This window comes from Alosa sapidissima, chromosome 9, assembly GCF_018492685.1.
Source record: "Alosa sapidissima isolate fAloSap1 chromosome 9, fAloSap1.pri, whole genome shotgun sequence".
In the NCBI taxonomy this organism is placed as follows: Eukaryota; Metazoa; Chordata; class Actinopteri; order Clupeiformes; family Clupeidae; genus Alosa; species Alosa sapidissima.
In genome coordinates this window covers 7,973,248-8,116,600 of record NC_055965.1, presented here as the reverse complement: position 1 = coordinate 8,116,600, position 143,353 = coordinate 7,973,248, and the positions used below count along the sequence as shown (strand labels likewise).

Sequence of the window (143,353 nt, the reverse complement as noted above, 5' to 3'; positions counted from 1 at the left end):
AGGCTATCAGTGTCTTTGCAGTGTCTACACATGCCATAGTCTACCTCGACATGACCAACCTTTGAAAGGGAATGGTCCAATCCCTTCACCCCAGAACACCACCAACTGGACTCACATTAACATTTATTCATCAGATCCAAACCAACTCACAAGTGAGGAATAATATTAAGGTGCCAGTGCAATACTCTTTTCAATTTCATGAGTTCAGTTTAAAAAAAGCTCTATCAATGTCATTATACTCAGGGGTGTAGTGGTAAACTAAGAGGTAAACTATGAGTTCTGTGATCATGGTAAGGTGGACTATCGGAGGTGGTATCAGATTTTTTAAAAAGGCATTCAGAACAGTTTGATGATGGTGGAGGTTATTGTCCAATGTTTATAAATACCAGGGATATTGCATGGTTCCTAGAGTGTTGATGAGTGTACATATTGTGTATGTGAATAATACAGTGTGATTTTTGAATGTTAAAAGTTGCAATTGCTGAATAAACTCTACTTCTGAAATATCAGAGGAGGATAAACTGCATTTACTAGCGTTTAGCCTCCACTTTATCCCTGATTATACTACTACAAGATTCAAGAGGATTGGGTAGAAATCTGTGTGGAATCAAGATAATGTATTCAAGAGAGATATAATACATGTCAATTTAAATGTTGCATAATGTGAACATAGGCTATCAGACCACTGTTTCCTTCTTATGCAGTCTATGTTCTGTTTGCTCACATTTTTTCAGAGCAAGCTCCAACCACAGACATCTACTCCACAACACACAAGTTCACCCACTTATTTCTTTCCCATCAGTTTTTCTCACACGTCGTCTTCTTCGAACAACCCTAATACCACATCCCCTGCATAGTTATAGGCCTACTGTCTATAGGTTAGTCTATACTAATAGTAAGTAAGTAAGTAATTTTTATTTAAAGCAGTGCAAAACTGACCAAAGTGCTGTACAGTGACTAGCTAGAATGAAAATAGATAAATAAATAAAAGCATGCAGTGTACAGTTGCAACACTGGCATTCCAATAGACAAAAAAGAAAAACATCTGCACGCAGTGCACAGTTGCAACACTGACAGCATTGATTAATAAGAGACATAAAGTGAGCTAAGAGCAATTTATAATAAATATTATTATATATATACTAATAGACTAACCTATAGACAGTAGGCCTATAAACTAATCTGTTTTGTGTTTGGATTACTTATAAAGCTCGCTGTATACTGTTGTATTTTGTAATACTGCATAAATGTTTTTTTTTTCTATTGGTTTGTGTACTGTATATCATGTGCCCATAGTAGGTAGACTACATTATATTGCTTTTAATACATTAATACATTTTCTATTATGTTTATGTACAGAGTCCAGGGATAATAACCCACTTGATGACTGCAAGTTTAGTAAAAAATAAACTTAAGGTAGAATTTGGTTTGAATGCACAACTCCATATCTGTAACTGTGTTAGTGTGTTATTTGTAACTTGCAAATTGCTCCCCCTTCTGGACAGAAGAGGCCAATGCTTCAGAATACAACAAACATATGGGTGCTGCCATTCTGACCGCTCATATCTCTTCCAGACAGGCTCTGCTGAGGGTGTGCTTGCAGAGAGCGATAGAAGACTTTTCGTTATCTGATGAACCACTAAGCTACACTAAAAGTCTTTTGTATTCTCACAGAATTAAAGAGAACACACATTGGCAACTGCTTTGTATATCACTGCAATACTATAATAATAATAATAATAATAACTTGGTCTTATAGCGCCTTTCACCCAAGGTTGCTTAACAAATGGCGGGGGGGCTAGGGGTCAAAATACTTAGTGAAAATACATGAAGTGCTTTGCAAGCGTGTGTGTTTGTGCTCGAAAGAATATGGAGCAACTCTAATATTGTTCCATTTCCTCATACCATGTTCTAAGCTAGAACTACAGGTATGAGGTGAACCAGAGATTGAGAGATAACACATTATGGTCTGTAAATGCTCTGCAGATCTAAAGGAACCTTTATCATGGTGTACGTGCTCTGCAGATCTAAAGGAACCTTTATTATGGTGTACGTGCTCTGGGCCTTGTGTGGCTCTCCCATGGCATGTTGTTATGGCTACTATACCTGTAGGTCTGCATGCATGTGTACACTGAGCCCACAGGTTTACCGACCAAAGTTCCAAGTTCAGCGCATGCAATGACTTCATGATGAGTCCTAACTGACAACAGCCAAGAGACCAAACAGAAGAGTTCTCATTTGAAAAAAGATACCCATGTTTTGTCTTTTGTTTCACATGCATTGTTTAATGTAATTGATATTATATATAACTGATATTACTAAACATGTATTATGACCGATGAACCATTTTCTAAAGTTGTCTTCAACTGGCATTCATCCGCCTGTGAAATGAATAAGCCTGAAAATTGTACAGCTTACTCCCAGATGATGGTACATACAAGACTAATGAATGCTTAGTACCCCTCTGTGAAAGAGAAAACATCTCTAGGTTACATGAAAACACACATACTGTGCAGCATGTGCTGGTCTTGCATGACGCAAATGAGTTCTCCACTGTGTCCTTCACACCCCGTTTGATAGGGGCTCTGAGAACAGGAAAGGCTTTGATCTGGGTTGGCCTTTCCGACGGATCATCATCGGTGCTTCCCTCGGCCTTTGGAGATCACATTCTCGGGGGCGGCCCTGGTGTACCACTCGGACCAGGCTCCGTCGTAGACGGCGACGCCGGGGTGGCCGCACCGGTGGGCGGCCAGCGCCACGTGGCAGGCGGTGACGCCCGAGCCGCAGGTCACGCAGATGGGCCGGCCCAGGTCCACGCCGGCCTGCCTGAACAGCTCCTTCAGCTGGTCAGGGGACAGCAGCTCACCAGACGGACCCAGGAAGGATGTGAAGGGCATGCTGATGGAGCCTGGAATATGTCCAGGTTCAGTGTCTGTTACAAGGAGAGAGAGAGAGAGAGAGAGAGAGAGAGAGAGAGAGAGAGAGAAAATGTGTGAATTATACTTGATGTGGTCAATAACTAAATCCTGATCACAATGTTAGCAGAGTCAAACCTCAGCACCAGGTGCAATCAATTGACTAAGAGTATACTGCAGACAACAACTAGTGTCTGCAATTTCTATAGAGAGGAAGGGGCAAAACAAAGAGAGGTGCAGGTAAGTCTTATCTAAACAAGGTCGAAAGGTCAGGTGACAGTCAAACCACCTCTCTAAGGAAGTCTCATAGACATGCTGATCACAGATGCTTATGACAGAGCCGTTAACAGTCTACATCTGCAGAGTTTGCCAGGAATTACCACAAATTCAGTGGGTGAGCTTTGACCTGTAATGTGATCAATGGACCAACAAAGCCTCTATCAGCTTGTGTCAACAAAGCACACGACAAAGTTGTGCAGAAATTCTTCCCAACCTTGCATTATACATTACTTTCCGACTTTACAAGTTTATTGTGGCTTCTCATGAGAAACATGACATGAAGAAAATGTTCTGGTATAAGTGGCTGCTAACCAAGTGTTCATCTCATATCTATGGAGAAATTATTTTCAACAGCACTAATTAACCAATCCCTTCAGCAAAACGTATCTTGATGAATGAAAGAGCCTTTTCAGGTACAGGTAGCCTATACAATTCACGCCAAGGAAAACGTTTTCTCACCGACACTGACAGTTTTAATCTGAGTGAGAAAAGTCACTTGCACTTACTATCTCTCGGCTCTGGGTCAACACCGAGGAATCTCCCTGCAGGTCGAGCGTCCACCACCTGGAATTCTTTAGTGTCTATATTTTTCAGCATGTCCTCATATGTTTTCACCCATGACCGATTCAGAGTCGCTCGAAACTCTGTGGGTTCCGCTTTCGACTTCTCGTCAGTGACGAAATGTCCCTCGCTCAACCACTTCTTGAGGCCACCGTCGAGGACTGACACAGAGTCGTGGCCGAACACTCGGAACATCCACCAGACACGCGGTGCAGAGAAAGCTCCATACTCGCTGGCATCATAAACTATGACATGCGTGTTGTTGCCAATCCCCAATTCTCCGACATATTCCGTGAGCCTCCGGGCAGGAGGGAGCATATGATCAAGAGGAGTGTTTCTGTCACTGCAGTGGTCTATATCAAAAAAGAGGGCGCCAGGAATGTGTCTCTGCTTGAAATCCTTCTTAGCATTACGCAGAAGTTTTGGCAAGTACCAAGAAGAGTCCAGTACGCGCAGGTTGGGTCCGATCCGATTGGCTTTTATGGCATCTGCAAGCCACCTTGCCGAGACCAGGGCCTTAGTTTGGACGGCCATCTCAAGTCTCCGTGCACATACGAAAATGCAGACTGTCAGTAGAGCCACTGATATGCCGAAGAAAGTCCTCGCCCACTTCTCCGCCTGTAGATTCAGTTGGAAGTCCAGGGGCGTTTCCATGTTTGGAGCATAAATTCCAACCCACAAGTTCCATGTGGCATGCCATAAGCAAATATGATTAGAACCTTATGTGCGCCACATATTACCTATTTCTTTGACCACTATTATTAGCCCAAAGACAGACTGCAAATGTTTGAAATGTCTTTTACAACATATCTGGTTATAGGAGACATAATATATGACATAATATCAAGTCAGTTCAGTTAGTTGCCTGTTCAGATGCCCAGAGGTAACCAAACCCATGATACAACAAGTGTATCAGATCTCTCAGATACAAAATGCATTGGCATACGACTTATATTGTAGTCTGTGTAGGCTGTGTTAGCTTACCTTATGAATCCATGGTTTACTGTATGAATTAGATAGGCTTACAAAAGAAGTTTTTTAGATCAATTAGAGTCGGAATATTTTTGGGTCCACTTGACAGATTTGATTAGGCTACATCTTGTATTATTCAATAGGATATATAGACATCCCATCTGTCACTTAAGCAATAGTCCTACATTCATCTCTTCTGTCACTTAAGCAATAGTCCTACATTCATCCTATCTGTCGCTTAAGCAATAGTCCTACATTCATCTCTTCTGACACTTAAGCAATAGTCCTACATTCATCTCTTCTGTCACTTAAGCAATAGTCCTACATTCATCCTATCTGTCGCTTAAGCAATAGTCCTACATTCATCTCTTCTGTCACTTAAGCAATAGTCCTACATTCATCCCATCTGTCACTTAAGCAATAGTCCTACATTCATCCCATCTGTCACTTAAGCAATAGTCCTACATTCATCTCATCTGTCACTTTCAGCTGAGCTCAGAACAGGTGGCTGGGGAATGAAGAAGAGAGAAGACATCCTCAAAATAAATGTATGTGTAGCCTATTTGATTAGATTAAAAATGGAATATGGAAGTTTGGTGTATATGCATCAGTTTTGCCTGGACTGGATAGTTCAAGCGTGGCTGAGCGTGTATGTGCTTTGCAGGTTGAGACGGGATGGTTTTTCATCGAAAACAGCTTCAGGCTAACTATCGGGTGAACCTTAAGGGCCAGAGACATAACCACTCTACAACTATATTAGCAGTTCAGACAAGTTTGGAGCGTGGTTGGGTGGAACTATCATGTTTTGAATGGACTAGAGAATCAGTGGAAAATTAAACGTGAATAAATGATAAAGAGATCTGCTCTGCAGTATTGTGGTCATCAGTTACATTGTGGGAACTAGAAGAAAACATATGTCAGTATAAATCTTTCCAAGACAAAGGGAACATGAGAACAGGAGAGAGTGATATTCATTCATAAGTCTCCACTCCATTCTACAGCACCTGGAGGCCAGGCAACTATGCCAAGGTCCTCTTTTACAGCTCTGCTTTTTACCCAACAAATCTTTTCAAAAACTCCAACAAATGGGGATCCATAATTCCTTATGTCACTGGATTTTGGATTTCCTATTACAGACAACACAAGTGGTCAAAATCAGTAACAAGATCTCTAAGGTCAAGCACATTAACAATGGTGCCCCCCTGGGGTGTGTTTTATCACCTCTTCTATATTCGCTGTACACAAATGACTGCACGTCACACACTGATTCTGTTAAAATGTTTAAATGTGCAGATCGATAAAACAGTGGTGGGACTGGTTTCTGGGGATGATGATGTTGCCTATAGAAATGAGGTCCTCTTACTGATTGAATGGTGTTCCATCCACAACTTAGAGCTAAATGTCTCCAAAACTAAGGCGCTAGTGGTGGACTTCCGCAGACGTGGGAAGGCGTCCCAGCCCTTGTACATCAATGGAGAGGTGGTGGATCATGCGGACAGTTTTAGGTTTTTGGGCACTACAATCCTCTTAAAAAAACAACATTACCAAAAAAGCCCACCAGAGGCTTTTTTTTCCCTTCAACAGTTGAGGAAATTTGGGGTAGCCTGTAAGGGAATGTTGCAGTTCTACCGAGCCACCACATCACTTTTTCTGTTACTGTCTGGTATGGCAACTCTACTGTCCAGTAGAGGTTGCAGCTGGACAGGATAGTCAATACGGCCTCAAAAATCATTGGCTTCAAACTCTCCCCCATTTGTGAGATCTACGAGGTCCATATCCACCGGAAAGGCTTAAAGATCCTTTAAGATGAGACTCACCCTGCCAACTCTCTCTTCACCATCCTCCCATCAGGGAGAAGGCTGAGGGCTATTAAGACAAAAACCTCCCGCTTTATCAACAGCACATACTGCAGAGCCATTAAATCTCTAAACAGCTCTCCATCCCTGAACCAGTACCTCATTAAAAAAGGTTCTCCTAACGAGCATGTATAATTTGCACATCTTTTTACACTGTTTTTACAATACTCTTCTATATGGTTTTATGCTACTCATACTAGTGTGGGATACTGTATATGAATACAGCGGGGAAAAAACGTGTTTTCTTTTACAGTTCATGGAAAAAATAGTCACATTAGGTAGAGGCTGTCATAAAACCTCATAGAAGAGCAAGTGTGGAACCCTATTGGCGCTACTTTGTAGCTTCAGGAACTTTTCACTGAAACACCATGTCAAAACGGAAGTTGGTATCACATGTGTTCACTGATGAATGTAGGCCGATAGCTAACGCGTTTACATCTGATACACATAATTTGGTTTTAATTGTAAAATAGGATTTAAACATTTAAACGTTATACACAATGTCGGCGTCAATGGTACGGAGAGGGCTGGAGCTACTAAGCGAAGATTTAAAAGGTAGGACAAGCAAGTCAGCTTGTTGTGGCTAAGTTAACTTTTTTGGAACTGGTGGAATGTCTGAATGTGTAGCTTTTTAGATTACGAATAAAGCAAATCTTAGACGTTATATTTGGATTTGAAGGCTCATTGATATTGCAGCAGTCATTGATGTAGGTCATATGATGGTAAATGATATGATGATATGTGATGTGTTTATGTTGAGTCAAGAGCAGGGGTTCTGCTGCTCTTTCGTTTGTGTTTCCCTATCCCTCCGCTGCATACCTGACAGAACGTATCAATACTAGTCTTGAATCACACAACTGATTCAGTTCGACAATTGCAAAATTAATCATAACAATTTCAAATGTATTCATTGAAATGCACAGTTGTGCTTGAAGTTCTGAACCTTGTTGTTTCTGAGGGGTCTGTCTTTGGGTGCTGTGGATACAGTTTCCTGTAAACCTGTCACCACAAACGTGCATTAATGGTAGCAACGCTCATAGTATAGGTGCTCATTTTCGCGAACCTTTTGCATTGGCCAGTCTCAGTTGATGTGACTACTCACAGTGGTTGTATCTTCCCAGTTCACTGACTACCCACCATGTTTCAAACATAGAAGGATATTTTTTTATATAATGGTATTCTCTTCTCATAGATGTACACAGCGGGCAAAAACAGAAGAAGCGCAAGGCAGGAGCATCTGCGAGGGACCTGATCAGCTCGAACAGGCAGGGAGTCAGCAAACAGCTCCGTAGGCTGCAGGGGCACCAGGGGGCAGCAAAGAGCAAGGCCACAGTGAAGGACAAGCGTGTCAAGTCTGCCATTGGTATGTCTAATGAGCATGTCATGTATATGATGTATGTGTGTTGTTTTTTTGTGCAGCAACCTTTCCAGAAATTAGTTTTTAACAACAATACAGATAGACTGTAGATTTGGATGGAAACAGAAACCCGGATTGCATACTTTATTCTCTCACGGTCTGCCCTGATGTCTGGGAAGGTTTCAGCATTGTAATTTATGAACAGTGAGCTTTGATGAGGTACACTAAATGTATGCTCATTTGGTTCATGTCTATCAATGAGTGTGGCATACTGCTAATCTGTGTGTGTGTGTTGGTTTTCCTTTCAGATGAGTACAGGAAGAAACAGGCAAAAAGCCATCTTAGCTCCAACCTGCAGTACTTTCTTGGAACTAGCCATTCAACAAAACAGAGTGCAACCCAGAAGGTATAACAAGCATTAAATTAAATTAGATGTCAGCTATGTGGAAACATTTCAGAAAATATAACTCTAATAGATGTTGTAAATTGTAAAAGTGTAGATCAGGTTCAAATATTTAAAATGTATGTTGATGAGAAAAACAACTAAAGTCTGCAGATGTTGGGCTATTGCTGGGGATGGTGGTTGTGAGTGATCAAAAAGTTGCTTTTTTTCCCAGATCGTCAATCAGAATTCTGGTCGACAGTCAAGGTATCGTCCAGATCGGCCAGCTGTCAAACCAAAAGAAGAGAAATCAATCTTCACAGAGGATGAATTCCAGCAATTCCAGAAGGAATACTTTGGCAAAATTGTGGAGGGTGGAAGCTGAGAAGAGACTCCGGAAGCTCATGAACTTCCAATGTGATGCGTGCGTGTCTCAAAGGACTGCTCAGACTTGGGAATTGTGTACTGACTGGAATGGGGCTGTCAAGTCATGGAGCCACACTGCTCAAAGAATAATGGCAATATTTTGAGTAGGTGGCTTTCCTGAAGACAGAAATGTTATCTTCCAGTCACTGATGGATTAAGGACAGCCTGGACAATGTCGTTTCTATGGAAGCTTTTTCAGTGCTCTCATGGCTGACTACTCTTTGCTGTATCTCAAACATGTTTTCACCACATGGCTGTGTATTGTAGTAATGAAATTAAAAATGTCATGACTCCATATTTCCTATTTGTTTATCATTAGTTGATTGGAAGTAAGGAATGTTCAGTGGCTGCTTCATACTGCGTGTTTCAGCTGGGACGGGGTCATACTGTGGGTGTCTACCTGCCAGACTTAGATGAAATAGGTCTCAATTGAAACTCATTCAAAATTCCTGCTTTTGTTATTTCAATTCTTTGTTGTTAACCCAACCAGTAAAGGCTTACGCCTATCTGGTTAGACTGGTTTGAGTGCTGGTTGCATGTTAATGACATGGTGGCCATGTTGTCAGAAAGCTACCCTACTCTGTAAAGAGAATGTATGGTTTGAGTGCTGCAGTTTCAGACTTGGATTTTATTTGATGTTACCCTCACAACTGCTCAGAGTAGTAGCTATAAGGTATGTTGTTGGAATGAGGGAGTGTTGCTGTGGACAACCATTAATTCAATTCAGAAGAAAGACCTGACCCTGCCCAGTGTAAGTGGAGGCACATGAAAATGGCAAATGTAAGTACACATAGTTTTGGTTTCTACTATTAGATCTGACTACAGTGTTAGACTATAGATCACAGTGGTATAATGTCTAATATGTGGCTCAGCAACAAATCAGGATAAGTTAACTCAAAGTGTTAATCCTCCTAAAGAAGACACAGGGCTTAATTTCCCAAACAAGGCAAAGTCATGATCAGTGTTATGGCAGCGTGTGTGTGTTTAATGACGCTTTCTTGTGATAAGATGTAGGACACAGTGAGGAGTAATACCATATCAGATTTTCCGATACTTATGTATGGTGCATTCAGAGCACCTCGGAATGACAAGGACTGCCCCCATGGCTACTTTGTTTTTTTCGACAGCAAGTGTTCATGTGCTTTGCCAACGGAATGTGTGACAAACACAGATGCCACAACAAAGGTTAAAACATACTCACTAATCCTAAACAAACAACTGTATTTGCTTAAAATATAGTGTAAGATGCTCGTGAAAGAAAGATATGCAGCTTTCAAGTGATAAAAAGGGCAAATTCCCAAGTTCACATTAAAACTGTTGGACATGAAAGGCCACATGGACTACAAACGAACTACAACGTGACGACAAAAGTGATGACGAGCCCCTAACTGGGCAACTGTTAGCAAAATCAGAGCCCGTTTACGGAGAGCCTGGCCACTCCGTATTAAGTCCCATTGTACCGAATTTTGGTTGCAGTTCCACCAGATTTCCACTGGGGGCGATCGCCATGAGTGCAGAATGAATGGGAGTCAATGGAGCTAGACGGCTAAATTTGTCTCTTTCACCTGATTGTCGTTGACAAATCTCAGACTTGATTGTAGTTTGTATAACTTCAACATGGGTTATAGGTCAAAAGTTGAATGAACGAGTACTTATGTCCTTTTGATTTCTTACAGGTTGGGTCGTTGTTGCCCATAACACGCTAGCATTGTGCTAATGAGTGACATCATTGACACGTTTGAAAGGCTTTTTAGAACAATTAAGTGACTTTAAAAAATATAATACTCCACCAAGTGTATTTTCTTTGCCTCCCCTTTCGAATACAATATTCAAATTACTTGAAAAAAAAATTATATCCCGAGAAAAGTGGATTTTGAGGGGTACAGCTCCATAGACCTCCATGCATTCTGCACTCGTGGACGAGCGCCCTCATGTGGAACCACAGAAGGAACTGCAACCAGTTCAGAAACCGGAAGTTTTCCGAGAGTGGCAGTTCTCCCCTTATTAGACATTCTCTGGCAAAATATAGCCCCAGTTTCCGACCACTGACTCACATAGATATATTCACCTTATTCCGCGCGCAAACATGGGGGAGCTAGCTTTGCCCACACTGTCTCCGAACTTCCGATTGAGCAGTACATCCATTGCGATACATTGAGATAGCAGAGCTCTATCGAGATGACTGGCATCATATATTATGGGTCATCCTAAAGTTAGGAACGTTTATTTAGGATTTTGGTGACTTAAGACATTTCTGTTATACAGCTTTCCTATCTGAAGTTAGGAAAAAACTTTGGAGCGGCTGTTCTGTAAGTTAGCCTCTCTATCCTCTTCTGCCGTGTTATCCAATGAAGCTAACTAGACGTAGCTAGCCGACCGGAAGTTTAAAGACAACGTGGAATTTAAAAAAATGGGTGGGGCTGAATAAGGTGAATATACTGACTAGATGTCGCCTTCTGCTTCTCAGCATGCGTCAACACCGCCATCTTGGAGCGGGGATCTGAAGCTCTAAACTAATTCTCCCGTATTGTCAGTGTTACCTATAGCGACGTTTGGCCATCCCCAGTGATAGAAAACCTTTTTAGCGATTAGTGATACATTTGGGAACTTCTCACAATGATGGCAAAAAGTTTCGTTGTTGAAACGTCAGAAAATCACCTCTCATGGCTTTTTCATTTGTGAATTAAGCTACATCTCGTTCGCCCAAAGCATTGACCCATGAAGTAACGACTGGCGTATGTAGTAACAGACCATGTTAAAGCACGGAAGTAAATGTTCTACAGATCTACAGCAACTTCTGGTGAGATTACAACTTACATGAGTCAACAAGACGAGAGGTATGTGGCCTCAACCAGAGCCTGTCTACGGCAAGGGGGCAGGCGAATTCCCGGAAGTAGAAGAATCGACGTAGGCTGGAGGGACCACCTCTCTGCTAACTCCCATAGAAGTCCATTCATTCTAGGATTTTTTTGAAATACCATAACTTCATATCACATATATCCTGTGCTGATATTGTAGCTTTTGTGTAATCAACATAAACACTACAAAGGCAAAACAGACTCCACTACCTCGTCCGTAACGTTGGTTACCCGTAAGAAGAATGGTTAGCTTGTTCGGTTGGAGGGAAGCTAGCTTTGACGTAATCTCTCTTTCGCGCCGTAGGGAGATCACCGTATTGTTTGGATAAGAAGCTCAGTCCACCTTACTGTCTATGACGGTAACTCGTAAGCAAAACCTAGCATACACGACCGTATGTTAAGGTAAAGCATTACACAGAGGCAACCGAATTTAAAAAAAAAAAAAAACGGCAGTAATCATTTCAGAGGTTTTCGATGGATTGACCGTAGGTCGGAAAAGTGGAAAGAAAATAGCTTCAAGGCTATAAATTTTTTGTTTTGTTTTAGCATGACTGTTTTTGAAGATGATCATGTATGGTAGCTTCAACATTAACACGACTTGGTGAGGATGATAATAATAATACATAAATAAATGTTTAACTTTGATGACTTTGAAGGCGAAGGAAATGTGAGAAGAATTTCTGTGTATCTATCATATGAGTTACAAGATTCAGTTCTATGGCTATCGTCACAAAGTTAAGTGTGAGGCTGCGCAGTACTGGGGGGACCAACTGAAAAATCGTTCTATTTGACTCAGTGCCCTCCCATTGAAAACGACGGAGTCTGTTCGTCCATTTCTTTTACTGTCTATGGTCTACGGAGAGCCTGTTTACTTCATTGTGTTGCAGTTCACTCATTGTTCCTCTAGGGGCCGCCACTAGCTAGTGCAGAATGAATGGGAGTCTATGGGACTAGACGGGTAAAATGTATCTTTATTATCGTCAAAAGCTTAGTTTTCTCTAGACTCGACCATAAATACATGCCTGTCAGTTTGAACAACCCAAAAAACTAGATAATTGCTGGAGATTTTGACGATTTATGGTGATTTTATTTTCGTTAGATCTTTACCTAGATTGACGCTAATGCATTATTAGAGTGGATCACCGCGGCAAAATGGCGTCTCGATTGACGCATTCTTTCGGGTTTCCCGTTTACCAACAAAACTAGATGCGCGCGCAGCCGTGAGGCAGAAGACGCTTGGTGGCCGTCCACAACGTTATAAACTTAACCTAAATAGTCGGCTGCTGTAAGCTACAATCGGATTTTTTTGTATACCCCTGTTGTCTCAATGATAATAACATCTCATTTCAGACTATATTTCAAAGTTTGACGTTCATTTGGATTATTAATATAACATCGTATTTTGTCATTTTTGGCGAAGACATGCATTCCGTTAGGGATATTGAACATATTTAACATTCTCTAACCATCGTGATTTCGAATTGGTGCAGTTTTCAGCACAAAAACTCATTTTATTCTTTTGCATTGCTCTATGCTGTTCTGTGGTGCTTTCTGCCTCTTGGTTGCGCACGCATGTTTTCGTGACGTTCCATAGAAATCCATGTATATATCTATGTCTGACTCACACATTAAGTGACGTGAATGACGCGGAATGATGTTTTCACTCGGAGAAAGGTTTTTCCGAAGCCCATGAACGCTAGGTAAGTACAATGAAGTGGGCGTGTTAGAATGACATTCACAACTGACACAACGTAGCAAGTTTTTCACTTTCTTATTATGTGTCCTAACTCCCGCACACATTTTAGGCTGATCAATATTTTATATAAATACACCTTGATGAAGCCAATTTCATGGTAAACGAACTTGTAATAGGTGAATCGTTCACCTAGCATAGCTATTCTTTCACACATAGCCTTCGTACATATACTGTCAGTATATATATCTATGGCCTACATATTTGTGGGCGTAAAGGGCGTTTTTGGGAGGTAGGCTAGTCAGGTGTGCCATGCTGTTGGAGGTGCAAACAAACGCTGCATTGCCATTAAGATCACATGGGAGCTGGGTCAAGGGTTATTAAAGTGTTTTCTCGTGTTTAGTTGTAAAATGAAGGCAGTTTTTATAGCCATACATGTGTGACGTGGCAAGGAAATTTGGAGTCGACTATGCCACCTAGGGGGTTACACCCTAGGACCAGTTACACTATATTCCCTATAGTACCCACAAGGCAACACAGATTCGTACACTCTTAGGCCAGAGACAAGAGTTAAGTCAACATAATTTATTGATACATACAACACAGATTCAACAATAAAAGGGACATTCCAGAATTGGACGACATTTTGGCATTTACACTTAAAATGTTAAAATAATGTTGAATATTTAAGAAATATAGGTCATAAACTACTAAATTATATGATTTGTCAAGCTAAGGCATCAACGGTACTTTTTCCACCTCATATGTTTTATTTGCTGTGTAGCCTACATGTAGTTACACAACCCTGTTACAAATACAAAATAGCATGAAAAAAGTAAATTTTTAAAATATTTTTCAGTAAATCCTTTTTCATTCAATAAAGGAAGTCATTTTACACTGAATAGTCATATGATTTCAGGTAAGATTGTTAATATATATTATATATGTTAATTAGACTAACTATCAAAGGCTTAATTATCTTCCATTTGAACAGTGACATACAGTTTTTTTTAATAATTCCAGTATCTATTCTCAAATATGCTCAGATACATTGTGCATATAATCATATAAGCTGTTCTAAGGACTATTGATGTAATTTTTTGTGTGATAGCAAAATTACTTACCATTATTTATCCTTGTTTTAATAAAAATGTTTTTGTAACAGGGTTGCAAATTGAGTCATAACATCATAAATCTGTAGAAATCCATTACAAATTCTGATATTAGGCCTATCTATTGCAAATGATCACATATCTAACCAAAATATGTTTATCTTCAGCTGTAATTGAATCTCAACATGTATTTTAGCACACTATGCTGCAATGACACTGTACTAACAGAAGAAAATCTGTCAATTTATTTAAAATATGTAAATAATGTTTAATTATACAAATAAATTCATTTTTATAATTTAACTCAGCATATTTAATCATAAATATATCATAGTTAACAAAAAATACCCTGATAACTATGATAATAACCATGTTACTTTAATTAGAGTAACAGGGTTGCGAATTAATGCTAATATAGCATCTACCTTATGAAGATAAGCTAGCTGTAAAATTTAGCTATTTTACCAAGGTCAAGGACCAATGTGGTTATACAATATAAAAATTGAAATTATTTAACATTAATCTTAAAACATGAGTAACAGGGTTGCGTGGTTAAGCTTTACGTACTCAATTATCCCAGAAAAGTTTGAAAATATATTAAAATTGGAAGAGGACACTCACCTTTTGTCTACCCATGTTTTTTGAAAATGATTGGATGATGTCATTTCTTGTTTGTAATATGACATAATATTTTAACCCTTTACCAGCCAGGCAAAAATGGTATTGGTAACAGGGTTGCGTGCACATTCGGGGACACAACTTCATGGCACAATAAATAGTATTCAAAATATGTTATAAATCAAAGAAATTCTTTTTTACAGATACAATAGATGCGTATCCACAAAATACTGCAAAAGATCATATATTAAAGACTTATTTTAGCTGTTCAATTTGATTTAAAAGTTGGTCATCAGGAGCCGGGGACAGGATAAAAACCCCATTTTAAGGGGTGTTCGAGAACTAATCAGTATTTTTAATCATGTAAAGGAACCACTTTCCCCCAGCAGATTATTATGTTTTGCTTTATGACAGTTTCACTTGCAGGTTATGTGAACATTTTTGTTATTTTGGACTTGAGTATTTGAAATTCATCAAACTCATAGGCAGTGGGCCGGATATGTTGAATTGCAACATCATGAGGGTAATCATTGTCATGGTCATTATCATTTTCCTGCATGGATTGGAGTGTTGTTGTGCTGCTGTCATACAGTATACTGCTCATATACTGCTCTTTCTCCAGGATGGTTTGTAGTGCTAGGTTTAATCAATTTATCATATCATAGAGACTTTGCTTATTACACATTGTTGAAGACAACTGGATGTGAATATCTTTCTTTTTCCCTTCCTACCCAAAACATCTGGGGGGGGGGGGGTGCCTTTTAATAATGCATAACGTAAGTAATGTGTGATCATGTAAAAGTAGTGCAAAGGGTTGTTAAATTTCATCTGACTGTTCCGGTCTTAACACACTTCTCCCACTTCCTGTGTGTGTGTGTGTGTGTGTGTGTCCAGCCTGGCCCAGCTGAGGATCTCTACATGATCCCAGATGACGAGCCTCTGTACAGCAACCCAAATGAGTTGACCACCTCACAGCAATTTGGTTTGAAAATTCCACCTCACTGCAATTTGGTTTGAAATTGAGGGATCAAAGGCAGATTGACCAACCCTAATATGATCCACACATATCAACAACTAGTATGATCCACACACATCATGATATTTGTACTTGTAAACATAATTTTGGTTGTTGAAATACTCAGTGGTGTGGGTAGAGAACCGCCAAGTACCTCTGAACACTCATCAGAGTCACCGTCAATAGGCCAGTGTACAGGCTGGTGTAGATGACAAAAGACAGGCCCTTGCACAGAGCACTGCTGAAGTTCCATCTGTTTAGGTGTGTGCAAAACGTATCTCCTAAGTTTGACCCACACTGACCTCTCTTCTGTGAACCTCTTCCTCTGGAGGTCAGTTGCCGGGCGAAGCCTGTCCGTCCTCCGCCGCCAAGTAAAATAGCTTTACGCCGTTGGGCCTCTGATGGCACTGGAGCGTCAGCCTATAAGGAAGCAGAGCTCAGGCCTCCTCTAAGGCCTCCTCTCAGGCCAGGAGCATCAGTCTACAAGGAAGCAGAGCTCAGGCCTCCTCTCATGGTACTAACCATATAGATATACCCCCGTTACAATAAAGCTCTCATTTCAGGAGTGTATACATTATCACATGGATTATTTTCTGTAAAAAGGGAAAAGCTTCTTGCCGGATTACAAAAAACCTGTCCAAACTCCCGCCATATTCCCGTCTTAAATGAAATAATGAGAATTTTGTTTATAGTTAAGTGGGATGGATCCAGTATCCAAGAGACAAGAAACAGTGACTCCCCCATCAAGACATGCTTGGACAAGAGGACATAAGCCTAGATATCTCCCTACCCTGTGAGCCAGTGGGTACCCCAACTGAGCCGTGACTCAGCAGCTCAGTGGGCTTCAGTTTCCCGACTGATGGGAGGAGTGGGATGCTCTTAATAGGTTGGAAGGCGGACCAGAGGTGGAACTAGCTAGAGCGATACTTGATCTCTTCCTTCGCCTCTCCTTCTAGATGATCAAAAATAAAGAAGGCCTGATCAACCAACGACAGATGTCTAGCGTGCATGCAAGCCTGCACCTCCTCTATCCACTCTGTGACATCAATGCCCGTCTTCCCATTGAACATGGGACATTTTCGATCGCGAGGAATGACTACTAGGCGCTCCGTGACAGCAGGGGGCATAGGTGCGGGCCCAGGCGTGGGTGCTGGCCCAGGATCAGGAGCAGGCCGTTCTTGACCAAGGCGCTCGTTATCTGCTTTTAGTTGTGCAATTAAGTCTTGCATCTGTTGCATTTCTTCCTCCATGCTAACTAGGAAAACGGTACTATTCTAAACGAAAGATGCCAATTACGCAAAATAGGCTCTATCCGAAGAAGTTCTGTGGCCCCTGAAACTGAGGCTGCTGTTCTGTTGCTGCCACAAATAACAAAGACTCACCGCAGAATTTTAACGTCACCTGGGTGAGAATAGAAACAAAATCACGGCAAACAAAACCACATATCAGCAAAAAGAAAATGAAAGAACTCATGTCTCTGCCTTTAGGGAGTGAAATCCTGCCGACTACGCCAAATGTGACGTGGCAAGGAAATTTGGAGTCGACTCTGCCACCTAGGGGGTTACACCCTAGGACCAGTTACACTATATTCCCTATAGTACCCACAAGGTAACACAGATTCGTACACTCTTAGGCCAGAGACAAGAGTTAAGTCAACATAATTTATTGATACATACAACACAGATTCAACAATAAAAACAATGCATCATGTATAGATACAGGAGACACCTGGGTCAGATGCAATCACTCTGGGTCGTCCCACAAATACACAATCTACAGGATGGTTAATGATGGCAACCACACTGTTACGCCGTAGCTTAACCTGTGACCCGTAATCAAAGGGAGTGGAGCAGGACAGGGGGCTTACCACAGCGAGCAGGACATTCCAAAAGAGGGCAAAGGAGGGACCCAGAAGACACGCACCACACGTGAAGGAAAATGACAGTACACTGCAATCCAGAATAAAGCACCCGTTATACACATCAGAGAAAAGTGAGGGGGGAACTCCACCACCTGAAGGTTGGCCTGCCACCTGTGGGAAACCCACCACACCTGTCCGGAAGAGAGAGAGAAAGAGAAGGACAGAGGCACAGGAGTTGGTAAAAGGCTTGACCATAATTATATGGCAATCATTCATTCACCAATAGCCTATTTATCAAGCTAGGCCAGGGGTCGGCAACCCGCGGCTGTCAACGAAGATTTACGTCATAGCCTTCGACACACTATCAGTATTCTATCAGTAAGGGGATGCCAGGCAGGTGACTGTTGTAAACAAACCGGCGGCTGTGTGATGGGCCATGGATCCCAAAGGGAAAAAGAGAAAAATAACTGAGGAGAACAGAGGATTCAATGTTTCTTGGACCGAATCATTTGCATTCATTGCCAATGCGGAAGGATTGCCTGAATGTTTGCTCTGTAGCGAGAAGTTGTCAAATAACAAAAAGAGCAATGTGGAAAGACATTTTCAGGGAAGGCATGCTACATTTGCAGCCGAGTACCCAGTTGGGAGTGAGAGAAAAAGTGCGATTGCATTACTTCTGGAGAAATTAGAGGAGCGTAAAAATAAATTTAAGAAGTGGATTGCATCTCCAAACTCAACTACTGCTGCAAGTTTTGTTGCAACCCGGGAGATAATAAAACGTGGCAAACCGTTCACAGATGGTGACTACATGAAGGAGTCATTTATCAACATATCAGAACACCTATTTGCAGACTTCAAAAACAAAACCGAGATAATACAAAAAATTAAAGACATGCCTCTCTCCGCTAAGACAGTGAAGGAAAGGGCTATTAAAATGGCAGGCAACATCACCTATCAGCAAATCAAGGACATTAATTCAGCGCCAGCATACTCGATTGCCTGTAATGAGTCCTGTGATGTGGTCGATATTGAACAGACTGCGCTTTTATGCAGGTATGTGAACTCCGATGGGCCGCAAGAAGAAATTATCCAATTAATACCACTGAAAGGCCAAACACGGGGGGAGGACATATGTGAGGTTGTGCTGAAGTGTTTAAATGACAGTGGGATAAACACCAACCACCTGATTTCAGTGGCTACAGATGGGGCACCCAGCATGAGGGGATCAAAAAAGGGGTTTGTGACTTTGCTACAGAAAGCATTGGATCGAAATCTGCTTGCATTCCACTGCATCTTGCATCAAGAGAACACACTGCCAGTTCCTACAAGGGCAGGGACATCCTTCTCCACTTTCAAAAAACTCCTGAAGACCCAGCTCTTTAGAGAACATCTACTCTCATAGCAACACTTACAACAAGTCTTACTGATCCTAGCACTCACCAGCCGTTTTAAACTGACAAGTAACTGTTAAAAACAGCACTCACCAACGCACTTATTCTTACTGTACTCTAATGTTTTTTAAACTGTCGTAAAATTGTGAGAATTGTTCTAAAACTTACTGTTTACCATGTTGTTAGTCGTTTTGGTTAAAAAAGCGTCAGCCAAATGTAATGTAATGTAATGTAATGTAAGAGGCACTGTGTGCACAAACATTCCCATCGGAGTGTATGGCGGTGATGAACCTTGTGATCGAGATGGTGAACAAGATAATTGCAAAAGCATTGAACCACTGTCAGTTCCGTGCATTGCTTGATGAAGTTGACAGCGAATATTCCGATCTCCTGCTACACAATAAAGTTCGATGGCTGTCCAGGGGTGAGGTTTTGCGCCGCTTTGTCGCTTGTTTAGAGCACGTGAAAACATTTCTGAAAAGCAAAGACCTGTACTACCCGCAACTTGAAGATACCAAGCGGCTCGAAAAACTGCACTTTATGGTGGATATGACAAGCCACCTAAACAAGCTGAATGAATGTCTGCAGGGGCGGGGAAACGCTGCACTACAAATGCTGGAAGCTGTTCTATCATTCGAGCGCAAGCTGACTGTCTTTGCCAGAGATGTACAGCGAGGCACGCTCTCCCACTTCCCCTCCCTGAGACAATTCAAAGAAGCCCATCACGATCACACACTCAACGGTGATTATTTGCAAAATGCGATCGTTGATATGCAAACTGCATTTGGGAGCAGATTTTGCGAGTTCCGAAAGGAAAAAATGACACTGTCTTTCCCTCTCACACCCCTGGAGATTGACCCGTCCTTGTTGAGCACATTTCCAGGAGTAAATCAAGCTGACCTTGAAATGGAAATGGCTGATATAGCCGACAAAGATTTATGGGTGTCCAAATTCAAATGTCTGACAGCCGAACTTGAAGACGTCACTCGCCAGAAAGCCCAACTTGCCCAAAGCCACAAATGGAGCGAAACTGAAAGCCTCCCAACACCCGAGAAACTTGTCTATGACACATGGAATGCTCTTCCTGACAGCTATAGGAACATGATGACATATGCATTTGGACTATTATCCATCTTTGGATCAACATACCTGTGCGAGCAGATATTCTCAAACATGAACTACAGCAAATCAAAATATCGCACCCGCCTCACAGATGAGAGCTTGCAGTCCTGCGTCAAGATTAAAGTTACATCTTACATGCCCAATGTTGAGAAGCTGACCAGTGATGTCCGAAAACAGAAGTCACATTAAACGGGTACACAATCCTGTCATAGGCACATTTTTAGTAACAAAGTGGCTGTTTTTATAAAGTGATATCTGATTTTTGTCAGTATATATATTTGGAATGACACTTAGGGATATTATTGTGTTTTGTTGCTCAAGTCCGAGCATAGCTGCGTTGGTTGCGTGTCAAAAGAGAAGAGGATGCTGCTTCGTTTTACTCTTGCACTGACTTGCTTGGCATTTGCACAGACGTCAAACTTGAACTGTATTAATTTGATTTTATATACTTTACCTTTTCAAAAGGCTGATGTTTTATTTTTTTAAATGTAGGCTGTGTTTTATTGCGCTCTGTTGCCCAGATAAGGGGCACGTTCCGTTTTGTTGTTGTTTTTTCAAATCCTCAAAATAAAAACGACATCAAAAATCTGATTTCTTTATTGCATTTCTTTAATTTCATCAAAGCAATGAAACATAATTCATTAATATTGTAATGAAGTTAAACTTGAGGCGGCATCGCACAACAGAGTAGTCACGTGGTGCGTCATTCTCTACAGAATGCACTGCAGGAAAAAGAAACATTTAATCATGAAGGCTCATTATGTATTTGTAGTTAACTTAGCCATTTCAATAGTAGGCTAATATAGGCCTACTATAGATACATACAGCATGTGTTGCCTTCAATATAAGGCTTTTATTTTTTTGCGGCTCCAGACATATTTGTTTTTTTGGTCCAATATGGCTCTTTCAACATTTTGGGTTGCCGACCCCTGAGCTAGGCTAACAAGGCTACTTATCTCAGGCAGGGGGAGGGGAGGCAGTCAGGCTGTCCACCAGGGCCCAGAGGTTAAACCTGACAGTGAAGCTGCCCTGGTCAGAGTAATTTAGGTTACAGTACGCATACACAAAACACACAATCACACACACACAAACCTCAAAGACACCAATAAGCCAACAATTAGAAAAGCATGCGAGTCAAGCATAGGGAGAAACAGTACAGCACTGCATAACCGCATGCATCAAATCAAAGAAAACAACAAACAAAATAAACATGCAGGTTAAACAAAACACAAGACAACGCATGGGGCTACGCAGTGGTGTACTGCCCTCTCTATAGCTCTACCCGCATACCTACGTCTGGTTATTGTTTTCTTTGATTTGGCGGCTATACGGTGTGTTGTCCCGTCCTTTTGCTTGAGTTGCATGTTTATTCTGTGTTGTTTTCTTTGATTTGGCGCCTATCGCCGGCTATACCGTCGTGTGTTAAGCTACAAATAGTCCCCAACAAAACTAGGCACGCCGTTCAATCCCGACTGTATGGAACGTCATCCACAAATCCACAGCACAACAGAACAGCAGCCTTTCCAAGGCTTGGAGGCACTTGGTTGTAATCCACTTCCCACACGACAAGTGGCGATGAATCCCCTCTCTGGGACTGCAGGTCATGAAGTGAGCTAGGAGAGGCTTGGCTACGGCTCCAGCTGATTCCCACCGAGCACCCAGCGTCAGAGCTCGCTACAACAGCCTTGCAGGGGAATATGAACCACTCAAGCTGACTTAGTTGAAACACACTTGTCGGAGAAGTGGCTACACAAGCCAACTTGCCACCACACGCCACAGTAACGACGGCACCCCGGAAGCAAAACAAAGACAGGAGAAAGTACCTCCCGGTGATATCCGCTAAGCTAAATATCCAAATAAGAGTCCGCCCTGCAATTAGGGTGATGGTAGCGCCACCAATCGCGCACAGAGGAAATGGCACAGAAACGATTGTGGAGGTGTAAACCAATCTGCCACACATGCGTGTTCACTTCTGGCTCCTTGGCCATCAATTTGGTTACGATAACAGGCTATTGTCTTTAGAACACTAAACATATCGGAGGTGTCAAATGTTGAGTTAGCCTACTCCAGTCTAGATTTTTTGCCATTTTTTTTTCCTATGATGTATTGCTATTGTCTATCCAAAGTAAAATGCACTTTTTGAAGTTAACTGATGGTTAAATAATCAAAAATCCGATTGTTTGCACCTCCAAATGGGCGGTGACGTAGCCTACTGTAGGCTAGGTCTGTGACGCAGGGGAGTCCCTACCGCGAAAACCAGCCATGCAACTTTCAAGAGCGGCTCCCTGCCAAAACTCTCGAGCATCATAAAACATTACCTTGTAGATATAGCTCTTTGGAGATGGTTTAACAACAGGCAAAAACTTTCACCTCTACAACAAAAGCATTTATATTATGTACATTGGGGATAAATCGCGAGAAGTTTGCTATTTACAATAGAGCAACATATAAATACATCATGACTAGAGGGAGCTCTAAACTCGCCAAAAATACCTAAAATCATTTATGGTGTAGTTTGCTCTCCAAATTTCATTTCTGTATTTTGGAAGCATATTTCCATCCAGCATACAGTGCAACCGGAAAGTATTCAGACCCTTTCAAGTTTTCCACATTTTGTTATGTTTCAGGCTCATCTTAAAATGGATTCAGTTCATTTTTTCTCCCGTCAATCTACACACAATACTCCACAAAAAATCAGGTGTTTGGAGTGTTTTGTAAATTTATAAAAAATAAAAGTCTGAAAGATTCCATTTACATTCAGACCCTTTGTTATGACACTTGCAATTAAGCTCTGGTACATCCTACTTCTATCAATGGTCCTTGAGATGCTTCTACAACTTGATTAGTCCACCTGTGCCTAAATAAATTCATTGGCCATTATTAGGAGAGGTAGACATCTCTTTATATACGGTCTCACAGTTGATCTTGTATGTTAGAGTGAAAACCAAGCCACAAGGTCAAGATAATTGTCCATAGACCTGCGAGACAGGGTTGTGTGAAGACAAAGATCTGGGGAAGGATAGCCACTATATTTACCACCTTAAACCGATTAAGCCCTCTCTCTCTCTCTCTCTCAGAAGCTTCAAGGCAAAGGTAGAGTGAAACCCAATCATCCCCCTCCTCCGCCACCCGTACCCAGTCCCCAGAGCCTCACCCGAGAGCAGGTAGAGAGGGCGGACCAGACACAGCCAGATGAGAAGCTCTACAAAAACACTGAGAACCCAGAGGAAGCGCAGGTGATCTTTTGTGGTGTTCTTAAACTTTACTGCAGGGGTGTCAAACTCATAGGCAGTGGGCCGGATATGTTGAATTGCAACATCATGAGGGCAATCATTGTCATGGTCATTATCATTTTCCTGCATGGATTGGAGTGTTGTTGTGCTGCTGTCATATACTGCTCATATACTGCTCTTTCTCCAGGATGGTTTGTAGTGCTAGGTTTAATCAATTTATCATATCATAGAGACTTTGCTTATTACACATTGTTGAAGACAACTGGATGTGAATATCTTTCTTTTTCCCTTCCTACCCAAAACATCTGGGGGGGGTATGAAACCGGCTGGCGGGCCTGATCTGGCCCCTGGGCCGTATGTTTGACACCCCTGCTTTACTGTGTTCATGGGCTCATGGATGCCACTTTTGGGGATAACTGAATTCACCTTTGGCACCCTGGTGGGTAAAATCTCTGGCTCTACCTGCACGTGTTTGGAGGCGCTTAGGTGAGCTAATCTGAGCTATTCCACTTCAGCTCAGAAGGCAAAGTTATGTCAGTTAAATTAATATGAATAAACTGTTCAAACCACCTCACAATTTAGTAATCGTTCCAAAGATGACGTCTGATAATGAAGACATGCCTTTTAATAATGCATAACGTAAGTAATGTGTGATCATGTAAAAGTAGTGCAAAGGGTTGTTAAATTTCATCTGACTGTTCCGGTCTTAACACACTTCTTCCTGTGTGTGTGTGTGTGTGTGTGTGTGTGTGTGTGTGTGTGTGTGTGTCCAGCCTGGCCCAGCTGAGGATCTCTACATGATCCCAGATGACGAGCCTCTGTACAGCAACCCAAATGAGTTGACCCCCCCTGTAAGACCACCTCACAGCAATTTGGTTTGAAAATTCCACCTCACTGCAATTTGGTTTGAAATTGAGGGATCAAAGGCAGATTGACCAACACTAGTATGATCCACACATATCAACAACTAGTATGATCCACACATATCATGATATTTGTACTTGTAAACATAATTTTGGTTGTTGAAATACTCTGTCTAGGTGTGTGCGAAATGTATCTCCTAAGTTTGACCCACACTGACCTCTCTTCTGTGAACCTCTTCCTCTGGAGGTCAGTCGCCGGCCGAAGCCTGTCCGTCCTCCGCCGCCAAGTAAAATAGCTTTACGCCGTTGGGCCTCTGAGGGCACTGGAGCGTCAGCCTACAAGGAAGCAGAGCTCAGGCCTCCTCTAAGGCCTCCTCTCAGGCCTGGAGCATCAGTCTACAAGGAAGCAGAGCTCAGGCCTCCTCTCATGGTACTAACCATATACAGTAGATATACCCCCGTTACAATAAAGCTCTCATTTGAGGAGTGTATACATTATCACATGGATTATTTTCTGTAAAAAGGGAAAAGCTTCTTGCCGGATTACAAAACATCTGTCCAAACTCTCGCCATATTTTGAAGGTCTTAAATGAAATAATGAGAATTTTGTTTATAGTAAAGTGTGCAGATCTGTTCCATCTCCCCAGAGGCAGACGGAGACGGAAACAGACTCAGAACAGCTCCGGCCTGATGGCCCGTTAGAGACCACACAGCCTGATGGCCCGTTAGAGACCACACAGCCTGCGCAGAGTGATCCCCAGGTGACAGAGCGCTCTGTTTTACACACCCAGTGTACTGATGACCAATACAACCTGTTTATGTTTATGATTATGATGTGTTTATGGTATTTAGCAGATGCTTTCTTCCAAAGCGACTTACATTGACATCAATACATTAACATAGAAATTAACAGTTTACAGTCAAATCAAATGGCCTAAAAAAATAACTAAGTAGAATTTAACAGAATAATAACAATAACCGTAAACATACACTGTGACTATGTACTGTAGGGAAAATAATTAGTTAGAAATAAGGTGAACAGATATGTTTTGGATGCTCTTTGAAGATCCCAAAGCTATAGTGACCTAAGTCATGTGGTACCAAACCATGTGCTTCAGTACCCAGACGGCCACACCCCACCCTACAGTTATTTATTCACTTGATTAAAGTTATTTATTTACTTAATTGGGTTTACTACCCTCAGCTTCACCTTTCATTGTTCAGTAATCAGTACTGAAAGAGACCATAATGGAAAATCTAAACTCATGATCTGCATGCTAAAGGGCATTACTTCAGTCATGAAGAAAAAGAAAAAGTCAGAGGACAAAGACACACACACACACACACACTGACTTTCTCTCTCTCTCTAGAACACACACACACACACACACGCATTTGCCGACACATAGTGAAACCTGGAATTATTGCGCTGTGGCACTCAACCAAAGCTTATCTGGGATCTTGCAACTCGGGCCATAAATCGTCAGAACTGCAAAGTAGTCCAGTCTAGCCTAGAAAGCAGCCGTGGGCAGAGGTTTGCCCAGTGCACTAAGCCACTGATGACAACAGTCTCAGCAGGGGAGCGTGGGAAAGAACATGATAATGCACCTTACATCTTAAAACCTCTGGTATGGCTTTATTTTGTTCTTCATTTACGACATGTGAGAAAGGACCCACCTGTGCTACCCAGTCTAGTGTGCCACCTTTGCCACCCAGTCTAGTGTGCCAGCTGTGCCACCCAGTCTAGTGTGGAACTTGGTGGTAGTGGAAAAGCTAGTTTTCCTCTTTTGCTCTCGCATCTGGTGTTTAATGTGAAACAGTGCTGATTAGTAACGTGTATAAGAATATTTCATGTAACTGCCTGTTTTAAAGATTTGGCTTACAAATATCCATAACTCTATCATGAAAACCCGATAGATTTTAGAATAGAATTTACCCAATTTAGAACTAACAACATGAAAACAATTCATAGAAAATCATTTAATTTCGAATTTCATTAAGTGTTGAATAAATGTTTGGGATTTTTGTATTGTGTTTGTATGCGTACCAGGCGAGGCGATTGTGTCAAGGGAAAAATGGCGCTATTTTGAACTTTGATCTCTGACTACTTGTGTTTGTTTGCTCAATCACTCAAACTGTGAGTGAAGATGGGACAAATTGATAACCACCTTTACAATGAACTTAACCAAACAAACCAAAAAACAAAAGACGGATAGTATTAGTTGTATTAACATACTATTAATAATAATGCTATTAATGATAATATTAATATATATTATAAAATAATACGATTGACTTTGTGATCTGTTTCCTTATTCTGTAGCTTATTTTGTTTATTCTTTAATAAAATCTGACCCTAGGTTGTAAGCCCTGCCCTGCCTCCAGAAGAGCGTCACAGCAGTAAGGTGCTCACCAGACAGGGCTCTATGGAGGACTTAAAGGTGTGGCTTTCCCTATTTTCCTATTTTTTGTTTGTTAATAATGTAGTTCCATTTTAAAACGATTGCCTCTGTGTGTTTGTCTTGATATGTCCAGGAAGAAGCACAAGTGGATCCTTTGTATATTGATGTCATGGAAGAGCCTCTTTATATTGATCCAGATGAGCTCAACCTCCCGGTAAGATATGGTATTGCAAGTAGTTGCCATAGTGATGCCTTGTCTATATGAACCGCATCATCAATAATATGATATAATGGGCCCTATTTACCAACCTGGTGCATGGCGGAAAGCGGGATAGCATCCCAGTGCAATGTTTATTCTTATCTTGCACGTCTCTTTTTTTGAGCAATGTGCCAAGGGGTGTGGCATTTAACGACCTAAGGAGGGGTCTAGCGCGTTTGCTATCGTACACTACCTAAAACGCATTACGCCACTGACCAAGAGAAACCTGGTCAGAAGTCCATGGCAAGTTGTTTATATGTTATTTTAAGAGCGCATTATCAACAGTGATATGGGCAGGTGCACAACGCACCCTGCTTCTCTCATCCACGGACGTGCATCAGTGCACATCCATGCAAAACATTACAAATTACACGATGACAATGGGAAACATAATTAGAATAAACATATTATGAAATACATGTCACAATGAGCACATGTGACAAAAAGCAACTCTGCAGGATAAACGTTTTTTATTCAGTCATTCAAACATTCTTGGGGTAAGGGTTGCTTTTTCCAGGCTATGTAGGCATTGGGCTTTCGAGGTGTGCCTAACAATGGCCCTTAGCTGTTCCATAATCAATGTAACCTATGGTCTCTTGGGCTTATTGCTTATTATAATATGGAATACCGGCACATTATACAGTATGTAGAATATATAGCATTGCATATGCCAGTTCTCCAAGTTACACCACTTTATAACCTACACTCCCTCCCACCCCACTAGATCAAAGGCAAACCCAAGCCCTTCCGTCCCCCACCGCCAAGCAGTGCTTCTGTACGCTACTCTCCTTCCCCTGGCCACTCCCCTTCCAATGGCTCCTCCCCTTCACATGGCCCCTCCTCTTCCCGTGGCTCCTCCTCTCCCCTTGGCTCCTCCCCTGCCCCTGACTGGTACAAGGTAGGCAAGCCTCGTCTCCTCCGGTCCACCAAGTGTGGCATGGTATCAACACTGAAACTGATGATACACAACGCAACAATGTTGCTGGGCAACCACAATTGGGAGATGACATTTTGCCAACTGATGATTAAAGTAATCCAGAATACAAAAAAAATAATGGGATATTCCCAATATCAATGGGAATGTACCCAAACACAAACTAAGGAACATTTGCCCAGCAGCATTCCTAGAAACCTTGCCTTATGTAGCATCATCAGCCTGCGAAGACCCTGTCTGAGTCTCATCCTGGTCCTAAGTCCTCGTCTCTTACAGTACTTCTTCTCTCTGACCACAGGCCAGAGTGTTGCAGAGAGGCCAGAGTGGCCCTGGTGACCGCCACACACCGAAAGTCCCCAGTCCGAAACTCAGCTTGTACCCACAGCTGTCTCTCCCAAGCCAACTGCCCACAGCGAGGAGCCCTCAGCAGTCCCTCCATAACTCAAAGGTAAAGTTACAGCAACAGTCCCTCCACAACTCAAAGGTAAAGTTACAGCAACAGTCCTTCCACAATACAACTTAAAGGTAGCGTTACAGCAACAGTCCCTTCACAACTCAAAGGTAACGTTACTGCAACAGTCCCTCCACAACTCAAAGGTAACGTACAGCAATAGTCCCTCCACAACTCAAAGGTTACGTTACTGCAACAGTCCCTCCACAACTCAAAGGTAACGTTACAGCAACAGTCCCTCTACAACTCAAAGGTAACGTTACAGCAACAGTCCCTCCACAACTCAAAGGTAACATACAGCACAGCAGCTCTCTGGCTCCACCTGTCTGGGGGCAGCAGGTGCTCAGAGCCTCCAAAGACTCCACTTAGAAATCGGGCTGTAATGGTTGAGAAAACCCATCTGCATTGTGACTAAATAAATTTAGATTTAAATTTGAGTTAAGAGATGACATTACATTGAATAAGAGATGTTAAGAGATGACATTACATTGAATAGGTATGTTCTTAATTATTTTCAGGATATCTTAAATAACCTATCTGGTTTGATTTTGCTGAGATGTTTCCATTCTAACTCTGTTGCATGTTTATTAATAAATTCATCGAGTTTCAAGCGATCATAAGAATGCATTACATTGATTATGTATGAATTGTGTATAAATTATTTGTCTATGGTCTTAATTATTTTCAGGGCATCTTAAATAGCCCTTGTGGTTTGATGTTTCCATTTTAATTCTGCTGCATGTCTGTGTATGTTTCTTTCTCAGAAAGAGCTGGACATGCTCATGGAATGGTGGTGCACTGCCAAATGTAAGTTAATAATGGTTCCTTAAGAGTGGTTCCTTAAGAGTAGTTCCTTTGGTGGAATGCCTATTAGTGTGGTTCCTTGGTGAATTGTCTATTAGTGTGGTTAATTAGCAAAACCTCAATGCTGTGTTAATTTGTGTCTTTCAGGCTGGGAGAACATGTATAGATCTGACATAGACCACCAAGTGCAAGAGCAAAACAAACAGTATGTTCACAATTAATTTTTTAATTGCTACTGTTTTAAAGTGGCTATGTATAGAGTTCTGTCAGTGTTCTTTGTTTGTGAATGTAAATTTTTCCACCGAAAATAAATACATGTACCTCTGTAAATAACTAAGAAATAAAGCTCACTGGTTCATTCTTATGTGTCCGTGATTTAGGACCCTTTTCTCGGAAGCTCAGCGGGTTCGATTGGCTCTCAATCTCTTTGAGTGCCTCTTGTTCCACCGTGGTCAGATCTTCAACAGCCACATCACGCAGCTCTACGGCCTGGCCGACAAACTGGACGAGACCAAAAAGAAGGCCAAGGTGGCGGGCATCGCGGGGGGCAGCGTGGCCGCAGCCACAGGCATCGTCCTGGCCCCCTTCACCCTGGGCCTGTCTCTGACCGCCACGGCCATCGGCGTAGGGGTGGCAGTTAGCGGAGCCAAGGGCGGCTCGTCCACCATCACCGACAAGTGGTACAGCAGCCAGGAGCGTAAGAAGGTGGAGGAGATTCTGCAGGAGCACAAAGTCCAGATGGAGGACGTGGAGGGCTGCCTGCAGTTCATCAACGCCGGCACCGAGCGCCTGCGCAAGTTCGAGCCCGCCACCGTGCAGGACGTGGACGAGGAGGTCGTGAAGATGACGAGGGTGGCGCAGATCTTGGGCAAAAGCCTGGGCGAAACGCAGCCAGCAGCCTCACCCACTAAAGCACTGCAGGGCTTTGCGGCAAGCATGGACATTTACTTCCAAGAGCAGGAGAAGCTGAAGAAGAAGGGCTCGGAGACCAAGCTGGCCAGGAAGGTGCGTGAGCTGGCCAAGCAGATGAAGAGCGGGCTGGACGAGCTGATGCTGGTGAGGAACAGGATACGCGCCGCCGTGGAGCAGGCGGAGACGCAAGAGCAACGATGAAAGGACTAACATGAAGCTCCTTCTAAACAAGGGCCTTTTTCTACACTGTATAGTCATTTCCTGAGTATTACTGTAGCTGCAATGTGTATAAACCGCTGGACAGTGTTTTATACGAATTAAAAACAAAAATGACATCATGAATTAACCGCAATTGTGTATTGACCACAGTGCCCAATATCCCAATGAATCAGAACCAGGTTAGTGCTTTAATCCTGAAAAAGACTGAAAAAGAGAAATGCATTCCCTTGTATAGCCCACCTCTGTGTATTATTAACCTCATAACTCAATTATGCTAAATCAATGTGTAAACCTTGTTTAATAGGTGGGAAATTACGGTATGTTTGTTGGCATTTACCATTTACTTTACCATTTACTAGGTTTGGTTCTGATGTCTACCAGCTCAAGATGTACAGTAAGCCCACACCTGCTATAGTTACAGATCATTTTAAATAATAATACAAAAATAAAAAATAAGAATATTAGAATGGCACGCTGGATGACTTGTCAGTTTTGTGATGAAACATGGTAAATGGAGATATACTGTTATTCATTCATATCCATTTGGAGCTTTTTGATAGTAATGGTTTTCATTTGATCTTCATATTCACAGTTTTAAAGCAACACCAAAGAGTTTTTTGTACCTTAAAATAATGTTTCCAAAATTGTTTCCGTGGTTCATCAACTCTTAACAGGGTGAACGGTATTTCTGAATTCGCTTCGCGGCCCTCTATCGGCTATAACCGCACTATGTAAGTTTGCCAGATCGGGTAGCGGATCTGTAGTTCGATGGAATGAGACATAAGAAACTACAAATTTGACTTGCATGATGTCGCAATACATCGTAGCCTACTTTCATAAAATCATGCAACATATTCTACCTTGTCTATGGACATTGTTATTTACAAAGCCGTTGGATAAACAAATAGCGTGCGTGCGACAGAGGAAAAGTTCTTTGGTGTTGCTTTAAAGGAGCAGTAATGCAGGTAAGCAACTGCAAATGTGGCAATAGTAGTATTGTTGCGCTTCTCAGCTTCCCACATCTGCCAGCCACTGCTTTCCATGTACCCTGGAAATCCAGAGTTCTCGCGAGAGAACAATGTAATTGTCTCAGCGAGACACTCTGGCAAAGAGCAATGATGCACGTTACTTTAACCCCAACATTCCGGGGAACCAGCTAAACTGATGAAGACAGCGCTGCAACATTGGAGGACAGTACACATTGGTCGTAGTGTTATCAGATTGTGTCGAAGTCCGAAATCATTCAGGGTAAACATGGTCTAGTGTTATCCAATTGCGTGCAGTGAGATTTTTAAATGCATGTTTGTTGCCGCCCCTCGAGTTGGGCCATTACATTGTTCTTGGCCAGACCCTTAATCTTTCTAGATTATCAGGGTCTGGATTTTCCAGGCTACTTTCCATGATAACGTGGGCTATAATATCACATATTTAAACTACAGGAAGTGTCTACAACAGATTGTTGTCATTAGGAATTATTAAACTGCAGCCATATTGGAATTGTTTTTTTTTTTTGTTTGTTTGTTTTAAACACTTTAATTACTATGGTGGTTGGCCAGTAACACTGTTGGGAAACTCCTCCATGGAAGTGGCAAGTAGTCTTAGGTCCAAATATTATACATTTTATTAGTCAGACACAAGTTATGAATCCTAATTCATACAAAAGCAGTAAATGAATGAATACTTCCACTCTACAAGAAGATAACAAGAATACACAAGAGCAAGTAGATGGTCCATACAAAGGATGGTCTACCTACAAAGATGGCTACTCATACTCGCACATGGTACGACGGAAGATCCGATTACGGAATGCTTCCAAGGTTAGCCTACAGTATAGTGCAGCAGATTAATGGCATATTTCAAGAGAATCGTTCAAATTGGTATAGAAGCATGAAATTTGGCACAGATACTCTCTAAGGGTCACTTTTTGGGAAAAAGGCGCTGTCCACCCAAAAATTCAACATAGCGGCCATTTTTTCAAGATGGCCGCTATTTCTGTCAAATGTCATTATGTCAATCGTTCAAACAGTGATGTAGGCATAACATTTTGTGAAAATACTCTCTTAAGAATGTTTTTTTTTTTTTTGAAAATGTCCTTGTCCCTCAAAAATTCAAGATGATTCAAATGGTGATGCTAGACGTAGTTAGATAGCCGCACCTGAATTTTTTTATTTGCAAACATCATTGACATTACAGAAAATGCAACACTACGACATGCACAAGAATACTACATACGACAAACAGATGTACATTACATAAACACATACTGTAACTTCCACAAACATAACACAACATAACATTAATAACAGAAAGGCTAAGGATGATTTGCGTCCAGGATGATTACAGATATGAGAGGAGTTGTAATTATTCTATTAAAGATAAGTATAATAATAGGAATAACTGATTGCCTGGTTGATTGCCTGACTGATTGCCAACCTGGGCACCCATTAATGGCCACAGTTCCACCCAGCCCCCGCAGTTATACTGCGACGAGCTGACAGAGGGGAGGACCTGCGTGCCACCCATCCCCCCAGCATATGCACACATCCCCCACTGCCACGACCAACCACACCTCGCCCCCAGACCTTCATCCAACACGCCACTCTTGACCTAAATATGTACAGTATGTGAATGGCTAGGTTGAGGGATCTATCTAGAGTGTAGCATTAAAAGAAGTGGGCATGCATGGTGAATATCTGTCAGGATTTCCCCATGCACACCACACTTACCCTGTGTAAGATGTATGCCTCCTCAATGTGTGCATTAAAATAAGTGAGGCATGCAGATAGACACCTGATGAGGCATCTACCTGCACTCCACTCTTACCCTAGCCTGTTTTGTAGTTTTTGTTTATGTTTGATGTATGTCACCTAACATGTAGTGCAAATAAAAGAGAGTAAAGCGTGCTGTGTGCTTCCAGGACAAGGCGTGTGCATGAGCGTATGAGGAGGGTGCACACCGGGGGCCCAGGTCCAATAGATAACCCACAGGACCCAACCAATGCCAAAACCACACAGCGACCCGCCAGGACCGAGTCTCCCAAGCCATCCAATGGGGCCCCGTCAGAATAACGATGGGAGAGGCAGAGAGAAAGTGTGAAATTAGTAAAGTTTATCAGAGAATGTAAATAAAAGGGGGAGGGAAAGAAGGGGATGCTATTTATATTACTACTACTAATAATAATAATAACAATAATAGTTCCAGCTACCCTCCCCTGCCCAGTGTTCGATGATATGTGTATCTGTTGATGAAGTGTGTTATGATGGTGTGGAGATGGAACTCAGGCAAAGAGGGTCAGGACTGTGAGTAGGTGATAAAGGGGTACCAAGGAGAGGTTGTATCCTGAGTATTGATTAAGTTTGTAGTTGATAGGTTTTCTAATGATATATATTCTGTTAACAAGTTTTTCCAATGAGTGATGTGAGCTTTGTTCTTAGATTTCCAGTTCATGAGGATTATTTTCTTGGCGATAGTCAGCGCTACCAGCAGTGTTTTATTGCAGGAGTTGCTTAAATTGACTGTGGATGTATCACCAAGTATGCATAAGGAAGGGGATGCTGGGATGTGACAGCCAAAGATGGAAGAGAGAGATTTTGTGACACTCACCCAGAAGTGGTTGATTGGAGTGCAATGCCAAACCGCATGAATGTATGTATCTGGGTTATTTTGTGTGCAGTGAGTGCAAAGATCCGAGCCAAACCCCATTTTAGCCAATTTATGTGCAGTGAAGTGGAATCTGTGAAGAACCTTGTATTGTATTAGTTGTAGATTACTATTCTTTGTCATGAGGTAGATGTTTTTGCACAATTTGGTCCAGAAGTCGGCACCGGGAGTAATTGATAAGTCTGATTCCCATTTGTGATATGGCAGGCCAATTGTTTTTTCGAGATATATAACGAGATATAATTTTGTAAATTTGGGAGAGTATTTTTTTGGGAGAGGGAATATTAAGCAGCTCTGAGATTGGTGGGGGAATGTCAAGGTTAGCTGTCTGGATGTTAATTTTTCCTAGGATAGATGATTTAATTTGCAGGTATTGTAAGAAGTGTTTACTCTCGATGCCGTGCTTCTGGACCAAACAGGAAAATGAGGCCAGATTATTGTCTTGAAGAATGTGTTGAAGGTGAGTGATGCCCTTTCCCATCCATGTGTGAAAGTTGTCCATGTGTTGAAAGCGTTTTTTTATTGACGGTGAAATCTGGGTTATTCCAAATCGGGGTGCAAATTGATGGTGCTATAGGTGAATCAGTGATGTGGTAGAATCTCCACCAGGCTGTCAGAGTAGCTGAAATTGTTGGGGCTTTGAAGGATGGATGTTTTCTGACTGCAGAAAGGGAGATCTGAGATTTTAATTTCTTTGCAGATTGTTTGTTCTAGGTCTAACCAGGTGTTGTCTGAGGGGGTGGGGTGTAGCCATTTGTGGATGAAGTGGAGCTGGTTGGCCAGGGCATAGTGCTGGAAGTGTGGGGCCTCTAGTCCTCCCATTGCTTTTGGTTTTTGGAGAGTGGTGAGTTTGATCCTTGGGGTCTTATCTTTCCAGTAGAATTTAGTGATTAATGAATCGAGAGACTTAAACAAGAGGGTGGTGGGCTGGGTTGGAATCATAGAGAATAGATAGTTTATTTTGGGCAGTATTGTCATTTTGATTACTGAGATTCTGCCCATGATGGATAATGGGAGGTTCTTCCAGCGTTGAAGGTCATCATCTATTGAAGTGAGTAGAGGGGAATAATTTAGGCTAAATAAGTCTGACAGCCTGGGGGAGACTTTTATCCCTAAGTAAGTGATATAGTTAGTGCAGAGTGGGATAGGTGAAGAGTTGGCTGTCACATCCCAGCTGTTGGGATGTAATGGGAGAACTGCAGATTTATTCCAATTGATTGAGTATTCAGAAATTTTAGAGAATGTGTCAATGAGTTTGATGGTTTCTTCTACTGATGTTGTGGGGTCTTGAAGAAAGAGAAGAATGTCGTCAGCATAAAGGCTGATTTTGTGATGCATATATGGAGTCTGGACACCTTTGATGAGGGGGTTCTGACGGATAGCAGCTGCTAGGGGTTCAATGAAGATTGTAAATAGTGAGGGGGAGAGTGGGCACCCCTGTCTAGTTCCCCGGTGAAGAGTGAAACTTTGTGATGTTAGTCCATTGGTGATTACTCTGGCTGAAGGAGAGGTGTATAGAAGTTTAATCCAGTTAATGAACGACTCCCCGAAGCCAAACCTCCCTAATGTGGAAAACAGGAAATTCCAGTTCACCCTATCAAAAGCTTTTTCTGCGTCCAGAGTTGCTATGATGGTATTATCTTGAAAATTTGTGGAGTGATACATTATATTTAACAGTCTGCGGGTGTTGGTGGATGAAATTCCCGCACCTGAATTGACAGGTTGTGCCAGCACGGGAGAGCCGAGCCAAGGGTAAGCGGGGCAATACATGACTTGTTCATGTAGGCTTACCTGGAAGGTGTACAGATCACACGGGACTTAAATGGCACTGGATGAATGATCTGGCTAGGTCTAGGTGACCCGAACCTAGTTGTATCCCATACTTGAATGTGTACTATGTCTATGATTGAGGTGGTAAAAGGATAACCCCTCGGCCTTAATCAGACAACAATCCCCCAAAATGGCAAATGAAAATCCCATGTCAGCCAAGAGATCAACTGATTGAATGAAATGTTGGCCACAAAGGAACCCCTCCTATCACCACCTACCCATCATGTTTCTCAACATGATGGCTATAAAATGATTGCCACCAACATTCCACTCTTTCACAATAGTGACCTGGAGATCCTTGAGAAGTTTGTGGTCCTGCTGTATGATCGATCAAGCACAGCTGTCAGTGTAGATGAGACTAGACTTGACATATTTGAAAGCAGAAAGCAGAGGCCATATGAAGCCATTCCTCCAACAAGGGCAGCTCTGCTTCAACACACTAAACGTGCTGCATATCAGGCAGGCTGCATATGGGGTCAGAGTCCTGCTGACTGGAGATGAAAAAAGCTTGGTGAACAATGGGGGGTCTTCTGGACAGCAAATGCACCAGTTGCACAAAGTTGTGAACAGCTAGCCAAGTGTGGCTGCAAATCAGAGTGCCGTGGAGGATGCAAATGTTTTAGATTGGGTTTCACTTGCACAGAACTGTGCAATTGCAAATGTGAATAAAAAAGTAAGTTTGCAGTGGGCGAGAGCCGATTTCCTGATTCTGGACCATGAGGTATATGAACACCTTCCTGGATATGTTGCCCCCAATACAACACTTGCTGACTGCCAAGCAGGGAGGCATTGGCTACCATTTTTAACAGTCTTTATTATGACTCGACAGGGCACAACCTCTCAAGCTCAGGCTGGACACTCTAACCACAAGGCCTTTGAGCTGGTAAAAATGTGAATTTATGTTATTTTTTCAATCCTTCCTTTCAACTCACTCCCAACAGAGTACACTATTAAAGCAACACTTACTTTGAAAAATGCCTTGAATTTTTGCAAAGGCCAGCGCCTTTTTCCAAAATAGTGGCCCTTAGAGAGTATCTGTGCCAAATTTCATGCATCTATACCAAAGTGAACGATTTTTTTACTAATCTGCTGCACTACTACGAATAATGTAGCCTACTGGAGATGTGTCTACTCACTGGCAGCAAAGCTTCTATAGTTAACTAAGATGAATCATAAGACGATTCACCAATGGAACGAAATGGCACTAGTTCCGGACTCCTAAATAGGCGTGTCAAAACATAAACTTTTCTCTGAATAAGCAATAATAACATATACATATCATTTTGTATACTATTTTACAGTCATTGTTTGTGTATGATGCCAATGAAACACTCTTTCGGACACGGAATGAATAATTTAATTTTGCCCCGTTAACCGAGCTAGCTAGCTAGCTAGCTAACGTTAGCACCATAGACTGTATATATAGAACTGGACAGTGTGCCGTCTTTTAAGAGTGATGCGAGCGTTAGTCCAGAGCCCCCTGGTGGCTGGCTGCAGTACAATGTGTAACTCCGCCCATCCCCATGTATTTCAATGGCCAAGTAGCCAACTTTCCGTGTCACTTTTCTCACCTAAAACTATTTTTGTATCAACTTTTTATTCGAAAAAATTGTTTTCAAGATGCTTCAATACACACAATTTTTCTTTTCTCGCTGAAATTATTTTTTTTAATGTTATATTAACAAATCTGGGGCGTGTTTACACCTATGATTGACAGCTGGCTGGCTGCAGACACAACGCTTTGTCCATTCATAGAGTGTCCATTATGTTTTACCGTCTAGGCTGCAGACACTACCACGTCATCGCTCACTTATTTTAACGACACCTAATTTCGACACATAATCTAACCTAAATAAGTGTTGCTGTTATTATCGTTAGGCTATATCTTATCACAGTCTAACTAAATACAAAATTGATAGTCATACATTGTGTAGTTGTTTGTAAGAGACATCGTTGTTAGTTGTGACAGATTCTTTGTGAAAAAAGATATGTGCTAAAAAGTTGATGCTAAGTATATTAGCTCATAGCATGCTACATCATGCTAGCATTAGCCAGTTGATAGGTAAAGTAAAAGGGCTCTGCTATATTGATCCCAAGTGACGTTAGCCATAGTCACCATCATTTACAGTCCTACTTGTTTCAAATGGTTTAACGTAACCAGTGATTGCCGCCATCATCGTTGCAACTTCATTTGAATACACTTTGTCACTGGAGAAGGCAATGTTAAGTTTCATTAACGTTAACTCTTGCTTAGTTTTGCGAATGGCAATAAACGCCACCTAGCCTGCTAGGTCGACAACCTCGGTATGCCTATTTATGAATCAGCCAAATCGACAAATAACGTTACTTGTGTTTTAGTGAACACATATTGGACCATAGCTTAACGTGAGGAGGGGTTCAAAGTTACAAATGGACAATTTGCTTAGTATGCTTAGAACAGCGGTATCTGAAAATGCGTTAAGGCATCGTTGTTACCTGCGATTGCACTGCTGGAGAAGCATTTTGCATTGGTATGATTTGATCAGGTCTTGCATAAATCCTCCCGTAGACGTACATCATTTCAAAATAATACGTCTAAATTGAAAACTGTGACAACTCATTGATAGGCTCTCTCAATATGTCTGTAATCGTATGCCTCTATCACAGGCTTGCTAGTCTTTCATCAGAGAGGGTGCTCCATTATAAATCAAAAATGTAATACTGCAGCCTTCATGTCAGCTGTAAAAATATGAGAACATGGACCTACTACATCAGGATACTCTGTAAACATTTTACACATAATCAGGAAGCTAATTTGCTGTTCAGTGTGTGATGTGTTTAAAGTGGTACTACGTTTAAAGAAACATTTTTATTCTTTGTTTCAAGTGCATAAGAAAATACCACATTATGATGATGATGGTTATGGTTACCCTTAACAAATACAAAACAATATAATACTTAAAACGGGGATCAATCATAGCCTAATGAAATAAACAATGAAAATGAGGGGGGAAAGCAATACTAAATAATAATGCCCATTCAATCAATAATATAATAACAAAAGACTACATTAAGGAGAATATCAATAATAAACAATGTCAAATTAATCAACAACCTATAATGAAAATAAAACAGTACTACTGCATACAAACCATAATGTATAAGAAGTGCTTAAAAGACCAAAAACTATCACAAGAACGAAGAGCACTGGGCAACTCATTCCAACATGGAACCACTGATGAAAAGTGTCTTGAATTTGACCTAGCGTTTAAGACTGGTCGACACAACAGACGCTCATCAGAAGACCGCAGTGGGCGGTTGGGGATGTATATCTTGATCATTGAATTAAAATAACAAGGAGCAGATCCAGTCAGTGTCCTATAGGCCAAAGTGAGAGATTTAAATTTAATTCTGGCTACTGTAGGGAGCCAATGGAGAGTAACTAGGAGAGGAGTTACAATGTGTCCTCTTTGGCTGATTGAAGACCAGTCATGTTGCAGCATTCTGAATGATATCATACACAAAAGAAATTTAAAAAAAAACATTCAATATTGATTTAGTATCAACCAATAATGATTCTAGTATTAATATTCTTGTAACGTCTACATCTTTGTGTAGGCTACAGTTAAAATACTAAGCAATGGCCTCTGACTTAAATACCAAGGCAGTTAAATGACCGTGGTATGGTATAGTCTACACAGGACTACACAGTAAACCCATTTAAAAAGCATCATCATCTCAGTATACCCATTTAAAATAGGCAAGGATACGTATTTAATAACATTTGGGGTTGCTCACAGTATACCCACCACTACAACTAACTAACTAGACTACACCACTGGTTAAATGGCACATTGCAATTTACAATTTGTGTGAGTTCATGGGCATACAGAAAGTTGAAGTTTGGGTGACATCAATAAAGAAAATAGAAACAAAAGGATGTGTACAGCCTCAAGTATGAATGATGTCACATTAACAGAAAGTTCATAGCAGCGGCAGACCTTTCTTGGTGCCATGCAAGTTATTGAAAGTCATGTGTTTTCAGAACATAGTGGTGCTGTGCCATGTCCCATGTATAAGGGGCTTCAGGTTGATCCAGTGACGGTGGGTGATGGATGTCAGTGAGATGGATGTCAGGGGACTTGGAGAAAGGGAGAGGACATGCCACCTCAGACCACCCCAGCCAAACCACTTCACGTAGGCATTCCCTTGCTTGCAGACTGATGTAGACCAGCGGTCCCCAACCACCGGGCCGCAGGACATTCCTAACGGGGCCGTAGCCTACGACATGAGTTTAAAAAAAATGCATGCGAACTAAACTAAATTTAATTCGCAATAATGTCACGTTTTTACATGGCATAGGTCTATATGCAGTTGTTTGATTGCACGCATGTTTGCATTTTCAAGGTCTATTTTCTTACGTCTGTCTGTCCCGCCTTAAACACTTTTACATATTGCCTTCAGCGCTGCGCAGCCTCAGGTCAGCTCACTTCACTTGATCAGTTCTTGGCGAACGGTAGTGTCACACGAAGTTAGCAAAACTGCTAGAATGAGCAACAAAAAACAAGCATCTTTAGCAGGTCACTGGCCAGAGTGTTTGAGTTGCGAGAGCCGCTGCAGAGATTTCTTACAGAAAAAAAGTCACCGTTAGCTGCACATTTTAGTGATGAGGACTGGGTGTCAAAACTCGCTTACCTGTGTGACATATTCGGGTTGCTTAATGACCTCAACCTGTCACTCCAGGGGAGAATGACGACTGTCTTTAAACTGGCAGATAAAGTCGCTGCATTTAAAGCAAGCTTGATTTGTGGGGACGACGAGTGGACCGGGGTGTTTTTGATATGTTCCAAACAGTAGTGGGGGTTTTGGGAGAGACTGAGGCAGGGCCCTTTCTCTCGCAGCTGGTGCGCGATCACCTTGTTGCGCTTTCAAATGAGTTTGAGCGTTACTTCCCATCCTCCAAAGATCCACGGCAAACCAATGAGTGGGTCCGCAACCCATTTGTCAATATCCCGAATAGTCCTAACTTGTCAGCGCAGAAGGAAGAGCAGTTGATCGAAATTGCAAATGACGGTGGTCTTTAAGAGTGTGTATAAGGAAACCTCTCTGGCGGGTTTTTGGATCAAAACCAAAGCAGAATATCCCGAGATAGCCGTAAAAGCGCTGAAAACGTTTCCCACCACGTATCTATGCGAGGCCGGGTTTTCGGCAATGACTGCAACTAAGACCAAATTGCGCAATCGACTGGACATTTCAAACACACTGAGGGTCACTGTCTTCCATCACCCCCAGATGGAAGCTTCTTGTTGCAGGGAAACAAGCAGGGCTCACACTGATTATATTCGTAATGCACGTTTAGTTCCCATGTTTTGTTCCCATATTTTGTTAAGCATGTTCACACTTTAGCTTCAAGTTGTTCAATATTCATAGTTCATATTGTTCAATTTTCACTTCTTCAAGTTCACGTTTTTCACAAGAGATCGTTACCTTCACTGTTCATACATAACTGGAGCTAGTTCTTTTCAAGTAATGCATGCACAACACATATGGAACATGGAATCCCCGACACCCCCCCCCCCCCCCCCCCCCCACCGGTCCGTGAAAAAAAAATAGGAATAAAACCGGTCCATGGTACATAAAAGGTTGGGGACCCCTGATGTAGACCATGGAGACCACCTTGCCGCCACCTCCAGTACATTCAGCCATCACCCATATCTTACCTGCAAAAAGGAAAGTTACAATAAAGTTAGTCAGACAATTTTACAACATTACAAAGCATCTAATCAGGCACTCAACACCACTAGTAATACCAATTAATTAAATATATGTGTGCAATAAACTTCACAGCCTACCTAATGTTAACTACACATTTAAATATGCGGTGTGAATGTTATTAACTTGCGTCAGCTTGAAAAATAGCGTTATCAGTATGACTGATCATGGACGTTAGGTGACAAACTGAGGTCTTTCTCAAATGTTCACCGATATCCCTGGGAAGTGACTGGTTCTTTGCGTAGTGTTTAATGCAGGCGTTTCATTTATCGATCCTTCACTTATGCGGTCTACAACTACCGACCTACCAATCTATTTTTTACAGTCTATGCTACCGACCTACAGTACCATCACAGAAGTAGCTCTAACAGAGGTGTCTGTCGTTAACGTTAGAAAAAATGCAACACTGGCAAACTGGCTAGTAGTTACATTAACACGAGGTTGATGAGGTCCATGCTTCACATTACGTTAACGTTAACTTGCGTTGCTTTATCACATCATACTGTTGCTTTATCACATTGTATACTGTACTGACTGTCTAGTGTTATTAATCACCATGTACAGTCAATGGTTACTCCATGTTGAGATGGCATTGAGATATTTGAAAACAGCAACAACTAATAAAACCAAGTATATCATGCATCGACTGTTAAGGGAGCTGTGTGCTAATCTTCACTTCAACGACTAACTTAGCCTCCCGTTAACGGTAACGTTAATGTAGCTGCTAACGTTAGCATGTAATTCGCTGTCCGTATTTCTGTTGTTAGCTCATTAGTATTCACCATACTAAATTGTCACAGTCAATAATCAACATAATAAGCTCTCTTAGACGTATTTAATAACACCAACAGACAAAAAAAAACTTTTCAGTTGATACCCAACACTTACCAGACAAGAACAAACTGATTGTTGTTTGTACTGTTTAGCTAACTCACAGCCGCAAAATTCATCCATCCAGCCAGCTAGGCTTCGGCGCCGAGTCGACCTGCGTTGTGGAAAGGAGAAGGGGGCGGGTTTCACTTGACAAGGGGCGTGTTTAACTCGCTGAGTGGCAACTGAGTGGGCGTGCCTGACCGCGACTCCTCTTCACTGCGCATGCTTCAACTTTTGCTGCGCAGCCGCACTTCAAATTGGCTCCAAACCGATTGTTGTTTGTACTGTTTAGCTAACTCACAACCGCAAAATTCATCCATCCAGCCAGCTAGGCTTCGGCGCCGAGTCGACCTGCATTGTGGAAAGGAGAAGGGGGCAGTTTTACTTGACAAGGGGTGTGTTTAACTCGCTGAGTGGCAACTGAGTGGGCGTGCCTGACCGCGACTCCTCTTCACTGCGCATGCTTCAACTTTTGCTGCGCAGCCGCACTTCAAATTGGCTCCAAATTTTCCAAGATGGCGTCGCCTCGGCGGCTTCAATTCCATAGAACACTGCAGAATGCAGCCACACTGTCCAGTTCTATATATGCAGTCTATGGTTAGCACAGTAAACGGAAAGTGAATGGGAATGTTCGCTAGCTAGCTAGCAGCTAAGAACTTTGGTTAAATTTATATATTGTTGCAAACAAACCTGAAATAACATACGTTCAGCAACTTTGTGGTAGTCTACTAGTTCTAGCAAAAATATGTTAGGTTAGTTTATCAACCATCTCTGAGTCTAGACAAGAGCCTCTGAGAACAGGTGGCTGTGCACCAGAGCTTTGAGGAGACAGTGACAGATCACGAACAAAGCTATTTTTGTCTTTATTTGTTTAGTTGGAAAATACAATTTCAATGTCGGAATGTTAGGGAGACATGTGGCTTCTAGAAAATGGGTTCAAAACTTACATCGCTGAATGTAGGGCTAAGGGATTGGTCATATTCTGTGAAAATGTTAATTTCTCCCATAGGAATACATAGACACTGGACCTCCCGCTAGACTCCTAAATGGGCGTGACAGCTTCGAACCCCATGTCACAACGTGCCAGAATTTACCCTCTTATGAATCGTCTCACTTTATCAACCGTCTCTGCTGGCAGCGAGGGAAGATCTGAATTACAGAAGCTTCCCAGATTAAGGGGCTGTCTCCCCTTAAAGTGTATATGTCAGGTTAAAAAACATTTTTGACAAATGAAGGGACATGAAGCAAGATAGTAGTGAGTAGCCTAGTGATTTTTCTTGAAAAATCAACTTTAAATAGCCTACAATAGAACAATATTTACAGTTATTTTTATTACTGAATTTATGAACATTCCAGGAACCATTCCAGACACAATGATGACCTCATAAGAGGGAGTCCAGCAAAGTTGGTCAATTAAAACAAACCTGTTATGATATGTTATCTTAAAGGCCGTGTTGCAGGGTTCATTTTCCAACGAATTTGCACAATTTGCTTGTTGATAATAAACATTTAAACTGTTATCCATTGTATTTGATGTTGTTGGGTATCACAAAACGGAATATAATACGAAAAAGCAGGTAATATTTCACAGCATTTGAAGTGATTCTCCTTTCCCCCACAATACATTGCATTACGTCACCTTGGGGAGACTACAGACCAAAGACCTTGAGACCCTTGAGAGTAATGAGAGAGGAGTAAAGAGAGACGAGTAAGGTATTGTTCAGCAGTAGATAGCGCAGATTATAGATAAATATATAGGCTATAGATAGCCTAGATATGTATATAGACAGATAGATAGCTAGATAGATCATGTCATTATGCTGGTCACAGGGGAGCTCCTCGACCAGCGGCCAAAATGCACTCGCTTCCCTAGTTACTGCAGCTCTCCACCACAGTTTCCATCGGGACGGCACAGCCCACACAAGCACCTGCAAAACTGCGACTTGCCCATATTATCTCCCTCTTTGGTAAGCCGTACCCTGACGATGTCAATGGCAATCAATCACGAGCAGTAGTTATCGAAAATATTCATGCTGAAGACACGACCAGCCTAATCGGCGGCGGCTAGAAGCTAAGTAACTGGGGTGGCTCACAGGTGGGACTAAAAAGTTAGCCCAGCTAGCTATCATGATGCTTCATATTCTGATCTTCTGACTAAGTTTGCCCGGTAGCCTACTTATCTGAACTAACGACATGATCACTATCACTAGATATAAAGAACATGTTGACTTTCATTCGGTGCTGTTCACTGACAGTAACAAAAAAAGTGTCGTAATGTTATAAGCATAATACATTGAACTGAATAGGTGCATTATAGCCTCATAACGAGGCCTCTCAAATTCAGAAAATTGCATTAAACTAAAATCGGAAGACATTGTTATCTTTGTTAGACCATAGGGTCGTTGTCATATAAATGCTGTAACGAAATTCGAAGTGTAAATATACAAACTTTATGTTGAAAGTCTAACCGCGACCGTTTCCCATAGGAATGAATGTAAAACATATACCCTCCAAAACGAGACCTCCCGAAATTCAGAAAAAATACTAAATTGATATCAGGCACCGTTATTACCATTGGTAGATCATAGGGTAGCTGTGATATAAATGCTGTGACGAAATTCGAAGTGTAAATATACAAACTTTATGTTGAAAGTGTAACCGCGATGTCCATTGAAATGCATTGAAATGAATGAAGCGCAGATCAAGTAGTCCCCAAAGTGACGTCATCACCGAATTGCGTACAAAAAACCCGCTAATGCTAAAAACAACAAAAACTGGCATTTAACACCATTTGGAGACATTTTTAAAATGATATACATATATTGAGTGCTTTATGTACCCATTAATCAACAGTGGTGTTTAACCTGCAACACAGGCTTTAATGCAGAGGAAGTAAAAGAAAAAAAAAGGCTGCATCAAAAATGAGCTCCTGAAATCATCTCAAAATATGGACTAAAAAAGTTGGACACTTTGAAAAATAACCCTCAACAAATATCCAGAAAAGACTCTAAAGAAGAGGTGACAACTATAATAACCAACAATTGAAGAGGAAATATCTTAAAAGGAGAGTATTATCATATTTCTCAAATCAAAACACCTATATAGCCATCAAAGGCTAATCATCAACTGCCATTGTTGCCAACATTCCAAAGGAGAAACTGCCTTAAAATAGCTAACTGAAGAAGCTAACAGAAAAGGATTATTTCTGATGATGGAAAACACCCAACAGACAGCAAAAAAGAGCAGGGAAATTGAATACCCAGCTAAATGCAAAAGTGGAGCAGCCAGGGAGAAACACAAGGTGAAGACACTACATGAAAATCCAGAGATCCTCTGCACCGACTACGCTCAGCAGAAAGGAGGAAGAAAGAAGAACAACATAATTTTCTTCACCAACTCCATTTACATCTGGAAAGATACCATATGCAACCATTATCCATATGTATTCAGTGAGGGCATTGGTTCAGGAGGCAGATTAAAGATCTGCAAAGATGAACATCTGGACAAGGATGACCCTCTGCTTACCATCACATACTACACAAAAGGAAAAGTGTTGATCCAAGGTAATGAAGCCAACCTGGAGTCCTTTGAAGAGCTGTTCCCAGTTATGAAAGCTGAGGTCAACACTAAGAAAGTGTATGTCGCCTCTGACAGTGAAGAAAATGAGAGCCCAGTGGATAACCTGTCTATCTCTGCCCCTCCCACACCTGCAAGCCTTACCAACCGGCTAAAAGAGAGTATGGCCCTGCTGGAAATAGACTTTGCTGAATTCAAAGAGCAGACCCAGGCCAGGCTGTCTGACTTCCCAGACAACACTATGCAGCTGCTCAAAATGGAACTCCAACAGCTCAAGAAAGACCACAGAGTCCTGGCCTCTGACTTCAGCATAAGTCTAGAGACAGTCAAACAGGAGAACAGTGTGCTCCGTGCTCAGCTGGCCAAAGTGAAAGAGGATGCTGAGAAGAGAGAGAAGAACCTCACCAGGCAAATCCAACGCCTGACGGATCAACTCTTGTCAACGCCATAAATAACAAGCACAGAGACACAGACTCTCCCTTCCAGTAATGCAGACCCCTGCCATGTCTCAGCCTCACCTTCTCTCCTCTGCACCCAGCCCAGCAACACTCTGGCACCTCCTGACCCGTCTGAAACATCTGCACAGTCACCTACCAACAGTCAGCTCTACCCATCCCAGCTTCCCTCCATGTGGTCTGAGGAGCAAGGCCCACAAGTGGTCCTGCTGACTGACTCAAATGGGAAATTCCTGGACACAAACAAGCTTTTTCCCAGAAAGAGAGTGTTGTCTAAACGCTGCAGCACCACAGGGCAGGCAATGAAGCTGCTGAGGAAGGAGACACTCAACAACCCTGAATGTCTGGTGATCCACACAGGAACAAACGACCTGCATAGGCTCCAAAGGGACACTGCTGGAGCAAAGAACAGGATGGCGGACCAGGCCAGTAAGGAGTTTCCTGACACCCGGATTGTGATCTCCACCCTACTGCCTAGGACAGACACCCCACCTCATGTCATCCATGAAATTAACATGGAGATCAGAAGAGGATGTGCCAGCCTGCCCAATGTCCATGTGGCTCTTCATCCAACCCTTGGCACCTTGGATCTCTATGATGGACTCCATCTACACAAGGAGAGGATAAAGATTTTTGCAAAATCTCTGAAGGACACGGCCCTGGGGCGTAGTCCTGCTACACCCTCCTCTGATAGGAGCCATATGCACCATCCCAGGCATCCTCCTCCCCATCATCACCCTAGGATCATCCATCTTACCATAAGGAAAAACAATAGTTCAACCTGGCCCCCAGACCCATCAAGGGCCCACCACCCCATCAATGTGAGGCCAAACCAGAGGAGGCCACCTTCCCCATTCCCACCCCCTACCCACCAGCCCCCTCCCCACCCACAGCAGCAGAGATATGCAGCAACACCTGCCCCTTGCCCCCCTCCCCACCCTCAGCAACAGAACTATGCTGCGGTAGCTGCCCCTTGCCCCCCTCCCCACCCTCAGCAGCAGAACTATGCTGCGGTAGCTGCCTCTTGCCTCCCTCTTCACCCACAGCAGCGGTGTCATACTGTTGCTGCCCGGCCTACTGCCATTACAGCTCCTGTTGCAACATCTGAGCTGGGAGAGATCAGGGAGATGCTGCACACCCTGTGCACCCGACTTCTGTTCAGCTAAGAACCCTTTATATTTTAACATAGCTAATAATATATCATTAGTTATATAGTAAAAAAAAAAAAAAAAAAAAAAAAAACTAATAGCTGTGTAGTAATGCTGATGAATATCCCTAGTAGATTTTATTTTATTATTTTTTATTTATTTTATTTTTTTTATTCCCATAAGATTTTTTTTTAACTATTATTATTATTATTATTATCAGAGGTGGAAAATATTGTACTCAAGTAAAAGTACCAATACTACTACACAATAATACAATATTACTCAAGTACAAGTTAAAATACCGATCTGAAAATGTACTTAAGTAAAAGTAAAAAGTAGTTCATTTAAAATGTACTTTAAGTAAAAGTTACTTAGTTACTTTTTTTGGGGGGGGGTACCAGAACAACCAGTTTTACCAGAGACTTTCTAATGAGGAGATACAGCACTCAAAAAATCCTCCATAGTAATGCATGGGGTTAGTCAGTTGTCTACAAATATCACAACCCTTCCGCGGAAAAACGTTGACATGTGAATACATTGAGCCAATCATGTGGTGTGTTGTAAAATACATTGAGCCAATCATGTGGTGTGCTGTGAAGACATCGTGCCAATCATCTGTTGTGATCTCGCTGCTGGAGCAAGATTGGTGTCGTCAAGCCTTACGCACACGCATTTCTGCCGAAATAGTTGCACGATAAGTGCCCAAAAAGTGTTGCAATATGGCCGCCGAGTGGAGGTACTTGCCTGAAAAGAACTTTGGTCCTAGCTCGAGTTGCTGCAGCCAGCAGCTATGGCAGCCATGTTCATGCTCCCAGTGTGTAGCGCTGTAGTTGCAGCAACTCGAGCTAGGTAAAACCGATTGTATCAGTTTTGTTCATACCGACAGTACTCGGTGACGTTGAGAAATGGAGATCTATGTGAAAAATCACCGGAGTTCTCCTTTAAGAGCAGTAGTTGATTAAAGTTAGTTGCACTCATCCTTGCGTCGCTTTGCAGTGAACAGTAATCCAGCACAACTGAAAAACCCCTCACAGGCAGCTGAGGCAGGCAGGCCAATGTTGAGTTGCAGAGAGTTTTTTTTATATTTGGAAACGAGCAGAAGGTTCAGCAGATTAAAGGGCGTCAAACTGGGGGGGAGAGTGGGAAGTATAGGGCCCCAATGGAGGAGAGGGCCCTTGAAAAATGGAATACAGGGGGTACAACATTTTCACCAGGCATTAGTAATAACTCAGGTAATCCACACATAAAAAATCCAAACAACTCCATAAGTAGAGTCATGTGTAATGAAGTGGAATAACACAGGGAAAAAGTATTGAACAAGCTAAGGAAAAGCACTAAGGCAAGGAAATGGAAGGAACGAGCTGGAATCTGTAAGTAGTTAGAGTAGTTATCCTTTCTATCTGTGCAAATTAATATAAGCTTGGTTAGTATATTGATGGGCTATAAAAAGGTTTTTCATTACCAAGGTGTCACACAAGAAACATTTCATGATGGATAAAAGCAAAAAGCTCTCCCAAGACCTTTGCAACCTTATTGTGGCAAAACATATCAATGAAACTGGTTACACAGATGCATTTCAAAACTTCAGAATTTTCAGTAAGCAGCATGGGAGCCATTATCTGCAAGTGGAAGAAACATCAGTGCCATGCAGGATCTCCTCGCAATATTTCTGACCAGGGAGTCAGAAGGATAGTCAATTGCAAGGACCAAGTAAATTCCAAGAGCCAAGGACCACTCGGAGAAAGCTCCAGAAAGACTTGAAGGCAGCCAATTCAATTCAACAATTCTGGAAGTAACTAAAGATCAGGATTCACAAGAGGGACCCCTGGAATCTGTTTAGAACAATGGGCCAAAATCACACCTGATACTGTGACTAATACGTTTTGTCATACAGGAAATGTCTTGAAGCTGTCTTTACAAACAAAGGCTTTTCCACAAAGTATTGAAGAAATTTCAGTAGGCACGTTCAATACTTTTTTCCTGTGTCATTCCACTTTAATACACATAACTCTTATGTTTGGATTTTTTATATGTGTGTTAATATAATGTGTGGTGAAAATTTCGAATACACTGTTAGACATTTCAGTGCCATTTTACAGTAACTAACTGGCAGCACTTTTGCCAGTAAGTTACTGTAATTCAGATTTACAGTACCACTACTGTATCTCATTGTACAGTAACAGTACTGTAGACACTATTACTGCTTATTATGGTTATGGGATTTGGCATATTATAACATTTTATTTATTTACCTGTTTAACTGTATTATACAGAAGTAGCCTGCTGCTAATAAAATGTACACATCCAAACATTGAAAAATATAGACAAATTTATTTAACTCAAAGTATACATTTCAATTCACATTTCATTTTGCCATTTGCACTCAAACAAGGAACCAGGCAAACAAAGGGGAAATTTGTTTTTGTATGTATTTTGTTGTGAGTACACATGGGCACAAAAGGATATGGGGACACGTTTGTGTGTCTGGATGTGTGTTTTTCTGTGTGGTTTGTGTGGTTTTTTTGTGTGGTCTCACATGGAGGATGGAGGATGTTTTGGTGGTCTGCAAGTATTTTTGGTAAAATCTGATTTATCTTACATAACTATCTGACAGTCAAGTATTTAACAAAATAACAACAGCAACAAAAATCTAAAAAAAGACAAAAAGTGCCACTTTTAAATATTGGTGTATATAGTTCTGCAAGATGTTGCATTCAAATGGCATTGGTGAGTTGTCTTGGTCGTTCTTTTGGCTGTTTGCTTGAATAGCAGGAACCCCTTGAGCCCTGTGGCCATGGCGATAAGTGTGGGGTCAGCTACGTTCGGCCAATGGCCATGGCATTCAGCCGAGAGATTTAACCAGCCATAGACTCCACTAACCTCCACTGACCCGCTTCTTCATCTGGGCAGGACTAGCCTGAGTGCACTAACAATAAAAAAATCAGCTCCAAAACCTTGGGCCAAACCCTCCAGAAACTATAAAACAGTCTACCAGAAAAATATGTGTTACCCTAATGTGAGATTCACACCTAGTTTGAGTGCTGCCACTCAAATTGGGTCAGCCTAGACACAAATGACGCCACTCTGTTGTTGATTGGTAAGGCCTTTCTCTTCACCAACTGTCCTGTTTTTCGGCTCACTCCTGTTTTTGTTGTACACTTAGTTCCATCCTCGGGATTAATTCTCACAAAGAATCTGGACAAGATGAGAGTAGATAAAAAAAAACAAAAAAAAAAACATTAGATACGTAATCAATATGATGAAGGTGAAGCTTTCACATCCCCTTTGGGACATGCTACAATATAATTTCAATTTTCAATTTAATTTCACTTATAGAGCGCCAAAACATTACACATGTCTCATGGTGCTTTACAGAGTCTTTATGTCACCAAACAGGCAAAATTATGATAACTGGATCACAAATAAGCAGTTATAGTTAAGTTAAAAAAACATGATACCTTTTTGGGAAAACGGATATTTGCAGTCTACCCCAGAGTTAGATATGAGGATACCATTTTCCACTCTAAGCTGGCAATGCCCTGTTTAACACTGTTAGCCCAGCTAAGCATAATCACTGGAAGTCTGTGGGACCGTTAGCATATAGCTCCCTCTGGTAGTCCTGGGAGCTTAATTCTAACAGTCCCATACACTTATAACTAAGTATCACACGCAAAAAGAACAGAATGGTATGCATTTCCTTAAATAACACTGGAGCACACTGCAAACAAGCTAATTTCCCCCTAAAAAGTGGCATGTTCTGTTAAAACGTAACTCTTGCCAAAATGCAACCTAGGGTCTTTTTGTGAATCAAACTAGTGGGGGCACTACTGTTTTGATGCGGTCATACTATGATGCTATTTTGTAGTGTACTAAGATGGCGCGACACAACATGAAACTTTGCTCGAAGTATCACCAGAGTCTCAACACATGAACTTGAGCATTGAGAACATTGTGTTCAGAGTTTACTTAAAAGAAAGGTTTTGAACAACTCACCTCTTGACTGGCAAGATGGCGGCAGAAAAACCAACTGCTAAAGTGAGTTGTTCAAAACCTTTCTTTTTACAATCACTTCTTATAACACCTGTACTAATGATCTGTAGGTACACACAAATACATTATGTATGGACAACATAAGTACGTGATATTATGATATTACATATTGTTACACTGCATTGAGTGTGTAGATACACTAGATAGAACAAGGGCCCCGTAAAATAAAGTGTCACCATATTTACTTACCGTTGTATCAATTCCAGGGTTGCACAGGCAGGTTCCTGGTACTCTATGTTAAAAACATAGAAGCTGGAAAAGAATACTGACAGGGCATCAGTGAAACTTAAGTGCTCATCCAAGACAAAGGCCACCTTCCCCTCCATGCTCACCATCCATTTTGTGGAAGTCAGTAATGTGTTCCCTGAAAGATGAAAAATACACACTTTAAAGAAATATTCTTCAGTCCTTGTACAGTAAAAACTTCTCTCTAAGTTCTGAACCATCTCTTACCAAGCATGATCAGTCGAGGTGTGATAGGAAGGTCCATGTCATTCTCAATTGAAGTTGCCGTTGCAAATGTCTTAAAAAATAAAGCACAGGGTTACACTAAGAGTGACTTCTTTCATTTGCCAATAATTGGTCTACATTTTTAAAAGTTGATCTTCATTTAGCCATAATATATATTATATTAGGCTGCGAGCTAGAGGGCCTTACAATGAAAATCAAGTGGACAGCATATACATTTTGGCCTCTTTTATTAATAGAAAGCTAATTAAACCACTCAAACCATACATTTTCTAAAAGTTTATGTTCTCTAGATGTGATGGCGTTTTTGCCATTTCTTATATGCAATCTCAAATGAGCGCACAAGGACGCAAAGTTGTTCGACACATAATCGCATCCCTGAACATTGCATCTGATAGAGTCACGGTGTTGAAGCGCTACGTTTTGTGGGGATTCGTAAGGAATGTGATTTCTATGCATGTGCGATCTCAAGGCAGAACATGTTCTGAAATTACCAGGGCACTGTTCTATGCCACACCGAAATTTCGATGGGTTTTTGCGTGGAAACAAAACGTTTTCAAGTTCACCGTTTGATGAGGACAAATCTTGCAATAATACATTTTGTAACCACACTACATTTGCAAATGACACGAAAGCTGATTAAAACTATTCGAATAACTTACAAGGTTAGCCCATGCACGCAAAACCATGCACGTCTAACGAGACTAATCTTCTGCACTGCGGTAATATTCTGTGTTGCGTTGATCTACTTTCCCGGGCACAAGCCTAATGCCACACCCACTTCTCCCGAAACTCAGAAAGATGGATACATTTTGTGGGAAAATTCAGCTATACAGACATGTCCAACAATATCCCGCCCGCCTAAAACCATGCAGCTAGCTAGCTACTCTGACCTAACACCTTTGCCCTATCAACTACTCGAACTTTCATTGAAAATAAATATGAAGCAAGGCTAAACACTTGTAAGCAAAGACATGGGCTTTAATGTAGACAACACAGAGATGATTATTATAACGTTACCTAGATCGCGCCCTCCTGCAAGCTAGCACCTAGAGCTAACTGCTGGCTAACTTCACATGCAACCCTGTAAACCATTCGGCGCTATCCAGTCCAAACCACTTACTTTGATAAAGACTAAATATGAAACAAAATAAACACACAAAACCACAAAGCCCATTGGCATTCTGGTGCTACCAATCACTGAAATGGGGTAGCCTAAAGCTAGCGTTAGCTAACGTTACTATGACAAACACCTAGCATGCTAGCAGCTAAACTCAATAGCCAGAGCAGTTGCCAATTTTAATAAAACATCGGGAACCGGGAATATAAAACTAGGTTTCAGGGCAGGACAGGACAGGCTATCAAAAACGGGGTTGTCTGAACTAGTCACCGTAGAATCTATCATACATTGGCTATAACGGTAGATAGCTAAGCTGTATGAATGTTAGCAGGTGTGTTCGCAGAAAGTTTATGGTAGTGCTATATTATATCGGTTGCTATTTCAACAAAAACTAAAATGAAAAGAAGACCTGGTGGAGAAGGTTTTCATGTGGCTGTTTTGTTAAGGTACATACCTTTTTGTCCAGTGCTCAACCAGTCAAGTGTCCATGGTGCAGCGCTCTCAATGAAGTGGCGAAATAGCATCCTTTGAGATGAAGGGCACTTGCTTGGGGTCGCAGGTGACGTAGGCTACCGCATTTTTTTTTTAAATGGTAACTTACAGTAATTTTAAAAAACCTGGTGACTTACCACACTTATTACGCAAAATTCCCCATACATACAGTAAGTTACTGAAATAATCATTTAAAGTATTTTACTGTGTGATATGAAGTAAAGTACTGTAGAAATTGCTGAAATGTCTAACAGTGTAGACTCACTGGAAGTTTAAGCTAATTACTGAATATATATATATATATATATATATGTCCACCATATATTTATTTTACCGAATATTTTAACTTCATAAATGTCAAAATGAATGTCAGACGAAATTTTAAGTTTGACTGACTGGATTTTGTATACAAAACATAGTGAAAACTGTCTAAGGTCACTCTCACTCTCCCTTGCTAAAGAGCTAAATGGTTTAGTCCGCCTGCACGATTCATAAGGTAGTCTATCTTTTGTTTATTTAGTTGAGCATGCTAGTGGACCGCTAATTGTTGTGCTGCTGGTGCAATGTATTTCTCCAAGAAAGCCAAGTCAGGTTACTAAAAAGAGAGACATCAAAATGAGGGGAAACAACTGCTAATAAACTTCTTTCCAAAGAAAGGTGAACACGAAATCCCATGGTGTTTGCTTGAATATCTCCGCTATCATTAGTGCTAAAACGAACTGAGACAACCCATTGAAATAGCGGAAAATACACTTTCATAGGTTAGGCTACAGGGGAGCGCGGGGCACAAAGTAACACTTTTTGGTTATGGCTAAATAATTCTAAAATCATTTGAGTTTCACTAGTTATACTTTTTAACAAGCAACATACATATCTCTGTTACACATATGCACTGGAAGTTTGTTTGTAGGAGCTACTGTTCTTTTACAATTCCACCGAGAGTGGCGATAGGTGAAATGTTACAACCTGCCCCATATGCGGGGTTAGTTGTAACACTCATCCCAAAGGCTGTTTTTAATTCAATTAATTCAATAAATGTATCTGAATGTGTATGATAGAATATAATCTGACTATTTATGATACATAAGTCATGAACTAACAACAGACGTGTGTCGAAAATTGACTTTATTTTCTATACGGAGAAATAACATGAAAATATGCGCCAATGGAAGCTGAAGAGTCTAACCAAGGTCAATCCTGCCAAAAAAAGCCCTCAAACCTGAAAACACATGAGGCAAAATGCAAAACATCACAAAAACGAACTAAACTAACACTAATACGCGCATATTTTGGTATTGCAACATCATTATACAGTACGAGTGGCTTAGTTGTAACAGCGCGTTACAACTAACCCCGCTGGGTCACGTTTGTTATAAGATAAGCTAGCTCCTGCTATGAGTTGGCTGTTTCAAAACGGTGTTCATTTTTAGCCTACAAGACGGTTATTAAGATGATACAAGATTGGAGTCAGTGAGCTGCACCCACAACTCAGTAATGGAAAGACAAGTACCACCTAGACATTTACGTTGATGTCTTCAAAAGGCGTTTGCTGCAGATCTACGTGGAAACACGTCCATACTGACTGAAAATTTGTGGAACACCGTCTCATAGTAGTGTGATTAACTGACCAATAGCATGCCTCGATCAACCCCCTGCAAATAGGGAAAAAGTCCGTGTTACATTTAACCCGGCGTTACTTTGTGCCCCGCGCTCCCCCACATGTAATCTGATGCATCTGGTGATCCAGCTCCATCTCCATCACTTTCAGAAAGACTGCATGGCGCCAGCTTGATTCATTTCCTGTTGTAGGCTACATGCTGATCATTATCACTAGGCTAGTGGTTTAGGGCGCGATTTCTTTTCTCTCCCTTTCTGTTTTCTTTAGTCTTAACTTTTTTTTTTACTCAAGTAACGGATGGGATTTTTTATGTAGCGAAGTACAATACTTCACTCAAAATGTAATCAAGTAAAATTTAAAATACCGATTTTATAAACTACTTAAAAAATACAAAATACACAGAAAAACTACTCAATACAGTAACGTGAGTTAATGTATTTCGTTACTTTCCACCTCTGATTATTATTATTTATTTATTTATTGTAATAACAGAGTAACATATCCTATACATTTGATTTTTATTTAAAAAAAAAAAAATGAGATGAGAAGTGTCTCATATGTATTGTGTGTGTGTGTGTAACAGGATTTGTAATTGAAAGACAGCAACTGTGGAATATTTCATACCTGTGGAATATATTTGTAAGTGAACGACATATGAGTAATACTTAAAATTGTTCGTGTTATTTTTTTGTTAAATCACAAATCATTTTTACAGTTACAAATCCTGTTACACACACACACAATACATATGAGACACTTCTCATCCCAAAGGTGGTGCAAAAGTCTGTACACCTGTAGAAAAGATTTGTAACTGTAGAGCAGCTTTTTGTGCGTAGAATATTGATGTGTAATTGTAGAATATATTTGTAATTGTAAAATATTTTTAACTGTAGGATGATTTGTAGCTGTAAAACCGATCCGTACCCCTAGAATAGATTTGTAAGTGTAGCGCATATTTGTGATATTGACAATTACTTGTACAGATCATTTTTACAGTTACAAATAATTTCTACAGTTTCAAAACGTGATACACACGTACAAAACTTTTGAGTCTAATATTCTTCCATACTGTACATAGTTAATGGTAGGCTCAGAGGGGACTCTTTAGGGAGATACACATACTCCTCAGCTCTTGGATCCAGTGTAGTAGACTATGCAATCACTGACATGGACCTCTCCACTATCAGTGCATTCACTGTCAGAGAGCAATCTCCCCTTTCAGACCACAGTCAGATCAATGTGTTCTTTAACCTCTCAGGTCAAAAGAGCAAAACAAAAAGTGAACCTTGTAAACTATGTGATTCACATCCCACTTACAGATGGGCCCCAGACAGTAGAGACAAGTTCATCATGGCCTTGAACTCACCTGATCTGATAAATGACATATCAACATATGATCAAAACAAATATAACCTTGGAAATGAAGGTGTAAACAAGGCCGTAAATGATATCAACATGATATTTCATAAAGCAGCTATCAAAGCTGACCTCATAAGGCAAAAACGGAAGCCTTTAAAAAGAAAAAAATCTGACAAATGGTTTGATCAAGAATGCAAGACCATCAGAAAAGACCTGAGAAAAGTAGCAAATGAAAAACATCGTCAACCAAACAACGCAGCCTTACGTATTCATTACAATGAAATTCTAAACAAATATAAACATACAATTCGGAACAAAAAACAAAACTACAGCCAAAAGCTGAAGACTTGAAGATATTGAGAAGGCCATTAATGAAAATCAATTCTGGGATATGTGGAACAATTTCAACACAAAGGAACGACAAGCATTACCCATCCAAAATGGCAACATCTGGAAAGCACACTTTGAAGATCTATACAAAAACATACCAATTAATGACCTCAATTCAGATCAACATTTAATAAAAGAAAAACTCCAAACATTAGAAGAAAAAATTAAAAACAACCAAAACCCCCTTGACTTTCCAATTACCTGGGAAGAATTAACCACCCAGGCAAATTCTCTACGGCCAAGGAAAGCTTGTGGTCCAGATAGCATTAAAAATGAAATGCTTAAATGCAGCACCCCAGAGATGCAGGGTGCGTGTTGAAATTGTTCAACATCATCTTACAGTCAGGACATTTTCCTGACATGTGGTGTAAAGGGCTGATTTCCCCCATCCACAAAAAAGGGGACAAATCAAACCCCTCTAATTATCGTGGCATATGTGTCAGCAGTTGCCTGGGAAAGCTGTTCTGCAGTATCTTAAACAAGAGAATAACAAATTTTCTTGATACACATTCCATTCTAAGCAAAAATCAAATTGGCTTCCTTCCAAAACACCGTACCACTGATCATGTTTATACGCTCCACACCTTAATTAATAAACATGTTCACCAAACAAAAAATGGCAAGATATTTGCTTGTTTCATTGATTTAAAAAAAGCGTTTGATTCTATTTGGCACAAAGGGCTCTATTTTAGACTACTAAATTGTGGGATAGGGGGTAAAGTGTATGACCTAATTAAATCCCTGTATTTAAATAACAGATGTGCTGTTAAAATTGGAAAAAAAAATAACCCAATACTTCACCCAAGGGAGAGGTGTCCGTCAAGGCTGTAATTTAAGTCAGACGTTATTTAATATATATATAAACGAACTTGCTATCCAGTTAGAGCAATGTCCCGGACCTGGCCTCTCCCTCCTAGATAGAGAGGTGAAGTCTCTATTTTTTGCTGATGACTTGGTTCTACTGTCTGCTACTGAAAAAGGTCTACAACTACAGTTAGACATAGTAGAAAAGTACTGTAAGACCTGGGCCCTAGAGATAAACCTAGACAAAACAAATGTAATGATTTTCCAAAAACGCCCCAAATGCCAAGAAAACAAACACCAATTTAAAATAAACAATTCTATCATCCCCACACCATGAGCTATACCTACCTAGGTATAACAATGACAGCATCAGGGAGTTTTAACATGGCAGTGAATGCACTAAAGGAAAAAGCTCGAAGAGCCCTAAGTGCAATTAAAAGAAAATGTTATAATCTCCAAATTCCAATTAAAATCTGGCTTAAAATATTTGATAGTGTCATCCAGCCCATTGCGCTGTATGGTAGTGAAGTATGGGGTCCACTCAGTCATCATAGCTATACTCACTGGAACAAACACACAATAGAATCTCTACATGCTGAGTTCTGCAGATACATTCTACAAGTACAGAGAAAAACACCAACAAATGCATGTAGAGCAGAATTAGGTAGATACCCACTAATCATTAACATCAACAAAAGAGCACTCAATTTTCTAAATCACCTTAAATCCAGCCCACAAGACACCCTTCATTCTAAAGCCCTCCAAACCCAAGAGCTGAACCCAGAAAAAAGTCCCCTACATCAGTTGTTGCAGAGACTAACTGCCTTGCCACACACCCACTCTGATCAGTCTCACAACAACACTGTTTTCCAAAAACCAATCAGAGTAAACCAAATTATGAAACAATGTAAAGAATCCTATTTGGAATATTGGAAAGAAGAAACTAAAAATCAAAGCAGATTACAATGCTATCTGGCCCTAAACCGAGAATATAAATTAGCAGAATATCTTAATACTGTCAGAGATAGAAAACAGAGACTGACCCTTACCAAGTACAGGCTAAGTGACCACAAATTGGAAATCGAAAAAGGAAGACTCAGAAAATCATGGCAACCAAAAGAACACAGAATATGTGGTTACTGCATGACAGGTGAGGTCGAGACAGAGATGCACTTCCTCCTACAATGTACATCCTTCGATCAAACAAGAAACCTTTTCTTCAACAAATTTAACTCAGAAATTCCTAATTTTAATGAACTTAATGACATATCAAAATTAAAGATACTATTAGGAGAAGGAGATAAAGCATATCTTGCTGCCCAGTATGTATCAACATGCCACAATCTGAGGGACAATGAGTGACCTATATCGACAAATAAACACACACACAGACACACGCACAGACACACACACACACACACACACACACTGCATTATACACGGCATTTTATTTTACTTTTATTCTTATGAAAATCTACTGACATGTTTGTGTTAAGATTTATTGTATAACTGCTTTGGCAATATAAGTGAGTTTGTCATGCCAATAAAGCATTCTTGAATTGAATTGAATTGAATTGAATTAAAACACATGGGATAAGGGATCATACAGTAGGTTTTTTTACACTGATGAGGCCAAAAACATGACTTCATTCCAGTATGTCATGCTAGAGTCTACTACGTGCCTGACATAAAATTATCCTGATACATTTTTTTCTTTACTGGCAACCATCATTGATCTTAAAATGTGATGAAGAGGATATGGGTAAGTAGCAATGCTTGAAAATGCCAGTTGTGTCACTTGCCATCACATATAGGCCATTATATAGCCTAAACTAAATATAATCAGTAAGCAACTCATTAGTCTGTGTTCAGCCAACCATGGGCATATATGCTTCCTGCTTTAGAGACCTGAAATGCCCTTGAGTAAGGCACCTAACCCCTCACTGCTCCCCGAGCGCCACTGTTGTTGCAGGTGCCGGGATTAGTGTGTGCTTCACCTGACTGTGTGTTCATAAACAGGTTTGGTTGGTTGTCACTTGTTTCACTTGTTTTTATACTCGGACAAAGAAGTACTTCCATTTCGCATTTCGCATTTCATCAGTGGCATCAGATGAAAGTGAGATGAAGATTTCGGTATTTTCACCCAACACTCATGAGTGGAGGTGGATGATTGGAACACATGGCAAAGGTGAGATAAGAAATGATTTTTTAGTATTCTTTTATGATGACGGTGTAACTCAAGATCATCTGAATACTACAGAGTAAACAAGTGGGTAAGAAGGATTTTGATCACAGTTGTGTGTAGACACTGTAGACAAAGTTTAAAAACAAAGAGGCCCTAAACTAAAAGTGTCCTATTTAAAACAAGTTGTTGTAACTTATTCTCTCATAGTTAGAGCACTGAGGTGACTTCAGATGAATGTTGGCCACTGTGTGTTTGTCCTCACCCCCTGTAGTAACCATACAATTCTTTTGGCATACTTTCTATCAACAACATACCAATACTACATCATGCTGCAGACAGCTGTTTCACTATTTCACGGATTGGGAAAAATGCAGACCAAATTTCCCTCACGGGATCAAAAAGAGTATACTTATACTATACTTTATATTGGCATTTATAATTTGGTCATGTTTCCTGCAGACATGGTAACTCGTACAGAAAAAATCTGCAAAGATGAATGATTGGACTTTCAGACTTGAGGAGTTAAACTATAAAGGCTGCCTCAAGGGATTTCCGTAGTGTGGGTGAACCGAGACAAACCTGTTCACAAATTTAAATTGTGTTCTGCAGGTTTGTCTGGCTCACTGAGGATAGGATTTTAGTGCTTTAATGGAATAGGTTATGTATGGTGAACTTTTTCAGACAAACATTTTTTTTACGTAAACACAAGAGATAATTTCCTTTCCCTCTCATGTTGTGATTTGACTTCACAAATTCTGGTCTAAGAATTGTACGATACATTATTCACTGTGGTAAATAGTATACTTGTGATGCCTTGATGCGTAAGTCCGGAAATGTTGCCATCTTTGCTGCCATCTTTAGGGGAAAGTCCGTAGGAGTCGATTGCCAAGTGTGCTCTGGAAATTCACAATTTCGTCGCCGTTTAAAAAAAAAAAAAAAACATACTTTCCCCTAAAGATGGCAGCAAAGATGGCAACATTTCCGGAAAGGTACTGGCTTGATGAAATTCATTCTGGACTCTCTATCCGACCACATAAAGACCTCGGGATACTTCGGTTTGGCTTTAGGGACCCTCTACTCACTACCACGTAAGTGCAATGTTGTTTGGAACTGTAGAAGAGGTATAAAAATAGCATTTTGTAGCGGCAAAATAATATGCCCTTCTCACTTCCACGCTAACGAGCTTTGACTAAAAACGGTAACATCAAACGTTCTCAAAACACATCCGAATGACATGATTTGGATGTCAACTCAACGTATGTACTCCCAATCATCCGTAAATCGATCTAAAGTGCATTTTACTCCGGATAATTCCTTTAATGCTGATTCGTCTGTATCAGATGCATCTGTGCTGAGTAATTACATTAATACACAGGATTAGGTGTTATAATCCCTTGTGCCAAAATCCAAGGTAAAAACACATTCAGAAGCCCCTGCCCAAATTAACTTTAAAAAGCACGCTAACCACCAATCTGCCAACCAATGGTCACAAACACAAGACAAATGGCCCATCTAACAGCAGTATACAGTATGCAACATGTCATTGGGGTTATCAAGTGGGCACCCTCATTCCCTGATGTTTCGTTAAGTTAGGCCCACGACACCTCATGAAGGCTTAACAGTGAAACCAGTATCCTGGATTCACTGTTAAAGCGATGGTTCGGAGTAATTTCACCCTAGGGTCCTTTGCACCATGACCCCGAGCCAAACACCCTCCCAGAATCTGTTTTCCCTTGGTCGAACCCTGGTCGAGTAGCGCTGTCAGAAACGAATGAGTTTCTGCAGGCGTAATGGAACCAACTTTTATCTCGTAAATTACCCCACTAATAATGCCCTGAATGGTACGAAACTTCTACAGTATGTTCTTTACTCATAAAACCAGGCATTGGAAAGTTTGTAGGTACACCAGGAGTTTATTTAAATAACACTTGCCTAATGGATGCTACTATCTGCTACTATACCGCTGCGTCGACGTTACTTTCGTGATTTGGGAAAAGCCCGTAAAAGTCCTGGCAGGAAACAATTACATCAACGTTTTTTGGTATATCCAGTTTTTAATATATTTTTTTACAAAGTGTTTACAACTTAGGCATGGTCTAGGTTGGTCCGTCCCGTTGATGCGGACTGAACCATAACCCTAAAAACCCTAACCAACCACCATCGACCCAGGCACAGTCCGTCACAAACACAAACAAATGAGACAGTTAGCTTACCTTAGCTTGCGCCCCAAGAACTGTAACTTCTCCTTACCCACAACCATTCACTTGCTTGTTCTGCTGCCAAGGACATGTTACTAACCACCTGCCTTAGACTTCGTCCACAAACGCTCAATTCAGACAGCAAGCCAATAGCAGATCTGGCCACAAACCCTAGTGCGCCGATTTCAATAGTCCTTAGTCGCGCATTCCAACCTCGCTGGGCTGCCTCTGCTATTTCAGTGTATTTCAGTAAGTTCAATGAAATAAACTATCTTCTCTGAATCCGACCACAGAAGTAGATCCGGTCTTAATCTAGTGCTCACTATTATGTGTGAGGTACCGCATCTGCTGGACAAGATCAACCTTCATTTCCAGGCCGCTCCATTTTCCAACTGGCCGGTTTTACACCTGGCCTTTGTACGTCAGGGGGATAAACCTTGTTCCACAAAGTTACTTTGCCTAACCCCTTTACTAGTTGCTAATGAATTGACTCTCCATTTATCCTCAATTGCCGCTGCCAAACATTTCAATACCTGGTTGTGACGCCATGTATACCGCCCCTGGGTGAGACTGACCTTGCACCCTGATAGGATATGGTGGAGGCTGCCCACACACAAACAAAGTGTGCATTTATCATCCTCACCAATTGACTTAAGTTCTTGGGAGATGGGAGCACATCATACGTACTGTAGCACCTGACATAAATCTGATCCTACCAGCTTCCATGCCCCATAGATCTTTCCATCTAATCCGTCTTTTTTCCACCCCTTCCCAGTTCACCCACTGCCCTTGTTTTGCCTGTGACACTGCCTTAGTACATCTTACAGTCTCCTCCTGTCTATGCATTTCCTCCACTACCATTTTCCTCTTTTGGGTTTACTTGCACCCAACCCTAGACCTCCCCACCCATGCTGCACATGGCCCATTATATCCCTATGCCTCAATGCTGATTGAACTTGCTTAACGGCCTGTTCTGGGTTCCACTACATACTACTACTACATATCGAAAACACAAGATGGCACCAGTGCATTCTGAAGTTTAATTTAATATATTCAGATTTTCATTCAATACTCTCAAATTTAATCCATTATTCACAAGACAGGTTCCTTCCATATATTCAGACTTTCATTTCATATTTTATTCATTCATATTCAAGTTTCATTCAATTAATCTCATGTACCCAATAACAAGAACCTTAGAGAATCATAACTCTCAATGACTCCTACTGTCAAGACCGGTGAAACTGTTTTCTGACCATCGCATATCGCATCTGACCATTGCACACTATCGATCCCCAGCAGCACTACAGGCCTGAGCTGAAGGCCCATCTCAGCGGTGGGGTTCCACCCACTCCTCCAACCTCACCTCCACCACCCCGGCCTCCAACGTTTCCACCACCACAGTGCCCCCCGCAGGACACCACAGGAACAGCCCTGAGTGCTTCGTCAACTAAAAACAGAAAAGCTGACTACCATGTGCAACCTCAGAAAACCTCTCAGGTGACATGAGCCTGTTCTATACACTTATCTTCATGAAGCAAATTCTGTTAATGCTTCCTATTGTGAGAAAATATATTATCACAATGTAATGATCACTTCCCCAATTTGTCACTTAGACATGTGCTGATACACATGTTGGTATGTATTAAGCATGGCTGCAGTGTGGTCTTGGTGATAGGCTCAAAGGGACGCTGAAGCCCACAGCAGTCATACAGAGGTCTTGTCACGAGCCCCATTCCGTTCATGAATATGTTTTGATGATTTTTTGTTCAGGGTTTGCGCCCTGTTCGACCTCCTCCCCCTCCACCCACCAAAGCCAGGCATTTAACCAGGCAAAAAACTATTGATGAATACCAGGTGGGTAGGGAGTGCGTGTGTGTGTGTATGTATGTGTGGTTGGTGGATGATGTGTGGTAGCCTACTGTACGCTCAACATTTTTCATTTAATAAATTGTTATTTATAGCTCTTTAAATATCTACCTCTCTACTCTTAGTCTACTGTGGAACCCATGTATGTTGAACCAGATGAGCTCCATATCCGTGCCAAGGTAAGTGTGTGTGTCATAGCTGTCAACATTATCCCTCTGCTGACAGCAAGAATTTAGACTACAAAACTGCTGCACTAACTAAAACAAGGTGTGAAGCTAGGTTTAACATGACTTTGTTTACAGATTAGCATCAAATTGTACTCTCACAACAACCACTGCGTTATCTTATCACCTCCAATGCTTTGAAAACATCTGTTTCACTGGAAGGGCAAGGGGGGTACCAGCTTATGCTGGTAGTTGGCTTTAGCTAGTATTTGCTGGTTTTCTTCCAGCTCTTGCTGGTCTTTGCTGGTGTAGCTGGTTGGGCCACCAGGTGGACATGCTAGTGTGGCCAGCCTGTCATGTGGGGTACAGCTGGTGTAAGATGGTCATACTGGTTTGCTATAATGATCAACATGAGCTAGCATGGTGGTACGACAAACAAGCCAGCTGAATTACCATCATAAGCTGGGTAAACCAGTAGAAGGTGTTTATTTCTTTTCTTTTTTGGGCCTTTTTTGCCTTTATTACGATAGGACAGTGAAGAGGCAGACAGGAGGCGAGTGGGAGGGAGAGATGTGGTCGGATCGGGAAATGACCCGGGTCGGACTCGAACTTGGGACCCCGTGTGGCATGAGCACTGTAGTCAGTTGCGCCACAGCGCCCCCTGAAGGTATGTTTTTGCTGGTCTAGCTGATTAACCTAGCCTGACGAGCCAGAGCCACATCAAGATGTAGGGTCTGAGAAGTCACCATTGGCAGCACTCAATCCGAGGGGCGGGATAAACGGTTATCTTTCAAATTTCCTCTGCACGCAATAGGATAGTGCTACAACTCATCAGTCCCATGTATTTTCCCACCAGCAGAGCTAGTTGGCTAGTTGATCAAACTTTTGCCAATTTAAATAAAGTTTAACTCGAGTTCAAAGACCGTTTGTTTTCAAGTAGCAGGGAATTCACACGGAACCGTCGCCATACACGATGTGATTGGCCTGGTCTAAGTTTCATTTTTCCAGCTCAAAAGCCAAAGGAGAGTTGCTAGACCACCCTGTCTGCAAATTACATTTGCTGCCACTAGGGTGTCTAGATTTCTAGGCAATGGTCAACCATCATAGAGTGGTCAAACAAGATGGTTAATAAGCTGGTCAACCAGCAAACCACGTAAAGCTGGTCAGGCTTTTTTATTCAGCAGGGAGGTCCGATGGTAGGGCTAATGTTATGAGAGTAGGCCTAATAAAATATGTTATATTTTACAGGAAAATATTAAAACGGGACAGCATTAAAAAAGTTCAAATACGTGAGAACCCTGGAAAAAACGGGAGGGTTGACAGGTCTGGTGTGTGTGTGTGTGTGTGTGTGTGTGTGTGTGTGTATGAGTTTGTGTCTATCTGTCTGTCTGTCTGACTATGTATATACATTAAACTCATTCATAATTGTTTTCTTATAGGCCTATGTAATTCTATTCTATGTAATATTGATTGATTGATTTCTAGATCAAGACAATAAGACAATAATCCAAAGGATGACATGCTAAAGTAAAATACTTATTACACACAGGAAACAGAATAGATGTAATACAATCTGTCCACACTCATTCTTCTTCTCTTTATATGCCAACCTTTTTAACTCCAGACTGAGCCTGCTGAAGAGCCACTGTACATTACTGTTCTGCCTGATCCCCCATTTAACACTCAGGTAACTCTCTCGCTCTCTCTCTCTGTCTTTGTGTACTTGAATGTGTGTGACCCATCATGCTCATACTCTCCCATAAACCTCTCCAGAGAGATTTAGATACATTAATAAATAAACCTAAACATGTACAGTATCTTGTGCCGGATGTATGAATGTGTCCATGAAATAAAAAAGGGGGAAAAATGGGCTGTTCTTGGGCACTATAGTAAAGGAATTATACACCCACAACCTATTCCAGATTTGAGATAAGATTTCTGTTCCCTATCTACTCGGGCAGCCCCAAAGACTGCACCACTCTGTGTCTGAGAGTCCCGATGGTCCCTGGAGCAACAGCATCTCTCCCAGTCCACCTGTCCCGGTAAACAAAGAGCTTTTTCCCTCAATGACTCAATAAGAACTTGGTCTGTTGTGGATGTTCGAGGACATTGTCTTTATTTACTTATCATTACTCACAGGCCGAAAGACAGAAGTTCCAGCACCAGCTCTCTCTCCCAGCCAGACTTCCACAAGGGCTGGAGACCTCTCGCCATATATCAAAGGTCTGTTATGACCAGGACTGTGTATTAATTTATGAGTAATAACCACAACTCTCTATTAAATATTTGAGTGATAGTATAAAGGATACTCATTGAATATGCCAACACTTGTCATACAACAAACTCTGACATATTACTGTACAAGGGCTATTCTTCCCAGAGCAACTCGGGTTTAAGTGCCTTGCTCAAGGGCAAGTATAAAGTATAAGTATATATACTCTTTTGATCCCGTGAGGGAAATTTGGTCTCTGCATTTATCTCAATCCGTGAATTAGTGAAACACACACAGCACACAGTGTACACACAGTGAGGTGAAGCACACACTAATCCTGGCGCAGTGAGCTGCCTGCATCAACAGCGGCGCTCAGGGAGCAGTGAGGGGTTGGGTGCCTTGCTCAAGGGCACCTCAGCCGTGCCTACTGGTCGGGGTTCGAACCGGCAACCCTCCGGTTACAGGTCCGAAGTGCTAACCAGTAGGCCATGGCTGCCCAAATGGGCACAATGGTGAAAGCTGGGAATTGAACCCACAACTTTTCTGGCTACCACATGCTAGCCCAGCCCCTACACCCCTACACTACCTCCACCCATATATGCTGCTATGTCTCCCTACTCTCTCACAGGAAGAGCTGGAGATACTTCTGGAGTGGTGGAACACAGCCAAAGGTGAGACGTTGATGGATTAAGGTAACAGATCCAAGTGCATGGATGAGGAGGGGTGTTCTCTGGATTCTGAATGCCTTTTATTTCTATATCTGCCATTCATGTTCATGATTCATTGCCCACACTCACCTATTCGGCTGCCTTGTGTGTGTTTCAGAGACAGAGCGCATATATCACCAATTCGATGAAAACAATTTGACGTATGTGGTTTCCTAAGACAGTCGAAAACAGCTCATTCTAGCATGTTTTGTCTCATATTTACTGTATTTAAAGCCTTTTTAGTCAGTGTGTTTGCTTGTCTGCTCTACCTTGCACCATGTAGGATGATCTCTAATGAGGCTCATCGGGTAAGACTGGCGCTGCACCTGTTTGAGGGTCTCCTGTTCTTCCGCGGTCAGATCTTCAATGACCACATCACCCAGCTCTACTGCATGGCCGACAAACTGGACAAGCTGCACAAAAAAACGAGGATCGCTGGCATTGCAGGGGGCACCTCAGGGGCAGTCGGCGGGGGTGGCAGCGGTCGCAGGTTTGGCCCTGGCACCTTTTACCTTTGGGGTGTCTTTAGTGGCGACCGCCGTTGGCATCGGAGTAGCTGCAGCGGGGGGCGTGACCGGGGCATCGATGGCCATCAAGAACAAAATGTCCAACACCAAGGAGAGGAAGAGAGTAGAGGAGATCATGCAGAACTACAAGATTCAGATGGAGGATGTGGAGGCCTGTCTGAACTTCGTCAACACGGGGATGGAGTGCTTGATGAAGTGCAATCTTGGCATCCTACGGGGCATAGACAAGGACGCCATGAGAGTGCTGAGGTTGGCACAGGTGGTCGGCAGCCAATCGATTTCTGTGAGAGCGAACGGATGGTCCTCCGGCGTTCTGGACGGATTCGCAATGAGCATGGACATCTACTTCTCCAAGGAGGACAAGGAGCAGCTCAAGAAGGGCTCGGAGACCAAGTTTGCCAGAAAGATCCGGGAGCTGTCCAAGCAGCTGAAGAGTGGCCTGGACCAGCTGATACAAGTCAGGGACACAGTTCGCTCTGCTGTCCAGCAGGTGGCGATGTAGTAGACTGGACCAGCTGATGCAGTTCAGGGACACAGTTCGCTCTGCTGTCCAGCAGGTGGCGATGTAGTAGACTGGACCAGCTGATGCAATTCAGGGACACAGTTTGCTCTGATGTCCAGCAGGTGGCAATGTGGTAGACTGGACCAGCTGATGCAATTCAGGGACACAGTTTGCTCTGATGTCCAGCAGGTGGCAATGTGGTAGACTGGACCAGCTGATGCAGTTCAGGGACACAGTTTGCTCTGATGTCCAGCAGGTGGTGATGTGGTAGACTGTTGTGTTGTGATCTCAGGGTCAATGTACTTTAGAACACTACAAAATGTATAAATCCAAAAGTCAAGACTATCTTTCTTTACATGCCATCTAACTTTACATAGCTCCCACATCACTCTAAGATTTGCATGTTTCAGTGGAGCACACATCTTTCATACTCAGATTCTCCAGTTTTGTGTAAAACTAGATGTACCGCATAGCGGTACAAAATATGACCGCCGCTCAGTCCTGTACATCTGTTACGCGAAAATAAATCACACTTCAATTTGTCTCCATATTTTACTCCATCCCCCACTCTTGAAACTTTTGTGTATGCTTGTTTGGCATGCCTGAGTGTGTGTGTGCGGCTGCACAGAAAGTAGCCTACTGGTGCTGAAAAGGTGAATAGATTGTAGAATAGCCAAAGAAGATGTAGCATTGTTATAAAACCTTTAAAATCTCTAAACAATCACAAGTAGGGCAGTTCATCACAGTTCATCCATTGCAACTGGATTGATGAAAGGTCACTTACACCTGTAGGCTACATTGTATTTGGGAAAAGCAAAAGGTATCAGCATGTTATTTATTTATTTATTTATTTATTTTTTATGTATTTTTAAACCAAAACATCTCTGTCAGTTCCATGCCGTTTTCAACAGCTATCAAAAACAAAGGTCATTTTTGGATGGATGGATTTTTTGTGAATGTTTCTTCTTCTACATAAGATTTTAGTCATCTTTAGTTCATGTAATACTTTATTGTCAATGCACAAATTAAGTAACAGTAGTCTGAAACGTTATTGTTAATGCACAAATTAAGTAACAGTAGCCTAGTCTGAAACGAAATGCTGTTTTACATCTAACCAGTGGTGCAAATAACTGACATGTCCAAATGGGCCTTGATGAAATGCGTCGCTAGACTGTTCATACACATTTTAACTGGCCAAAGTTGAAGAGCTTTTGTCCGTTATTGTTAGTGCAAATATAGGCTGATTCATGTTCCCTTGCATTGTTTAACTGAGGTCCATGGCTAGTCTGGCTTTCATCAGACCAAGCTCAATCTTTTAAGAAATCAAAAAATAAATAGCGGGCAGGTTCACCCAGCCTAGTCCATAGGCACCCGATATTGTTTAATTTTCCGATTGAGATATACACGCTCTGGCTATTCTAAATGCAAAAATGCATCAGGGAGTTATGACAAAACGGTAACTAACAAACTAGATCCTAATCCTAATGAAATGAAATTTTTCCGTAAATGAAATTTTTCCGTAAAAGTCTAGTGGGGCTACATACCCACCAAATTTCATGTACCCCGGTGGTTCGGTGTCCCGGGTATCAATGACCAAAAATTCAGGGAGTAGATGACGGGAAAAATTCTTGAATTGTGTGCATGTGTGCGTGTACAAATTTTTGTTTATGTGTGTGGGTGTGTGTGTGTGTGTGTGTATGTGCGTGCTTGTGTGTTTGCCTGCGTATGTGTGTTTGTGCATGTGCATGCATGCGTACATATGTCTACTATGTGAGTATGTGTCATACGTATGATTACTGTAAATGTATGTGTGTGCGTGTGTATCTGTTTATGCACATGTGTGCACATGGAATGGGTTAACATGACCCCTGGAGGCAAACATATGGAAAAAATTGGTCATCCTAGGCCCTACAGTTCTCAAGATATTCACAGAGAACTGTGTCTGCCCTACCCTCCTTTCGGGGGGTCCAGTCCAGCGGGGGGGGGGGGGGGGGGGGGGCTACAGATCAAAACGAAGAATGACGTTCCATGCTATCCATGTGGGGGTACATGTCCACCAAGTTTTGTGTACCCCGGTCTTTCAGTGTCCCGGGAATCCTTGTTGGTGTACGTCACTAAATGTACACATAAATTATTTTATTGTAAGGCCCCCCATGAACGAAAGTACACAAAACTTGGCATGCATTCGGAGGGTGTCATAATGATCCTACACTTTTAATTTCGTGCAGTTTTGACCTTGTCAGCCAGAGATATTGTGATGAAAACACCTAATTTTTTGCTTTTTAATTTTTAACTAGGTGGCGCTATACATGAAATAAGTGGTAATGGGATGGGTTGACATGCCCCCTTAAGACCAACATACATAAAAAAGGTGGACCTCCTAGGCCCTACGGTTCTCGAGATATTCACAGAAAACTGTCTCCGGCCACCTACAGGCCAGTTGGTGTATAGTAACATAAATTAATTTATTGTGTGGCCCCCCATGAACGGAATTCCACAAAACTTGGCGTGCATACAGAGGGTGTCATAATGATCCTACACTTCCAATTTCGTGCAGTTTTGACTATGTTAGGTCACAGATACCTTCAATTACAACACCTCATTTTTACTTTTTTGTGTTTAACTAGGTGGCGCTATACATGAAATGAGTGGTTATGGAATGGGTTGACATGGCCCCTTGAGATCAACATACAAAAAAAAAAAGGTCCTCCTAAACCCTACGGTTTTCGAGATATTCACAGAAAACTGTGTCTGCCCTACCCTCCTTTCGGGGGTCCAGTCCAGCGGGGGGGCTACAGATCAAAACGAAAAACGATGGTTCCATGCTATCCATGTGGGGTTACATGCCCACCAAGTTTCGTGTACCCCGGTCTTTCAGTGTCCCGGGAATCATTGACGGAAATTTGGGCATGCGAAAAAGAAAAAATCAAAAAAAATCTGACTAAACCTATATGACCGCCGCTTCGCTGCGCGGCGGTCATAATAAAAGTATCAGTCTTATCTACATTATGTATTTTAATTCAACTTGAGTAATATTTCATTGATAAGAATTCTGCTTTCTACGAAGCTTTGACTACTGCTAACATACAGGGAAACAGAAATGCACTCAGCAGTACTCTTTTGGAATGTGCATGCTGTATTAAAAAGAGCAATTCCATAAGCCTACTGTATACTGTGTTATTCTGAATAGATTAAAGGCAGCAATGCAAATTCTTACCTTAACAGCTTCAAAATCATTTTGATGGCAAACTAACTGCAATAGGGAGAATGGGGTGCTTATCCAGCTGCACCCTACCTGTATACGGAGTTTATGGCAATTGTGCAATAATCTATTATTTGTATGAAATTGTGTAATATTACCTTGTCAGTTGACATGGTTCCTCTGGGATTATGTTTGAATGTTTGCAGTTCTGTAAAATACAAACACTCTGCAACTGTAGGAATTCAAGAGATGTATTTGTTACTTGCATATTGGAACTTGGAAATCTCTTGAGATTTTTCCTATGGGAAAATAACATGGGGATTTGGAATTATCACACCTGTTAAAATCTCGCAGGGACGACAAAATCGGAAATGCAGATGTTTTCCCACACACACTTTTGTCCTCTGCCTTCGAGTGGATACTGTGATCTCTGGTACGTGAATTTGGCACACTTAGCCCTTATTGAACTATTCAGCCATTCCAACTGTCAGTTGTCATCAACTATGACTCCCGCCAACTGTTTCCTCTGCCCACAACTGTTTCCAAATAAAAGTTTGTTTTGCATTTTATGTTAATGTATGTTTTGCTTTTTAATGCACTGGTAATTTCCTCGAAATTACATTTTCTAGTTTAAAATAGAACCAGACTGATCCACCACCTCCTTAATTTAGGTTGATATGAAAACGTGGAACGTGGACTTTCTCAATCTCATTGGCCTTCTGAATGCCATTTAAATCCAGAAAGAACACAAACCAGTCTTTGATTTTGAAAACGTAAGCAAGGTGAACTGAATCGGGCCTACAGTAAAATGTTATCAATCGCATAGCATAACAAAAAAATGACTTCACGAAATTTCACTTTTGCTTTGAGGTTGGTAATGAGTCAAGACGTGCTTGAGGTGAGTAGATCCATAAATTAAAAACTCACTGTTGAGAAAATTTCAATTGTCGTGTTGTGAGAGACTGGGATAATAACAATACCAGTCTCTATTACAAACGAATCAAGAGACATGCGAATATAAACGCTAGTCCAGAAGTCTGTGCAAATGTATGGATGACTTCGGTCAAATTGGAAAGAAATGGCTCTGGGATTGACTAACTTCACGTTAAGTTAAAACTGAAGATAGACAGTGGTAAGCTCCAATATCCAAAGTGGGTGATTATAACGGGGTTTTCACTATTTAACAATGTAGTCTCATGGATAAAGTAATGTCGAGAAATATGCCACCGTGTGCCACTGTAATGGGGGAAAACATGAAGCTGTATCAGCATATTAAGCACCAAATGTGACAGGCTGCTGTAATGATCATTTGTAACGTTCTGTGTAGCCTACATGTATTTAGAACTAGGCCTACTGCCGACATCGAGCAATATGCTGTTTCACTACGCAGTGGCCCTCGACCTTAATACAGCCCTCCGGAGCGCGTAGTTAGCTGGAAAGGTGCTTTTGCCATGCTAAGCCATGGCAAAATGCGCGTAAGAGTTGTATAAGAAACGCCCAGCTTTTGGGCTTGCTACTTAAACGCATAACTCCCTCTATCACGCGTAAATGACAGATTTAAGCCAAGGGGAGAATTCGCGCAGAGTAAAATGGGCGTGGTTTTACTTACGCGCCCTTACGCACATTGGGAGAATTCCCCCCTCTGTGTCAACCTTAATTAATCCTTCAGGGAATGTTACCTGTATAACAAGAGATACGAGTTCAGTATTGGGTTTTGATAAAGTGATGGTCATGCATAACAAAGTCTCCGTGATTTATTATTATAACATCTCAGTTAGTCGAGTATTGAACATCACACCAGGAACGTTCTCTGAAGGCTACACAAGACAATACTTTTAGAGGATGTTTCCGAGAAGTCGGGACAGGCCGCTCGAGCTTCCCGTCGGGACAGGACGCTCGAGCTTCCCATACTATTCTGTGTCCCACTCCTTCCCTGGAATTGGGGTTGTAGCCAACATGGTTGAGCAATGTTGGGAGTGTAGCCTATTGTGTGTGGAGGCAACACGTTACTCATCTTGCACTGGATCATCTTCCTGAATTTCAGTATTCTGATCGCAACAAGTCTGGGCAAATTACTAAATCGGCTCTAGACAGAGACTACTGCTCCGTTCATGCCACCTGGGAATATCAGGGACTGCCTTTGTAATTAGCCTACAGTAGGTTACGTTGTTTTCTCCACAGCGAGTCTTCATGTGCTATGCTCACTAATTTTAAATAAACAACTTTTGCTTACGGTATTTGTATATGGTGTAAGACGCTTGGGAAAGAAGGAAATGCATCTTTCAAGTGACAAAAACGGCAAATTCCCAAGTTCACATTAAAATGGTTGGACATGAAAGTCCACAATGAGTACAAATTAACTACAAAGTGACGACAAAAGTGACGACGAGCTCCCAACTGGGCAACTCAAATAAAACCTTCCCCCAGTTTCCCACATGAAGTGACGTGAATGATGATGTTTTCTCTGAGAAATTATGTTTTTCCATGCGCATGAAGAACGCACCGAAGGCTACTGCTATGACTGTGAGAAGAAGAATGACGGAAGTTTGTCACCATCCACGGCACATTTAAAACATGAGCCGCTCTAGTACCTTCACTTGGCTAAAGTGGACTTGCCCGTAAACTGCTTGGAATACTCTTCATCTGACATCTCTATCCAGTGATATGGCAGGGGTAAGACATTTATGTAACATTGGGCCTGCCTGGGCACTGAACGTCGATGATTTTATGGCACCGACCGAAATGCTCCGATCCAGTGGCGTAGCCAGAATTTTTCCAGGGTGGACTTTTGAGAAGTAGGATGGACCACTATTTTTACATTCTAATGTCTGCCAAACATCCGCTAATTTTTTTAAAACTTCAATAACATAACATTTAACAACTTGATAAAACAAATATATAGCCTAACCGTGACTATACTTCGGTAGCCTAAAATTGGAAAGAAATTGCCAGATTCGCATTTTGTGGTTCAATAAATCCTAGGCTAAACGTTTTAACCCTTTACTGCATGAATGAATATACTTAAAACATGTTTTAATGCAGTTGTCTTACTTAAAATGGTCTAAATAATAGACATTTAGGAAAAAGTAAAAAAAAGGTGGTGGGGGGTGGAAAATGCTGTAAAATCCATGTTTTCTTTAAAAACTTCTTATTTCATTACAAGTCTTTTAAACTATGAACTATTAAAATATGAATTAAATTAAGCTTGACTTAGTTATTCTCTGATACATCTACAAATTCAACTGTATTTTGGGCTATAAAATGACGATATCATGGTAATATTGTCATAGTGTAGTCCACCTGGGAAGAAATAACCTTCCTGTAGGGACCTAAAGTAATTGTCTTGATCAAAACCGGTTTATGTTTATGTTAAATAAAGTCATCATTTAGATGACTATTTCATTATGATGACTTTCTTTTACCATTCTATCTCAGTCAGAGGACATATTCAACTGCACTGAGACTGCACAGTCACAGAGCCCTCCGCTTCAGGATGCATGCAAATGAATGTTGTACATAAAGACATAAGTATCCTTCACATATCCCCCCTGACACACTTCTCCTGCCCTGTAAAGTCATGCCTCATCCATATCTGGGGTTCCACACACAAGGGTCAACCTAACCTAGGGGTTCCCGGTGGGGTTCATACTACAGGCACTGGGCATGCCTTGAATGGCTCCATAGCAAGCCAGCCCACTTCGTACACCATTTATATTGAGAAGAGAGAAGGCTCACCCCATTTATCACAATAAACACCTCTATCTAACCATAGTAAGGTAGAAAACAAGCTACAACCCATCGATAAGTAACGTGTTCTGCTTTCAGCCGGGCATCTAGGGACCGTCTACAAAGTGCAAGACCAAAAGTAGATACAAAGATAATTTTCAATAGTTTCACACTTCACTCTTATTAATTCTAGGTGCCACCAAAATCACTCCACACATCCAACATCTCCTTTTGCTCACACTACACCAATTAGTTTAAGAAAATCTTCCTTGGCCAAATTTGAATTTTAACACATTTTTACTGGGAAAATATTTCAATAACTTCACTCTTTTTGAGTTTATTGCTGCCAAAACCACTCCAGACATCTAGGGTCTTCCTATGAGCATACTACAATTGCTAGTTTGAGAAAATATTTCTTGGTCTTTTTTTCATTCATTTTTATTTGAGAAATAATTCAATAGCTTCTATCTTTTTGAGTCTAGTGCTTCCAAAATCCCTCGACACATCAAGGGTCTCCCCATGGTTGTACTTAACCTAGTTGTACTTAGCCTATTTTTCATAAATCTTTACTGGGGAAAAATCAATAGCTTGTTTCTTTGCGCTTTCAACATCACTCCACACATACTACACCTGCTACGTCTATCTACTGTAGCTCTGCCTATTTTCCAATTTTCAATAGAAAAAATTCAATAGCTTTACTTTTTTGAGTCTAGCTCTTCCAAAAGCATTCCACTCATCAAGGTTCTCCCTATGAACATACTACACCTGCTAGTTTTGCAAAATCACTAAGCACACTAAATACACTAGAGGAGTCAATGTCTATACATGGCTGATGCATACAAAGCCGTCCCTCACATAGGACAATCTGACCACCTGCCCAACTACTCAGCATTCATCAAACGTGTGAAACCCGCAGTGAAAACAGTCAAAGTTTTGCCAGAGGGAGCAGACTCAACACTTTGGAGAGTGTTTGTCGCTCGGGTCACCCGTGACTCCCACACGGACATTGACTCGTACACCACGAGTTTTCGGTTCTGTACAGTTCTGGTATTTTTTTTTTAAAATCTTTAACACTTCAGAAATATCATACTTCACCAATGATATATAGATTATCCACCATTAGGCTACAGTATTAAAAATAATTATATCATGTAATCATGCACAAACTGTAAGAATTTGACTTGACTTTAAGCACATCATTGAGACCATCTCTGAGAAAAGATATGACATTTTGATACCAAAACTACATTCTGAAATTTGGCAATCAGATTCACAAATTCACCTGACCATTCCAGTTGACATTTACTTTTTCGTCCACTTAATGGGCTCGTATTTAACCTCAACATCAAGCGGTCAGCTCTGAAGGAGAACTGTAACGTTGAGCTTGAGCATGTGAGTGTGCTCTGTCTGGTTTCTCAGAGAGGATGGGCAGCCCCACCGCCCCCACCGTCCTATCAGAATGTTTGGAGCGGAGGGGACCTGCAGCCACCGAGTTACGAGGAAGCTCTCCTGGACACAGAAACTCACCCTTTACAGGTAAACATATGGACCTCTGAAGTTCGCCTACAAAATCTTTGCCCAAATAAGGAGATCCGGTGTTACCAGATATACGGTTTCTGAGATTCTGGGTTTCCATGGGTGGAGTCAGGTGGAGTTTAGCGTGAATATTTATAAACGGAGGTTGTCGTGCGCTCGCGCCTAGAGAGCATTCATGAAGAGTGACTCAAATGGAACTGAAAATGTTGGTAAAGAAGCTAGAAGACTACAGCAATTTTAACACGTTTTTGAATGTTAATATGGGTTATTGTGGAAAAACGTAACAATTTCGACGACCACTGGTGGTCGAGTAAGTGTACGATTATGCAATTTGGCGTATATGTTTTGATCTTGTGTAGCCTAGACAGGCAGGCTATCCTACAGCCTATCAAATTGTCATTACTTTAATTTAGCCCTGTTTAAATGGGCTATTTAGCACTTAAAGTTGTAATGTCAGTGGGACATCATGGTAGATGTCTTTTAAGTGTCAGTACATCATCTGTTTTTTTGTGTGTGATGTCCAATGAGTTTCGAGGTTTGGTCATGCATGCTTGCCTACACAAACATGTTAGCTAGCCTAGTTTGACAAATTTACTTGTGCTGCAATACAATGCCCAGCTACCTCTGTTGCCAAAACAGATCATTAAGGCATGCTTTATTGGACATTCTGATATCTTGGAGTCTTGTGAAATAATAAAACTTGTTTTATACAATCATTGTACCATTACAGAAGCAGGGCATCAATATGGGCCATGCACTTACAGTATATTGGTTATGTTTATCCATAAAGGTCATAACTACATTAAGTCAATATGCTTTATTACCTTACAAACACTGTCTAGCTGTACATGGATGATGCCTACTTACAGAAGTCCTTCAGATACACAAGATGAATGGGTTAATGTTATTAATGTGGGGTATGGTCATATAGAATCTGTATATTCAAAAGCTAATGGTTACAAATGCAATTAAGTAGTACTTTACAAGAACCTATGTGCTCAATGAGGATGATGGGGGGGGGGGGGGGGGGGACTATAACGTAAAGTTCATCAGATTGAGGTGAATGACTACATATGGGCTGATTATAACAGGTAGTAATCTGGCCCTTCAAAACCCCAAATGAGTCATGTGATGCATAAAGGACCCCTGAAGAGTTTTTACCTTAAAATAACGTTTCCAAAATCAAAGCCCATACACTCTTAATTGAGTTAATGGCATTTTGAGAAGGTCTTATCGCTTTGAAAGTTTAGGTAGGAACAGTTAGGTCCTTCAGGTAGGAACAGAGAAACAGACAACAGAATTATGTTTATGTTCCTTATAATATGAATTATTGATTTCTTATTGTAGTGTATCATCAAGATGACAAGTTACTTAGTTGCCTGCTGTGATGAAAATATGTTCACCAGCACTCACCAAAACACACCACTCCACTCGTGTATTTGATGCCAGACAGGCTCATATCATGCTGTTCTATATGCATATGCCTATGAATTTACATTTTCGACCAAATCTGCTCTTATGTTCTATTCCCTAAGAATATTAGGCTAACTTTGCCAGACTCCCTCTTACAATGTAAAATTAAAATTGAAAAGAATAAACTGCTGTACAATAGATAGACAGGGCACCCCATTTCTGCCCTTTGAAGGCTGATTACCCAAACTTTATTTTGTATATCCTTATCCTTGCACACAATACTCTGTGGGTATTTTGGTATGATAATATTGTTTAACTTTAAGTTAATACTGATGTCAAGCCAATGTTTTTTGTCTTGAAGATAAAATGTGATTGCTGCCAGGGCTGGTAGGCCTACCACTGAATGTGTAAACTGGCCTGACACTGAAGGACAGTTTATGTGCCCTGGCTGTAAATAACTAATACAACTAGAATTGCGGTTCCGAAGAACTGCAAGAGTGGGTTTGATCAGGGGCGTGGAACTCGGCTTCATCCAAGGATTCCAACGGTACCTAATTTATGAAAATCGGGCACACGGATCAAAAGTTATCTGCATTAAAGGAGAATTCCGGTGTGATATTGACCTAAAGTGTATTAAAACATGATACCGACTGTGAACGTATGTCTCATAGCCCATCTCGGCTTGTCCCCTGCACTCCAAAATCTGGCGCTAGTTAGCCGATGCTACCAACAGCTTTTTCAATGGTGGTGCTTCGGCATCGGGCTAGCCATGCAAATAAATCACTGTTTTACACCATTTACGACGCTCAATGTATCTCCACACTTCATTGGTAGACTTCCGAGGGCCCTGACATTTAAAACAAGACATTGAGAACTTTGAAAAAGCACTGGTAGTTTACTTACAAGACGATTTATACAGACAGTATCTTCACGAAGTTTAGCGTTTGCAGACATCTTGAATTTAGTCCCGATAAGTCGAGCGACGAGTAAGAATGAACAGGTATGATAAGGGATCAGATTCCAAAAATAATTCAGTGGAAATGCATGGATTCCAGTTTCTTCCAGTAGCAGCAACTGGAATCCATGCATTTCCACAGAATTATTTTCTTACTTTTAGTACAAAAAGTGAGTGAACAGGAATAATAAATAAATAAATAAATAAATAAAGTAAACTTAAGAAGAACAATAGTGGGCTTGCTCCCTACCATGCCGTGGGCTTGCTGGATCAAACCCACTAATAAATTGTTTTTACAACTTTTTGTGTGTTTAGTTATGTGTAGTAATTCCTATAGATTATGTTTCAGAACTAGATGTACCGCAGAGCGGTACAAAATATGACCGCCGCCCAGTCCAGCACATTTTTTCGACAAAAATAAATCACGCTGAAAGGCCTATATGATTCTAACTGTCTCACTAAATTGCATTATCCACACTCAATTCTCACTGGTATCTGCTAGACAACAAGTACCAAAACATGATTAGTTCATAGATTTCACATGTAAAATAAATTTTATACAACCCCACCCCTATCTTGCCTGTTCATAATTCTGAGAAATTCTTGAATTGTGTGCATGTGTGCGTGCACACGTTTATGTTTGTGTGTGTGTGTGTGTGTGTGTGTGTGCGTGCTTGTGTGTTTGTCTGCGTATGTGTGTTTGTGCATGCATGCGTACATATGTCTACTGTGTGAGTATGTGTCATACATATGATTACTGTGAATGCATGTGTGTATCTGTTTATGCACATGTGTGCACATGGAATGGGTTAACATGACCCCTGGAGGCAAACATACAGAAAAAATTGGTCACCCTAGGCCCTAGATATTCACAGAAAACTGTCTGCCCTACCTTTCGGGGGGTCCAGTCCAGCGGCGGGGCTACAGATCAAAACGAAAAACGATGGTTCCATGCTATCCATGTGGGGTTACATGCCCACCAAGTTTCGTGTACCCCGGTCTTTCAGTGTCCCAGGAATCCTTGGTGTACGGTCACTAAATGTACACATAAATCATTTTATTGTAAGGCCCCCCATGAACGAAAGTTCACAAAACTTGGCATGCATTCGGAAAGTGTCATAATGATCCTACACTTTCAATTTCGTGCAGTTTTGACCATGTCAGCCAGAGATATTGTGATGAAAACACCTAATTTTTTGCTTTTTAATTTTTAACTAGGTGGCGCTATACATGAAATAAGTGGTAATGGGATGGGTTGACATGCCCCCTTAAGACAAACATACAAAAAAAGGTGGACCTCCTAGGCCCTACGGTTCTCAAGATATTCACAGAAAACTGTCTCCGGCCACCTACAGGCCAGTTGGTGTATAATAACATAAATTAATTTATTGTGTGGCCCCCCATGAACGGAATTCCACAAAACTTGGTGTGCATTCAGAGGGTGTCATAATGATCCTACACTTCCAATTTCGTGCAGTTTTGACTATGTCAGGTCACAGATACCTGCGATTACAACACCTCATTTTTACTTTTTTGTGTTTATCTAGGTGGCGCTATACATGAAATGAGTGGTTATGGAATGGGTTGACATGGCCCCTTGAGATCAACATACAAAAAAAATGGTCCTCCTAAACCCTACGGTTCTCGAGATATTCACAGAAAACTGTGTCTGCCCTACCCTCCTTTCGGGGGGTCCAGTCCAGCGGGGGGCTACAGATCCAAACGAAAAACGATGGTTCCATGCTATCCATGTGGGGTTACATGCCCACCATGTTTCGTGTACCCCGGTCTTTCAGTGTCCCGGGAATCCTTGACGGAAATTTGGACATGCGAAAAAAAAAAAAAAAAAAAAAAAATCTGACTAAACCTATGACCGCCGCTTTGCTGCGCGGCGGTCATAATAACATATCACATGTGCATGAGGGCAATGACAGGATACCATTTGTTCAGAGTTAGGACATACACAGGCAACATGGGCTTTATTGCATAGACATTTGTGTTGTAGGCTATACAGTGGGTCAATCTGATGTAGGCTATGTTGCTGCCTGGGCTAACATCACTACAGATGCACAGAGGCTAGGCTACAATCAAAACGATAAAAACATAATAGCCTAGCTAGGCTAGGACCACCATCAAGGCCTACTGTGAAAAAATCGCCAATATCCTTAATGGTAAGCGACGACCCACTGAATCTGACACAAAGTTTTGTTTGACTGGCTGGGACACAAGATAACAACATTGTTATTTGCATCTACCAAATTGCATCTAAACTCAAACATGACATAGTCATACTTTCCATTAATAACACATGACAACATCCAAAAACATGTTAAAACGCTGTGGTCTTCTACTTTCTTTGACAACATTTTCAGTTCCATTTCATTCACGCTTCAGCAATGGGCGTCTAGGCACTCGTGCACGACATCCTCCGTTCATAAATATTCACGCTAAACTCCGCCCTGGAAACTCAGAATCTCAGAAACCGTATCTCTGGTAACACCGGTATCTTGAGATTTTTTTCTACGGGAAAATAACATGGAGATTTTGAATTATCGTACCTGTTAAACTCTCACGGGGACTAAGAAATCGGATATGCAGACGTTTTGCTCTACACAATTTTGTTCTCTGCCTTCGAGTGGATACTGTGATCTTAGGTACGTGAAGACGGCACACTTTGATCTTTGCTACCCCAGAGCTAACTCATAATGCAACTTGCCATAGGTAGTTAGCATTAATTAACACCCGGATCTCCTTATATGGGCAAAGATGGCAGCTTTGGTTCCTTTTTGTAGGCGATCTTCAGACGTCTATGACAGTGGGAGGAAATCATAATTTCCTGGTGAGATCTGTTGAGACAGACACAGACAGACTCAGCCAACAGGAAAACTGGGTCAAACAAACATACAAACGTCACCTCATTGAGACAAAATGTCAATGTTTCATAACTCTCTTTTCACAAACACTAGGCTACAGCCCCACCACTTACTGCCTCTGGCTTCAGCCCATTTTATCCTCCCGTACCTGGCTATCAACCACCTGGGCCCTATCCTCCCGTACCTGGCTATCAACCATCTGGGCCCTATCCTTCCGTACCTGGCTATCAACCACCTGGGCCCAATCCTCCCGTACCTGGCTATCAACCACCTGGGCCCTATCTCCCCGTACCTGGCTATCAACCATCTGGGTCCAGCTCACTCCCAAGACCCCAAAGAAGAGATTCGCTTGAATCTCAGCGTGTCATGGTACAGTTCATGGTAACAATCCTGGAAATGAGCATTTTGGGTTTCATTCTTAAGCCAAGGCTGGTTTGAAATGTATTTTGTTTTGTCCTGAAGAAATGTGTTATAGTCATGAAAAAAGAGTATGCAATAGTGCAATCAATTTCATATGTTAGCCTATTTACCGCCTCCCTTTAAATGTAATGTGCAAACCAAGACATAGGAAGATTGATAATTGAACAGATTTTTGTTGACTTTTTCTGATATTCTGTAGTGTGTAATAGCTTGTATCAGCATGGCACAACCAGATATGATCATATAAGAAAGAGTGTGACATTTTTGGTTTTCCAGAAACATGGGCATAAGCTTGGCAGCTGCAGTAGTGCAAATGTTGACACCAACAATTATTTGACTATTCATTTTGCTTTTTCTTTTAACATTTCTCCTAAATGTTGGACAAATCAATGGGGTTGAAATGATGTGACCGTTTGGAATGGATACATACCTCCTATATATATTTTTCCCCCAGTCTCAAAGTAATGAGGAACTCATGGCGTGGTGGAGAACTGTGAAATGTGAGTGTCAAATCAAACTAACCTCCATCATCACTAACAAAAGCTAAAGCCCATGAAGTGTCTTTATCAGTATGGCGGCTGGGAGATAATAGATGTGAGCCAGTTAATGACCATGAACACTACAGAACATATTTGCACTGCACAAGGCCAGTCACCAGCGCTCACAAAGTGAAGTCCTATAGGCCTCACAATGGGGCCGACAGTTATCAACTCAGAAATGTGCTCTTATCAAATATAACACCCTCCTCAAATCTGTTGACAACGATAACAACTTAGAGTGTTCTGATTGTCTTTCAGCATGGGAGAAAATGTCCCAGTCTCCAGACACAGAGCTTAGGTAGGTACCATATGGCTGTTGTTGAAAGTAAGCTAGTCCACATAATGTGATATATGCAGGTGTGGGCCTGGTTAGTACTTGGATGGGAGACCTCATTGGAAAACTAGGTTGCTGCTGGAAGTGGTGTTGGTGGGTGGCCAGTAGGTGGCACTCTTCCCTCTGGCCAAAAAAGATCGATCCCAATGCCCCAGTGCTGTGACGGGCACACTGCACTGTAGGAGATGCCGTCCTTCGGATGAGACGTTAAACCGAGGTCCTGACTCACTGAGGTCATTAAAGATCCCATGGCACTTATCGTAAGAGTAAGGGATTCCCCGGTGTCCTGGCTAAATTCCCAACCTGGCTCATTCAATCTGGCCCCCTAATCATCCCCCACTGTAATTGGCTCATTCACTCCCTCACTCTTCACCTCAAGCTGGTGTGTGGTGAGCGTTCTGGCCTATAATGGCTGCCAAGCCGATCACCCAGGTGGGTGCTACACATTGGTGGTGGTTACTAGTGAGGTCCCCCCATCCATGCGTTGTAAAGCGACCTTGGGTACCATGAAAGGGGCTATATAAGTCCAAGGTATTATTATTATTATTATTATTATTATTCATTCATTTCACACATGCTTTGATCCAACTTGCAGTACATTTTGATTGGTTATGCCCCCTAGGTATATATGAATGAAATGAAATGAAATTCGTACTGTTTCTCAATTACCAGTTAAGATCCACCTTCATAAACATGGATTAAAAGCCCAGTAGTCATTACATGCCTATGAAATATATTTCACAAAGGTATGTGGTGTGTTGGGAAAACAAAATAAAAGTCTCATATGTCAATGCATTCTCTCCGTCTGTCTCAGAATGTTGGCTGAGAAAGTCCACCGTGTCCAGAGAGCTGTTCAGCTGTACTGGCACCTCATGTCCACCCACGGAGTAACCTTGCAGAATCACATCGGCGAAATGAACAGGACCGCTGACCACATCAGCAAGGCCTACGGCAAGTTGAAGGCAGCGGGCGCCACCGGTGGCACAAGGAGGGCCGTGGGCAGCGCTGTGGCCATGACGGGCATCGTGCTGGCCCCCTTCACCATGGGCATCTCACTGGCCATCACGGCGGTGGGCGTAGGAGTGCTTGCGGCAGGCAGACTCACCAAGGCTCACCCAGAAATCAAGAACAAGGTGGCCATCGACCACGACAAGAGGGCGCTGGGGGCCCTGGTGCAGGACTACCGCAAGAAGCTGGAGGACATCGAGAGCTGCCTCCAGTTCATCTACACGGGGATGGAGCACATCGGACGGAACCACCTCTCCATCTTAAAAGGCGTCAACATGGACACCAGCCGAGTGGCCAGCATGCTGGGGCTGTCCGGGGAGGTGGTTTTAGGGCTGGGCGTGGCGGGCACGTCGTCTGACCTCCTCCGAGGGTTCGCAGGGGGCATCGGCACCTTCTACAGCAAGAAGGACAACCAGCGCCTGAAGGAGGGCAAAGAGAACAAGTTTGCCAAAAGGCTCTGCGAGGTGGCAGCCCGACTTCAAACCGCACAAGATGAGCTGACTCACGTTTCAGATTCACTTGGTAGGTTTTGATATGTTACATGTCCAGACGTAATCCTGTTTCATTATAGGTTAATCCTGAAATTGTGATTGTAAACTGTGATTAGCTTGTTTCATAACTTGTCAAAATGGAACATGTGCCAATGCTTTGTTAAATCACTTCCTCTTCCTCTTCCTCACTTCCTCCAAAACATTGTTCCTGAATCAATACAGCTGTTGTGGAACATGTACACACTGTTCGCAATGAGCATGGACATCTGCTTCTCCAAGGAGGACAAGGAGCAGCTCAAGAAGGGCTCGGAGACCAAGTTTGCCAGAAAGATCCGGGAGCTGGCCAAGCAGCTGAAGAGTGGCCTGGACCAGCTGATACAAGTCAGGGACACAGTTCGCTCTGATGTCCAGCAGGTGGCGATGTAGTAGACTGGACCAGCTGATGCAGTTCAGGGACACAGTTCGCTCTGATGTCCAGTAGGTGGCGATATAGTAGCCTGGACCAGCTGATGCAGTTCAGGGACACAGTTCGCTCTGATGTCCAGTAGGTGGCGATGTAGTAGCCTGGACCAGCTGATACAAGTCAGGGACACAGTTCGCTCTGCTGTCCAGCAGGTGGCGATGCCATACCCCCAACCCCCCAACACAACACACAAAAAAATACATTTTTATAGCCTATCAGTTAGTATCAAAAGTAATTTTGTTTTAAAATATTAATTGTTTAAAAAAATACGGCTAATTTGATGCTGTTTAACAAATTTATAGATGGTGCACTGTCGCTTTAAGAACAATTCACATTTAGTTCTCAATGATCTGCTGGCTCCGCTCCACTATGGCTAGTGCTGTACCTATGGCTGTGCCCTCTAACCAGTAGTTTATAAATGGTCAGTGGTGGGAACTGTTGCCTCCATGATTTCCTTTTAAAAGTTTCTTATAAGAAGGAGATATCAATTATCAACAATGACAAGCCAGCTGGTACCTGCCGCTCTCTTCCCCTCTTGTGAGCGCTCACACACGTTCCCAATTAAATGGAGTAGCATAACGTTCAAATTCGATCTGCTGCAAAGGAGATAACAAAGAGTAGGCCTATCATCTGTATGTATCATGATGTTTTGACATTGACATTGTAAATGTTCTACAAGAAGAGAAAACAGCAGTTTGCAGTAAAGCTAGCCAACGTTGTCTCTATCGCAGGAAAAAAAAATAACGAGCAGTCTGATAACCTAATAATATGCTCGGCGGGCCGGATTAAAGTGCATGGCGGGCTGGATCTGGCCCGCGGGCTGCAGTTTGCCTACCCCTGCACTAGGCTATGTCGTTTTCAAGGCAGTATAGGCTACCCATATCTGGAAAGGTATGATGTGATGATCATGCTTATACATATATCTTATGTCAGTCATAATATCAAGGAAAGATATGTTGTGTCCCATGTTTTTTTTTGCATTCGTGTCACCTGAAGCATGCTGATAGAAATGTCCTAATTTTAAGTGTATCAAAATAAACTACAAAACACAGTAGCCACACCATGTATCAAAATAACATACTGCAGTTTTGTATTTTGAAAACAGTATAAAGTAGTCTTTAAAAAGATCATGAAGTCACTTTGCAAACCTTCTATATCTGTTTATTTAATATAGGCTATTCCTTCATCACTACAATGACTGTTGATAAAGTGGACAGTGTTTGTGAGCAACAGCGTTTCTCTGCCTATAAGACATGCCATAAACCTACAAACAGTCAACAGATCAACTATGCTGACCTGCCTGTTACATCTCATAGCCTTCTGTATCAGAGATGTACAGTACACAAAAAGTCACAACTGCGCTTGTATGTATACAACCCCAATTCTGAACAATAATAGGCCTAATATAATAATAATAAGCTTTTTTTGTATAGCACCTTTCATACACAGAGTGCATCTCAAAGTGCTTTACATTTGGAGCATGTAACACAATAATAGAGAAGAGTCAGCCATTATCAGTCATTCCTCTTTGTTGCCGTGGCCGTTTATGATCCAATCAGCAACATATCAGAAATATAGAAAATAATATGTAACACAATCTTAGAGAAGAGTCAGTCATTCCTCTTTGTTGCTGTGGCCGTTTATGATCCAATCAGCAACATATCAGAAATATAGATAAGAACATGTAACACCATAATAGAGAAGAATCAGTCTTTCCTCTTAATTGCTGTGGCCCTTTATGATCCAATCAGCAATATATCAGAAATACTTAGCAGTATATAGGCTTTGCTAACAAATGCTTAGGCTAACAAATGCTTAGGCCCGGTTGATGTGGACTCTAAGCGGTTAGCCTTACTATGTTATTGGTATGTGTTGTGATTATATGCCTTTACTGTATACAGACTAGCGATGTAACGATATGAAAATTTAACCCCACGGTTATAGTGACCAAAATTATCACGGTTTTCGGTATTATCGCAATATTTTTAAAAGTGTGTTCAATATGTTCAGAAAGGACTAATAGGCTGAAATAGTTTCAAAAAGTGTGACAGCATTTACTATTACAAAATATAGGCAAAACATTATCAAAAGTGAACCATTTAACCAGGGACGCTGGAACTCATTTTCATCTGGGGGTGCTCATAGAGGGGGTGCTGAGGGAGAGTAAAAAATTGTTACTGAGTAGATGTGATTCTTTTATTCTGGTGCATTTTAAGGTGGCCTATTGCTACTGGAGAAGGGCATAGTTTCATTCACATTCATAGGCCTACATCCTGACTGCACAAACAAACCTGGCTGAGCTGAGCATTCTTAATTCATAGCATAACGTTACCGTGACATTGTGTGTTGTCCCGTTCACTTTTTCCTTGGTCATGTATAATTGTAACCTGACTCTCGCCAGATGAATTTCGTTCTGCTTAGCTCCGCCTAGCTTCACTCACATCCATCTGGGACCTCTTCCATTGAGAGTGATTTCTGCACCAGATTTTATGGTACAGCCAATCAGGACGCAGGGTGGGAGTTTCATAGATGTGACATAGCGTAGAAGCGACTGTGAGACTGTTATCAGCGTCACGGGTTGGCTTCGATGTGAGTGGTTGAAGTAACACGTCAATAGATGACGGGCAAGTGTAATAGATGACGGGCAAGTGGCTTATTCAATCATATGCAAGCATTTTCTGATTAGGCCCAGCCTTCTGAAGCAACACTCCAATGGATTGGTCCCAGATGGATGAGTGGAGCTAGGCGGAACTAAATTTATCTGGCGAGAGTCAGGTTAGTATATTTGGCTTTGTGCCACAATTAAATCCATCAAGTAGATAACAGAATCAGTAGGGTACCAGTTTTGTTTCATTGTACCAGGCCTAATAAAGGATTAAACACACGGTTTCCACACCGTGTTAATCATCCGTGATAATCATGATATTTGAAATGAAAACGGTAATTGTTATCGTCAACATTTTTATCGCGGTTTACCATTATACTGGTAATCGTTACATCCCTAATACAGACATCAAAATGACGCTATATGGCAACTGTGGCAAGGAAAAACTCCCATATTCCAGGAAGACACCTTGAGCAGAACCTGACTTAATAGGGGGCGAACAAGTTGGGACGTTGGTGTAAAATATGAATAAAAACAGAATGTTATGATTTACAAATCATTTTAACTCTCTATTTATTTACATATCAAGAGTTTAGCACTTGGCCTCTTCTAGTATGGAGCCATACTTTTATACTATGTGCAGAATGTTTTCCTGACATATTCAAGATCTTCCCTCGAATATACTGTACGTTGTCTGGATGGCAGTATATGTTGCTCAAAACCTGTGTACATCATTCAGAATAAATTGTGCCTTGCCAGATGTGATAGATGCCAACCATAGGCATAGGACGTACTCACTCTCACTTGTACCGTGCCGGAGTACGGTTCTCTCCCGTTCTTGGTCCGCACTCACACTGCACACTATCAAACTGTAGGCTACCCAGGCACGGTTGAGCTGCTGTACAGTACTGTGCCCTATAGTCCACCTCCTCAAGCGGACCCAGGCACGGTTGAGCTGCTGTACAGTACTGTGCCCTATAGTCCACCTCCTCAAGCGGACCCAGGCACGGTTGAGCTGCTGTACAGTACTGTGCCCTATAGTCCACCTCCTCAAGCGGACCTGGGCACGGATAAGCGTACCGTGCCCGGGTACGGTACGGAGCGATCACACTGGTCAAACGAACCGGACGTTGGGGTTCAAACGTACTCGGGTATGGTACGGATGGCATAGTGTGTATGACCTGATTCACCTCCATACCATCACAGATGCTGGGTTTTGAAATGAGCACTGTAACAAGTTGGATTAGTTGGATTGGTTCTTTAGCCCAGAGGAGTCCATGATTTCCAAAAAGAATTACATATTTTGATTGGTCTAGCCACAGGACAGTTTTCCACTTTACTTTAGTCCATTTAAATGAGCTCAGGCCCAGTTAAGACGGTGGCATTGTGGTACCATGTCTTAATACAATTACGTCTTTTGCATAAAGTTTACATTACCATTTGTGTATCGAGTATCAAACTGTGTTCATAGATGATGGTTAAGTTTTCCTGTGGCCATACAATGATTTCCTTTACAGAAACAGGTTTGGTTGTAATGCAGTGCCATCTGATGTCCAAAAAGACCACGGTCATCCAATATTGTTTTTCAGCATTGTCCTTTGTTTTCAAAGATCAAAGACACCGAACCACCGGGGTACATGAAATTTGGTGGGTATGTAGCCCCACTAGACTTTTACGGGAAAAAATTGTTTCGTCCCCGGGGGCCACCACTACCCCCCCACCCCCCGTGCTGGGCCCCCCGAACCGCAAAAAAAACAGTTTTTCCTAAATAACTACCTGAACCGTGGCATGAAGAATCTTTTATGGTATGTTGGTCTCAAGGGCCCACATCAACCTGGCCCATAATCACTCATTTGTGATTTGCACCCCCCCCGGGTAAAAAATGAAAATGCAATATTATTCTGCTTTAATCGCCCCTATCTTCAGTTAAGATGTTCAGAACTGCACCAAATTTTATGTGTATGATTGACCTGGCATTCTCTGGGGGTATGCCAAGTTTCGTAGAATTTCATTCATGGGGGGGTCTAAAACAATTAGGTTATGTGTACATTTAGTGACTGTACACTCATTGGCCTGTAGATGGCGGTGCACACATATACACATGCACACACACAGGCACCCACATACTATCGGTATTAGAACGGCCGATACATAATTACAAATTCAGTAAGATTAAAAGAAAGCCAAAATAAATATTCATCATCATGATCATCATGGCTGCATTTCAGTATTGGCGATAAGTCTGATACAGTTTTGCCTATATTATACATGCGTGAGACTGAGACGCCTGTTTATTTTGTTTTAAGTGTGAGAGGGGAATCGATGTGCTTTGATTCCAGCTTGGTAGTTGTAGTCTGTGAAATTAAAAAGCACGTGTGTGTGAAGTATCCAAACAATGACACCTTCATTTCATTATGGCTGCTTTAGCAACACACCTTAAGCTACTGTGTAGTGGGTCCCATTTAGAAGTGGCTACTTCATTCGCGCTTTCCTTGACTCATGGAGCTGCGTGAATGTTATTACAACTTTTCGCCACGATATGGCAGTTTAAGTCCGCTTGATACTGTAAGGCGTAGGCCAGGGGTCCCCAACCTGTTATGTACCATGGACCGGTTTGATTCCTATTTTTTTTTTCACGGGCCGGCGGCGGGGGGGTTCCATGTTCCATATGTGTTGTGCATGCATTACTTGAAAAGAACTAGCTCCAGTTATGTATGAACAGTGAAGGTAACGATCTCTTGTGAAAAACGTGAACTTGAAGAAGTGAAAATTGAACAATATGAACTATGAATATTGAACAACTTAAAGCTACATGTCTGAACATGCTTAACAAAATATGGGAACAAAACATGGGAACTAAACGTGCATTACGAATATAATCAGTGGAAGCCCTGCTTGTTTCCCTGCAACAAGAAGCTTCCATCTGGGGGTGATGGAAGACAGTGACACCCTCAGTGTGTTTGAAATGTCCAGTCGATTGCGCAATTTGGTCTTAGTTGCAGTCATTGCCGAAAACCCGGCCTCGCATAGATACGTGGTGGGAAACGTTTTCAGCGCTTTTACGGCTATCTCGGGATATTCTGCTTTGTTTTTGATCCAAAAACCCGCCAGAGAGGTTTCCTTATAAACACTCTTAAGACCACCGTCATTTGCAATTTCGATCAACTGCCCTTCCTCCTGCGCTGACAAGTTAGGACTATTCGGGATATTGACAAATGGGTTGCGGACCCATTCATTGGTTTGCCGTGGATCTTTGTTTGGAGGATGGGAAGTAACGCTCAAACTCATTTGAAAGCACAACAAGGTGATCGCGCACTAGCTGCGAGAGAAAGGGCCCTGCCTCAGTCTCTCCCCAAACCCCCACTACTGTTTGGAACATATCAAATACACCCCGGTCCACTCGTCGTCCCCACAAATCAAGCTTGGCTTTAAATGCAGCGACTTTATCTGCCAGTTTAAAGACAGTCGTCATTCTCCCCTGGAGTGACAGGTTGAGGTCATTAAGCAACCCGAATATGTCACACAGGTAAGCGAGTTTTGACACCCAGTCCTCATCATAAAATGTGCAGCTAACGGTGACTTGTTTTCTGTAAGAAATCTCTGCAGCGGCTCTCGCAACTCAAACACTCTGGCCAGTGACCTGCTAAAGATGCTTGTTTTTTGTTGCTCATTCTAGCAGTTTAGCTAACTTCGTGTGACACGACTGTTCGCCAAGAACTGATCAAGTGAAGTGAGCTGACCTGAGGCTGCGCAGCGTTGAAGGCAATATGTAAAAGTGTTGAAGGCAGGACAGACAGACGTAAGAAAATAGACCTTGCAAAATGCAAACATGCGTGCAATCAAACAACTGCATAGGCCTAAGCCATGTAAAAACGTGACATTATTGCGAATTAAATTTAGTTTAGTTTGCATGCATTTTGCATGTCGTAGGCTACGGCCCGGTTAGGAATGTCCTACGGCCCGGTCCGCGGCCCGGTGGTTGGGGACCGCTGGAAGCGATTGGTTTCCAAAGGAGATTTTATTCGCCAGCATAGCCTATTGACAATTTATGTTGTAAATAGGCCTACCTTATAATCCTACCTGTAGCTTAGGGAAGCTAACAGCTTTCTATTAGGATCTAGTTTGTTAGTTACAGTTTTGTCATAACTCCCTGATGCATTTTTGCATTTAGAATAGCCAGAGCGTGTATATCTCAATCGGAAAATTAAACAATATCGGGTGCCTATGGACTAGGCTTGGTGAACCCAGCCTGATCTGCCCGCTATTTATTTTTTGATTTCTTAAAAGATTGAGCTTGGTCTGATGAAAGCCAGACTAGCCATGGACCTCAGTTACACAATGCAAGGGAACATGAATCATCCTTTATTTGCACGAACAATAACGGACAAAAGCTCTTCAACTTTGGCCCGTTAAAATGTGTATGAACAGTCTAGCGACGCATTTCATCAAGGCCCATTTGGACATGTCAGTTATTTGCACCACTGGTTAGATGTAAAACAGCATTTCGTTTCAGACTACTGTTACTTAATTTGTGCATTAACAATAACGTTTCAGACTACTGTTACTTAATTTGTGCATTGACAATAAAGTATTACATGAAAGATGACTAAAATCTTATGTAGAAGAAGAAACATTCACAAAAAATCCATCCATCCAAAAATGACCTTTGTTTTTGATAGCTGTTGAAAACGGCATGGAACTGACAGAGATGTTTTTGTTTATAAATACATAATTTAAAAAAAAAAAAAAACATTATGCTGATACCTTTTGCTTTTCCCAAATACAATGTAGCCTACCGGTGTAAGTGACCTTTCATCAATCCAGTTGCAATGGATGAACTGTGATGAACTACCCTACTTGTGATTGTTTAGAGATTTTAAAGGTTTTATAACAATGCTACATCTTCATTGGCTATTCTACAATCTATTCACCTTTTCAGCACCAGTAGGCTACTTTCTGTGCAGCCGCACACACACACTCAGGCATGCCAAACAAGCATACACAAAAGTTTCAAGAGTGGGGGATGGAGTAAAATATGGAGACAAATTGAAGTGTAATTTATTTTCGCGGAACGGATGTACAGGACTGAGCTGCGGTCATATTTTGTACCGCTATGCGGTACATCTAGTTCTTATATTGTTTTATTATTTGCCCACACAAAGGGTTAACACAGAGTTATGAATACCCCTACATCTTTACTTCTGAGAGACTCTCGGATGCAGTTTATACCCAATCATGGTGGTTGTGAAATGTTCCTCCTTTAATTATCTTTATCATAATGTAACGGATGCCAGCGAGCTTATCTGTGCTTGTAGAACGTTAGTAAACCTCACTCCCCGACACCTCAATAGTGCTGGTGGCATGCAAGCTAGTAGCCTGGGTTTTTACCTCAACTGTCAGCACTCTCGACCGCTCGACTCCCGATCCGAGGTGCTGCTGTTCGCGGGTTCGCATCCCGGTATGTGCAGGGCTGAATCACACAGGTTCAACACAACGCAATTTACAGTAACACAACTTTTCCAGCCTTTTGTCGCCCCCTTCCCAACTATTTTGAATTTAAATTGTGCTTATATATTCCATGAAATAGCCTAATTTGCCTTTCTTTAAACGTTCGATATGTTGTCTAGGTCCTTTTTGCAGCTATGGTTTTACGAGATTTGCACATTATCACATTCTGATTTATTTGCATTTTGCAAGTCGTCCCAACTTTTTTTGGTAATTGGGGTTGTATGGTTGAGCAATGTTGGGAGTGTATTGTGCATTTGAGTATGAGAAACCTGTTACTCATCTTGCACAGGATCATTCCTGAATCTCAATATTCTGTAACAAGAAGTCTACTAAGTCGGCACTACATTCATTGCTTTACACTTTAATGATGTCATCACATTACCAAAAGTAGGCTGGTTTTGCCAAAATTATTGTATTTTGATACAAAATACAAAGCCATTTTCTTCAACCCAATAAAATACAAATTACAAAATACTATTTTGTATTTGAAGTATGTATTTTAAATACATGTTTGTATTTCAGATGGGGGTGGGGGTGGGGCATTCTTACTGTAAACAAAACACACAAGACTTCATGGGAACTTCCTGGTAGTAAAGCAAGCGTGCATGAATAAGCAGGTTTTGCAGGTGGGCTGTGTCTGACTCCACTACAGCACAGTCTGAGAAAAAGAATGACGAAAGTTTTTCCATTTGTCATCACCCACGGCAAATAAAAAACATGAGCTGCTCTGTCACCTTCACTTGGTTGAAGTGGACTTGCACATTAACTACAGGGAAATACTCTCCACCTGACTTCTCTATCTAGTGATATGGCAGGGGTAAGATATTTATGTTTTTTTTCATTCAGTCATTCATCATTCAATCGTTATTTAATTCTCGGAAATACATCACAGGTAGCCCTCACTGTCAATGATACAATCACAAATAAAACAAGATGAAATGGTTTTGAAACTATTTAATTAACTGTTATGGTACCATAACATGTCATTGTCGTTTTAAAATTGAATGTATTGTTATAATGCAGTTCAGAACAGTTGGTTAGAACATGATATGTGTGATAACACTGCAGGTAATACTTTTCCTAAAGGGAGAAGTACACAAGCAGATTTCATCTAGGATGGGAAATTATGTTTTTACTGAGGCTCTGACAACTGCAGACTGTGGTGGGGCAATCTTTACCTGCTGCGTGTCCCTCTGATTGCACACACTTTCATCAGGGAAACACATGAGCTTGTTAAATACATGACTTCCAGTCATCTGTGTTGTTGAAGTCACATAACTACACCTATACCGCTATGTTCTCCACTCATGTTTAGCAATGAAGTTGTATCAGTCCAGTCCCCTTATAAAAGATATTTGGGCCTAAATGTAGCCAAAGTAAACACAGTCAAGTCATATGGTAAACCATCAGTTCTTTTTTACAACATTCCTAAATTTAAGTGAAATTCAGATTCACAAATTCACCTGACCATTCCAGTTGACATTTACTTTTTCGTCCACTTAATGGGCTCGTATTTAACCTCAACATCAAGCGGTCAGCTCTGAAGGAGAACTGTAACGTTGAGCTTGAGCATGTGAATGTGCTCTGTCTGGTTTCTCAGAGAGGATGGGCAGCCCCACCGCCCCCACCGTCCTATCAGAATGTTTGGAGCGGAGGGGACCTGCAGCCACCGAGCTACGAGGAAGCTCTCCTGGACACAGAAACTCACCCTTTACAGGTAAACACTAGCCTAGAAATCTAGACGCGCCCCTAGCGACAGCAAATTACATTTGCTGCCAGGGCTAGTCTAGCAACTCTCCGTTGGCTTGTGAGCTCCAGAAATCGAAACTTAATCAGGGCATTGAAATCGTGTATAGAGTCGTTTGGTGGGCTTAACATAATGATTGATGGCAGAGTTGCAACGGTTTGGCTTGAATTCCCTACTACTTGAAAACAAATATCCTATTGCGTCCTATTGCGTGCAGAGGGAATTTGAAAGACAACTGATTATCCCGCCCCTCGGACTGAGCACTGCGAACGGTGAGTGCCCAGACCCTACATTTTAATGTGGGTCTGGCTCGCCAGGCTAGGTAAACACATGACAGCGGGAGGAAGTCATCATTTCCTGAGATCTGTTGAGAGATAAGACACACAGTCGTGAATTACTCCAAAACTGGGTCACACTTTTAACTAGCTAATAGTACATGTTTTGCAATATTTATCTTGTGATAGAAGCATACTTTAATCACCTCATTAAGGCCAAATGGCAATATTTCATAAATGTTCTTTTAAAAGGGCATTGTGAAAATTTGGTTTTCACAAACACTAGGCTGCAGCCCCACCAGTTACTGCTTCCTCTGGCTTCAGCCCATTTTATCCTCCCGTACCTGGCTATCAACCACCTGGGCCCTATCCTCCCGTACCTGGCTATCAACCACCTGGGCCCTATCCCCCTGTATCTGGCTATCAAGCACCTGGGCCCTATCCTCCCGTACCTGGCTATCAACCATCTGGGTCCAGCTCACTCCCAAGGCCTCAAAGAAGAAATTCGCTTGAAGCTCAGCGTGTCATGGTACAGTTCATAATGGTGACAGTCCTGGAAATGAGCATTTTGGGTTTCATTCTTAAGCCAAGGCTGGTTTGAAATTGTCTTGAAGAAATGTTTGTGTCATAGTCTTGCCATGATTAAACAAAAGAGTACAAAGCGCAATAGATGGCTTGGGGAGAAATCAATTTCATAAATTCATTATTTACCCCCGCCCTTTAATTGATAATTGAACAGATTATTTTTGTTGACTTTTTCTGATATTCTGTAGTGTGTAATAGCTTAGCTTATATCAGCATGGTGCAACCAGATATGATCATATAAGAAAGAGTGGGACATTTTTGGTTTTCCATAAACATCTTTACATAAGATTTACAGCTGCAGTAGTGCAAATGTTGACACCAACAATTATTTGACTATTATTGTCATTTTGCTTTTTCTTTTAACATTTCTCCTAAATGTTGGACAAATCAATGGGATTAAATGATGTGACCATTTGGAATGGATACATACCTCCTGTAAAACTTGTTTTTTTTCCCAGTCTCAGAGTAATGAGGAACTCATGGCGTGGTGGAGAACTGTGAAACGTGAGTGTCAAATCAATCTAACCTCCATCATCACTAACAAAAGCTAAAGCCCATGAAATGTCTTTATCAGTATGGCTACTGGGAGTTAATTGATGTGAGCCAGCTAATGACCATGTATATAATAATGACCACTGCAGAACATATTTGCACTGCATGTCACAAGGCCAGTCACCAGCGCTCACAAAGTCAAGTCCTATAGGCCTCACAATGGCGACAGTTATCAACTCAGAAATGTGCTCTTATCAAATATAACACCCTCCTCACATCTGTTGACAACAATAACAACTTAGAGTGTTCTGATTGCCTTTCAGCATGGGATAAAATGTCCCAGTCTCCAGACACAGAGCTTAGGTAGGTACCATATGGCTGTTGGTGAGAGTAAGCTAGTCCACATAATGTGATATATGCATTCATTCATTTCACACAAGCTTTGATCCAACTTGCAGTACATTTTGATTGTGTTTGGCCCCTGGGTATAGAACCAATGAAATTCATACTGTTTCCCAATTTCTACCAGTTAAGACATACCTTTATAAACATGGACTAGTAGTCATTAACTAAATATGAAATATATTTCACAAAGGTATGTGGTGTACATGGTAAAACAAAATAAAAGTCTCATATGACAATGCATACATTCTCTCCGTCTGTCTCAGAATGTTGGCTAAGAAAGTCCACCGTGTCCAGCGAGCTGTTCAGCTGTACCGGCTCCTCATGTCCACCCACGGAGTAACCTTGCATAATCACATCGGCGAGATGAACACGACTTCCGACCACATCAGCGAGGCCTACAGCATGTTAAAGGCAGCGGGCGCCATCGGTGGCACAAGGAGGGCCATGGGCAGCACTGTGGCCATGACAGGCATCTTGCTGGCCCCCTTCACCATGGGCGCCTCGCTGGCCATCACGGTGGTGGGCGTAGGGGTGGTGGCGGCAGGCGGCCTCACCAAGGCGTCCATCAAGAACAAGGTGGCCATCGACCACGACAAGAGGGCGCTGGAGGCCCTGGTGCAGGACTACCGCAAGAAGCTGGAGGACATCGAGAGCTGCCTCCAGTTCATCTACACGGGGATAGAGCACATCGGACGGAACCACCTCTCCATATTAAAAGGCGTCGACATGGACACCAGCCGAGTGGCCAGCATGCTGGGGCTGTCCGGGGAGGTGGCTTTAGGGCTGAGAGTGGCGGGCAAGTCGTCTGACCTCCTCCGAGGGTTCGCAGGGGGCATCGGCACCTTCTACAGCAAGAAGGACAACCAGCGCCTGAAGGAGGGCAAAGAGAACAAGTTTGCCAAAAGGCTACGCAAGGTGGCAGCCCGACTTCAAACCGCACAAGATGAGCTGACTCACGTTTCAGATTCACTTGGCAGGTTTTGATATGTTACATGTCCAGACGTAATCCTGTTTCATTATAGGTTAATCCTGAAATTGTGTTTGTAAACTGTGATTAGCCTGTTTCATAATTTGTCAAAATAGAACATGTGTCAATGCTTTGTTAAATTACTTCCTCTTTTTTCCTCAAAACATTGTTCCTGAACCAATACAGATGTCAGGGTCGGAGTGGCAATCGGGACGATTGGGAGTTTTCCCGGTGGGCCGGCCGAGGAATGTGTGCGGTGAGGGCCGGCCCATATAGTCTCTGTCGCGGCCGTGAGGCGTACGCGGCCCTCGAAATTATAAATTGATTATGAATATTCCGGGAAAATCTCCGTAATCTACGTTTTGGAGGCTTAAGAAGTCTAACTAATATTTATACCACTCGCTCACGGTCTATACGTCATTCATGGTTGCCCTGCACACTCATCTCTCCCATGCTGATTTTTGTGTAGGCTAGCCTTCATTTTTTTTTTTTATCTTAATTCATTTTTGTCTTATTTAGGCGTTACAGAACTTTCATGGTCACAAATAAAAAAAATGACAATCTAATTTGTTTGTTTGTTCTTAAATTAGCAAAGCCTCCTGGGACTGGGGGATGTGTTTCTGGTTTATCCAATGAACCGATTGCAGGTCAAGTCTATTTACAGAAATGTAGGGGGATAAATGAGCGGCCCCCTCGTCTAATGGCATGACCCTACAAGCGATCAAGTTCGTGGAAAACTAGAGGATTTTTGACAGTCGACGGATTTGCGTGGTTGCTTGCTGGATGGAAGGCAGAGAGAAAGGTTAGCGGAACTAAAGAATTGACGTTATTGCTAGGTGGAAACTTGCACAAGCTAGTCTTATGTTGATATGTAGGCCTAGCCTAATGACTAACTAGATGTACCGCAGAGCGGTACAAAATATGACCGCCGCCCAGTCCAGCACATGTTTTCCACAAAAATAAATCATGCTGAAAGGCCTATATGATTCTAACTGTCTCACTAAATTGCATTATCCACACTCAATTCTCACTGGTATCTGCTAGACAACAAGTACCAAAACATGATTAGTTCATAGATTTCACATGTAAAATTCATTTTATACAACCCCACCCCCATCTTGCCTGTTCATATTGCCTGCGTATGTGCCTGTGTTTGTGCATGTGCATGCATGTGTACATATGTCTACTGTGTGAGTATGTGTCATACGTATGATTACTGTGAATGTATGTGTGTGCGTGTGTATCTGTTTATGCACATGTGTGCATATGGAATGGGTTAACATGACTCCTGGAGGCAAACATACGGAAAAAAATTGGTCATCCTAGGCCCTACGGTTCTCAAGATATTCACAGAAAACTGTGTCTGCCCTACCCTCCTTTCGGGGGGTCCAGTCCAGCGGGGGGGCTACAGATCAAAACGAAAAACGATGGTTCCATGCTGTGTCCCGGGAATCCTTGACGGAAATTTGGACATGTGAAAAAATAAATAAATAAATAAATAAATAAAAAAATCTGACTAAACCTATATGGCTGCGCGGCGGTCATAATTAGTGGGCCACTCAGGCTGATAAATGGTTTGTGGAACTCGTTGGAACTGTCTATATGTAAGCCTATAGGCCTACATATAGACAGTTAATAGCTCTCTACAAACCTCAAAGTGCCTGGTTTTCCAATTATTTAATTACCTGTGTTATTAGGTTGGCATTGTCTGTAGGCTAGGCCTACTTCCTTTTTTAAATTTATACAGGCAACTATTGGTTGGAGTGCTATGATACCCAGATACATGTCCTTGCATGATGCTTGAAATTTCCATCCACACAAAGCTATTTTTATACTGCACTTAAATATCTATAGTTCCTTATACATTTATTGAAAGTTCCTGGTTTGTGGTTGATTGGCTTGTTGTATTGCATTATTAGTATTTTAAATTGACATATATTTTGTTTGTGCTATTGATGTGTGTGCGTGTTTGGGGGGGGGGGGGGGGGGCTGGGCCGTAACCTGGCAATAGCCAGATGAATTTCGCACCGCCTAGCTCCACTCATCCATCTGGAACCGATCCATTGAAGTGTTGCTTCAGAAGGCTGGGCCTAATCAAAAAATGCTTGCATATGATTGAATAAGCCACTTGTCCGTCATCTATTGACGTGCTACTTCAACCACTCACATCGAAGCCAACCCGTGACGCTAATAACAGACTCACAGTCGCTTCTACGCTATGTCACATCTATGAAACTCCCGCCCTGCGTCCTGATTGGCTAAACCATAAAGTTGGTTGGAGAAATCACTCTCAATGGAAGAGGTCCCAGATGGATGTGAGTGAAGCTAGGCGGAGCTAAGCGGAACGACATTCATCTGGCTAGGGCCAGGTTAGCTGGGCCGGGCCACTGACGTCAGAATTTTCCCGGTGGATTTTAGTGCCCCACTCCGCTCCTGACAGCTGTTGTGGAACATGTACACACAGTTTGCAATGAGCATGGACATCTACTTCTCCAAGGAGGACCAGGAGCAGCTCAAGAAGGGCTCGGAGACCAAGTTTGCCAGAAAGATCCGGGAGCTGGCCAAGCAGCTGAAGAGTGGCCTGGACCAGCTGATACAAGTCAGGGACCCAGTTCGCTCTGATGTCCAGCAGGTGGCGATGTAGTAGACTGGACCAGCTGATGCAGTTCAGGGACACAGTTCGCTCTGATGTCCAGTAGGTGGCAATGTAGTAGCCTGGACCAGCTGATGCAGTTCAGGGTCACAGTTCGTTCTGATGTCCAGTGGCGCGCCCCCAGAACATCTTAATAGGGCTGGCCAGGTGAGGCCACTGCAAATCTTGGGGTGGCACACCAAAACAAAACAGCAGTGGGTGCTGTCCTCATCCCCCATTTCATGAACTGTTGTGAATTTACATTAGGTATTTAGATTAATAGTACCCACTGTAAAATATAAACATATTAGTCCTTTGAGGCCTAGGTTATTTTTATGTCTGTGAGCTCCCATGCACATGCCCTCAGATGTAGTGTTGCAGCTGCCTGGCTGTGTTAGCTGCTGGCTGTAGCAAAACTGATTGTTTTCAGGTTTTTTTTCGTACCGACAGTACTAAGTGATCTCGAGAAACGGAGATCTATGTGAAAACTCACCAGATTTCAAGTAATTCCAAGTATTCCAAGTAGTGTTATTTTATTTATCTTTATTCAATCAAAACAACACTACTGCACTTTTATTGATATTTTTCATATTACCTGAAATACACAATTAAATAACATGCCAGGGGTGGGCAAACGTTTTTGCTCAAGGGCCACATTGGGTTTTGAAAATTGGCCAGCAGGCCATACCCCCCAACCCCCCAACACAACACACACACAAAAATACAATTTTTTAGAATTGACATATTGATGTCAATGGGGCATTTTGCCCATGTTCAGGGTGGACAATAAAAAAGAAAGATTTGCATAAGACAAGTCAATTTGGTGTTTTCAAAAAGAGGGGATCATGGAGAATAAGGAAAAACATATTTAAAAAATCTTTGTATATTCCCACAAGGTGTTTGGGTGCTCTGAAAATTATAACCAAAATGATTTTTCAGACTTGTGAGGTCTGCTGTTCAGACCCTGAAGGGATTTATTTTCTGTTCATTGCTTTTTGTGAGAGTGTTTCTACTTATCTCAGTAAGGAAAATAAATCAAGAGCCTATGTTGAGTACAAATATGTCTTCTGAAGGCTTAAACAGAGCCCAGCCAAAAACTCCAATACAATTTGTATCAACTTTGAGGGACAGCTATGACCATGCAGGATTATCCAGACCAAACGTGATGATTTTGCTACATACTATTCCTATTTATGTACCACCATGCAAAATTTGAGCCTCCTACATGGTTTAGTTCTTGCGCTGTGGGCTTGTGAACTTTGACAAAAAAAAGAGGCTGGACAAAATCGACACCCCCCTCCCCCTGTAAAACTGGCTGTATCTTGGAAAGTATTGATCTTACATAAGAGTAATTTTACAGTGTGTCTCCTGGGTAACATAGGTACACCTGGTAATTTTTTCAGAATTTTTTAAGGCCTAAGTGCGTGGGCTCTGGTTGAACTGACGTGGAATGACCCTATATCTTATGTCAGTCATAATATCAAGGAAAGATATGTTGTGTCCCATGTTTTTTTTTGCATTCGTGTCACCTGAAGCATGCTGATAGAAATGTCTATTCAAAAGCACAGTTGATCTGTGCATTCCATGACCAACTTTTGATTATTTGATGATATGGAAAGCAAGTTTGTCATTTTGGTTAATGTTATCATATGTTCCTGTGTGTTACTGTAGGTCTGTGTTAGTTAGGGCATTTGTCAGAGTATTTTTTTTTTCAGTGTATTTGTCCACCATTACTGTTCTGCATATAGACTTGTTGCAAAATGTATTTTCAAATAAAATAATAAATACCCTAATTTTAAGTGTAAAAATTTAAATTTTAAGTGTGAAAACAGTAAAAAGTAGTCTTTAAAGGGATCATGAAGTCACTTTGCAAACCTTCCATATCCATTTATTTAATATAGGCTATTGCAGTGGTCCCCAAACTACGGCCCACCACCTCATTTTGGGTGGCCCGCCAAAACATGTCCGTAGTATATAGCATCCGGCCCGTACAGTACAACATCGTCAAACTAAAACCTCCGCAATTTCCCCCATTCATTCTCTATGGCGAGTCTTAACAGTACACATGTAATACTCATTTTGTCCACCGGTGGTTGTTTTGGCGCTGTTTTGCGTTTGCCATCAAACAATGTAAGAGGCCTATGCTGACTGCATCAGTGCTCAAAGTATTTTAAAAGTTTATCAATTAATTGTTAATAACTAACTAACTTCTATTCAAGTCATATTTCTGGGACTTTCTGGGATAAATATTTCTATTTTTTATTCACTCGTTCAAATGTTCATACAAAGAGTTCACAAAGTTCTCATCAGGTGACTGAAAGTTAGAATGGTGGTCATTTCAGACCACTTCAGCACTTCATAAAATTCTCATAGTTTGAGAACTTTAAATTATTTGTAGGATATTCACAAATTGAGCTGTGTATGCAAAGACACAGAATTCAGAGTTCACACATTTTTTAATAAGATATACTTTTGGGACTCCCTGCTAATACTTTTGGGAATGCAAACGTTTTTTTTATTAGTATTATTTAATTTTACACTGATATGGCATGATGACAATATAAACACAGCTAACAATGGTATTAAATTGCAATAGCCTATGATTAAATGTAATAGAATATTCAACTAAGGTAGACTGCTGTTGTTCACAGCACTTAGCTATTTATGGTTACTGATATAGAACTACTCCGAGTCTCAGGCCCACTCTTGGAGCCAGGCATAGTGAGCTGGCCCTCCGAAGAAAAAGTTTGGGGACCACTGGGCTATTTCTTCATCACTACAATTACTGTTGAAAAAGTGGACAGTGTTTGTGAGCAACAGCTTTTCACTGCCTACAAGACATGCCATAAACCTACAAACAGTCAACAGATCAACTACTGCTAACCTGCCTGTTACATCTCATAGCCTTCTGTAGCCTATCAGAGATGTACACAAATAGTCACAACTGAGCTTGTATGTATACAACTTCAATTCTGAACAATAATAGGCCTAATATAATAATAATAAGCTTTATTTTTATAGCACCTTTCATACACAGAGTGCATCTCAAAGCTCTTTACATTTGGAGCATGTAACACAATAATAGAGAAGAGTCAGCCATTATCAGTCATTCCTCTTTGTTGCTGTGGCCATTTATGATCCAATCAGCAACATATCAGAAATATAGAAAATATGGGTAACACTTTACTTGACAGGTGAGTTCATAACACATTCATAGCAGCTGTCATAAACTGCACATAAAGCATTCATGACTGTTTCATGAGACATGACTCAACATTCATACCAAACCTTTCATGAATGTGGAAGACAGAACGACAGACCTTGTATATATAAAATAAAAAGTCCAAAGTCGCAAAGTAGCATTGCCGTTTTTGGTCCAAATCTCTTACCTGATCACATCACATCTGAGTCAATGGGCTACTCCAGTGCCAAAAAGACATGGTGAACATCGTGAAGCAAATAATTTTTGTTTCATAAAAATGTATTTGTTTTATGATGTAACCTTTGCAGATGATTTCTTATCTTTTGCTACTGGAAATGTCCAACCATTACACAAATACGGGTCAGCTGAATGTAGGCTAGTTTACCTCCCAGTGTTAAACTCAGTGATTACGAATACTTCACAACTTGTATAGTAAAGTGACATTCGATGTAGTAAAGTGTAGTTCGATGAAGATATTCATGAAATATTTACAAAGGCTAGAGAGATTAAATTAATGGTATCCAGGTTACACAAATACGATGTTCGACTTTTATTTTGACAAGTTGTCGTCATTCTGTCTTCCACATTCATGAAAGGTTTGGTATAAATGTTGAGTCATGTCTTATGAAACAGTCATGAATGCTTTATGTGCAGTTTATGACAGCTGTTATGAATGTGTTATGGACTCACCCGTCAAGTAAAGTGTTACCAAAATATGTAACACAATAATAGAGAAGAATCAGTCATTCCTCTTCATTGCTGTGGCTGTTTATCACATTCTGATTTATTTGCATTTTACAAGTCGTCCCAAATTTTTTCGGAAATTGGGGTTGTGTGGTTGAGCAATGTTGGGAGTGTATTGTGCATGTGAGTATGAGAAACCTGCACATTACTCGTCTTGCGCAGGATCATATTCCTGAATCTCAATATTCTGTAGCAAGAAGTCTACTAAGTCAGCACTACATTCATTGCTTTGCACTTTAATGACACACCAAATCACATTACCAAAAGTAGGCTACTGGTTTTGCCAAAATTATTGTATTTTGATACAAAATATAAAGCCATTTTCTTCAACCCAATAAAATACAAATGACAAAATACTATTTTGTATTTGAAGTATGTATTTTAAATACATGTTTGTATTTCAAATGGGGGTGGGGGTGGGACATTCTTAAACAAAACACACAAAGTCCCTCTGTCCCTCTGATTGCACACACTTTCATCAGGGAAACACATGAGCTTGTTAAATACATGACTTCCAGTCATCTGTGTTGTTGAAGTCACATACTGTAACTACACCTATACCGCTATGTTCTCCACTCATGTTTAGCAATGAAGTTGTATCAGTCCAGTCCCCTTATAAAAGATATTTGGGCCTAAATGTAGCCAAAGTAAACACAGTCAAGTCATATGGTAAACCATCAGTTCTTTTTTACAACATGCAAGCCTGCATGAATAAGCAGGTTTTGAGCAATGTGGGCTGTGTCTGACTCCACTACAGCACAGTCTGAGAAAAAGAATGACGAAAGTTTTTCCATTTGTCACCACCCACGGCAAATAAAAAACATGAGCTGCTCGGTCACCTTCACTTGGTTGAAGTGGACTTGCACATAAACTACAGGGAAATACTCTCCACCTGACTTCTCTATCCAGTGATATGGCAGGGGTAAGATATTTATGTTTTTATTCATTCAGTCATTCATCATTCAATTGTTATATAATTCTCGGAAATACATCACAGGTAGCCCTCACTGTCAATGATACAATCACAAACAAAACAAGATAAAATGGTTTTGAAACTATTTAATTAACTGTTATGGTACTAAACATGTCATTGTCATTTTAAAATTGAATGTATTGTTATAATGCAGTTCAGAACAGTTGGTTAGAACATGATATGTGTGAGAACACTGCAGGTAATACTTTTCCTAAAGGGAGAAGTACACAAGCAAATTTCATCTAGGATGGGAAATTATGTTTTTACTGAGGCTCTGACAACTGCAGACTGTGGTGGGGCAATCTTTACCTGCTGCGTGTCCCTCTGATTGCACACACTTTCATCAGGGAAACACATGAGCTTGTTAAATACATGACTTCCAGTCATCTGTGTTGTTGAAGTCACATAACTACACCTATATACCGCTATGTTCTCCACTCATGTTTAGCAATGAAGTTGTATCAGTCCAGTCCCCTTATAAAAGATATTTGGGCCTAAATGTAGCCAAAGTAAACACAGTCAAGTCATATGGTAAACCATCAGTTCTTTTTTACTACATTCCTAAATTTAAGTGAAATTCAGATTCACAAATTCACCTGACCATTCCAGTTGACATTTACTTTTTCGTCCACTTAATGGGCTCGTATTTAACCTCAACATCAAGCGGTCAGCTCTGAAGAAGAACTGTAACGTTGAGCTTGAGCATGTGAGTGTGCTCTGTCTGGTTTCTCAGAGAGGATGGGCAGCCCCACCGCCCCCACCGTCCTATCAGAATGTTTGGAGTGGAGGGGACCTGCAGCCACCGAGTTACGAGGAAGCTCTCCTGGACACAGAAACTCACCCTTTACAGGTAAACACATGACAGCAGGAGGAAGTCATCATTTCCTGGTGAAATCTGTTGAGAGATAAGACACAGACAGACTCAACCAACAGGAATGTCGTGAATGACTCCAAAACTGGGTCACACTTTTAACTTGCTAATAATACATGTTTTGCGATATTTATCTTGTAATAGCAGCATACTTTAATCACCTCATTGAGGCCAAATGGCAATATTTCATAAATTTCCTTTTAAAAAGGCATTGTTAAAATTTGGTTTTCACAAACACTAGGCTGCAGCCCCACCAGTTAGTGCTTCCTCTGGTTTCAACCCATTTTATCCTCCCGTACCTGGCTATCAACCACCTGGGCCCTATCCTCCCGTACCTGGCTATCAACCACCTGAGCCCAATCCTCCCGTACCTGGCTATCAACCACCTGGGCCCTATCCCCCTGTATCTGGCTATCAAGCACCTGGGCCCTATCCTCCCGTACCTGGCTATCAACCATCTGGGTCCAGCTCACTCCCAAGGCCTCAAAGAAGAGATTCGCTTGAAGCTCAACGTGTCATGGTACAGTTCATAATGGTGACAGTCCTGGAAATGAGCATTTTGCGTTTCATTCTTAAGCCAAGGCTGGTTTGAAATTGTCTTGAAGAAATGTTTGTGTCATAGTCTTGCCATGATTAAACAAGAGTAGAAAGCGCAGTAGATGGCTTGGGGAGAAATCAATTTCATAAATTCTTTATTTACCCCCCGCCCTTTAATTGTAATGTGTAAGCCAAGACATAGGAAGATTGATAATTGAACAGATAATTTTTGTTGACTTTTTCTGATATTCTGTAGTGTGTAATAGCTTAGCTTATATCAGCATGGTGCAACCAGATATGATCATATAAGAAAGAGTGTGACATTTTTGGTTTTCCAAAAACATGGGGCTTTACATAAGATTTACAGCTGCAGTAGTGCAAATGTTGACACCAACAATTATTTGACTATTATTGTCATTTTGCTTTTTCTTTTAACATTTCTCCTAAATGTTGGACAAATCAATGGGGTTCGAATGATGTGACATTTGGAATGGATACATACCTCCTGTAAAACTTGTTTTCCCCCCGTCTCAGAGTAATGAGGAACTCATGGCGTGGTGGAGAACTGTGAAATGTGAGTGTCAAATCAAACTAACCTCCATCATCACTAACAAAAGCTAAAGCCCATGACTCATGTGTCTTTATTAGTATTGGTGCTGGGAGTTAATGGATGTGAGCCAGCTAATGACCATGAACACTACAGAACGTATTTGCACTGCATGTCACAAGGCCAGTCACCAGCGCTCACAAAGTCAAGTCCTAATAATAGGCCTCACAATGGGGCCGACAGTTATCAACTCAGAAATGTGCTCTTATCAAATATAACACCCTCCTCACATCTGTTGACAACGATAACAACTTAGAGTGTTCTGATTGTCTTTCAGCATGGGAGAAAATGTCCCAGTCTCCAGACACAGAGCCTAGGTAGGTACCATATGGCTGTTGTTGAGAGTAAGCTAGTCCACATAATGTGATATATGCATTCATTCATTTCACACAAGCTTTGATCCAACATTTTGATTGTGTTTGGCCCCTGGGTATAGAACCAATGAAATTCATACTGTTTCCCAATTTCTACCAGTTAAGACATACCTTTATAAACATGGACTAGTAGTCATTAACTAAATATGAAATATATTTCACAAAGGTATGTGGTGTACATGGTAAAACAAAATAAAAGTCTCATATGACAATGCATACATTCTCTCCGTCTGTCTCAGAATGTTGGCTAAGAAAGTCCACCGTGTCCAGCGAGCTGTTCAGCTGTACCGGCTCCTCATGTCCACTCACGGAGTAACCTTGCAGAATCACATCGGCGAGATTAACAGGACCGCCGACCACATCAGCAAGGCCTACAGCAAGTTGAAGGCAGCGGGTGCCACCGGTGGCGCGACAAGGGCCGTGGGCAGCGCTGCAGCCGTGACAGGCATCGTGCTGGCCCCCTTCACCATGGGCGCCTCGCTGGCCATCACGGCGGTGGGCGTAGGGGTGGTGGCGGCAGGCGGCCTCACCAAGGCGTCCATCAAGAACAAGGTGGCCATCGACCACGACAAGAGGGCGCTGGAGGCCCTGGTGCAGGACTACCGCAAGAAGCTGGAGGACATCGAGAGCTGCCTCCAGTTCATCTACACGGGGATGGAGCACATCGGACGGAACCACCTCTCCATCTTAAAAGGCGTCGACATGGACACCAGCCGAGTGGCCAGCATGCTGGGGCTGTCCGGGGAGGTGGCTTTAGGGCTGGGAGCGGCGGGCAAGTCGTCTGACCTCCTCCGAGGGTTCGCAGGGGGCATCGGCACCTTCTACAGCAAGAAGGACAACCAGCACCTGAAGAAGGGCAAAGAGAACAAGTTTGCCAAAACGCTACGCAAGGTGGCAGCCCGACTTCAAAACACACAAGATGAGCTGACTCGCGTTTCAGATTCACTTGGCAGGTTTTGATATGTTACATGTCCAGACGTAACAACATTTAGAGGACATATAAAAGAGTTGCCACTTTGTTTTAATTCTTTTGTGGTATTAATGAATTACATTACACAACAATGAAGTTAGAGATGAAATCCTGTTTCATTATAGGTTAATCCTGAAATTGTGATTGTAAACTTTGATTAGCTTGTTGCATAACTTGACAAAATGGAACATGTGCCAACGCTTTGTTAAATAACTTCCTCCTTTTTTTCCAGAACATTGTTCCTGAAACAATACAGCTGTTGTTACCCATGTACATGTACTTTTTTCTTGATACCTAAGAAAACACGGTTACACCTTACTTGAACGTATCTACATAAGAGTGTCATAAACATGTCAAAAGTCATAAATGTATATGACATAACGCGTCACTCGCTTCTGTCAAGTGTCATTCAGTTTTGTCATGACAAGTTAGGGTTAGGTTAGGGTTAGGTTTATGACAGTGTCATGTCACTCTTGTGTAGATACCTTCAAGTAAAGTGTTACCGAAATCCCTTGTAAAAGTGGGATTTTTATGCGTATGAATTCTCATTGCCTTCAGCTGTAGATAATGAATGCACTTTTTTAATATATTAAGCTATTTGAATATACTATGTATATTATTACTGTGTAAATGTGTGAATCAGTATGATTACTGAGAGACTGTTCCACTGTGTACAGATACTATACCCCTGTAAATAAACACTTTTCCTGCAACCTCAGCTAAGTTCAAAACCTGAGTCATATTTCTGGCAAACTGTTTTGTTTAACTGTTGTTGTAATGCATAGGTTATTACATAACTATTACATAGTTTTAATACATAATGTAGGTAATTTAACAAATATCCTGCAAAGACAAATATCCTGTTAATGTCCTGTTTTATGACAGTCATGTTTGTAGACCTTATGCAAATTAGTGATATTATTGTCACTCACTGAATCAAGGCCCATGCTAAAAACAAATAGCCTAGAGCAAGTAAATGCAGCATAACAACAAGAGAGTTGACTTCAGGTCCATGCAAAAATGAAAGTTATAGAATGCATGTTATGATGATACCAACACCTCCTGTCAAACCTGTCTGTGTGTTGAGATACATTCTAACCCCACCCTGGTCATGTATTCATGAAAGTGCTTACAATAGCCACAGTCTTAGCCACATTACACTACACTAAGCATACACTGCAGGAGTCTGTCTACATCCTGCAACATGGATCATGTGAGTACTTCTGTTTGATTGTCTGCATTCAATGGAAAAGATTAAAATGTCTGACACATTTTCCAAGGTAAGTCCACTATCAGCGTCTGACTGGAGTGTTTTTTGTGTGTGTGTTGCAGCGGCCTGTGCCAGCTCCTAGGACACGCTTGTCAGCCAACGCGGGCAACCAACCACAGAGTGCCCTGACCTCCCCTGTCTCCAATTCTCCAAGCATGCCGGAGGTAGAAACTATATCTGTGTGCCGTGCACAGTACTGTATGAGTTATCATATCACACATGATGCTGTGTTAACCTTGAGTTTCAATCATTTTTGTTTGGGGGAGAAGTGTGTCTGTTGTAATGTGCATGTTGCCTTTTCCTTGTGAGCAGGGGTGTAGTGGTAAAATAAGTATTCACAGGTAGACAGCGCCATGCGGAATCGGATCGCATTCAGCGATCGCATTCAGTATGTTCGATGATGGTGGAGGTTATTGTACAATGATTATAACAATACCAGTGGTATTAATATGAATGGTTCATAGAGTATTGATGAGTGTACATATAATGAATGTGGATAATACATTTGATTTTTGAATGTTAAAAAGTTGCAATTGGTGAGTAAACTCTAATAAGAGGTGGATAAACTCTATTTCTGAAATTTCAGAGGTTGATAAATGGCGTTTTCTTGCGTCTAGCCTCCACTTCAGTTTTGCTTGGAGGGTACAAAATAATATGCAAACCTAAGAAAAACTGATGTTGCAGTGACTATATCCTCCAACAGTTTGAGAACTGTTTGCCACTGGCAGACAAACTGCATATGCAAGATGTTTCACTTGGGTGGGGTTTCAGTCAACCTTAATCAGTTAGGCTATAATTATGACCGCCGCGCAGCGAAGCGGCGGTCATATAGGTTTAGTCAGATTTTTTTTCTTTTTTTTTTTTTTCTTTTTCTTTTTCGCATGCCCAAATTTCCGTCAATGATTCCCAAGACCGGGGTACACGAAACTTGGTGGGCATGTAACCCCACATGGATAGCATGGAACCGTCATTCTTCGTTTTGATCTGTAGCCCCCCCCCCCCCCCCGCTGGACTGGACTGTGAATATCTTGAGAACTGTAGGGCCTAGGATGACCAATTTTTTCCGTATGTTTGCCTCCAGGGGTCATGTTAACCCATTCCATGTGCACACATGTGCATAAACAGATACACACGCACACACATACATTTACAGTAATCATACGTATGACACATACTCACACAGTAGACATATGTACGCATGCATGCACATGCACAAACACACATACGCAGGCAAACACACAAGCACGCACATACACACACACACACACACACACACACACACACCCACACACATAAACATAAATTTGTACACGCACACATGCACACAATTCAAGAATTTTTCCCGTCATCTACTCCCTGAATTTTTGGTCATTGATACCCGGGACACCGAACCACCGGGGTACATGAAATTTGGTGGGTATGTAGCCCCACTAGACTTTTACGGAAAAATTTCATTCCCCCCCCCCGTGCTGGGCCCCCTGAACCGCAAAAAAAAACAGTTTTTCCTAAATAACTACCTGAACCGTGGCACTGAGGATGAAGAATCTTTTATGGTATGTTGGTCTCAAGGGCCCACATCAACCTGGCTCATAATCACACATTTGTGATTTGCCCCCCCACCCCCCGGTAAATAAAGAGAATGCAATATTATTCTGCTTTAATCGCCCCTATCTTCAGTTAAGATGTTCAGAACTGCACCAAATTTTAAGTGTATGATTGACCTGGCATTCTCCGGGGGTATGCCAAGTTTCGTAGAATTTCATCCATGGGGGGGTCTAAAAAAATTAGGTTATGTGTACATTTAGTGACTGTACACTCATTGGCCTGTAAATGGCGGTGCACACATATACACATGCACACACACAGGCACCCACATACTATCGGTATTAGAACGGCCGATACATAATTACAAATTCAGTAGGATTAAAAGAAAGCCAAAATAAATATTCATCATCATCATCATGGCTGCATTTTCAGTATTGGCGAGAAGTAGTCGTTTGTCCACTAGATGGCGCATCGTTGCAGTGAGACGTAATTTTGTTGGAAGTTAAAAGTGGGTTGGAAAAAACAATGGACGCTTCATACAAGGACTGTAATTTACCGCAGCGAACATCTAATAAGGATAGGACGATGTTCACATGAAGTGTAATTCCCATTTCTTCTTGAAGCCGAAATAAATGAGGATGTTTATCGGACATGCTTGGTTTTTACTGCAGGTACGTTAATCTTGTAATATCAATAAGGACCTAGGTAATGTTACCCTTAGCGTTGGTTGAGTGATGGAGGCATTTGATTTATTGCATTTGTAGAAAACTATAAATGCGGTTATACCAAGCAAATGTATAGCAGCACTGTTTGTATCTTTCGACTGTCATTTATTGCACGTGCTACAAAATCATTTTGTGCAATGGAAGATTTACTTACACCGGTTTGATACAGTTTTGCCTATACATGCGTGAGACTGAGACGCCTGTTTATTTTGCTTTAAGTGCGTGCAGGGTGTGAGAGGGGAATCGATGTGCTTTGATTACAGCTTGGTAGTTGTAGTCTGTGAAATTAAAAAGCACGTGTGTGTGAAGTATCCAAACAATGACACCTTCATTTCATTATGGCTGCTTTAGCAAAACACCTTAAGCTACTGTGTAGTGGGTCCCATTTAGAAGTGGCTACTTCATTCGCGCTTTCCTTGACTCTTGGAGCTGCGTGAATGTTATTACAACTTTTCGCCACGATATGACAGTTTAAGTCCGCTTGATACTGTAAGGCGTAAGCCATTGGTTTCCAAAGGAGATTTTATTTGTGTCGCCAGCATAGCCTATTGACAATTTATGTTGTAAATAGGCCTACCTTATAATCCTACCTGTAGCTTAGGGAAGCTAACAGCTTTCTATTAGGATCTAGTTTGTTAGTTACCGTTTTGTCATAACTCCCTGATGCATTTTTGCATTTAGAATAGCCAGAGCGTGTATATCTCAATCGGAAAATTAAACAATATCGGGTGCCTATGGACTAGGCTAGGTGAACCCAGCCTGATCTGCCCGCTATTTATTTTTTGATTTCTTAAAAGATTGAGCTTGGTCTGATGAAAGCCAGACTAGCCATGGATCTCAGTTAAACAATGCAAGGGAACATGAATCAGCCTATATTTGCACGAACAATAACGGACAAAAGCTCTTCAACTTTGGCCCGTTAAAATGTGTATGAACAGTCTAGCGACGCATTTCATCAAGGCCCATTTGGACATGTCAGTTATTTGCACCACTGGTTAGATGTAAAACAGCATTTCGTTTCAGACTATAGGCTACTGTTACTTAATTTGTGCATTAACAATAACGTTTCAGACTACTGTTACTTAATTTGTGCATTGACAATAAAGTATTACATGAACTAACGATGACTACAATCTTATGTAGAAGAAGAAACATTCACAAAAAATCCATCCATCCAAAAATGACCTTTGTTTTTGATAGCTGTTGAAAACGGCATGGAACTGACAGAGATGTTTTTGTTTATAAATACATAAAAAATAAATAAATAAATAACATTATGCTGATACCTTTTGCTTTTCCCAAATACAATGTAGCCTACAGGTGTAAGTGACCTTTCATCAATCCAGTTGCAATGGATGAACTGTGATGAACTGCCCTACTTGTGATTGTTTAGAGATTTTAAAGGGTTTATAACAATGCTACATCTTCTTTGGCTATTCTACAATCTATTCACCTTTTCAGCACAAGTAGGCTACTTTCTGTGCAGCCGCACACACACACTCAGGCATGCCAAACAAGCATACACAAAAGTTTCAAGAGTGGGGGATGGAGTAAAATATGGAGACAAATTGAAGTGTGATTTATTTTCGCGGAACGGATGTACAGGACTGAGCGGCGGTCATATTTTGTACCGCTATCCGGTACATCTAGTTCACTAAACTCCAGTAGATAAATAATATATTATAGAATGACTTTGAGAAGACATTCCATTCTGGTATTGTATTAATTTAACTTTTTGTCTAAAGATGACAGTCTCCACAAGACTGGTTTGTAAAATGTGTAGAATTCTGGGGTATTCTCACTGTATTCTGATGTGTTCATATGTTACATCTGTGTGTAGTATACAACGGGGAGAGGTTCATATTATTGTACATAACTGTGCCTTAGGCCTGTGTACCAGCAGGAAGGTCATACAGGCCAATGTTTAGGAACATCCGAGGAACATCAGTGATAACATGGGCCGAGGGAGACAGCATGTCTGCCTATTCGGGCTAGTATCTCCATCTGGCCAGGGCCGGGTTGTGTACACTGGTTGGCACCTGCCACGTTGGCATGATTGACGTTTGTATGTTTTAGTATAACAGGCTTTGTCTTAGGTTTTGACTCGGAGACGGATCGAGGAAGCGACCCGAGGAGCATCTTCTGTCGGAAGGCTCAGCAGCCGCTTCTAATAACAACCACAACTGTTAGACTCTGCACAGTTTTACTGTTTGAGACTTAGCCTGTGTGCTGTTATTCGTTGTTGTACCATCTACAATAAATCATCATCTAATCGCCGATCCTGATCCCGCCGTCAAGCTTTATTGACCATCTTCAATACAGACATTAGAACTAAAACACAACGCAACAACCAGAGAATCTAACATTTGGTGCCGTGACCCTTCTCGCAAAAGGAGAAGAAAAATGACAACATTTGGTTATCGTGACCCGACCGCAAGAGGAGAGGGAAGACGAGATCATCCAACGGGTTCAAAGAGACTTCGGGGGCAGATTTTGGATTTTGAACATCTGTAAGTAGAGTCCATCTTGGCACTCTGATTGACGTGACTGAATCCCAGCTGGAAGCCTGCCAAGAGGGGAAACACTGCTGCACTGCGCACCCTGCTGCAGTGAAGACATTCTGACCAGGTAAAAGCAAAAAGAACCAAAGTAAAGCTAATTTATTACATAAATTAGAAATTAAAAGCTGCCCGTAATGAGAGTATTGAAGTTTGTGTCATTAAGTGTTTTGACAAGTAACATACCTATATACCTATATCAATGATTGATGAGCTCTAGATGTCATTTGATATAAGAAGTTTTGGGTAATCTGATAGATTCGTGAACGAATTAAAAGAAGTAATCGATTAACTACGGAGAAGCTTGGGGGATTAAATCTTTTCTTTTTCTGTACTGCCATTACATGTTAAGCTGTGTGAGTTTTATGAGATAAATGCTGTGCGTGTGCCAATGAGAAAACAGGAGGAGTTGCTACAGTCATTATTTTGCTGAGTGAACTGTGTGGTTGTTTCTCAACGGTCTTTGTTTAGTTTAATGGCCTAGGACTAAACTTAGTGCTACAGTGATACGGAAAGGAGACGAAATCACCAGAGTGGGGTGTTTTGGTTGTGCAGTATTTGAAAAGTGGGATAGGGTTTCCACCTATGTTTTTTTGTTGACTTGGTCAACTGTGAATTTAAGAGAGATTGTTAAGGTGTGAGTGAGACATTCATTTTTATCGTTGTCCAGCCGTTTTGGGAGAAAAGAAACAGTCTAAGTTAAGTGAAACTGACACTGGTGAAATTTATTGTTGTGGCTTCATGCTGTGAGTAAAATAACTTACCAAGTGTCAGGTTATGGAGCGATAGAGAGAGTGTTTTCTTTTCCCTGGCGGGAGCAGCGAGCGTGTGTGTGTGTGTGTGAGTGTGGGAAAAAATACAAATAAAATAAGAGATAGACAACCTGTGAACAATTGAGAGGCGAAAAAATTACTAACCACATTTTCAAAGGTCAAAGTTGTCACTATATCACTACCACATCACGGAAAAATATAAAAAAATATATTTAAAAGGATCACGTCACTGCACGAAACACATAGTACAATTTAATATTTAATGATTTGATATTAGCACAATCCAGATATGGTTCTTGGTAGGAAAACTAAGTTGCAGGCCTTAGCTGAGATACAAGACTATGTGTCAGATTGGATGGCAGTGAAATTACAATTGGGCAAATTTGAGAAAAAATTACAAAGGAAAATAGAGAAGTTGGAATTAGAGATCCGAGACAGGATTTGGAGAACAGAGATGGACAGACGTGATTTGGAGGAACAACTCATGGAAGCGGATGTGTTGCCAGAACAGAGTGGAATGAGGCGAAGAGGAGTAGTCTCAGGGCCTGTCCACACGGAGACGCTTTTTAGGTTAAACGCAGAGGTTTTGCTTCGTCTTGGCCGAGTGTCCAAACGAATCCTGTAAACGCACTGCCCGAAACCGCACTTTTCTGAAACCTGGTCCCAGAGTGGAGAAATCTGAAACCGTAGCCCGTTTGAGTTCGTTTAGACAGCGAAACCGCACATCCTGCTTGCGTATCAATGATGTCATCGCCACACCTCAGCTGCCCTGGACTTGCACTTATAGTATTGCCTAACAATACTAGTTTTCATACATGACATTACCTACGATTACACTCCGTTAAGATATCACAACTGATGCTGCGCAGGGCCGATAGCTTATGACTTGGTGGACTGAACACTGTTTTTCCCGGTGTTTTTTTTATGCATTCTAGCTACCGTCAGTGACGCGAGAGAACTTAAGTTATTAGGAAAGTGCGGTGTAAGTTTAGGCTACATTACTTTGTGCGTAGTGCCAGTGTCATTTATTTATTTTTCATGTCTTACAACATATATACATGCATTCACAGTCGAGTGAAATCAGATATAAGCATACAAAGACGCTTAGAACTCACGTTAAGCCGATGGTAGCACACTGAATGCGAATGCACGATTTGATGCAGGCAAAAGTATTGACTGTTACTAACGAAGGTTTTATAGCAATATTATAAATGTGGCGACAGAATAGCCTAGAACTTGGGTAACGTTAAGCCTTGCGTTTAGTAGCCTAATTGCGGTGATAGCCAAAACTAATGTGAATCACGGACTATCCTACAACCAAAGAAAGTAAAGGTGATTAGTAGGCCTACCTGCGTTAGCCAAATAAAGGACGGGACTGCATCCTTCACAAACCGTAAAATAAAGTTTATTAGTTTTACAGTTGGCTACAGTTGACAGTTCACCATCAGTCCATACAAACAATTCTGGTTTCCTTGCACTAGCCATTTCGCCGTAGCCTATTCTGTCTGTTTTTATTGCGCAAGTTTTGCAAGTTTTGGTGAATTTCTGTAAAGACACAGTGCCACCTATAGGCCTGGGGTATGAAGTAACGTGTTGAGTCGTGTTGAGATGGATCCGTTTGGACGCAAATATTCTTGATACGGTTCCAGGGAAGACGGAGGAAAAAAAGATCGGTTTGGTACGTGTGGACTAGGCCTCAGAGGCCCACTCATCGGGGAGGAGCCAACTCCTCCCATACACACCGGCACCTATTGTGGGCGGGGGTCGCAACAGGCAACCAAGCACCCGCCTCAATCCGACTCTGCCTGACTTGGACTCAACAGCACCATATGGCATGGTGGAGACATCTAGAAGTGCAGTGGACATTGATAAAGACAGCTTCATTGCTGCTGTTATGGGAACCCCACATGGGCCAAGAAACAGCACCCCACCTGACCAACAGCCAGCAGGTGACACAAAACAAATCATTCTGGCCCCATCAGCAGCCACTGCTTTCTACAATCCACAAAGACAAGGAAGAACGTCTGCAACCAACCATCATCAAACTGCTCCACTCCAGTATGGCTATCCACAGCCACTAGCCATAGCTTCAGTACCTCCTCCTCCTCCATGGTTGTTACCAATGCCACTGGCTACAAGCCCATACCCACCTTACCCACCTGTCAACTTTTTCCCTACCCCACCACCACCACCACCACCACCTGTCAACTCTTTACCTCACCCACCCCCACCTCCCTCACCCCCACCTGCACCAGTGAATGATGGGGCATCTACATCCAATGCTGCCCAGGGAGCGACTGCTCCGGTAACAAGGCCTAAGACAATGAAAACCAGGCCAGCGATGGAGGACTGGGATGCCTGGGATGAGTCAGCTGACGAGGCACTCATATGCCCTGTGCGCACAGTAGCGACCACCGACGGCGTGTCTGTGCTTTACCAACCAGTGAGAACTGACAACACCCTCTATGCTACTGCCTTGCTTGAAGAACACATCAAAATTGAATTCTTGATTGATACTGGCGCTGAACTTAAAGTATTTTTATCCGACCTATTAAAGAAACACGAAATACCTCTGTCAGGCATCATCAAGACAGCTGGTGGACCAACCGGAGAAAAATTCAGTCTGAAGCAGACAGCCCCAGTCACCATAGCCATTGTAGAAGGAGATGGAGAAGTCTTGTGGAACCTGAGAAGGCTAAAAAGAGAGGATCTCCTGGAACATCCTGCATGGGCTAAGGAAAGGAATGACTGTGGACTGTTGGAAATGGAACCTGTCAGACTGACTGGAAAACCACCTCCGTGTGTGAAACAATGTCCCATCAAGAACGGACAGATTGTGGCAGAATTGTTGGATGCAATGCAGCTGCCAATGGAACTGGCAGTGATCAAAGTAAAGGCACATACAAGGCAAGACACCATTAAAGCAAGAGGCAATGCAATGGCGGATGCGGTGTCAAGAACAGCCGCAAGAAAAAGAGAGGGAGGGGATAACGAAACGACTAACGAGAATGGACACGGAAATGGAAACACGGACGGATCTAACGGTAACAGGAACATTTTTGAAAATGACGATGAGAAATGCATGATGAGAGTGATAAAGAAGGTCAAGAAAACATCTGAAGGGGAAAAACGGGAAAGTTTGGCCAACATCATAGACATGCAGAACAGCTCGAGCCGAGAAGAAAAATGGATTTGGATTGAAAATGTGGCGAAGCTCCATGATGACAACTTGTGGAGGTTTGGAACACGAACAGTGGCTCCAGAAAGTCTTCTACCATATCTGACGGCGCAAATTCATTCACTTGGACACGTGGGAGTGGAGAAGATATGGAACAGATTCATACAGGTCTGGTGGTCACCGAAGTTCACAGCAACGGCCACAGACATCGTCAAGTAGTGTGTCACCTGTCGGCAAAACAATCACGACAAGAAGGTTAAGTTGCCAATGCTGAAGACACCAGCTCCACCAGGACCATTCAGAATTCTCCAGATAGATTACATCACTCTTCCCAAGTGCAAAGGCTACCGAGATGTTCTGGTTGTCCTGTGCAAGTTCTCCAGGTGGATTGAGGCATTCCCTGCACGATCTGGAACTGCACTACACACTGCCAAAGTCCTTGTGAAAGACATCATTCCCCGATACGGATTGCCGGAACAGATCTGCTCAGACAACGGAACACACTTCACTGGAGCAGTCTGCACCGAGGTGGCCCGCATGCTGAGTGTGCACTGGTCCTTGAACTGCCCATACCATCCAGAATCGTCAGGACAGGTGGAGAGAGCGAACCGGACTTTGAAGGAACGGCTGACCAAGAAACATCAAGAAGGCATTCCCTGGGTTGACGCCTTACCAGCGGTCTTGTGTAGCATGCGAGCTACAAGCAACAGAGACACTGGACTCAGCCCATTCGAGATTGTGACTGGCAGGCCTTTCTCGGCACCAGGAACGATTGATTTGAGGAAAGCCGACATCCACCTGACATCGGATGCGATACTGACTTACTGTGTGCAATTGACGAAGGCAGTCCAAACAGCGGCTAACCAGGAAGAGGCCTGGGGAGACCCTCAGGAAGGAGGCCAGGACAATGGGTGATGATTCACAAGCCCCAAAGGTTAGCGCTAGGGGTAAAGTACGAACGGCCATATCAGATTTTGTTGATAACACAGTCGGCAGTGAAGTTCCAGGGTGAGAGAAAAGTGGATACATGCGAGCCATTGCAAACTAATAGAACCGCCGGAAACATGACGCGCTTGGGTATCTGACTTTCCGCCGATCTTCTTTTAGGGGTGAGGTGTGAACTAGAGGGGGGAAGATTCACGGGAGACTTTCATTTTGACAGGGAATTTAGGACGTCAGGAAAAATGAAAGGTTAGGGATCCGAGAGTAGAATCTTTCTTTGAGAACCCGAGCATGCTCAGAGTGCTGTGGTAGTGGACTCTTCTTGACACAAACTCATGTTATGAAAAATTATAGACTTAGATAAGTCTTATAATTGATTTTGATGATTAAATATGTGTAATTACTGATTGCGATTGGATACGATTGCAATTGCCGATTTTTGAGAATGATTACAGTTAAGCTAGATCGAGACGGGGGAGTAATCCTGTAGTCCTGGTTCTAGAGGTGGTTTTCTGGGGACACCCGTAAGGGAGCTGAACACGCAGCAACGGGTTAAACGTTCCACATACTCGACGCACCCGACCGGTAGCGCGACAATGTGACGTCACAGAAGCCCCGTAACCATTTATACTCGTGCGTCGTGGTCACGAAACTAGTTGCAATATTCTCCTGAACAGAGGTGTCGCTGTTGTGAAAAGATTAACGCTAACTACGTTACACAGCAGAAGAAGCTGCATTAAGAAACACTAGTAGCAGAGAATGTAAACGGGCTCTGCTATTAGCTAGCCTCTGTGATGGTACTTCAGACTTTGGTTGCTACTATTCACAACTACCACCATCATTATCATCTAGTTTCCAAGGTGTGCGCACTTGCCGGGATAGATAGATATATAGATAGATACTTTAGTCATCCCGAGGGAAATTTTAATAATTTAAACAGTTTAGTTAGCTGGCTAGCTAGCTAGCAGCTGGCTGAGTTTGTATAATTTCCTGAAGTGGAAAGAGATTTTGTTCAGGCCTTAATAGATATCCTTTGTTTGAAAATAAATCGTTTCTATTCTTTCCTCTTAATTCCATGTGTTGCAACTCTCGCTGGTAACTTTGTTAACTTATCCAGCAAACTATTAAAAATTCACGACTGTAACAAAACACTGCAACTCTCGCTTGCCCTCGAACTAGTCCATCTTCCTGTTTCCGCTTTGTCGCGCTCGTCTGAAAAAAAATGAGTGGTGCGCTACCTCGCGCTACCTGGCTAAAATCCTGGCGCGCCAGCAAGATCTACGTCATTTTGACGTCACGGTGTCGTGCTACGGTCGGGTGCGTCGAGTATGTAGAAGCCCTTAACCGGGGACTCACTGGGGGACCAGGGTTGGGAGGATGCTACACCCCTATAATAGATGATTATATATATATATATATATATATATATATATATATATATATATATATATATATATATATATATATATATATACACACTGTTGTTTTCATGACTATCCTTCAACTGATACTGCTCTTTCTTTTCACTCCACATGTGCCTATGAGGTTGCCGGGAGCCACAACATCTGGGACAGAGACTTTGCCTTTGAACTGAATAGTTGCCGCACAGTTTTACTGTTTGAGACTTAGCCTGTGTGCTGTTATTCATTGTTGTACCATCTACAATAAATCATCATCTAATCACCGATCCTGATCCCGCCGTCAAGCTTTATTGACCCTCTTCAATACAGAAATTAGAACTAAAACACAACGCAACAACCAGAGAATCTAACAAATGTTATTTGTGCTTAATTACTGAATACATACTGTAAGTTAATCAGTTCAACACTATGGAATGTATTTGGTCCACAATGCAATGTTGAAACAAAAAAATTCTCTCCCACTGTATAGCCTAGTAATGTGCGTCCCAGGCCCCCAGTTCCACCAAAGAAAATCCAAGTTGTGAAAGATTCATCTCAGCTTCACACGGACATTTCAGCCATCAGCATCTCAGACAGCTGCACCACTATCGCCATGGCAGCGGTATGATCATATGTTTTCAAATGCACGCAAAATTGTCTTAAGTCACAGGAATGTGCTCAAGGGGAAGGGGGTTGTCCTGTGACAAAATGTTTTCTCTGCATTTTACCCATCAGCGGGTCATGTGAACACATTCACACACACACACACACACACACACACAAGGAGCGGTGAGCTTGTAGCCCACACACTAGAGCACACCTACACAACAGGAGCAGTGAGGAGCGGTGGTCAGCCCTTATTCCGGCGCCCGGGAGCAGATGGGGGGTTAGGTGTCTCGCTCAAGGGCACCTCATCCATGGATATGGATGTGGGAGAGCTGTTTTAATCACTCCCCCCACCCACTTTTTCAACGCTCGCACAAAGTTTCTTGCCAGAAAGGCCGATCTGCTGGACAGTGAAAGCCTACGCCTTCTAGCCAACTGCCTAGTGCAGTGTCATTTTGATTACGGCAGCGTAGCATGGGCAGCAGGTCTGTCAACCTCACTAAAAAGAAAATTGCAGGTTTCTCAGAATAAGTGAGGGTTGTGATGGGGCTGGGCCCTCAAGAACACATTGGAAGGAGGCACTTCCAGGTGCTCAACTGGTTACCAGTTCAGACCAGAGTGACCCAGCTGAGGCTCAATATGGTACACAAGGTCATTAACAACAGGGCCCAAGTGTACCTAAATACCCATTTTTCCAGATCTGGGGAATCTCATAGTCATAGGACTAGGGCTAGCGTAGCCAACCTGCACCCTCCGAGGTGTAGAACCAGAATGGGGCAATGCTCATTTGCTTATACAGGAGCACTGGAGTGGAACGATCTGCCTTTATTTATCAAACAGAACACAAACCCATACAGTTTCAAAAGGAATGTCAGGAAATGGCTTTTAGCTAAAATCCAACAATAGGTAGGCTGGTGGGTGAGTGGGTAGGTAGGGGTGGGAGGGTTTGTTGAGTTTGAGTAATGTGTCATGTAGTTATATGAGTTTGGGATATGTGTTTTAAGTGTTGTGTTGTGCTATGTGTTTAAGTGTTGTATATGTACGTTAAGATCAAGGACCACAATGGAATAGTCTATGACTTTTTGTGCTATCCTTGACACTGTTTTAATGCATGATTTGTACCGACATGTATTTCAATAGTTTGTCAAATAAACTAAACTAAACTAAAAGACAAGACTGTCTAATCATATGTGTCTAATCATGTTTTTTATTTTACACCTGTACGCATTTCCCTCCTTCAACCTCATCAGGGCCAGAAATCCATTCCCTCACCAGTTTCTCCCAGCAAGGGCGAACATCCTCTAAAAGGATTTAATTACCTTGCACCACTTCCCTCTCATGGCATCCAATATACCAAGGACACTGATATGAAGGTAATTTACAGATTATTTGAATTTGGCAAACAGATAACTGAATTTGCGAAAAACAGCATTGAGAATACTTATTGTGTATTAATAAAGACTTTGAGGTGTGAGTATAAAACATTCTTAGTTACCAAAGACAAATATGTTGAGGTACCAAAGCAAAATCATTTAGAAAGTTTGGAATGTTGAGAGGAGTGAGTTCTTGTGAGTGGTTGTGGTGCAAAAGTCTACACAGTCTGTTATTGCTGACTACAGTGGAATGAAAATATGTGATAAGGCAATATGTTATCCAAAAGTTCAGCACATTTCTGTTTTGTACTGACATTGGGCAAAAATGTTTGCTGGGAGCAAACATGAAATATTAAATATGTGCTGTTAGAGTTATTCTTTAAATCTTAATTTAAAAACAGGTAATCAATCAATGGAGTGTGCAAAAAATAATAATAATGAATCACTGACATATTTTTCAAAAAAGGTCACACAAGATCCAGGAGCAAAGTCTGGTCTTCACATTAAAAAATATCCAGATCCTGACAACGACAACAGCTCTGTCAACAAGAAAAGCCACAATCAAGAAGGCCCCTACTCCATGGCATGGAACTATGTGTTTCTAAATGTTTTTGTCACAATTTACAATACAGATAGTTACAGAATTATAAAATGTCCAAACTTGGAGATGCAGACACATGAAACACGTAGGCTATGTTGTGAGTGATGATTTATCTTTTTTGTTTGCTGAAGGGTAATGATGAGCTGATGCAGTGGTGGAGCTCAGTAAAACGTGAGTTGATTTGGATATTTTGTGACCACTACTGAACATTGTCTCTGAGAAATATGCTTTAGAATAATAACACTCATCATGCTTACTTGCCTCTTAGCATGGGACGAGCTGACAAATGATCATCTGTTGTCAAAAGACATAGAGGCCAGGTATGTGGAAATGGGTCATACACTTTGAGTCATCAAGGGAGAGGAAGATGTTGCAGTTTGATTACCGGATTCAAGCAGGTTTTTCTGTTTTTTAGAGTTCTGTGGAGTTTGGTAGCCTAATAGCTCTAGGGTGTGGATAAAAAAAACACTTTCATTTTCAGGGACAAAAGTTATATTCAAAGACCATACTCTAAAAGGTGATGTGACACATAGTCTCTTGGACTACACAATTGTGTGTCAATTTCAACACAGCAATTGTGTGGGTGAAAGATGAAAAACAACAAGCAAGCAAACAAACAAAAGGTACACACTTTTTTGTTTTTTTAGCTGAAATCTGTCTTTCACCCGGAAAGCCACACAATTGTGTGTTGAAACTGACACAAACTGTGTTGTCCCTGAGCACAGTCAGCAGATGTGTCATTTTTAACACATCGCTTTTTAAGTTACATTAACAGATTTATGACCACAAAGACATGTCATGATTGTTTAACAAGCTGTAGCTCATCTGCGGCTGAACCGTACTTCTTCTCCTTCTTAGAACATTCACCAAGAAAGTGCAAAGGATCCAGATGTCCTTGCGTGTGTATGATGTTCTTCTGACCGACCGCGGTGAGTCTCTTCAGAACCACATCACCGAACTTCGGACACTTGCTGACAACATCGACAAGGTCTCTAAAAAGGTGAAAATCGCCGCCATCACGGGTGCCGCCGGTGCCGTTGGAGGCGTTGCGGCTGTTGCCGCCGTGGCCGGGATCGTGCTCTCTCCCATCACCTTGGGAGCATCCCTGGCGGTAACGGCGGCTGCCGTTGGCGTCGGCGTGGCTGCAACCGGCGCGGCCACCGGTGCCTCGGCTGCCATCGCCAGCAAAGTCACCAACACCCAGGACAGGAAGAAAGTGGAGAAGATCCTGCAGGACTACACGAGTGAGATGGGCGACATCGAGCGCTGCCTGGCATTCGTCCAGACGGAGACCGAGCACCTGAGGAGACACGACCTCTCCACCTTGAAAGGCGTTGACGCTGAGGCCGTAACGGTGGCCAAGATCATGGAGGTGGCCGGGGGGAGCAGCGGAGCTCTGGGGGCCACTAGCAGGTCCGCTGGCATCATCGAGGGGTTTGCAACAGGCATGGAGCTGCTCTTCACTAAAGGAGATGACCAGAAGTTGAAGAAAGGCAAGGAGTCCAAATTTGCCAAAAAGATACGCACAGTTGCCGATCAACTCCAAAGTCAGCTGGAAGAGTGTTTCAGGTTTAAACATGTGTTGGAGGAAAGGAGATACAGTCTGCCAACTGTAAATAAAGACATGAAGTAAAGACTGCATGCACTGTTGCTCAAATGTAATAAAAATGTTCTCTGTAACCACAGTTTTCAGGGGCCCTCAGCAGTACCTCCACTGCCAGCTAAGACCATGGTCTTGGGACAGTCCCAGTTGATCATATGACTGGGTGAATAGACCTGTTATCAATGTAATTCAGTTATCATAGGGAGAAGATAAGCTTGGGGTTTTGTTGTGTGTTTCCATACTGTCCAGTGGTTGAAGAAGATATTGCTGTCTGTCTAAGCTATACTTCACATTGATTTCTTTTAGTTTCTGCAATGAATAGGCCTATAATCAAATCTAGAATCTATAATCAAGATTAAGCAACGAACAGAACAATAATAATAATTAAAAAAATATGCTCAACTCTTATTGCTCATTTTTGTCATGATGTCAGTAGTGCATTGCTTATTCAAAATGTGTGACCATAATTTTCAAAGTAGGCCTAATGTCTGAATTATTGAAAATATTCCTACGGCTGCCTCTATCCCTATTCACCGCTAGAGGGCAGTCTTACATAATTTCTTGCAGAGCAGGAAAAAAAATGTTGACTTCTAAATACGTATGAACCTGTTGACACTGGCGTATGGAGTCGTTCAAACATATCTGTAACTCAACTTCTTTGTTTAATAGTTTTGCCTTTAACTTGAAATAGTCAAAGTAGGTAGGGCAGCAAAATGGAGATTGCTGAAGCACGTTCTAAATTTGCATTACCAAAACAGAATGTGATGATAGGCCTACGCCCAGGGCAAAAAAGCTGATAGGCCTGATCTTCACGTTCCAGTAATCTTTTTAGCGGGTGTTCCACAATAGTTAACATACGGCCATACAAATGTATTCAACCTGATTCAACCCATCCTGACAAAGAATATAGCCTAGAAGTTAAGTAGACTAATTAAATAAAAATAACTCACTGCTACAACTATCTTTAATAACTTTGACGACAAACAATCCTTGAAGGAAAATGTGTTAGGCTATAACTATAAGTTAGGTTATAACTGCACTGTAGGCCTATTTATCTTAATGTAGACTACTTTTTATAGGCCTAGAATAAGTCTAATTCGCTGGCTATGCCTACCTCTACGTTTCGTCTATAAATGAAGAAGCCTACTGGGATACATAAATAACAAACTGTTTTTTGGACGTCATAGATTAAACAAAAAAAACACTTCCGTTTACAGGAAATTTAAATATTTCCATGACCCACATCGCAGATTTGTACGTGGGTGGACTACTTGGTACTATTTTGTTGTCTCAGGTGAAATGACAGACTAGTCGATGAACCAATCAAAACCAAGTATTGTGTTGCGTCAGGCGGATTGATGTGCAAAACATGACACTGGCGGAAGGTTATTGCAGACGGTAATGCGTCTCTATATATTGTCATGTGACAAGTTGCCGGGGTTCTTTCTACCTTGCAGTCAACTATAGCATTCCGAGCGTGGAGCTCTCCCGCCCAAAATGGCAGTATAGCGCGCAGCGGCATCTCTAGCAGCGGCAACCCCTGCAGTGCATCGGCTAAGTGCACTGGCTTTATTTGGCAAAATGGCGTAAGTAACCTTTAAATGGCTTCACGAGAAGCTTACAGTGAATGTCACTTATTTGACACGAGTCTTTTAGCTTCACAGTGTCTAAATGGATCTGTTAACTTGCCCGGTATCATTAGCCAACTTCGCTGGTAACGTTAATGTTAAGCAAAATTAGCAAATCTGCTTGAAAGATCAACACTAACTTCCCTCTCTGCTGTTAAGTCAGTTAACCTGAAACGTTGTAGACTAGTCACATCACCTGATGATAACTTAATGTTAATTTCGGAAATGTGTGTTTCCGGTTCTTTAACTTGCGTTATCCTTAGCTACGTTAAGGTTAGTATCCTAGACTTGAGCTAGCCAGACGCATTTATTTGGTGTTTCAATGACAATAGTAGCTAAATTAGATCGTACAACGAACTACGATGTAAACAAACTTAAAGGAAGTCCTTGGTCATTAACTAGACAACGTGGCATTTTTAAAATGGCGACCGTCCTCGGTTCCCCACTGTAGTAGGATGTAGTGGAAATGGCGGTAAGGACACATCCCCAGCTGAGACTCAGACTGTGGGCGGAGTCACCGGTCGTACCATGCCCAAATAAGGAAAGCTCGGCTTCCCGTAAAGGGCGGGGGGTGATTTCCACATGATGTCTCCTTCTGATGAACTTGCTTAGAATAGCTACACGAAATGTAGAAGTGAGAATTGACAGTTTCCCTCTGCATGAGTCTTTGGTATCAGCTGTGCCCTGATGGGACAGACAGTTTTAATACAAAGTGAATGAAATGTCTGAAAATGTGCACAACATGGTATGCTCACCTTGACAGGTGATGCAAAAGCAACCAACTGTCACACAAAAGAATGTATGTGAATGCATTTGTGATGTGATTGCTTCTGGCCATGCAATACTTGGTGGTTCACAGGAGTTTGAGTCCTCATCATCCTTTTGTCCTCCCCCTTTCTCTTAGGTCTCTCGAGGCAAAACCCCTCAGCTCTGCTGCCGTCGACAGCATAAAACTCGCGCTCGACTTGTCGTCATCGAAACCTCTGCTCCTCGTGTCCCTGACCCGCAGCAGTGATGTCGTCTCTGAGCTCACAACTCGCTATGGAGGACGTGGGGTCCCTGTTCTTGGGGCCCTCGCTTCTTATGGATGACCCTCTTGGGCCCCTTCTGGACGATGAAGAGGAACCTCTGTCAGAGGGGTGTGCTTCACCCCACTCTTTCTCTTCCTATGCTGACTCTTCCTCCTCCTCCTCTCCCTTCCCCTGTCTCTCTCCCCCTCCCTCCCCTCCAACCCTCCTGGGATCCAAGGCCGACCTGCTAACTTCTCTGCCCTGGCTTTCAGCCGATGAGCTGCTGAATGCTCACATAGGTGCAGAGAACAGTAAAGGTGAGCGCCCACCACCTCGCTTGTGCAATCAAATGAACCTTTACTTAGTCTGATGTGTAAATAATTGGCAGTTTTTGTACAGTATGGTCTTCATTAATTAGTCTACATGGAGGTGTAAGAGGAAGTGCTGTCCAGTCTAGCTGTTGGAATGTTGAAGGTGGTTGTCGTTCATAGTTGGTGAATCTGTCTCTGTTTATCATTTGCAGAGGATGCCTTCTCTGGAATGGACTGGATGTCTGAGAAGATCGACCTCAGCGACTTGGATCTGGACACGCTCATCGGGTCCTACGAGTCGCCCAGTTCTCCGGAGGAGCTCCTGGCCTCCCTGGAGTCCCACATGGATCTTGGCTTGGATCCGCTGCCCTTCCCCGACACCTCCGCCTCCAGCGACCTGGCTCTTTCCCTGCTCCCCGAAGACCCCGCGTCTCCAGTCACCAGCCCCCTCCCAGAACCAGAAGTAGTAGCCACCGTCCCTGAGCCCGCTGCCCTGGAAATCGAAATCAAGTCGGAGCCCTCCTCTCCAGCGCCGTCCCCCTCGCCCGCCACCTACACCCTCGAGTTGGGGAGCGAGGTTGATATTCTGGAGCTGGAGAAGGTGGTGTCTCCGGTGGTGGCCGCGGCCACCGCTGGCCCAGATGCCCTTCAGGCTTCCAGCATCGTCCTCTCCCTTTCTCCAGCCCACATCGTGGTGGTCCTGGCCAGCCCCAAGGAGGAGCTGAGCTCCATGCTCAGCTCTTGCGAGGAGCAGTCCGACAGTGACAGCGGCATCGGCTCAGTCGCCGGTTCCCCTCCTCGCCAGTCCAGCCCACCCCCCTCTCCGAGGCCCGGCGGTTCCTCCAGAACCAAGCCCTATTCCAAGCCGGACCCAGACGTCGCCAACTCGCCCGTCAGTGGCAAGGTGAAGACTGTGTCCGGGGCGCCGAAGGTGGTGGAGAAGAAGCTGAAGAAGATGGAGCAGAACAAGACCGCCGCCACCCGCTACCGGCAGAAGAAGCGCGTCGAGCAGGACCTGCTCAACTCCGAGTGCATGGACCTGGAAAAGCGCAACCGCGACCTGGCTGAGAAGGCCGACTCTATCAGCCGTGAGATCCAGTACCTGAAAGACCTGCTCGAAGAGGTGCGCTCTGCCAAGAACCGGAAGCCCAAGGGCAGCACGGCCTAGAACCATCGGGGGGAAGATGAGGGGATTTTAGAAATGTTCATGTGTGGGTCTGGGAGATTGAGAGTGGAAGCATCAGTATGCTGGTCTCCCAGTCATGCATTCATCCCCTTGTAGTCACCATCAGTTGGTAGATTTGTGTCCACATACAGTTCCTGTAATCCAGATGATAGACGTAGTGGCGTGACCTAGTGGAGTACCTTCACAGATAGCTCAGTGATGTAAGAATCATGAGTAACCCATTGTGTCTAAGCGTTCCCAGTAACACAAACATACGTGCACATCCTCCCAACCCCTGTAGTGTCATTTCATTCAGTCTCTCCCTCTCCTACTTTCATCTGAGAAGCAGCTGAAGTCCTCACACGTCCAGTAAGGGGCCTAATGATATTGTGAAATCTTGTTACACACTGAAATCCTTCAGTTTTTTTGTACATAGGCTTAAATGCTTTTGTGTGGATTTTTATTTAATATTCTATTCTATTACCACTTTCAGGGCCATGTTTTTTCGCGTAGGTGTGTTTGCTTGTACACTGCTCTATTGTTTTCTATTAAAGCTTTATTGAAATGCAATTCTTGTTCGTGTTTGGTTTTCTCCTTTTTGATAGAGAAAATTAACAAGTGTAAAAATCATGTTATGGTGCCTTTTGATCCATTGAGATGATCCATCACACAGATATCTTGAAACAAATATTTATGCACGTGAGAGCCCACTTTAAACTATAACAAAAGATATCTATTTACCCATGTGAGGGCCCTGTCTGACTAAACTAGAAAATACAATATGCAAAGGTGTGACCCAGTGAAATGGCTTGCCTTGTTGCAGGCTATATTGCTTCCGTTTGTCATTACGGCGTCATAAATACCTAGAGTGTGGGCCTTGTAGAGAGCAAAGCATTCACAGACTGAACAGCTGTTAAAACGCAGGGGCATCCACCACCACCCCTTTCCTTTGATCTATCTGTTTCCAAACAGACCCGCGTGTGAATAACGAATGTGTACATGTGGCAGGCGAGTGAGCGCTGACGCGATTTAGAATCCAGCTGTTCATATTTAGCAGCTGGGTGGGGGTTGCAGTGGCCTGTCAGTGATCACATTACGCCTGCAGATAAGTCGCCCATTATGGGCCCCTGTAGTGTAGGTCAAACCAAACTCAAGCGTCGGTTATGACAGATAGCCTATTTCTTATTCTGGGCATATTATTAGCACTACACTCTATCAAATGTAGCAGACAACTGAACAACACATGGCTCTAGACAATCCCACCTTTTAGTCAAATGTGCCTAAAACAACCAGCTTCAAAAATGGCTTCAGATCCTCAAAAATGATCTTGTCAACCGACCTAGGGCTCTTCCCTGGGTGTTGCACAGCGCCTACTCGAGTTTCTAAGGTAGCCTACTTCACACGACTCACAGCAGATTAGAAAACGCCCTGTGGCCTAGTTCTGGGGATATATACAGCACCTTAATCCCCTGAATTACTACAATCGGCAAGCCTCACAGCGTAGGGAAAGTAATTATCTCACTTAGAGTGAAACTGGTCTCTTGTGTTTAAGTGTGTAGTCAAATGCCTCTTTCCAAGCCAGACAGCCTACAACTGTCCAAAATCGACTATTCGAGTTCTGTTCAGCCCTGCTCTGACGCACAACACAAAAGGTCGACTGTTGACGCTTGCTGACCCCTTGCCAAATTGTTTGGGGAGAGGTTATTTGTTCAACAGTTTTCAGTCCAGCTTTGTGACACCCTTGAGCAAAAATGGGTTGTCCACAAAGGATAGGCTAAGCATGAAAGCGTCAGCGGATAAGAAGTCAATACCAGTTGAGCAGCAAAAAGGCAAGGCGAAGAATACTGTAGGCTTGTGTAGAGCGCACAGGGCTGATACCAATATCGCAACATTGTAGCTTGCAATGTATCTTATATCAGAATATGGAAATTCGTCACATATTTGAAACATTGTATTACTCCGCCGAATTGACTAACCCAGAGACTAAACTTTTGTCATCCCTATTTCTCTTTGGGTCCAGACGCCATCTGGCGTTTGTTTAACGTATCAACATCAGTAAGTTACTTCCGTATATCCAAGTACGCATATGGTACCACAAGGTAGGCTAAATTCAATAGTAGCTAATCTCATGTTAAAGGTTGATCGGTGAGTGAAGGAACTTAACCAATTTGTCACTGTCAGGTACTTGCATATCTCTTATGATATTTGCAAGAATTTTAAGAAGGTAGGTGGTTCCCATCGTCACGCAAAATATTTTGGCTGGGAAATGTTAGCCAATGTTAACGTTAGCCACAATGCTAAGCATGAACTGTTACTCTTAACGTGATTGTCGTAAGGTAGTTGTATGTCAATATAACAGCTTATTTTGATATTTTGTTTAGTGTAGGCTTGATTTCATTTTAGGGAGAATTTTTTTGACTGTTCAAGTCATACTTGGTGTTGTCACTTCTCAGAAAAGCTTGATAGATTACATCTAGCCTCTACACACAAACTCTTTCTTGGAACCGCAGTAACTTCCTCTTAAATGTTCTCTGTAAACAGGATGGCAGCATTCACCACCACTGTCCCTGAGAGACATGTGATTTGGGAAGCAGAGCAGCTCGTGGCCTTCCTACACCCTCGCCCCTGGACCCCAGGGACTACTGTGGTGACCCTAAAGACTAACGGAGGCCCAAGTAGTCTCTTCGAGCTGCCTGAGCCAGACTTCCTCACCCTGCTGCTGGGAGCACAGCAGGTGGGGGCTCTGCTATGCGAGCGCCTCTGCGTCAGACGCTGTGCCCTCATCCACCGCCCCAGCAGGTCGGACCAGGGTCCCCCCCAGCTGCACTTGCTGCCCCTGCACGGTCTGGAGGCCGACTGGAGGCCTCATCTGGCCGCCAAGGAGGACTTCCAGCAGCATGACCCGGGCTACTGCAGCTCCAAGAGTGGCCCGCGGTGGGATACCGCGCGTCTCGAGGAGATGCGCGGCCGCATCCGCGCCAAGCTTCCAGCGCCGGAGGCCCCACCCAGCTACGCCTTCCACGGCGACGACCCAGCGCACCCTGGGTTGTTCTCACTGATCGTGCGTGGCGAGGAGCAGCAGTGGCGCGTGTGGGAGGACGACGGGCATGTGGCGTTCCTCACCCCCTTCCCCAACACCCCCGGCCTGACCGTGGTGGTACCACGGCGGCCGCTGACCAGCGACATCCTCCGGCTGGAGGAGAAGGACTACAGGGGCCTGGCTCTGGCCACGCGGAATGCTGCCCAGCTGCTTAGGGAGTCGCTGGGAGCGTGGGCGGTCGCGCTTATCTTCGAGGGCTTTGAGATTGACTATGCCCATGCTAAGCTCATACCACTGACTGAGCCTGGGGGCAACGGAACCCACTGCCCCCCCAGCCCCCCACCAGAGTTCTGTGAGATTTACCCCGGCTATGTAACATCAGCCAACGGCCCTCTGGCCAGTCCAGAGACCCTTAGAAAGATGCAAATCACACTGGCAAAGGTCTAACAGATAAAGCCGTGCTTGTCTGAATGACCTCTTATTAGAGATCAGTATCAAGATTCAAGATTTAAGTTTTGAGATTCAACATTTCTTTTATTACATCTCATTATAGGTTTATAATAGAGTAAAATTTGTTGTGTTTTTTTCTCCTCAAAAAATAAATAAATGTAAGGGTGTGTGTGTGTTTGAAGAAAAAAAGTGGCTTGTTGTCTTCAGCATGGGTTCAGCAATCTAACTGCTTGGTGAAAAAAACTACTTCGGAGTCTGGTGGTACGAGCTTTCAAGCTTCTATATCGTTTGCCAGATGGTAATAGCTCAAATAGTTCATGTTTGGGATGACTAGGATCATTAGAGATTTTTTTGCCTTCCTAATGCATCACAAACATTTGCCAATATTTTGTACGTCAAACAAAAGACTGCAAGTGGATGTATTAATTTGTATACTTGACCCAATTGATAATGTGCCTTCCACGTTGCCTATTTGCCTATAGTGGGAACATGTTGTGTGAGTCATGCTAGGGCCGTAGGCAAATACCAGAGCATGGCAGTGTAAACAATAAAAGCCATCAGCTCGTTTCGACATGGCGCTTCCTTTAGTTAAGCCTTTTTTATCCTTTTCTTTGAATCAGTTTCTCGTTAAAGACAAACATTAATACACATTTATTCCACATTGTACATTGATACGGTTTGCAAAAATAAAAACATGCACCTAATCCTCACCTAAATGTTTTTTCATGTGAGTCTGTTACTGCTGGCATGTTGTGGGCTTGCTGCTGAGCCCTGGCTCCTCTGAAACATCTCCCTCCTCTGCTCGCCCACTTTAAGCTCCCCAGGCGCATTCTTAATCAAGGAACAAGGGGCTCTCTTTTTGGAAATACCACTTGGCTTATGTCTCACTGTAAAACATGTTTTTTTTTTTTTTTTGTAGTTCTGACTCATGGAAGATGTAGTCTGTTTCGCTACAACTCTGTCGCAGGAGGATCAAGTGGAAAGGCACTGTGCTGTTTCATGCACTCCTCACATCCTTTTTCTCTGTCAGAGCTGGTCATGTGTTTTGTCAGCTTCTCATTTCAAAGAACCAACTCCCTGTTCCTTATAACCACAGAGAAACAGCTCCTTATTACTCTGTACAGAGAGTAGCAGTGGTATTTCTGGTATGTACTCCCCAGTGCCTTTTAATCTTCTTTTAGTCTTGATAATCATATAGAAGTATTATAAAAGAAACATATCACTGAAGCTTATGCTGGTACTCTATACAGAAATTACCCATAGTACTTGGTTTATGGGTTCATGCTTCCAGCTGAATCAGCTGTGATCTGTGTGATCTACAACACATTAGGTCTTGTCTGGCCTCATTGTATGTTTCATATTACAGAAGGATTCCCCATTGTATGCCTCTGAGATATCAGTTATGTTGTACATTAGCCCAATAAATGGACTCCGTAAACAATCTGTATACTTAGTTCTCAGCAAAGATTCTAGAACAGAGCTCTGTTCTAGAATCTTTGGTTCTCAGTCCTATCAATCACTCCTTTACCCATGTTTCCCTTCTATTTTATGAGTTGTTAAATGCAATAAATGTTGGCTATACATGTCTTTTTTGGGTTCTGGCTGATACTGGTTGCCCTGTTCAGCCACTAGAGGGCACAGCAGACTAGAAGAGACCCAATCTCTAAAAAACAAACCGTTGATTGTGTACCACTTGCAGTTCCCATACAAGTAACCCATACATGTGTAGAATGACACATTTGAAAGAAAATGTAGCTGAAGCACAAAGCTTGAAGGGTTTTCAGTGTCAGTTTATTAAACCATGTCATACAGGGGCCTAGAGCTGTTAAGTTATTTTGATGCTGAATTCTGTTTGAAGTTGACACGAATTATAGAAGCTCTGAACCTGCCTTCACATTATTTATCTCATGCTCTGCTCTCTGGGGTATTCTGTATTTCATTTTGCATCGTCACTGTCTTCACTAATTGCATCTTTTTAATTAATTATGTTGTGTGTGTGTGTGTGTTTTTTCTTTTCTTCACACAATTACTTGGTGTGCACCATCTGCAGCCCTTACCCCAGTGCACTGCGGCTGGTTACTAATGACTCTCTTACCTTTTTAATTACAAACTGTATTAGAGAGTCGTTAAGTGACTAATTACGAAGGTGCGACTGGGGCACCCGGACGGTGTAGGGCTCTAGAGAAACGGCCGTTGCATGTGTCCTAGCAAGGCAGGAGGGTGTAGTGAGGGCATCTCATGACGGGTAAACAAGCCACAATGAGAACAAGCAGCGACACAGAAGGAGAGAGCACAGTGAAATGGTGTTGTGCTTTCAAGGTCGCCCTCTGAGAGCGAGAAGCAAGGTGATGACCGTTTCTTTTTTTTTTTTTTCATGTAGGATGAAACAACTCTCCATAAAAGTGTTTGGAACTGTGTCTTGTGTTCTGTGTCCTATGGTCTGATATAAGTCGCTGTCCCCAAGCAATGTAGAGAACTCGTGACTCGAGAACTCGTGATTTCTGTTGTGTGGGGGATCTCTGTGTACCAGCATCAATTAGTCTCCTCCTGAGGGGTCCTGAGAAAACATGCAATAGTCCAGAACACAAAGAGTTTGAAAAGCTACAACTGTTACAGAGATGGATACTCTAAAATTTGAAGGAATGAATTAAAAAAATACAGTGAATGGATGTGGGTTGTAAAACCTGTACATCAGACTAATCGTTGTTTTGTCAGCGTGTGCTTCCTCTATGCAGGGACTTCAGTCGGCTTCTTCTGGGGATTCTGGAATCGTCCGCAGCAGCTCGGCTTCTCCATCTTGCTGATGTAGAGCAGCGGCTCGATGCTGCAGCTGAGGTCCATGATGGAGAACACCGTGATGCTGATCTGGCAGCGGAACGCCACGAACGTGTAGTAGGCCACGAAGGGCATGGTGGCCACGGGCGGCAGGTAGTTGCCTATGATGATCCCCATGACGATCATCACCATGCGGAAGGCTTTCTTCTTCACCGGGTTCATGGTCTCCTTGCCGGCCACCGACTTGCGCAGCACCCAGATGATGGACACGTTGCAGAAAAGCATGACGGCGAAGGAGAAGAGGATGAGGCCGCTGAAGTACTCGGTGGTGCTGCGCACGCCCAGGAGGGACTTGGTCAGCGCGTAGGCCAGGATGAGCCCCCACACCAGCACCGTCACGGCCGTCCGGATGCGGTTGTCGCGGATGCCCGTGAAGAGGATGGGGTGCACCACGGCGACGTAGCGGTCCAGGCAAATGCAGGTGAGGAAGAGAGGCGCCGTGTCCTTGACTCCGTAGGCGAAAAGCTGGAAGTGCCAGATATTCTGGTTGTTCAGGATCAGGCGGTTGACCATGTCGATGGGCGCCATCAGGCAGAAGTAGGCATCCAGCACGGCCAGGTTGAAGATGAAGATGTCTGAGGTGGAGCCCTCGGTTTTGCGCGTGGCCACCATCCACATCACCAGCATGTTGGTGGGGAAGCCCACCGCCAAGTTTAACACCTTCACGCCAAAGTAGAAGATGAAGCCGTACGGCGCCACAGCACACACGTTATACTGGTACCAGGGCGGCCGGCCGGAACTCGACCCAGGGCTAGTGGCATTCAGGCCCACTGTGAGGTTACCGAGCGTGAGGTTGCTCATCGTGAGGCTATACAAGGTGAGGCAGGTGATGGGAGTTCTGCAGATAAAAGAAAATCACACGATCACATGAAAATTCATGGAATCACATAAAGTTATGAGGGTTTTTTGAAGAAGCTCTCTTTATATAAAAGAATTCAAAGTAGGTTTCAAGATGAAAATGAGAAAAAAATATCAAATAACAAATTTTACAAATAATAAATTCAAGCTTTAAGTCGTTTTGTATAGCTTTTGATCATCACTGATCATGCTGAAATATATTAGCAATAAACATAAATAAATATATTTGCCATTTTTGTCTGAAATATCACATCAGAGCGGTCATAGTCATGAGAATAGGTTGTACTTGCCACAAATGCTGGGAACCGTCTCTCCTGTCCTCCTCCTGTAAGCGAACGTCTTCGGACTGACGAGTGGTGTGTGTGGGCCTCTGAGTATGCATCCAAAATGGGCCTCTCCCTCAGCATAGCTCTCCCTCACCTGGGGCCTCCCCATATAACAGCAGCTCAGTGGGAATAACACGGCCGAGGACCCCAGCCAATGAGTATTGTTGATTTGGAGCCATAACATGCTGGGCCCTGGCGTTTCTGTCCCACGATTGGTTCATGTGTCTTAACAGGACGTGAGTGGTTGGGGTGGGGATGGGGGCTGTGGAGTCCAACGACTGTTTGGGATCAGTCAGGTGGGGCCAAGCAATGACGAAGGTGTGGACTAAAGATGAGTATGACTTAAGGCACCCTGTGTGCTTAAGGAACTGTATAAACAGGTGATGCAAGTTGGCACTTGGGTGCAGGAATGAGCAAATCTTCTGTAACCTCTTACACATGCACATAGTCTGGCTATGTGCAGTGTGGAGACCAGACTCCAGTAATTTGCAAGCACCATATAGTTGACATATGGATTGCTTAGCATAGTGTCAATTGTTATTAAAAGTATTATTTGCATTAGCCCATCTCGCATATTTACATGACGCATCCGTTATGCAACCTATTTTCTTAATCACTTACAGATTTGTAATGGGAGAAGTATACAAATCATGACTCGGAACACAAAAACATGCGTCCACATGACAACTCAATGATGGTGCAACAAAACAATAAATGACCTGAGACAAAACAGCAGAAGCGAAAACAGTAGTAGAGTTCCCATTTGGAACCTAATTATCTAATTGCCTATTATCTTAATGCACAACGCAACAAATCACCCAGTAGAAGAATTCAATTTCCAACTGATATGTTTTCCCAGTGCCCATCTGCCACAGTGGTGCAGCCAGACGGCAGCCATTATACACTTCATCCTCTGTACACACTGACATGGCTGTCATGAAACTGGCATTTCGTTATTTTAACAGACAGGGTATCATTTTCACACAAAATTACATATTTTTCAAATGTGCTCATTATTACTCAGTGTGCTCACGCAGAGAGAGACCCTGTATCACCTGACTGCACACGCTGTAGGTCGACCCCCAGGTAACCTCATCTCTCATCTCTGCTCCTACACCGAGGGGCCTATTGGGTCTGCTGTCATTTGGCCATCAGTGTATGTAAATCCTGGCCGTCCATCCCAACCTATACTGACTGTTCCAGGATCACACTCTGCAGGTGGTTAAACCAACCTAAGTTGTGTGATCCAAACAACCCCTCTACTAAACCATCTTGTGAATCTGAGACTATTCTGGTAAGTTTACTTTGTTTTTCGGGCTCACATTTAGTAAACTTTTTCATTACCCTAGACAGTTTAAAGGCCTCTCTAGACTTTTATATGCATTTCATATGTGAAATACATTACATGAAAGGAAAAAAAAACATTTGGGCCATAATATTTTTGTATAAATATATTTCATTAAATGGTTATTATAAATGTTAAACAAATGGCAGCAAGGTGCATGTGTAAATTTCTTTCAGGAGATTTAGTACTTGATTATACACACATACCTGAAAAGCTTATGTATGTTAGGAACAAAATTATTCATACCTCTGGCAAATATTGATTTAATGTTGATTTTCTCTTGACCAATATGTTTGTTCTGACTGAAAATGATGTTGCCACATGGCTAAAGGTTGTTAAAGACAATGTGGCAGAAACATGGAATCAAAAAAAGAAGCATTTGCATCTTTTTTAATCAAAATTACTCATACCCTTTTTTTAAAAAAACAATGGAAACATCTTTATTTGCATGCAGCTTTCAAAATGGTTCTCATAATACCTACCAAGCCTCTCCATGTCTCTACAGTCATTCTAGACTGCACCTTTTTAGCAGCAATCCGGGTTCTGAGGCAGGAACGATTATTTGCCATCACTCTGGCCTTGTGCTCACTTTTTTGACGGATTGAGGTCTGGACTCTGGCTGGGCCACTCTAAAATGTTGATATTGTTCTCTGTTAACCATTTCTTGCCTTGTTTGGCTGTATGTTTTGGGTCATTGTGTGGTTTAATGGTCTAATGCCGCCTATTGGGATAGGTCTCTTGGCAGACTGCCTGATATTTTCCTCCAAAAATCTTGATGTAGCCTCTTGTTTTAGTGTTACCGTTTACTTTGAGAAGGCAATTAGAAAAAATCAAATCCCTATGCATACACATAGGACATGACAAAAAGAAGGATGACCATTCAGCTGTGACAACAACTATCCTAACCTACTTTGAATGACCATTAATCAGAGTCATGCTATGGCATGTTTTGCATGTTTATGTACGTTTTATGACTTTGGGACATCTGTGGATAGGATGACATATCAGGTCCAATATGTAGTAATCCTTGACTGCAGCTGCTGAAACACGGCTTCCATCAATAGAATATTCAAATTGAATGTAAAGTAAGATGTTATGGTAATGATGGTGTGGTATTGTTGACGCCTAAGTGATGATGATATTTGCGCTGATGATGACAGACTGAATGGTCGTGCTTTTTCCACCTCAGGTTGTTCAGCTAACAGGAAAAAGAAAACAACCACAAAGACATGAATATCAGCTCCAACAGCACGTACTCTGGCAGCTTCTATATGGCTTACATCCTCCCCTCTCTCGTCCTGGTGCCCCCACTAGGCTGGCCGGCCAACGCTTTCGTCCTGCGAACCCTGGTGGGGAAGCCGGGCATCTGCTCGACCTCTGAGATCTTCACCACCAGCCAAGCGTTCATGGACCTCGTCTTCTGCACGGGTCTGTGTGGCGAGGTCATCTTTAACCTCGTCCTTAAGAGGGACTCGTCGTCTCTTTGGTTTTCAACCAGTTTGGAGATCCTCTGCACCTGGCCTTTACCTGCCTGGACACCTACCTGGGGGAGCTTCATCCAATCACCTTCATGAAGCTGAAGGCACCAGCATACCGTACTTCCACCTGCGTAGGCATCTGGACAATCACTGTAGTCTTTTTAATATTTGATCATTTTGACATGAAATTAACATGGGCGCTAGTCCTTACAATGCTGAGTGTAGATCTAGTTGTGATGTACTTCTGTCTTATCCGAGTGCTGTGGAAATTAAACCAGCCTGGCCCAGGGGGGACAAAAGTCCATCAAGTCAAGAGGAGAGCTTTCAAAACTATGCTACTACATTATCTCTCCTCTAATGAGTTCAGCCCATTCACTCTGATTTCCTACACGCTCCAGTCTATGAGCAGCTGCACCAAGCCCATTCTATTTCTCGTCAATGCCAATAAGTGGCCTCTGCCTTTGAGCTGTCCATGTTGTCGGGCTTAAAGAAGTTGCATATCACAGATTCTTTACAGAAACTGATATCTGGCTTCTTGTTTGTTTTCTATTTTTTTTACATGTGTTTTCACACACACAAACACACACACACACACACATACTATACACACACACACACACATCATTTAATCACAGTCAATTCTGTTGGTTTGTTATCTAAAACTATTCAAATATTTTGCATGAACATTTCCAATTGTTGGTCAAAAGGATTTTTTAAAGATTTTTTCATTTCATTTAATTTCATTTGATATTGCGAAGATGTATTATCAGAATGGCACACTGTCTTCATTTGTAGCTTTTTAATGCAACGTTTCGGTCAGATGACCATCATTAGGCAATTTTTTAAATTGTTATTTAATAAAATTGAATTTGATGTTAACATTTTCATATTATTTGTGAATTTGTGCTAATTTATGTCCTTCAAACACCACTTCCACAGAGAGGAATTCCATGTTTTAAAGTTTATATATAACTTTTGTTTGCATATGTCATCCGTGAAAGTGTTTTTTTCTGTACTCTACAATAAATCATACTGTCTATTGTGTAAAGCATGATTGTGGCGATTGTGGCGTGTGTGAGTGTGCATTTTGTGTCAATATCACAATGGTAACTACAATATCACTAATTGTGATCATGGGGGGGGGGGGGAAACGCCAGTAATCGTGATCTTGATTGCAGTCAGGGTTCCCAAATCCCAGTTTTTAGTTGCCGTGTACACCCTCGCCACCCTTCCAGCCCATACTGTGTCGGCACCAGCGCCAGCAGCAGCATGTGGCGCGTAGCTCGGCCACCCGGCCACACACTGCCCTCTCATCTGGTCCCCTTCTGCCCATCTGTGGCCATGGCAACCGCCCTGCGGGGGCTATATCTGTCCCCTCTGGATGGCCTCTCTGGTCACGGCGAGGATGCCCTTCACCCAGGAGGTCCTCTGGAGAGCCCTGCTGGGAGATCCACGGGGATCAGCTGAACTGAAGGTCAGCGCCCTTTTCTCTTAAATTACACACGTAACGTATTGATCGCCGTGTTCACTTACACGATGCTTTGGGTTGAGCACATTCTGCTGTCGATGAGGAGAGCTTGGCGAGCCTTTTTTCACCTGCACATTTATTGATATGGCTTCTGACCATGATCTGGCACTAAGGCATGGTGAAACCATGGTCATTGAATGGTAGGGTAGGCTCACATTTCCCCTGTGCCACAATTCACTTTATGCATGGCGCATTCAACTTGCACGTGCACATTAGATTGCATGTAGTCTGGTGAAGCCAATAAATCACCATTTGATGAAACTGTCGGATAAGTGATAAGTGTTAAAATGACACATTGCTGTGTGTGCTCAGGGACAACACATTTTGTATCAATTTCAACACAGCATGTGACTGGGTTAAAGGTTAAAGACATACCATCTATAAAATCCTGTATTTTAAACTGTCTTTCACCCAGCCAGCCACACAATTCAGCTTGTGACTCACTCAACTAAAACAAAAACAGAGGCTATACATGCATCTGATATAGTTAGGATCAGATGAATGTAAATGTAAATCAGCTTTCTAGGCCAAGTATACTTGCGTATACAAGGAATTTGGTCTCTGCATAAATTTTATCCCATCTGTGAATAGTGAACACACAGAACACACAGTGAGGTGAAGCACACACTAACCCGGAGCAGTGAGCTGTCTTGCTACAGCGGCGCACGGGGAGCAGTGAGGGGTTAGGTGCCTTGCTCAAGGGCATTTCAGCCGTTCCCCCTGGTGGGGAATCGAACCGGCAACCCTTTGGTTCCAAACCCGAAGCCCTAACCAGTAGGCCACGACTGAAAGTCGTGTTTTAAGTTTAAGTACAGTACATGTTTTGTGACATGCTCCATACTGGCCCTGAAGTAGTAGGCTACCTGGTGGTACTTGAACCATGGATGAGCGCTCTACTGTAATGTAAATTTTGGGTGCTGTTGGCCTTTTTCTTGCCAAAGATCGTCAGCACCCTGGTGGTATTAGCAATATTTGCATATATTGAGTTTCCCACTCATTGACTTCTATGATCTCACATTTTGATGTGTACAGTTTTGCTATTAATCACACTACTGCTATATAGCCTACGTAGTAGCCATCACCTATTTACCACAAATGTAAAATAATGACACTTATTATGTCATTGACATGGCCTTATGTTCACATGTGAATCCGTGCGTATTTGATCCCTTTCACTGACTTTCATTTAAACCCACATCAATTTACAGCTTGGAAAGATCATCATCCGCAGAAAAAGACCACGGTGCCAACAATACAAAGCATTAACAATTAAACCACCAGATGTCATCCAAAGCCAACCTTACAAAGTCGAATGGCGGGAGCTGATGTCATGTGCAGTTGCTTATTGGCTAAAATGGTGTTGTATCTTGCCCGAAGCCTATCTTGGAAGGTGTAGGCTACACGTCGAAGGGGAGTCGGTAGATGGATTCAGTGCCGGGAAATGTCTCTTGCGTATCTGAATGCGCTCTAGTAATGGTGGTCTATCTGTAGTTTTCGGTTCACTCCTGTCTCATCTATAAAACTGCACTCTGGCATTGGTAGCCTATGAGCCATCTAGGCAACTTGCAAAATCCTCAACTAACAATGCTGCGTATTTCCTCCAATTTGTAGGATAGGCTACCACAATATGATTAAAGGCTTTAGACTGAAAGTGGTGGTTTATTTCTGCGTTAACACAGAAGTAGCAACATATCTCTACAGAGAAGGTTTATCAGCGGACACGCAAGGGGCAAGATCAAGTAAAGAGGGAGAGAACGGAGGGAGGGGAGTCTTGTAACGAGAGGGGGAGGGAAAGAGGGAGGACATCGTTTCCTCTCCAGCACACACGCCGCAGGAATAGACAGAACTGATTGGGAGAAAGGGAGAAGAGGGGAGACAGAAGAAAGGAAATTGTGAAG

General features: G+C 42.3%; 11 protein-coding genes and 2 long non-coding RNA genes across 24 annotated transcripts in view; 9 read left to right on the top strand and 4 right to left on the bottom strand.

Annotated features, from left to right (window-relative positions):
- Positions 1 to 2,264: 2,264 nt before the first annotated feature.
- LOC121718216 (3-mercaptopyruvate sulfurtransferase-like) lies at positions 2,265 to 4,465 on the bottom strand. The gene is made up of 2 exons (XM_042103139.1): positions 3,701 to 4,465; positions 2,265 to 2,932 (listed from the first exon to the last, which is right to left on the bottom strand). The coding sequence occupies exons 1-2, from the start codon at positions 4,407 to 4,409 to the stop codon at positions 2,634 to 2,636; spliced, it is 1,008 nt and encodes a 335-aa protein (XP_041959073.1). The 5' UTR covers positions 4,410 to 4,465; the 3' UTR covers positions 2,265 to 2,633.
- Positions 4,466 to 6,949: 2,484 nt separating this feature from the next.
- rps19bp1 (ribosomal protein S19 binding protein 1) lies at positions 6,950 to 9,043 on the top strand. The gene is made up of 4 exons (XM_042103171.1): positions 6,950 to 7,138; positions 7,776 to 7,946; positions 8,249 to 8,346; positions 8,558 to 9,043. The coding sequence occupies exons 1-4, from the start codon at positions 7,084 to 7,086 to the stop codon at positions 8,705 to 8,707; spliced, it is 474 nt and encodes a 157-aa protein (XP_041959105.1). The 5' UTR covers positions 6,950 to 7,083; the 3' UTR covers positions 8,708 to 9,043.
- Positions 9,044 to 9,245: 202 nt separating this feature from the next.
- Positions 9,246 to 30,967, top strand: LOC121718184 (lysine-specific demethylase 6B-like). The gene is made up of 12 exons (XM_042103088.1): positions 9,246 to 9,528; positions 23,496 to 23,654; positions 24,425 to 24,502; positions 24,762 to 24,944; positions 25,162 to 25,275; positions 26,875 to 26,955; positions 27,050 to 27,130; positions 27,900 to 28,073; positions 28,408 to 28,557; positions 29,325 to 29,367; positions 29,512 to 29,569; positions 29,745 to 30,967. Exons 1-12 carry the CDS (start codon positions 9,514 to 9,516, stop codon positions 30,475 to 30,477), a joined length of 1,869 nt encoding a protein of 622 aa, XP_041959022.1. The 5' UTR covers positions 9,246 to 9,513; the 3' UTR covers positions 30,478 to 30,967.
- Positions 30,968 to 50,132: 19,165 nt separating this feature from the next.
- On the bottom strand, positions 50,133 to 53,963 carry LOC121718250. The gene is made up of 4 exons (XR_006033893.1): positions 53,881 to 53,963; positions 52,292 to 52,361; positions 52,028 to 52,202; positions 50,133 to 50,983 (listed from the first exon to the last, which is right to left on the bottom strand). It is a non-coding gene; the product is annotated as an uncharacterized LOC121718250 (long non-coding RNA).
- A 6,138-nt stretch (positions 53,964 to 60,101) lies between these two features.
- LOC121718196 (formin-like protein 7) lies at positions 60,102 to 68,908 on the top strand. 4 transcript variants are annotated; one of them, XM_042103112.1, is made up of 11 exons: positions 60,103 to 60,277; positions 63,772 to 63,972; positions 64,246 to 64,329; positions 64,467 to 64,520; positions 66,130 to 66,192; positions 66,467 to 66,547; positions 66,645 to 66,728; positions 67,346 to 67,388; positions 67,543 to 67,585; positions 67,708 to 68,508; positions 68,710 to 68,908. In XM_042103112.1, the coding sequence occupies exons 1-10, from the start codon at positions 60,269 to 60,271 to the stop codon at positions 68,468 to 68,470; spliced, it is 1,425 nt and encodes a 474-aa protein (XP_041959046.1). In that variant the 5' UTR covers positions 60,103 to 60,268; the 3' UTR covers positions 68,471 to 68,508; positions 68,710 to 68,908. The 4 variants fall into 4 exon arrangements, with proteins under 4 accessions (XP_041959047.1, XP_041959048.1, XP_041959046.1 ...); XM_042103113.1 differs by having other exon boundaries at positions 60,102 to 60,277; positions 63,775 to 63,972; positions 67,708 to 68,908; XM_042103111.1 differs by having other exon boundaries at positions 67,708 to 68,908.
- Positions 68,909 to 74,135: 5,227 nt separating this feature from the next.
- LOC121718199 lies at positions 74,136 to 85,530 on the top strand. Its single transcript, XM_042103116.1, has 7 exons — positions 74,136 to 74,328; positions 76,801 to 76,917; positions 82,252 to 82,539; positions 83,033 to 83,078; positions 83,376 to 83,415; positions 84,266 to 84,981; positions 85,173 to 85,530. The coding sequence occupies exons 1-7, from the start codon at positions 74,320 to 74,322 to the stop codon at positions 85,352 to 85,354; spliced, it is 1,398 nt and encodes a 465-aa protein (XP_041959050.1). The 5' UTR covers positions 74,136 to 74,319; the 3' UTR covers positions 85,355 to 85,530.
- On the bottom strand, positions 82,305 to 106,800 carry LOC121718247. Of its 2 annotated transcripts, none has more exons than XR_006033889.1 (3): positions 106,719 to 106,800; positions 95,908 to 96,000; positions 82,305 to 82,357 (listed from the first exon to the last, which is right to left on the bottom strand). It is a non-coding gene; the product is annotated as an uncharacterized LOC121718247 (long non-coding RNA). The 2 variants fall into 2 exon arrangements; XR_006033890.1 differs by lacking the exon at positions 82,305 to 82,357 and adding an exon at positions 82,365 to 82,429.
- Positions 94,215 to 109,625, top strand: LOC121718207 (apolipoprotein L3-like). Of its 5 annotated transcripts, none has more exons than XM_042103127.1 (6): positions 94,215 to 94,343; positions 95,127 to 95,243; positions 95,835 to 96,077; positions 96,592 to 96,637; positions 107,841 to 107,880; positions 108,177 to 109,625. In XM_042103127.1, exons 1-6 carry the CDS (start codon positions 94,335 to 94,337, stop codon positions 108,895 to 108,897), a joined length of 1,176 nt encoding a protein of 391 aa, XP_041959061.1. In that variant the 5' UTR covers positions 94,215 to 94,334; the 3' UTR covers positions 108,898 to 109,625. The 5 variants fall into 5 exon arrangements, with proteins under 5 accessions (XP_041959061.1, XP_041959060.1, XP_041959059.1 ...); XM_042103126.1 differs by having other exon boundaries at positions 95,835 to 96,092; positions 96,598 to 96,637; XM_042103125.1 differs by having other exon boundaries at positions 95,835 to 96,092.
- Positions 109,626 to 109,998: 373 nt separating this feature from the next.
- On the top strand, positions 109,999 to 125,883 carry LOC121718200. The gene is made up of 9 exons (XM_042103118.1): positions 109,999 to 110,120; positions 110,240 to 110,341; positions 121,789 to 121,920; positions 123,146 to 123,277; positions 123,744 to 123,872; positions 124,004 to 124,049; positions 124,147 to 124,198; positions 124,737 to 125,598; positions 125,650 to 125,883. Exons 1-8 carry the CDS (start codon positions 110,112 to 110,114, stop codon positions 125,509 to 125,511), a joined length of 1,377 nt encoding a protein of 458 aa, XP_041959052.1. The 5' UTR covers positions 109,999 to 110,111; the 3' UTR covers positions 125,512 to 125,598; positions 125,650 to 125,883.
- A 1,027-nt stretch (positions 125,884 to 126,910) lies between these two features.
- Positions 126,911 to 130,165, top strand: atf4a (activating transcription factor 4a). The gene is made up of 3 exons (XM_042103122.1): positions 126,911 to 127,067; positions 128,014 to 128,436; positions 128,643 to 130,165. Exons 2-3 carry the CDS (start codon positions 128,124 to 128,126, stop codon positions 129,596 to 129,598), a joined length of 1,269 nt encoding a protein of 422 aa, XP_041959056.1. The 5' UTR covers positions 126,911 to 127,067; positions 128,014 to 128,123; the 3' UTR covers positions 129,599 to 130,165.
- Positions 130,166 to 131,336: 1,171 nt separating this feature from the next.
- LOC121718217 lies at positions 131,337 to 133,795 on the top strand. Of its 4 annotated transcripts, none has more exons than XM_042103143.1 (2): positions 131,337 to 131,424; positions 132,137 to 133,795. In XM_042103143.1, the coding sequence occupies exon 2, from the start codon at positions 132,138 to 132,140 to the stop codon at positions 133,080 to 133,082; it is 945 nt and encodes a 314-aa protein (XP_041959077.1). In that variant the 5' UTR covers positions 131,337 to 131,424; position 132,137; the 3' UTR covers positions 133,083 to 133,795. The 4 variants fall into 4 exon arrangements, with proteins under 4 accessions (XP_041959077.1, XP_041959076.1, XP_041959075.1 ...); XM_042103142.1 differs by lacking the exon at positions 131,337 to 131,424 and adding an exon at positions 131,431 to 131,650; XM_042103141.1 differs by lacking the exon at positions 131,337 to 131,424 and adding an exon at positions 131,657 to 131,819.
- A 2,017-nt stretch (positions 133,796 to 135,812) lies between these two features.
- Positions 135,813 to 136,748, bottom strand: LOC121717881 (P2Y purinoceptor 1-like). The gene has a single exon (XM_042102585.1). The coding sequence runs from the start codon at positions 136,719 to 136,721 to the stop codon at positions 135,813 to 135,815; it is 909 nt and encodes a 302-aa protein (XP_041958519.1). The 5' UTR covers positions 136,722 to 136,748.
- A 6,480-nt stretch (positions 136,749 to 143,228) lies between these two features.
- The window catches only part of rbfox2 (RNA binding fox-1 homolog 2), a 38,586-nt gene continuing 38,461 nt past the window's right edge, over positions 143,229 to 143,353 (top strand). Inside the window, 1 exon segment of the mRNA XM_042102584.1 lies at positions 143,229 to 143,353. This exon segment is cut by the window's right edge and continues 1,020 nt beyond it. The gene's annotated coding sequence lies outside the window, so the exon portion shown is untranslated.

Bases quoted from the DNA above. Each gene is read 5' to 3' on its own strand.
- LOC121718207 (XM_042103124.1), top strand. The intron at 106,399-106,660 runs GTAAACACATGA...CACAAACACTAG, and splicing joins CAGAAACTCACCCTTTACAG to GCTGCAGCCCCACCAGTTAG. The intron at 107,881-108,176 runs GTAGGTACCATA...CGTCTGTCTCAG, and splicing joins TCTCCAGACACAGAGCCTAG to AATGTTGGCTAAGAAAGTCC.
- LOC121718200 (XM_042103118.1), top strand. The intron at 121,921-123,145 runs GTATGATCATAT...TCCCTCCTTCAA, and splicing joins CCACTATCGCCATGGCAGCG to CCTCATCAGGGCCAGAAATC. The intron at 123,873-124,003 runs GTGTTTCTAAAT...CTTTTTTGTTTG, and splicing joins ACTCCATGGCATGGAACTAT to CTGAAGGGTAATGATGAGCT.
- atf4a (XM_042103122.1), top strand. From the start codon at position 128,124: ATGTCGTCTCTGAGCTCACAACTCGCTATGGAGGACGTGGGGTCCCTG. The intron at 128,437-128,642 runs GTGAGCGCCCAC...TATCATTTGCAG, and splicing joins AGGTGCAGAGAACAGTAAAG to AGGATGCCTTCTCTGGAATG.
- LOC121717881 (XM_042102585.1), bottom strand. From the start codon at position 136,721: ATGAGCAACCTCACGCTCGGTAACCTCACAGTGGGCCTGAATGCCACT.
- LOC121718199 (XM_042103116.1), top strand. The intron at 76,918-82,251 runs GTAAACATATGG...CACAAACACTAG, and splicing joins CAGAAACTCACCCTTTACAG to GCTACAGCCCCACCACTTAC. The intron at 83,416-84,265 runs GTAGGTACCATA...CGTCTGTCTCAG, and splicing joins TCTCCAGACACAGAGCTTAG to AATGTTGGCTGAGAAAGTCC.
- LOC121718196 (XM_042103112.1), top strand. The intron at 66,193-66,466 runs GTAACTCTCTCG...CTACTCGGGCAG, and splicing joins ATCCCCCATTTAACACTCAG to CCCCAAAGACTGCACCACTC. The intron at 66,548-66,644 runs GTAAACAAAGAG...CATTACTCACAG, and splicing joins CTCCCAGTCCACCTGTCCCG to GCCGAAAGACAGAAGTTCCA.
- LOC121718216 (XM_042103139.1), bottom strand. From the start codon at position 4,409: ATGGAAACGCCCCTGGACTTCCAACTGAATCTACAGGCGGAGAAGTGG. The intron at 2,933-3,700 runs GTAAGTGCAAGT...TCCTTGTAACAG, and splicing joins TGACCCAGAGCCGAGAGATA to ACACTGAACCTGGACATATT.
- LOC121718184 (XM_042103088.1), top strand. The intron at 26,956-27,049 runs GTGTGGCTTTCC...TGATATGTCCAG, and splicing joins GCTCTATGGAGGACTTAAAG to GAAGAAGCACAAGTGGATCC. The intron at 29,368-29,511 runs GTAAGTTAATAA...TGTGTCTTTCAG, and splicing joins ATGGTGGTGCACTGCCAAAT to GCTGGGAGAACATGTATAGA.
- rps19bp1 (XM_042103171.1), top strand. From the start codon at position 7,084: ATGTCGGCGTCAATGGTACGGAGAGGGCTGGAGCTACTAAGCGAAGAT. The intron at 7,139-7,775 runs GTAGGACAAGCA...CTCTTCTCATAG, and splicing joins ACTAAGCGAAGATTTAAAAG to ATGTACACAGCGGGCAAAAA. The intron at 8,347-8,557 runs GTATAACAAGCA...TTTTTTTCCCAG, and splicing joins AACAGAGTGCAACCCAGAAG to ATCGTCAATCAGAATTCTGG.
- LOC121718217 (XM_042103141.1), top strand. From the start codon at position 131,794: ATGATATTTGCAAGAATTTTAAGAAG. The intron at 131,820-132,136 runs GTAGGTGGTTCC...CTCTGTAAACAG, and splicing joins TTTGCAAGAATTTTAAGAAG to GATGGCAGCATTCACCACCA.